This window comes from Anolis carolinensis, chromosome 6 (genome assembly GCF_035594765.1).
Source record: "Anolis carolinensis isolate JA03-04 chromosome 6, rAnoCar3.1.pri, whole genome shotgun sequence".
NCBI lineage: Eukaryota > Metazoa > Chordata > Lepidosauria > Squamata > Dactyloidae > Anolis > Anolis carolinensis.
The window spans coordinates 7,362,217-7,482,814 of record NC_085846.1 but is presented as its reverse complement, the minus strand read 5'-3'; the positions used below and the strand labels follow the sequence as shown (position 1 = coordinate 7,482,814).

At 42.3% G+C, this 120,598-nt stretch overlaps 7 protein-coding genes across 13 annotated transcripts; 2 read left to right on the top strand and 5 right to left on the bottom strand.

Moving 5' to 3' along the window:
• Window positions 1–1,047: 1,047 nt before the first annotated feature.
• On the bottom strand, window positions 1,048–30,425 carry ipo4 (importin 4). Its single transcript, XM_062957277.1, has 30 exons — window positions 30,131–30,425; window positions 26,617–26,703; window positions 25,609–25,688; window positions 25,262–25,303; window positions 24,555–24,684; window positions 23,924–24,103; window positions 22,056–22,121; window positions 20,847–20,948; window positions 20,652–20,735; window positions 19,370–19,531; window positions 18,341–18,394; window positions 18,144–18,253; window positions 17,400–17,508; window positions 16,299–16,428; window positions 15,215–15,328; window positions 13,062–13,175; window positions 11,791–11,914; window positions 10,515–10,626; window positions 9,350–9,468; window positions 9,032–9,109; window positions 7,942–7,999; window positions 6,901–7,006; window positions 6,512–6,705; window positions 5,499–5,555; window positions 4,859–4,984; window positions 3,274–3,482; window positions 2,374–2,506; window positions 2,119–2,223; window positions 1,966–2,035; window positions 1,048–1,460 (listed from the first exon to the last, which is right to left on the bottom strand). Exons 1-30 carry the CDS (start codon window positions 30,197–30,199, stop codon window positions 1,327–1,329), a joined length of 3,258 nt encoding a protein of 1,085 aa, XP_062813347.1. The 5' UTR covers window positions 30,200–30,425; the 3' UTR covers window positions 1,048–1,326.
• A 4,354-nt stretch (window positions 30,426–34,779) lies between these two features.
• Window positions 34,780–71,706, bottom strand: tm9sf1 (transmembrane 9 superfamily member 1). Its single transcript, XM_062957060.1, has 14 exons — window positions 71,554–71,706; window positions 70,612–70,761; window positions 65,525–65,702; window positions 64,329–64,443; window positions 62,347–62,470; window positions 61,389–61,459; window positions 58,730–58,978; window positions 55,554–55,793; window positions 51,955–52,116; window positions 44,082–44,324; window positions 41,541–41,885; window positions 38,508–39,315; window positions 37,590–37,863; window positions 34,780–36,673 (listed from the first exon to the last, which is right to left on the bottom strand). The coding sequence occupies exons 1-14, from the start codon at window positions 71,582–71,584 to the stop codon at window positions 36,280–36,282; spliced, it is 3,384 nt and encodes a 1,127-aa protein (XP_062813130.1). The 5' UTR covers window positions 71,585–71,706; the 3' UTR covers window positions 34,780–36,279.
• On the top strand, window positions 47,569–59,021 carry tssk4 (testis specific serine kinase 4). The gene is made up of 4 exons (XM_062957276.1): window positions 47,569–48,135; window positions 51,928–52,142; window positions 55,415–55,778; window positions 58,701–59,021. Exons 1-4 carry the CDS (start codon window positions 47,929–47,931, stop codon window positions 58,980–58,982), a joined length of 1,068 nt encoding a protein of 355 aa, XP_062813346.1. The 5' UTR covers window positions 47,569–47,928; the 3' UTR covers window positions 58,983–59,021.
• A 1,828-nt stretch (window positions 71,707–73,534) lies between the features above and the next one.
• mdp1 (magnesium dependent phosphatase 1) lies at window positions 73,535–82,114 on the bottom strand. Of its 2 annotated transcripts, XM_062957275.1 has the most exons (7): window positions 81,830–82,099; window positions 79,809–79,875; window positions 79,513–79,573; window positions 79,155–79,265; window positions 76,280–76,387; window positions 75,874–75,959; window positions 73,535–73,719 (listed from the first exon to the last, which is right to left on the bottom strand). In XM_062957275.1, exons 2-7 carry the CDS (start codon window positions 79,843–79,845, stop codon window positions 73,640–73,642), a joined length of 483 nt encoding a protein of 160 aa, XP_062813345.1. In that variant the 5' UTR covers window positions 79,846–79,875; window positions 81,830–82,099; the 3' UTR covers window positions 73,535–73,639. The 2 variants fall into 2 exon arrangements, with proteins under 2 accessions (XP_062813345.1, XP_062813344.1); XM_062957274.1 differs by having other exon boundaries at window positions 79,513–79,875; window positions 81,830–82,114.
• Window positions 82,115–84,865: 2,751 nt separating this feature from the next.
• nedd8 (NEDD8 ubiquitin like modifier) lies at window positions 84,866–90,931 on the bottom strand. The gene is made up of 4 exons (XM_008119554.3): window positions 90,772–90,931; window positions 89,303–89,350; window positions 86,116–86,198; window positions 84,866–85,367 (listed from the first exon to the last, which is right to left on the bottom strand). The coding sequence occupies exons 1-4, from the start codon at window positions 90,787–90,789 to the stop codon at window positions 85,277–85,279; spliced, it is 240 nt and encodes a 79-aa protein (XP_008117761.1). The 5' UTR covers window positions 90,790–90,931; the 3' UTR covers window positions 84,866–85,276.
• A 516-nt stretch (window positions 90,932–91,447) lies between these two features.
• Window positions 91,448–101,085, top strand: gmpr2 (guanosine monophosphate reductase 2). 2 transcript variants are annotated; one of them, XM_003226666.4, is made up of 10 exons: window positions 91,448–91,643; window positions 94,063–94,158; window positions 94,599–94,718; window positions 96,439–96,522; window positions 96,658–96,831; window positions 96,978–97,059; window positions 98,114–98,220; window positions 98,770–98,812; window positions 98,935–99,094; window positions 100,266–101,085. In XM_003226666.4, exons 2-10 carry the CDS (start codon window positions 94,072–94,074, stop codon window positions 100,447–100,449), a joined length of 1,041 nt encoding a protein of 346 aa, XP_003226714.1. In that variant the 5' UTR covers window positions 91,448–91,643; window positions 94,063–94,071; the 3' UTR covers window positions 100,450–101,085. The 2 variants fall into 2 exon arrangements, with proteins under 2 accessions (XP_003226714.1, XP_062813343.1); XM_062957273.1 differs by lacking the exon at window positions 94,063–94,158.
• On the bottom strand, window positions 101,037–120,308 carry tinf2 (TERF1 interacting nuclear factor 2). 5 transcript variants are annotated; one of them, XM_008119559.3, is made up of 13 exons: window positions 120,173–120,308; window positions 115,001–115,240; window positions 112,264–112,368; window positions 111,990–112,091; window positions 110,316–110,426; window positions 109,355–109,454; window positions 107,912–108,077; window positions 107,682–107,719; window positions 106,399–106,564; window positions 106,183–106,220; window positions 102,277–102,338; window positions 101,999–102,072; window positions 101,037–101,176 (listed from the first exon to the last, which is right to left on the bottom strand). In XM_008119559.3, the coding sequence occupies exons 2-13, from the start codon at window positions 115,220–115,222 to the stop codon at window positions 101,134–101,136; spliced, it is 1,227 nt and encodes a 408-aa protein (XP_008117766.1). In that variant the 5' UTR covers window positions 115,223–115,240; window positions 120,173–120,308; the 3' UTR covers window positions 101,037–101,133. The 5 variants fall into 5 exon arrangements, with proteins under 5 accessions (XP_008117766.1, XP_008117763.1, XP_008117764.1 ...); XM_008119556.3 differs by having other exon boundaries at window positions 107,682–107,827; window positions 120,173–120,307; XM_008119557.3 differs by having other exon boundaries at window positions 107,682–107,827; window positions 115,001–115,225; window positions 120,173–120,305.
• Window positions 120,309–120,598: the final 290 nt, after the last annotated feature.

The window sequence follows — 120,598 nt, the reverse complement described above, 5'->3', positions numbered from 1 at the left end:
AAAACCCACGGCAGCAGGAAGACCGCTTGCAAAAATAAACCCTCTCATGGACTCTCCAAACAAACGAGGAACTTTGGCAAACAAAACTCTCTTTATCTCCTGATCCCGCATGCGAATGCGGAGGAGAGAAGGGTAGCTCTGAGAAAACAGTTTCCCAACAAAAAGGCCAAAACCACCGCCTCTTTTGGCAACCCAGAAAAAAAGGGAAAGGGAAGAGGCTTATCGGGAAGGAAGACCACGAAGCAGGACGGAGAGACCTCATATCGCAGACCAGCGAGCCTTTTGGTGGAACATGCGGTTAGATCAATTGCTTTATAGCATCCATTAATGGATATATCTGCATCCAGGTTAAAGGGAAACTAATGCTGGCAGAGTCAAGGAGCATAACAAGATTTTCAGCTCTTTGGCCTCGAGATCAAACAGAACCTGAATACGACTCATCTCCCTGTCTTATTGTAAAGGGAGAAATCTAAACTAGAGGATATATTTCCTGCTAGTAGGAAGAGGACATGGACCACACATTAACCCCAATGTCAGCTTATCTTGTGATTCTGACTATTTTTTTTTTGAGGGGAGGCAAGTGAGCAAGGTCATTTTAAGGAAATGGATCGGCTGAGATCCCCAAGGCACCACATCATGACTATAAGCTCAAATGTGGCCAAATAGAGGAATAAACAGCCAACCGTCTGCTTGTTTTTAAATGCATAGCCCATTGTGATCAATCTAGTTGCAGGTCAGGCATAAAACTGGCACAGTAAGCATGGCATCCCTTGATAAAATGAACGTTACACCATAGTTGCCTTCTCACGGACTACTGCGGCATGGAGGGTCAATTCATTCAGAGCTCCACAGATCAGCTTGGAAACACTGATGGCACCTTCACAGCGGAGGCCTACTAGTCAGGAAGGTTATTATCAAAATAGAAAAAAAGGCAGAGACCTGACAAAGTGGTTGAGAGAAACACTGACAAACCGAGCCGCTGTTGACACCATGCTGGGCCTAAGGTCATGTGAAAAGTCTAGGAAGACAACAGGCAAGAAACAGAACTCGTGCTCATAACCGTTCTTGGTGGAACAAAAGGAAACCTTTCATGGAACCGTCTTAACCACTTCCACCTCCCATAAATACGAACCACCACTGGCACTGAAGGGAGAGATGTGAACGGCCATGGAAAGCTGTGCAAAGGACACAACTGGCAACAGGAAACTTATCAACACACGATGGAAGGAGCGTTGCTGTGTGTCAAGATGGTTCCCAAATGGAAGGAGGAAACTCTCGTTCACAGAACAAACTGGACAACGGAGGGTGCTGGTGTGTCTCTGAGCTTCAGGCGGAAGAAGTGACCGCTGTGCTGACCAAAGCGCCAGCTTCGGAGGGCAACGAGCGCACGGCCATTTGGAATTCAGAAGGACAAGAGACAGAGAGGTTGCGTAGGAGCATCAGCAGGCTGTTCTGTCCCTCTGCAGAAAGGAGGAAAAGACAGTGATTTGGTTTTGCTCATGTTTGCTTTTTATAACAGCCATTCAGACATTGGGTTGCTGTGAGTTTTCCAGGCTGTATGGCCATGTTCCAGAAGCATGTTCTCTCCTGATGTTTCGCCCACATCTATGGCAGGCATCCTCAGAGGTTGTGAGATCTGTTGGAAACTAGGCAAGTGGGGTTTATATATCTGTGGAATAATGTCCAGGATATGAAAAGAACTCTAGTCTATATGTGGCAAGTGTGGATGTTGCAATTCAAGCACACGAAATGTCAGAAGAGCCCGGAAAACTCACAGCAACCCAATGATTCCGGCCATGAAAGCCTTCAACAACACATTCAGACATTAACTGGAAAGGCAAGACTTCCCCCAACTAAACAGAAATCTCCCTGTTTTGGGGGGAGTGTGCCTTTAAAATTCATGAAAAACAGGGAAAGGGGGGAAAGCAGACAGGTATCCAATGAGGTATCCAGTAAGCGCCATACCTGCTGGTACATTTTTGCTGCCCAAGACAGCGCTGCTGGCGTGAACGATTTCCCCCATCTGCTGCAACACCTAGAATACAAAAAGCAAAAGGTGTATTGAGGAGAGAACCAGCTTATTTCCTGTGACACCAAAGACAAAGAACTGAGGCTCACCTGCTGCGGATCATGTTTGTGGATGAAGTTGATGCAGCGGAATATCGTCTGATACTCTTCAAAGTCCTCCTTGAGAGGCAGGCCGCGCAATAACACGGGGAAGACCTGGAGAAAGAGACGGGGAACGTGTGGTTGCAGATCATCTTAGTAGCATGACAAAGCATGGCTCCACTCTGAGTTCACCAGAAAGCAAAGGCCTCATGGCTCCCATTCCCAAACACTCCACCTGAAGCAAAACTCAGACTCGGCTCTCACCTGCCCGATGGGGACCCCCCCAGGGTTGGCCATCACCATCCGTGCCACGGCTCCACAGACATTATCGGCCACCCGGCTGTTTTGCTCCTGGGAGATGAGGTTGGACAAAAGCCCCAGCAGCTTGGGGTAATGTCTGTGCCGAACAAAGAGCGGGGGTTAAGGAGAAAAACGGGACAGTTGGGGAGCCTATGCCTGAATTAGATAACCCGGAGTTTTGTTGAAGACTTTCATGGCTGGAATCACTGGGTTGCTGTGAGTTTTCCAGGATGTATGGCCATGTTCCAGAAGCATTCTTTCCTGATGTTTTGCCTGGAAAACTCACAGCAACCCGTTGATTCCGGCTATGAAAGCCTTCGAAAACATACTGAACATCTCTACAGGCAGAAACTGTTCCAAGACACACGGAGATTGAAAAAACTAAGGACCAGGAAAGCACATCTACTGTGCTCCCTGACTTTCCTTGTACGCTGCAGAGACACTGATACTATCCCACAATTTTTTGCAGTCAAAAGGACTTTCAGAACCCCACAGGCTCACCGCATTTACGACCGCCTGGAATGCAATTTCTTACGAGAGAGAATTCACACCATCCAGAATTCACACCATCCGCAAAGAACTCACAACACAGACAAGGAACGGTTGCACTTCCATATCAACAGCAGCCAAAAGATCAATACCCAGGACTGGGATAAAATCGGCAACCTCACCTACAGAAGGAGGGAATGCTTCTGGAACATGGCCATAAAGCAACTCAACCCAGAGTTTGTTCCACCTCACCAATGCCTTCTTGTATTGAGACAGAGGAACAGATAAGTCCAAAGATGCACCTCTCTCTAATTTGCAGGTTAGACAATGTCTTGCGACATGCCAACCCTGCAATCCAACTGCAGGAAAGGATACTCATGCATGGGCTCCCTGCCGTGCTCCGCCAACACTCCCAGCCCGAAGACGGCGTTGCTGCGGACCTCCTTGTCTGTGTCCCGGGCTGCCCCCATCAGCAGCGGCAGCAAACGTGGTACAAAGGCGCTTGAGGCCTGGCCCAGCCCCTGGATCGTCTCGGCCACGGTGCCCACGGCAAAGGACTTGTCTGAGGAAGAAGAGCTGGGTTTCTGAAGGAGAAGGGGAAAGAGGATGAGATGCAGACAAGATAAGGGGGACCCTGCTGCTCAGAACCAGAGACCAACCCTTGAACGTTGGAGCTATGGTTACGCTCACAAGCCCCCCGGAGATCCCCCATTGGAGGTTTTGGGAGAAATTCCTAAAGCACGATGGTGGGAGTCAGAGATGGGTCACGTTGTCCCTCTGAGTTAGTCGTGTCCAGCTATGGGCACCACAATTCAGGAAGGATATGGACAAGCTGGAATGTGTCCAGAGAAGGGCTGCCGAAATGGTCAAAAGTTCTGGGATGATTAGCTTGGAGAAGAGAAAGTGATATGATAGTCATGTTTAAATATTGGAAAGGACATTCCATTGAGGAGGAGGGGTTGTCTTCTGCTGTTCCAGAGACTAGGACACAATGGAGCAGTGGCTTTAAATTGCAGAAAAAGAGATTCCACATAAACATTAGGAAAAAATTCCTGAGAGTTAAGAGCTGCTTGCCAGTAAAATATGCTGCCTGGGAGTCTCCTTCTCTGGAGGTTTTTAAGCAAAGGTTGGATGGCCATCTGTCGGGAGGGCTTGGATGGTGTCTTCCTCCTAGCAGTATGGGGTTGGCCTTTGAGGTCTCTTCCAATCCTATGATTCTATGTGCTTTCTGTGATCTTAAGACCTCAAGGGTTTGGAAATAAATTTAAAGGCTTTCCACCCCACATCTTGAAATCTTTCGGAGTAGCAGGTATTGCACTTGGTAAACCATACAGACCTCCTGGTTCATAATCCCTTCCAGGCTAAAGATCACTTCCGCTTCTGACTTGATTTTTAAAGCACTTCTTGGTCTGAGTCCAACCACAGTGTCTTCCAGGTCCTACCAAAGTTTCTCCTCTCTGACTAAGCTCATGTCCCTCTTCCCACCTCTCCAGAGGGGTCTTTTCCAGGGGCCTGTCTCAATATGCCCCATGTTTGGGACAGTATTATAGTTATTATGTCCCAGCGCTCTGCTCTACAGCATCTTAGGAGCTGTTTGGCTAATAGAATTCTGGAGGTTAGCATCTGAAGTAGCTATACAGCAAGTGCAGCTCAGTTGTCTTTGTCTCTTGAGGGAGAATCTCAGACAGCAGGAACAGTATCCAAATGAATAAAAGTTTAATCAGTTGCCAAGGTTTGAAGGGTAGTTATGAAGGCTCTGATGAAGGGGTGGGGGAACAAGAAGAAAAATGGAAAGGCTCTTTGGGTAGAAGGTGAGAAAGGCGAATGAAAGCATGTGGTGTTGAAATAAAAGGACAGTCAACAGGCAGGACATTTGAAGTCAAGCGAAAGAGACAACAAGCTAAATGAAGTTATGGAGAAAGAAGAACAAGAAATGTGGAAGGAACGGCTCTGAACTCACCATCTTATTGAGGAGCAAAGGCAAGAAGCCGGCAAAATACGGAGCAAATGTTTCTCCTCCAGCAGCAGCAGCCAGTGCAGGGATCACCTCGCCAGCATACTCTATCAGCATGGCATCATATTCCGCCTGGTTATACAATGGGGAGGGGAGGAAAAAGCAATTTGTCCCTCTTTGCTTGCTTGATACCTCCTCTCCTTCAGAAGTCATTATGCAGCCCTCCCCAGCATGGATTTGCTTACAGTTCAGTGGCATTTGGCAATGGGGCTTACTCTTGAGTTGGGAAAAGTGAATTTTGATAGCATACAACACTCAGAATCCCATGTCGGGTGTGGTTTTCTATGCACTGCAATCCAACAAAAATAATGCTTTCCCAGCATTGAACAAGAAGGACTGCATCACCAAGCAGCCAGTCCATCTACTCATAATATTATGCAATCTTGTTGAATGTAGTTTCAGTTATACACTCATCACTCTGGAGAATATAGCAATGCCTAAAGAAGTGTTGTATTCTGCCACAAGGAGAAGTTGATTATTATTACTGTTGTTAGACCTCTAGTGAAATTCTATGGCCCCCATCTTTCCCTATTATGAGGAGCTGCTGTCTAAAATTTAGCCCAAATCTTTCAGTAGCTTTACTCACTTCTTCTTCGTCATCTTCGTCTCCATCTTCATCCACATCAGCACCCTGGCAGGTTGTCTGGAAAGAGGTGAAGAAATGCTATTTTTTAAAAAAAAATTCAAACAAATCCCCTCACCTGAAGATACCTTGCACCTTTGTGTTTCTAAAGCACATACATAAGAAACATTACTGTTTCTATTTCTAACATGTAAGGTGCAGTGTTTGTCTATGCCAGTGGTTCCCAACTTTTGGGCATCCAGGTGTTTTGAACTTCAACTCCCAGAAATCCCAGTCAGCTTACCAGCTGTTAGGAACTGTGGGAGCTGAAGTCTAAAACATCTGGAGGTCCAAAGGTTAGGAACCATTGCTCTATGCAGTCAAAATGATGCCCCCTCCCCCAACATATGAGATGAAGATGGAAAACTTGAGGATTTCCAGAAGTTAAAAAGCCCCAAGTGAGGACACATCTTTAACTCGACAAATAAATAAATAGAATATAAACTGTAATCAGACAACTATTTTGTTGCAGGTCTCACGCTTGAGTGGGTGCGAGATTGCATTTCAGCACATATAAAGACAGGCTTCTAGTCCACATTGTTGCCTATTATGAAATCTAAAAACCAAAGAGGCTGGAAAGCAAATGGCTGAGAAAGAAGTTGATTGTGGGGTAATACTGCTTCAGAACAGAAACTTCTGAATTAGAATAACTTATCTGTGAGGTGCTCTTTTTAGGCATTTATCCCCCACCATCTGAAATGGTGGCTGGTAGTCTGTTGAGACACCCCCTTGGCTTTATCCTTGACAAACCTCTCTGAAATTCAGCCAATAAAATTCAAGCCATACACTGAAGGAATAAAATAAAAGGAAATACATTCTCCCCGTACAGCCTGCAGGGCTGTATTTGATATCCCGAGGGAGCTCAACTTAACCTTATTCCCCAAGTTATCACTTCAGCAACTTGGGGATTAAAGGTAGAGACACTCAGATCTCAAGATGCCCAATATCTCCCCATTGCGGCCACTCCATGCGCTCACCTTCTTCTCCAGCACTTCTCGGACCACACGGCACAGCTCTCCCAGGCGGCTCGGGTCGCGGAGACCCTCCTGCTGGCAGGCCTTCACCACCTTCGCCAGAGACTCCAAAATGGCCATTACCACCTGGCGCTCCTTGTCCCCTCGGATGCCCTTGATATAGACCGGCATCACCATGGAGAGGAGCTTCTGGAAGGCTGAGGAAAGAGAAAAGCTCAGAAAGGAATCCTTTTGTTGTGCTCATTGTCCTTTGCAAAGCTGTGTGAGCAGCCTTCCCATGCCTGGTGATTTCCAGGTACACCTGACTACAACTCCCAGGCACACTGGTTTGGACAAAGGAGCTAAAGATCATGCTGCCTAGGGGTCTATGCCCTATCCTTTCTTCCACATACCTGCAGTGTGGGGTTCAGATGGATCCCGCTCACACAGATGCCGGAAGGAGATGCAGAATTGGCCCAGAGCCTCATAGGCAGATTTCCGTACCCGGATGTGGGGACACTGGAAAGGAAGCGAGGGATTGGGCACTGTGTACTTCTCCAGATGGCAATCAACAGTCTCTCCCAGGGTCCCTCCCCACTGACTAGGCTAGTAATGGTTGCTGGGAGTTGCAGTCCAAAAACATCTGGAGAATTTTGCCATTTTGCCTCAGTATAAAGGTCAAGAGATAACAAAATAAGTGAGCCCTTGCTATCCTCCAGGATTTGGTTCTAGGATCCCCTGTGGATATCCAAATCTGTGGATCTCAAGGCCCATTATATATCATAGTGCAGTAAAATGATGTTCTGTATATAAAATGGCAAAATCAAGATTTCGGGGTTTTTTTGGATTAAAAAAATCTAGCTGTAGATGATGAAATCCATTGATGTAGAATCTGACTTCAGTATGAATAATAATAATAATGCAGAGGCTGACTTCAGTATGAATAATAATAAAAGAGCTCTAGAAGGCTGTTTTTCAAACACCAAGCCACTTAATTTCTCCCCAATTTTTAGAGGGGGAGACGGCAGTACAAGAGGGTACAGCCAACCAAGATCCTCAAAGAGAAAAGAATATGCTCCTCTTGTCCAGAGCACCTATTTTACATTAGGTATGACAAACCTTTTTAAAAAATATTCACAACGGATGTATCGGCTGCATTTTAAGGGGGGGCACCTATGCTTTCGCTTTCCCCTTCTCCTGTCCTCAATTTATACTGCGATTCCTCCTGATTCAGCCTCTAAATCCGAAGATGGACACCTCACTCACTTCTCCCCTGGAAGGTTTACAATGGATTAACATTCCCAGTATAGCCTTATTGTTAATAAGTATACTATCACATCTATTTTTCAGCAACAGTGGCTTTCCTTTCCCTTTTTCAAGAGATGTTCCCAGCAATGGTCCTTTTCCCGCTGCCACCCCACACATCCTACAGCAGGGTCCCGCATTGACATTACCTCCAACAACTTGGTAATTTCCTGAAAGGTGCTTTCCATGTACGGCAGAAAGGCCATGCTGAGGCGGTCAGGGAAAGAAAAGGGCAAGGACATCATTCAAGTTATGATCTTACAATTTCCACTCTCAAATTATAGGGGATTCTTTTCTGCCTCTACTCAGCACCCATTCTGAATTGACATCTCATTTCAGCTCCTTCCCCTTCACATGAGAATGGCCTGAAAACCCAAACTATTTTTTCCGGTCCTTAAAACAAGCAAGGGCACCAAATACCATAATCTTAAATTTTATGTTTTAGGTATATCGGATATTATATATTTCTTAAGAAAGAAATGGGCTAGGTCAATTCAAAGTTGGTGAGATGTAATGATTCCTTGTAACATATGATGTGGGTGCATTCAGAGATTATCCCTTTCTGGTTGGACGAATTATAACATATTCATTTTGTATTAGAAAAAGCTTTAGTGTTTGTAAATACACAGAGTTTTGAAAAAAATATGCCCACCCAACATGGAATGTCATGGATGGCCAATGAGATTGGATTCTGTGCGCTTTTATTGTTGCTGAAAGGCTTACTCTCCAAGGATGGAAATGTAAACACACCTATTGTTCAAGTATCCCAAAAATTGCATTCATGGTTTGTATTGACATCAGATTAAAGAAAATATATATTTCAAAATCAGCTGAATTTAAATCAATATATATGGTTAGCTCAAGTACATATCCTAGGTGCTCACTCAACTTTATCTTCATCTTTGTTTAATTATGCTTTAAAAACTTTAAAAGAAGACATAACTCAATTGTAATGAAGCCTCTGACAGAACATACACCTTTTTACAAAATCTTTTTTACATCTACCCTGCCTCTTCCCTTTTCCTCCTTGTCCTTTTTCTAGCTGGAAGATTTTTTTAGTGGCATTAGCATTCAGAGGGTGGAGAAGGAGGGCTAGAGAAACACAGACTGACAATATTGGCTGCAGCAGCATGTTTGCAGTCAATGCAGCAAAGCTTGAGCTGAGAAGAAATGGGGCTCTATTCCAATCAATCCTATCATATCCACTTGTATCTGTTTTCAAAAGGCACACATAAATACCTGGCACAAGTAGCAATCTCTCCCAGAGCTACACAGGCGTCCTCCTTCTCATCCATGTAAACATTTCCTACACTCAGCCTGTGAAGAAGGAGAGAAGAGATCAAGTTGGAGCTTGGCTCCTCATGCAAGTGGAACCAAGGCCTGAATCAAAACGTAAAAGACAATATCACTGAGAACCTGAAGGCATGAAAAGCCAGACAAGATCAGATCACAAGTGCCACTGGTCCAGTGTTTCTTGCCTCGGGCCTTCCTTCCCAGCACGGTATATGCTCCCCAATATCCCCAGTGAACCCACTCCTCACAAGTGGGGGTACTTGCCCTGTGAGTTCGGAGTCGTCATCCTCCTCATCGTCAGTCAGGCTCTCGTCTCCTTCCACCTCGGCCTCCTCTTCCTCATCGTCAAAAAGAAGGAAAGAGTTCCCAGTCCCAAGCGGAGTCTGGGCAAAGCAAGCAAAGCATTGGTAGAAGTGAGTGGACAGAAAAATTAAGTCAGCTTTGTTGATGTTATTCAATTTTCAACAGTATTGATCCATTTCAAAATATTGATAGAATGAAGAGGTAATGTGATAAGACCAAAGTTCCTCTTCTTGGTTAGGTGGGAAGGGCTTAGAGCAGGCATGGGCAAACTTTGGCCCTCCAGGTGTTTTGGACTTCAACTCCCACAATTCCTAACAGCCTACCGGCTGTTAGGAATTGTGGGAGTTGAAGTCCAAAACACCTGGAGGGCCAAAGTTGGCCCATGCCTGGCTTAGAGGGTCATTGCAAGATAATATAATCTGCCCGTTTCTGCAACTGAGTGAGGCTGTGATGGAGTTGGGACAGGCCAAGAACCCTTGTTTCTCACTAGAAGCACCATCCTGCAGCCTCCTGCTTGACAGAAGCACAAAATCCCATACTCTGAATGGATGACTAGCTTTTAGGATGAATTTCGGGGGCATCTGTAGTTGTGCCAATTGTGACACAATTGCAAAAGGAGAGTCCTAAGCAAAAGCAAGGTCCAAAGTAACTTACGGAATCAGAACGGGCAGACACCATGCCAGCCGTAGTACAAAAAGATCCCCCTCTTCTGATTAAAGAAAATGGTTTTTTGGTCACAACTAAAAAAAGCCTGGAAACATTTCTGTTGCTGTTTAAGTACTGATCCAATCACTGCCATAATAATAAAAATAATAGTAACAGTAATAATAATAATAATAATAATAATAATAAGAATAATAAGAATATTAATAATAATCTTTATTTTTATATCCCGCCCCATCTCCCCAAAGGGACTCAGGGCGGCTCACAACACGGACAAGCCCGAAACAACGACACAACATATTTGACAAAAACTTAAAACATTTCAACGATACACAAAATAAAATAATGGACAATACATTAAAATCCAAGCAGATAAAATCAGAGTCTGCCATATACAGACATATAACCCAAGATGTTTCTTACAGAGATGACAAGCTTTGGAAAATAATCATGTGGTTCTCACCTCGAAGCCTTCTGTGGATTTGAGGGAATAGAGCATAAAGGTGGTGATGCGAGGCAAGTATGGGGCGATGCCGTCTTCTAAGACAGTAGCCAGCGAGCCAAAGAGACTGTACCTGGTGCAACAAAGGATTGCCCATGAATATCAGTATTTTCTATTAGTTCCCATTTTGAAATTGGTAACACAAAATTAGATGCCTCATCAGGAAATGGCTAGTAGCTCCCATATCAGTTGTGTAGTGACTGTTCTCTGGACTTTTAAACAAGAAACTACATACATTAAATCAATCTAAAGGATAAAATCCACATTATGATATTCATTAAATTTACTAAAATATTTATATCTCACCCTCTACCCAAAAATCTCAAGGTGGCAGACAGGAAAATCTATTTCAACACATTAAAACATTTAAGAATAATGTGATGTCCAAGGATTTCATGGCCAGAATCACTGGGCTGCTGTGAGTTTTCCAGGCTGTATGGCCATGTTAGAAGTATTCTCTCCTGCCCACGTTTTGCCCACATCTATGGCAGGCATCCTCAGAGGTGGTGAGGTATATAGCAAACTAGGCTAGTAAGGAAACCAGGCTAGTGGCCTTTCATAAATACATAAACCTCACTAGCCTAGTTTCCAATATACCTCACAACCTCTGAGGATACCTGCCATAGATGTGGGTGAAACGTCAGGAGAGAATGCTTCTAGAATATGGCCCTACAGCCCAGAAAACTCACAGCAACCCAATTGAGAATAATTTCAAAAAGCTTAAAAGCCATGCAGAACAAATTAACTCAAGTTTACACAGAACTATTGAAAACAAGTTAAAACAATGTAAGGGACTGCCCTTCAAAGTTCAAATACAAATCTGGAATTTGCCAACAATGTGGGAGGTTGTAATACTATTCTTCTTTAATTCTAAGATATACCTTCCCCATCAAATAAATATCTCTAAAAATGGGCTGTGTCTTAGAATTGCAGGTGCATCTTCTGTATTTTTGTTGGTGGTGGTGGTGGTACTGAAATTAGGATGCATCTTATGATCTATGGCATTTTACAATTGAAGAAATACGGTAGTCCACCATGGGCAGACTTCAGCCCTCCAGATGTTTTGAACTCCAACTCCTACAGATCGTTAGCAATTGTGGGAGCTGAACTTTGCGGTAGTCACATTTCCAGTTTCATCCCAGCTAAGAGACAATTTGAAGCTTAGCTGGGCCTTTAGACACCCGTCCAAAATGACAGGAGGAAGAGGAGGAAGGCTTGCCGTTTCCAGTAGACTTACGTGCATCTCCTTAAGTCTGGGTCGTCCACTCGGTCGCAGAGGTCCAGCCCAAGCTGACAGCACTGCTCTGCTAGCGGGAGGAAGATGTCCTTTTTCAAGACAGTGGCAAGGACTGAAAGGGTCTCTAGGGAGGGAGGAGGCCACAGGGGAAAGTGAAAAGCAAGCAGAGGCGAAGGAAGTAGCCACGTCAATGGCTCAACCATCCCATTCCCCGCGTTTCCTTGAGGTCCCTTGCTAGCATTATCACTGCAATTAAGACTACCCCTTCCTCCAACATTTTCAATAAAAGGAATCAACAAAACAGACCCTGGGCCAGCTTCAGGTCAGCGGCAACTAATGGATTCCATGTCAAGCAGGGTGGTAAATTCATTCCAGGTTTTATCCTGAACTTTAAAGCATTTTAGGAGTAGGGTTCAGGATCTGGGATCCCTCTTTATCAATTGGATCACATATGTGAGAAATTCAAGGAATACAGGCTGAATCTGGCCCTTGGTGTCATTTTATGTGGCTCCAGTTGCTGGAGTCAAACGTCTATAATCATTAGACGTCATGATTAGAACTGATGGGAATTGTAATACAGAAACATCCGGAAGGCTGCTGCTGTTTGCTTTGTTTAGTCAGGAGATGGGTTTGAATTTCAATACAAAGCTTGTGGATATGATGTCTGACGTTAAAATTCCCATTGCCTTTCTCCAACCTCAAAGCCACAAGTGCTTTTGGACTGCTGTTCCCATTATCCCTAGCCTGCATGGCAGGTAAAAAAAATTGATGGGAGTTGACACTCAATAAAATATGAGGACCCAAAACTAAAGAGCACCAACCACTATGTAAAGGAAATTTAGTTGGTGTTCTGTATCCATGGATTCAATGGCCCTTTGAACGCAACCATAAAGCTGATCTTTCCCTCCATGGAAATGAGTTTGACATTCCTGATTTAAGACTATAATCTAGTAGAGATTCACCTCCCCAAGTGACAAAGAAGAATGGACAGACTTACCCTTGATGGGCAATTTTTAGGTCTTCCAGAATGATATGGCATGTTTCCATCAGAAGTGACTACAGAGTCATGCCAGAGAAACTAGGAAATGGCCAGAGAGGAGGCTGCTCTTTCAAGGCAATGTCTAAGTCCTCCAGGGCAATAACTTGCAGCATAAAGCAGTCCTTTCAAAAGGACTCACTATTATATGCTGTTTCCTGTTTCCATGGTAAATCCAGGACTGTACCTCCAATAGATATGGTAGTTGTATTTTTTTCAGAGACAACTTCCTTACCTACAGACTGAATCTGGACAGGTCTGAGATCTTCCTGGGTGGTGAGCAGATAACCCATCAGATGGTCCATGATCGCTTGGAAGTATGGCATGATGGATTCTTGGGCGGCCTGGGCTGGAGAGCAGGAAGACGGGGTGAGGCCATGTTTGCAGAGGTAAGAGACCTAAAACATTCTCCATTCCAGGCTACGACCTGCCTCTAACCAGATTTATAGGGAGCTGGAGGAGCGGGAAGATAAACGGATCAATTGTCCATTGTCCATTCCCTACTTCCTTTAGAAAGAAAAATTTGGATGACAACATCCAAAAATCAGCTAACTAGCACGGCCAGTAGCTATATCCAGTAAGGGATTTGAAATGGTGGCGGTGTTATTCTAAAAAATAACTTCTCAACCCTGTTAAGAAAAATCTATAAAACCTGGCTCACACCTCTCATCAGCCACTCTTTTGGATTTTTAAACTTAATATCAAGGGGTAGAGGAAAGAATTATGGTCATTTCTAGCAAATGGAGCAGCGAAAACCCATATGAACTTAGTACTAGATGGCCACCATAAAAGCGTAGGCTTCTATAGGTAAAAATTCACAGCCGCACTTCAGTTCCCAGCCCAAACAATGCCCCTTTCCTTTTCCTTTTCCTTTCCTTTCCCTTTCCTTTCCTGTTTGCAGTTGTTGTCTGAAAGTGGCTTGGTTCATTATCCTCTTTCTGTTCCAAAACTATAGGTTTCACTCAGCCTCAAGACTTCCTATTTCATACTCCACAATAACCACATTTGATTTTTCCTGAATTCAGAAGCTAAGCAGGGTTGAATTTGATTAGCACTAGCAGGGAGACAACTAGGGGATATCCAAAGAACTCAAAGTCTTAAAAACCCAGTGATCCAGCAGCCAGACTTGACAATACTGCACTAGATCAACTAATAATAATAATAATAATAATAATAATAATAATAATAATAATAATAATAAACTTTATTTATACCCCGCCACCATCTCCCCAACGGGGACTCGGGGCGGCATACATGGGGCCATGCCCAGAACAATACAATATAACAAAATATAATAGAACAACAAATCATAGCACATTAAACAACACAATAAAAGAAAATATACACTACATTAAACAAGATCAAAAGAACAATAAAACCAAGGGCGGGCCACACTAGGTTAAAACTCGGGGTGAGAAAGGAAGTAGGAGTAAAAACCACAGAGGACAGGGTCATAAAGTGGCGGTGCAATCTGGAGGACAAATATTGAAGGAGAGCAGCAAAAGGGATTTATGTAGTGATTACTCTCCAAAAGCACAACGGAAGAGCCATGTTTTCAGGTCTTTCTTAAAGGCTGCTAACTCAACAGGCACCTGACTCAAGACAGCTTCCAATGTTAGAAGGTAGAAGTGAGGAAAGCGCAGCCTTTCACCTGCATGCAGCCCCTCGAGGCCCCATGCCAGTCCCCAAAGACTATTAGCACAATTTTTGCTCCCAAATCACATCAAAGCCAAAATGCACTGAAGTACGATCCAAAATCACACTGATACGACTGTTGGGTGTAAAACCCCAGGACCAACAATCTCTGAATACCAAAGTGAACAGAAAAAGATAATGGGTCTAACAAATCTGCTAACGTATATGAAAGATATAGCAAAACAGTAAGACATAAAAAAATGCCTGAATACCATATATTAGTGTATTAGAAATAGTAAAACCAAATATCAACCATCTAAGAAAATATAAATAATACAACCCCTTATCATAAGAAACAAGAAAAAATTCTTAGATGGTTGATATGTGCTTTTATTGTTTGTAACATTTTTGGTCTATATTTTTCTAGATCTTTCATATTTTTTATATCTTTCATATGTGTGAGTAGCCCTGTCAGTTGCCACATTTTTTTCCACTCACTTCAGATGTGCAGTGGCCAAAATGGTGACAGGCAAGTAATTTTAAACATCACAAATGGTTTTTATTATTGTTGTTATTATTATTGTTGTTATTGTTATTATTATTTAAGCCAACCTATGATCAGAAAAAGAGGCAATTTCAGAGTGAAGATGGGCCAAGTGTGAGAAGAGATAGTTGCCTTTCTTCCACACAATTTTCCTAGTACTTTCTGTAGTATTAAGGGGAGATTTGGGTGCCCAGGCCAAGGCTCCGTACCAATGGCTCCAATGGCGCTGACGGACAGCTCCTTGGTCCGAGGGCTTCCGGGAAGACTTAAGGTGGTGAGCATCCGTTCCATCAGGGAAGGAAGGTAGGGAGCAATCTTGTCTCCTGTTCAAGAGAAGGAAGAGGGAAATGGGGGAAGCAGAAGGACAGAAAACAAGACTGTCAATAACTATGTTTCAACACAACAGAAAGGCAGCTGCTGCCCACAACATCTTTATACCCCTTTGAGTCTGCCAAATTTGTGTTCCCAGATATTGCCAGACTTCACCTCCCAAAGATCCAAGTCAGCACTGCTGATGGACAAGAATCCTGGGATTTGTAGTCCAAGAGCATCTGAGGACTTAAGAGGTTGGGAACGACTTGAATTTTAAGCCTCCATAAAATAGGAAAGAACAGGAACAAAACCTGGGACTTTTAAATCAGAACAGGGGATTGAAAACAGCAAATGGAAACTAGGGGTAGAAAGAACATTTGGAAACCTTTGAAAAAAATGATAAAAAGTGTGCTCCTTGACTGTCAATAATCTTCGCAATTCAGGTCTTAATCTAGATGTGGTTGTTTTGCACAGAAAAGATCTAAACGGCTTGTTGTGTGTAAAAACTCTTGTTTTCTGCAACAAAAAATGTCAATATTGGAGATTTATTTTGTTCAAAAATCATGTTGTTTTGCACACAAAATAGCATTTTTCTGCACATATTATTTACTATGCAGAAAGTGCTGTTATGAACACACATGCACAAATCAGTTGTGAATTGTGCAAAGCACAAGACCTGAACTGCAACTATATCTTTCAAAACTGCATGATTTTGCAGTGAAAAAGTTATTAAAACTACTCATGACTCATAACCAAGAATTACATATTGACAGTGGAACCCTAACCTTCATTTCTAGTCACTTTCACATTATTATTTGTTTCTGGAATACAGTTCGGAGGGACGACAACTCTCTAGCCATTCTAGCTGGGTACCTTTATAGCTGTCACCAAAAAAATGACTATATTAAATGTTGATAAATGTTAATGTGAAGAAAAGAAGGGGAAAGAAAGAGTAGGGTTCAAGGGAAGGCAGGGTCTCACCCAGGTTCTCCACAAAGTTTTCCAGGGCATAGTAGGCTTTGGCCATGTGGCTTGTATGAGCCAGTTGGACGCCCTCCAAGTAGCGCAAAAGCAGAGGCATGATGTCATCTGAGTAATTGGCAATGTCGGGCTGTGAAGAGCGGAGAGAAAGAAAGACACTTCAGACCCATTTTGTGCTGCACTACGGAAGATATTCTAGTTACATAAACAGAGAAATAATTGTACAGTCTCTGGCAAAAGACATCCATCCAGACAATGCTTCCATTCAAATAAAGCAGCAGCTGTTTCAAAAAGCAACCCTACAATACACCAGAGCTTTCGAAACATTTCATGTTGGTGACACACTGTTACGACACAGTCGTTTGGTTTTACTATCAAAGTAGAGATTAAATCAATCCCTTATAAGAGATATGGATGCACACCGGAACTGTAATTACAAAATGCATGGGAGTGGAACATCTCTCATGAAAACTTCTTGTTTATTTTTCAAAATATAGGATTTCTTGCTTATTTCACATAGACTAAGAGGTTTTGCACAATGTAACTATATATTGCAGCTGACACACTAATGTGTCGTGACTCACGGTCTGGAAAGCTCTGCAATACACTATTAATAAAACAGACTATACCCCCAAAGTGGTGTGTTGTGCAAAGGACATGAATGTTAAATGAAAAAGACATAACCAACACAGACATTAAGTGAATTAAATACAAAAAATTTATTCTACAAAATGTAATTCATTGAATGCTATATACTCAGTCACTTATGCCAATGCAGCAAAGTAGGGTCTACCCAACACAAGACAACAAAAAGACATTTCGTGTTGTCTGAATAATGTTTTCATCGCCAAGAATGAAACCACATGGGTCAAATATAACCTAAATACAATAGCTTGTATTATGTTGCGGAGTGCCTTCAAGTTATTTCCAACTTAAAGTGGCCCTTGGCAAGAGTTATCCCAAGACAAATTGCCATTGCCTTCCTCTGAGGCTGAAAGAGTGTAACACACCCAAGGTCACTTGGTAGGTACCCAAAAACCAAGTGGGAATTGGAACCCAGGCCTATGCCTGCAATTTGCCCACCTTTGCACCTTGGCTCACCTGTAGGTTCTCAGAGAACTGTCCCAAGGCAAAGAGGGCTGCATTTCGGACCACTTGACTTTCATCTAAAAGTGCCCGGCACACTACCTGAAGCATGGGCTGGAGATGCCTGCAAAAGGACAAAGGACGATTCTGAGGTTAAGTGCAATACATATTCAATAAATTCAAGAACTATATATATCTGACTGGATATGCATGTGAACTATGTTGGGTTGACACTACTTAAGCTAAAGAAATTTGTCTAGCTTTAGAGCAAGTATGTTTTTTCTGCAACATGTTGATACACTCTTTGGGTCAGATGGAAAGACATCCCATAGTAGATCATCAACATAACCTCCTGTCTCCCATCCCAAAACATATACTACACAGTAAATAAACTTGGGGGACAATTCAGAGCTTGAATTACACCCCAGGAATAAAACTCATGGGGTGAGGTGGACTCAGGCCTACTCAATGTCTCACCCTATCTTGCAAGGTTGTTGTGATGATAAAAGGGGAAAATGTGTATGCTGCCCCGCCTCTTCATGGGGGAAGGAAATCAATTAAATAACAAATCTCCACAAGATAAGGAAAAAAAAGGGAAATTTCTTCAGGAAGATGCTAGGAATGTAAGGGGGGCTCATTGTAGTCAGCAAAGGTAAACTTTTTGGACTGCAACTTCAAGTATTCTCTCTGTTGGATGGGGAATTCTGGAAGTTGAAATCCCAACTTGTAAGTTAAAATTTCAAGGTGTTTGGTACCTACTTCTTCCTGATGTGATCCCCACAGCCTTCCGCCAGAACTGCTAAACACATGAGGCCAGCTTTCCGATGGTATGGATTGGAACTCAGAAGCGCTGGTTCCATCAACAGGGTCTGCCAGGGATGATAGTTTTTTAAAAATGATTTCTAAGATAGGTTTCCAGCTTGCTGCTCCTCCCATTTAATATTCCCCATACTTACCAGTTGGGGGAAGAGCTTCTCGGGGGGAAGGTGCAGGGCCAACATATCTACCACCTGACAGAAGAGACAGAAAAGCATACTCAGGAAGGCCTGCTGGGAAAAAGCATGTCGGAAAAGACGTTTTTTGAATGAGGTGGTTCAATGAGCAACTCAAGGGAATGATGGGAATGGAAAAAAGCAGAGGCACTGATGAAGCAGCCCTAAGGGTACTGTGGAGCAAACACAATTTGTCACTACATTAATTGCTGTGGGAGTTGTAGTTTACAAGATCTTTATCTTCTTTGCCAGAGGGCTGGGGCTTTGCCAAACCACAACTCCCAGGATTTCATCGCACCAAGCCATGTCAATTAAAGTGGCATCAAACTGCATTACCTCTATAGAGTAGATCACATATTCAATAACGCCCATGCCATGCCTGCCATGTCATTTTATGTGGCACTCCTATATTTCTTATTATTAGGCATCATGGTTAGAGCAGACAACTGTAGTGATACAGTCACACCTGGAAGACTGTAGTTTGCTCTGTTTAGTCAGGATAATGGGGTTTGAATTTAGATACAAGGCTTGTGGATATAATGCCAGGCTTTATAATCTTCTCTAACATTCCTCCAACCTCAGAGCCACAAATGCTGTTGGGTTGCAATTCCCATTATCCCCAGTCTGCATCATCAAAAGTGATGGAAGTTGTCATTCAGTAACCTCTGGGGAACCAAAACTAAAGAGCCCCGGCCACTATGTAAAACAATTATAGTTAGCCCTCTGTATCCATGTATTCTCTGCACATGGATCCAACGACCCTTTGAAGACAAGCATAAGGCTGATGTGACTCTTGATGAAAATGGGTTTGATGCCCCTGGTGCCAAAGCTGATCCAAGGAATGTCAGAACTCAAGGAAACAGAGGGCATGCTGGAGATGAGGCTGACTAGAAAAGGACTAATATTCAAGGGCAAGCTGGAACCAAGCAAGACAAGGAGCCCCGAGAGGCCAAGCTGGAGAGGGCAAGGCACACGTCGTGACCCACAGAGGACCTGGGCTGCATAGTGCTTGGGGGTCTGGACTTCGGCCCTCTCCTCGATGTCCTCCTCTGTCTGCTCGTCCTCTGCGTCCATCTGTCCAGGAGGCGGTTCCGCACTCATGATGGGGAACAAGGTGGTCAGGATGGGAGAGAGGAGCTTCTGCTTCAGGATGGTCTGGAGGGCAAGAAGGAGGGAGAGATCGCCACTGAGCTGGTCTGCCCCAGGAGTCCATCTGGGATCCCTCCCAAAGAAATCAACACACAAAAGCACAAACATACCTTCAGCTATATCAGGCAAGGGCAAACTTTGGCTCTCCTTCCGGTAGACTGTTAGGAACTGTGGGAGTTGAAGTCCAAAACACCTGGAGGGAGGGCCGAAGTTTGCCCATGCTTGAGCTATATATATGCTAGATGGGAAATAAAAGACTAACTTCGTAGCAACTTGGAAACCCCTGTTGATGTATCCCATGACTCTCTTATCTACTGGATCAGTATCCACAATTTCATTCACCCGCATTAAAAATAATATTCTTTCTATGGTTTAGATTCTCCAACACAATTCTATGGTATGCATCTACCATACTGACCACAGAATGTGCTGGAAGACCTAGAATTGCTAGTCATATGTTCCCTCTGGGCATTTTCTAAGTTCTGCAGCATGATTCAATTATATGCTTCTACCACGTTGACCATGGAATGCACCAAAAAACCTAGAACTGCTGAAGAGGTGTTCCCTCGAGACATTTTCCAGCTCTGACTTGAAAATATGCTTCTGTTGGAAGTTGATCACAGACTTGTACTGCGTTAGAGTTCTCTCTAGACTTTGTGTAGGTCCACCAATGTGATTTGATGGTGTACTTTGACTAGAAACAATTCATTTTAATAAGGTTCGCTACTAACTGTGGTTTTGTGTTTCAGTGATAGGTCCAGGACCATATCGCGCATAGCGTTATACCACATTCTCAAAAACTAAATGTCAAAGATACACATAGAAAACAATGATTACTATAACTAAGAAATTAGAGCAGATGAGGTCTATCGAATGCAATTTTCTGAATAAGCATTCCAAATAACCCCAGGAAAAGACTTAAAAACCAAGACACCAATAATTCTTTTTTGGATTGGGCTATGTAATGTATGTATAAGACTTACTGGATATAGACTTTATAATTACGGTAGATTGTTAATTTTGGGGATCAGGTAGTAGGATTGATGTGCTTTGTCACTTTGACTTTAAAAATAAAAAATACAAATAAAAATTATATTAAAACACCTGCCTACAGGACGTGGCTTACCTTACTCTTGAGTTTGATGAAGAAGCTGATACAGGACAACGCTTTTACTCGGAGACTGTCGCCCAAGGCTCGATTGGAGGCTATCTACCAAATGCAGAAGTGAGAACCCAAGTTTAGTTCCTCTTCTAAAGAGAGGGGGGCACTAGGAATCAGGTGATGGTGGTGTGCAGGAAAGGTGAGCATAGTCATATTCACCTCCAGGCAGAAGCCAACGATCTCCGTGGCATGCTGGGCAATGATTGATACTTCCGTCTCCATGAGCTCATCAAGAACCTCCATCACTTCGCTTGCCTGGGTCTGGTGGCAAGAAGAGATGGTGGCCACATTGGTCACGATATGCCATGTATGGGACAGAGGTGCAGAAGGTCATGTGAGGATATGTGATAAACAGCTTAACATATGGCCATAATCACAGGCCATAACTACATGAAAGAGAAAGAGTGCATCTACACTGTACAATTAATGCAGTTTGACATTACTTTAACTGAGGCTAAAGGCTATGGAATCCTGGGATTTGTAGTTTGATGAGGCATCAGGATAAAGATCTTGTAAAAGTACAGCTCCTACGATTCCATAGCATTGAGTCAAGACGGTTAAAATGGTGTCAAACTGCATTCATTTTGCAGTGAAGATACCCCCTTGCTTGATCACCCACTATTTGACCCCTGATTTAAACAACAAGCTATAGTTAACATAAACCAAGGCTTAGCACAAGGTGCTAATGCGACTAATGTTTTCACAACTTTGCATTTTGATACTTTTTTGTGCCATTTTCCCACAGGACTGATTCAATTACTACGGCTTTGTGGAAGAATTTTTGATTTGGCAGGCAGCAAAAGAGGAGGGCAGCTCAATGGAAAGGAATGTTTTTGAAAAGTAAGGTCGGCCTGACCTCTCCTCTGGGACTAGATACAGAAACAGAAGCTATTCAGTCAGATTATTTTTTAAAAAGAGTGAAAGATAAGGAAGTGTGCCTTGTTACAGGGAAAGAGTGCAAGCACAGTGTTGTCAAGGATATGGCCTTGTTAGGTCTCACGGCTATAATTAATGCAAAAGTGGAACAGAACTGGAGCTAAGGGATTTCTTTTGCCTGAGTACACTTGGATTTAAAGGCGGGAGACAGGGAGAATTCATTTAAACCATTGAGACACTGGGAGAAAAAAAGAGAATTGAAATATTTCAGAATCTGTTTACAATAGCCACACCTATAATTGCACAGCCAGCCCTCACATTTGCAGGGTTTGGGGATGCAAGACCCCAATGAAAGTGGAAAAACCATGAATAAAAAAATAACTTTGCAGTTGACACAGGGCATTCGTGTGCATTTCTCCCAAATGCCATCTGACAGAGAACAAACAAGTGGATTAAACACATTAGACATTAAACATACAAAAGAGTTCCCACCTCGTCCACAGAGATCAGTTCTCGGATGGCTGAGAGCAGCTTAGGCACCATGGAAGACATCAGACTCTGGGAGATATAAGAGGATAAGAGAATGTGTTGTCGTTGTGAGTTTTCTAGGCTGTACAGCCATGTTCCAGAAGTATTCTCTCCTGACGTTTCGCCCACCTCTGTGGCAGGCATTCTCAGAGGTTGTGAGGTATATTGGAGACTAAGCAAGGGAGGTTTATATATCAGAAGTTTATATAACCTCTGAGGATGCCTGCCACAGATGTGGGCGAAATGTCAGGAGAGAATGCTGACGTTTTTCCCAGAAAACTCACAACCCCGGATAAGAGAATATTTGGTACGTTTGTTAACCACCTTCCCCTTCAAAGAAGGCTCTCCCGTGCCTGTAAAATTAACCAGTAACACTTCTTTAACTGGGTCATAGTCTTAAGGGACTGCAGAAACAGATCCAATTTGGAACAGACTCTTTTGCTATGATTAAGCACAGTAAACATGTCCCCAAATACCAAAATTTGACCATGGCATATTCCTCTCTAGGGATACATTGAAGAACTTGAACAAGCTGTATTTTTTTAGACTGGTTGTGTCAAAATCATTTTCATTGGGGGCCACATTAGCCTTATGGTTGCCTTCAAAGAGCTATTGAATTCATGGACAGAAAATCCATGGATACAGAGAGCCAACTCTATCTATATTGATAATATTATAATGTAATAATAATAATACAATATCATAATTGTATATTTATATTACATGTAATATGTAATATATTACATATATTACAGACTGTAATTGTATATTTATATTACATATATTGCAATATAGTGTTATAGTACAATATAGTAATATATAATGCTTATATTGTGCCATGTTAATAATATAATATATTATATGTACATATAACTTGCAAGCTGCCCTGAGTCCCCTTCGGGGTGAGAAGGGCAGGATACAAATCTCTCTCTCTCTCTCTCTCTCTCTCTCTCACACACACACACACACACACACATATACAAGGGCTATCCAGAAAGTACATTACGTTTTGGAATTAATAATGAACGAAGTATAGGAGAAAACATTTACCATATGCAGTTGAAAGCCAGACCCAAATACCACATCTCACGTAGTCCCCATTAGCGATGAAGGAGTTTTGCAACTCCTTCCCCACTAAATTCTGCCGCATGTCCTCAACCAGCCGGTCACCCCTTTCCGCAGCTGCGCAGCATCACCAAAACGCTGCGTTGCCAGCCAGGCCCCCGTTGTTGGAAACAAGTGGTTGAGGAAGCAAGTGGCAGAATTTAGTGGAGAAGGAGTTGCAAAGCTCCTTCATCGCTATGGTAAGTGCCTAGATTTGAATGGCGACTACGTGAGATGTGGTATTTGGGTGTGGCTTTCAACTGCATATGATAAAGGTTTTCTCCTATACTTTGTTCATTTTTAATTCCAAAACGTAATGTACTTTCTGGATAACCCTCGTATAAACATAGTGGTTGGTGCTCTTTAGTTTTTAATCAATTTGAGGCCCCCAATGTTACTGAATGACAACTCCCATTACTTTTAATTATCCATCATGTGGACTGGGTATAACAGGAATTGCAAACCAACAGCACTTGGAGAAAGGTAAAAGGTTAAATAGGATTTTAAAGTCAGACATCCTATCTACAAGCCTTGCATCCAAATCCAAAATGCACTCTTCTGCTTCTGACTAAACAGAATAAACTGCAGCTTTCCAGCTGTTACTGCATCACAACTTCCATCCACTCCAGTTATGTTGTCTAATGAAGAGGAACACAGAAACACGCGGCTAAAGAAGTGTGTTCTTCTTCAGGAAAATAGGATATTTATGCTTTTTTTCATTTACCCACCATCTCATCCGAGCCCAATCCAGGCACCATTGTAGTGAGGCTCCGCAAGGAATAGTAGAGGGCTGCCGGCTGTCCCCGAATATTCAGGGTCTGGTGGAAGAGGCGCAAAAGGTCCTTGTAGTGGGGAGCAAAGAGCTCGGGGTCCAGTTCCAGGGCAGAATGTAAGAGGAGCAACCCCACCTGTCGCCAGAAGAGGGTGAAAGAGGGATTTCTGGTTTAAATATCATCTATAGAAGGAAAGGACAAACTTGGGCCCTCCAGGTGTTTTGGACTTCAACTCCCACCATTCCTAACAGCCTCAGGCCCCTTCTTTTCCCCCCTCAGCCGCTTAAGCGGTTGAGGGGGGAAAGGAAAGGGCCTGAGGCTGTTAGGAATGGTGGGAGTTGAAGCCCAAAACACCTGGAGGGCCCATGTTTGCCATTGCCTGGTATATACAGTAAAATCTTTAATCTTTACTTTTACTTAATATTTAAGGAGAATGCAAACTTGTTGATGGCTCACTTCTTGAAGTTTAAGCGAAAAGTCATGAATTTCTATGCTCCCTTACACATGTAGGGGTTTAGAATATTTTAATCTGTTCTGGTGTTATTTCCAATTTTTTTTGGTAGAATGCATTGAATCTCAGCATTACCTGGCACTGGATGGGATCCCGGGAACGAGCACCCTGTTGGATGACATGAAGCAGTTGAGGCCATTTCTCTAGTGTCTCGTTCTTTAGAATGACAGCGGCTAGCTGAGCCAAACTTAAAGAGACCTTATGGCTGGAAGAGAGGTTTCGGGTGGAGGACAAAAAGAGATGAAACAGCATGAGCCCTCACTCCACTTATCCCACAATGTCCCCAACTTATTTTTTTTTTTGTGTCAGGAGCGATTTGAGAAATTCTAAGTTGCTTCCGGTGTGAGAGAATTGGCCGTCTGCAAGGACATTGTCCAGGGGACGCCCGGATGGTTGATATTTTTAACATCCTTGTGGAAGGCTTCTTTCATGTCTCTGCATGCCCGCTATCCCCGGATTCGAATCCCCGATCTGTCAGTCAGCAGTCCTGCTGGCACAAGGGTTTAACCCACTGCGCCACCAGAATTTTCTTGGCACCAATTAACAGGAAGAACTTGGAATTTTCCTTTTAGGATTACACCTCCCAGAATCCACGGTTAACATGGTCATGGTCAATAAAACAAAAACATTAACTTTTTCAAGCTCCAAGAAGGAGCCTTGCATCCTTCTCTCCTTCCATACAATGTAAGAGCACAAACATGTGTCATTTGGGAAAAAGTTTTCAAAAGCGCACTAAATTTTTTCTTAGGATATTGGGTGCATAGCCTGTAGCACGCACTTACTCTGTTTCCTTCTGCAAGACGGTCAGCACAAGCGTCTTCATCCTGCAAGACACAAGAAGACAGATGTTCATGACAACTGAACCACAGTGGGTGGAAAATGAAAGAAAGGGGCAAAAAAAGAATCACAATCAATCTCTTCTAGCCCCCTTTTTCTGTATTTGCAAGGGGTATCGTAGCTGTGACCTTCTGACTGTTTGTGGACTACAGCTCCCATTATTCTCTACCAGCTGCAATAATGGAGAGTATGATGGGGGCTAGAGTCCTACAAGACTGAAAAGTACACCGGTTCCCTTACTCCAAAACCAGAAAAAGACTTCCTTCCCCCACAGTCTCCTTCTTCAGCTTACATGTCCTGCTCAGCTCCACTGAGTTTCTTCCAGTGTTTGGTTAGGCGCCTTCTCACCAGCACAGCAGCAAGTTGACGGATCTGAGGAGAAAGCAGAGGTTGAAAAACAAATATATGAGGGAGTAAGAGAGAGAGTGAAAACCACAAGGGTCCCACTGTATGTGTATGGCATGCCTAAGAAATAATTGATATTGGAAGTTGACCACAGAATGGCAATGAACACCCAGAGAAAGAATCATCATGTCTTCCAGAACAACTCTGTGGTCAACATCTGGTGTAAGCTGACCATTTAGAGAAGGCATGGGCAAACTTCGGCCTTCCAGGTGTTTTGGACTTCAACTCTCACAGTTCCTAAGTTTGTCCTTGCCTGATATAGTCATGGTAGGAATGTAGAAATTCTCAGAAGGAACATAGTAATGAAATCTGCAAATAACCAAATCCACAAACCTTAAACCTCCAGATCTGGAGGACCAACTACACAAATTCAGGACCCCTTCAGCTGAACCCAACAAATTTTGTATTATAGTCTTGAGTTGTGTATTGGCTACACAGGAAGGTTACAGTGGAGGCTATGGGTGCATCTACACCCATACAGTTTGACCCCAATTTAACTCCCATTAATACAGTTTGACCCCAGTTTAACTCCCATGGCTCCATGTTATGGAATCTTAGGAGTTGTATTTTCACGAGGCACCAGCACTCTTTGGCAGGGAAGATGAAAGGGCTTGTAAAACTACAACACCCACGGTTTCACAGCATTAAGCCATGACAGTTAAAGTGGTGCCAAACTCTATTAATTCTACTGTGCAAATACAGCTTATGGGAGCTCAGATTTCTTCACTGACATCCATCATTGCTTGCCTGGACATGCCCAAGGCAACTATTTCTTGGGCGTGCCATAAACACACAGTAGGGATCTTGTGACTGGCACCAACAATATCTTTTTTAAAAATCCAAATCAGCTTCGTAATTTGAAGACTACACAGGAGTAGGTTTTACCATGACTTACCTGTGGATCTTGAGAATTTGACATGACATGGCTGAGATGGGATAATGCCTGAGGCTGCTTTAGGGCCTCCTTCAGCTGGGCTGTGGCCTGGGGGGCAAGACAGAAACAAAGATGAACGATCTGGCAGTCAAATCTATACAAATTCAGTTGGTAGATACAGTCGCTGAGAAAAAGGCTTAATGGGTTTTATTCAGCATTATTTGTTGTTATGTGCCTTCATGTCAAATCCAAGTTACAGTGATTCTATCCTAGTGTTTTCTTGGCAAGGTTTATTCAGAGAAGCACTGCTTTCCTCTAAAGCTGACACAAGAGTATGACTTGTCTAAGACTGTCCTGTTGGTTTCTATGGCTGAGTTGGGATTTGATTACCAGTCTTAGACCAAAAGTACCCAAATCAGACAATATACTATTGTTAGGAAAAGTTTTTTTTTTGTACTACAAGTCCATAAATCCCTGAGCCAGCATATGCCTAGAGGCAGAAAAGTCCCAAAATTCCTCAGAAAATACCATATTTCATCTAATCTAACGTGTACTTTTTCCCATTTAATGGATTTCAAAAATGGAATGTGATGTTACCTTAGATTTTTGTATTTCACTCACTACAAATCTAAGATGAATTAGGAAGTTATTACTGCAGTGTAAGTCTATGAATCCTTTACCCACCATATGTCTAGAGTTAGAAAATAATAATAATAATTTTCTTATCCACCTCTCCTCATGGCTTGAGGCGGGTTACAGCATAATTAAAACACATAAACATTGTAAACATTCTATAAATATACATATTCCTATAAAATATACATATTACAATGTATTTCTATAAAATACATATTAAAATACACAAAAGAGATTAAATGCAAGACATGAGTTTAAAATTCATGTTTAAATTCAAATTATTTTTTTGGCCCGAAAGTGCCCCAAATCCCTCAGAAAATATACACCTAGTGTTAGAAAAAATGGTATTTTTTTGGACTACAAGTCTCCAAATCTTTTACCCATCATATATTAGGAAAATTTTGACTACAATTTGTTAGTGCTGTATGTATTTTAATGTTTGCATTTTTGTATATTTTGAATTGTATACTAATGCTTTTATGACAAGCCACTTTGTGTCCCCTTTGGGGAAATAAAGTGGAGTTTAACACAATATACTAATAATATTGTATTATTATTAGTGTTATATTGTATTACGTTATAATATTGTGCTATGATAGTATATTATTAGCATAGCACAATATTAGCATTATATATTACTGTATTGTACTATACCACTATCTGCAATATGATTAGTAATATTACATATAATATACTATTATTATATATTAATATATCATACTATATTATTATACCACAATACCACCACCAGTATATTATACTATTAGTATTATACAATATATTGTACCATATCATAAGTTGTAGTATATATAATAACCTATACGGTTCAGGGTCCGGGCTGATTCCTTGGCTTTTGGCAGAAATGTCATCTACGTACAGGTGGCACCGAACTCCAAAACTCCAGGTGATCTCTCCCAGCAGTTTCATATACAGTAGAGTCTCACTTATCCAACATCCGCTTATCCAACATTCTAGATTATCCAATGCAGTCTGCCTTTTAGTGGTCAATGTTTTTGTAGTCAATGTTGTGATATTTTGGTGCTAAATTCGTAAATACGGTAATTACTACATAGCATTACTGTGTATTGAACTAGTTTTTCTGCCAAATTTGACACATAACATGATGTTTTGGTGCTTAATTTGTAAAATCATAACCTAATTTGATGTTTAATAGGCATTTCCTTAATCCCTCCTGACCCTGTTTGCCCTAAAATAAGACATCCCCAGAAAATAAGACCTAGTAGAAGTTTTGCTGAATTGCTAAATATAAGGCCTCCCCCGAAAGTAAGACCTAGCAAAGGTTTTGTTTGGAAGCATGCCCAACGAACAGAACACTAGATCATGCAGGATCGGTAAATGTACATACAATAGATTGTTGTACATGGAATTAATGGCAGTAACAAGAAATTCTTGATAGGATTCAGTTTGTCTGGTCATGCTGGTTTGTGATGGCAACTACTGTACAGTATATAATAAATGTTCTTTTTTTTTGTTCAACAATAAATGTGAATTCTTCTTCAAGGAAAAATAAGAACATCCCCTGAAAATAAGTCCTAGAGCATATTTGGGAGCAAAAATTAATATAAGACCGGGCTGTGGCGCAGGCTGGGGAGCAGCTGCTGCAATAAATCACTCTGACAATGAGGTCATGAGTTCGGCCAGCCTGTGGCAGGGTGAGCACCCGTCAATTAAAAATAAAATATAGCCCCTGTTCGTTGCTGACCTAGCAACCCGAAAGATAGTTGCATCTATCAAGTAGGAAATAAGGTACCACTTATAAAAGTGGGAAGTCAAGTTTAACTAATTTACAACGTTGGAATGAGGAAGTGAGGAAGTGCCATCAGAGTGGATGATGAAGCAGCTGCTCCCCCCTGTGGCCAGAATCGAACATCCCCCCAGGAGAAGGTTAAATTGCCTCTGCCTGTCTGTCTCTGTCTCGGTTCAATGTGTTTATGGGCATTGAATGTTTGCCCTGTATGTGTATAATGTGATCCGCCCTGAGTCCCCTTTGGGGTGAGAAGGGCGGAATATAAATACAGTAGAGTCTCACTAATCCAAGCCTCGCTTATCCAAGTTTCTGGATTATCCAAGCCATTTTTGTAGTTAATGTTTTCAATATATCGTGATATTTTGGTGCTAAATTCGTAAATACAGTAATTACAACATAACATTACTGCATATTGAACTGCTTTTTTCTGTCAAATTTGTTGTAAAACATGATGTTTTTGGTGCTTAATTTGTAAAATCATAACCTAATTTGATGTTTAATAGGCTTTTCCTTGATCTCTCCTTATTATCCAAGATATTGGCTTATCCAAGCTTCTGCCAGCCCGTTTAGCTTGGATAAGTGAGACTCTACTGTACTTTAAATAAATAAATAAATAAATAAGACACGGTCTTATGTTCGGGGAAACACGGTATTATCCGACATATTCGCTTATCCAACGTTTATGTTGGATAAGTGACACTCTACTGTAGATGTTAAATCCCTCAGCCAGCATATCAGAGATAGAAAAAGCTGCATTTTTGGACCCAAGCTCTTCAGGCAATATACTCAGAGCAGGCCTGAGCAAACTTGGGCCTTCCAGGTATTTTGGATTTCAACTCCCACCATTCCTAACAGCCTCAGGCCCTTTCCTTTTGCCCCTCAGCCGCTTAAGCGGCTGAGGGGCAAAAGGAAGGGGCCTGAGGCTGTTAGGAATGGTGGGAGTTGAAGTCCGAAACACCTAGAGAGAGGGCCCAAGTTAACTTCTGTGGGCACCAAAAGTAACTTTCCCAAGCTCTGACTCAAGCCAAGACTTTCCCAGCCTAACCTCTCCTTCACTCTCCCAAACTGATGGATTTTGTCCTGCCCAAAATCCTGTCCCTACAGTCCCCATGCTCTTCTGCTGCTCTCTACCTGTTGGATGATGGCATTGTTAGGCTGCAGCAAGGCTGACAGGATCCTCTCCAGGTCCACCGTGGCCATGGTGCGGAGGGAGGGAGGAGAAAGGGGAAAGCCCCCCCTCCACCAAGGCAGGAGGAGGGGGGAGGAGGGGGAGACACCCCCAAAGCGAAAGGTGGGCGATTGAGGCGACCAACGGAAGAAGTCGACTGAGGAGAGCTGCTGGCAGCAACAGTGCCTTGCCAGCACATGTGGAGAAGGCGAGTCACCACTTCCGGCCGGAGAGAGCGGCCCCAGTGCACCCACTTCCGGGCTTTCTCACGCCTCCCCCAAGCAAGCCTCTGTAGCTGTTTCTGTCTTCCTTGACTCTGGTTTCCATGGCGACGGGGCTGGCTGGATTTTTGCGTGGAGTAGGCCGCGGCCTACGCGCAGAAGCGCTTGGCCTACAACTCTCAGCGGCCCCGTGGAGGGCGAGATGATGAGAGTTGTACTGCGAGACTGAATAGTGGGTTGTTGTATGTCTTTCGGGCTGTGTGGCCATGTTCCAGAAGTATTCTCTCCTGACGTTTCGCCAACATCTATGGCAGGCATCCTCAGAGGTTGTGAGGCATGGATGAACTAGGCAAGGAAGGTAAAAATATATATCTGTGGAGAGTCCAGGGTGTGACAAGAGTCCTTTGACAGTTGGAAGCCAGCGTTAATGTTTCAGTTAATCACCCTAATTAGCATTGGAAAGGTTTGTCTCTTGCCTGGAGGGCATCCTTTGTTCAAAGTCATTAGCCATCCTTGGGGCTCCTCTCCCTCAGAGTGTTGTTTCCCATCTACTGTTCTGATTTTTGAGTTTTTTAATACTGGTAGCCAGATTTTGTTCATTTTCATGGTTTCCTCCTTTCTGTTGAAGTTGTCCACATGCTTGTGGATTTCAATGGCTTCTCTGTGTAGTCTGACATGATAGTTGTTGGAGTGGTCAAGCATTTCTGTGTTCTCAAATAATATACTGTGTCCAGGTTGGTTCATCAAGTGTTCTGCTATGGCTGATTTCTCTGGCTGAGTGAGTCTGCAGTGCCTTTCATGTTCTTTGACTCATGTTTGAGTGCTACGTTTGGTGGTCCCTATGTAGACTTGTCCACAGTTGCATAGTATCCGGTAGATTTCTGCAGAGGAGTCTGAATAGTCTTTTACACAACACCTCTGAGGATGCCTGCCATAGATGTGGTCGAAACGTCAGGAGAGAATACTTCTGGAACATGGCCATACAGCCCGGAAAACATACAACAACCCAGTCTTTTACACACATTCCCTCAACTGCGAAAAAGAAAGGCCTCTACACTGCCATAGGTTCCAGATTATCAAAGCAGATGATCCACATTACAGTAGAGTAGACTTGGATGTTTCGGCAGGCCTTTGGAGATACAGTCATTAATTAATCCGCCCCAGAGGGTTTTTAATAATCTATCCCGTTTTTATTACGATTTTACCATTTATGCGTTTTAAATGCAATTTTTTATCCTGTATTTTTGTTTTAATTGATATATTGTACTAGCTATGCCTGGCCACGCGTTGCTGTGGCTAGGACTTAATTTTTCTTTTTCTTATTGTTGTATGAACGTAGAGGCGTGAATGAGAGGTTGTGCTGTCAATTTTCGAGGTTCTGGGGCGTTTAGTTTAGTTGTTTTGTCCGGTACCATGATTCCATTACCCTTTTATATATATAGATAGCTATGCCTGACCATGCGTTGCTGTGGCTAGGACTTAATTTTTCTTTTCTTTTTGTTGTATGAACGTAGAGGCATGGATGAGAGGTTGTGCTGTCAATTTTCGAGGTTGAGGGGCGTTTAGTTTAGTTGTTTTGTCTGGTGCCGTGATTCCATTACCCTTTTATATATATAGATTACTGTTTTATCTTTTTATAGTGTGATTTGTATTACGTTGCCTATGTTTTGTTCTATGTTGTTTGGGCCTCTGCCCCATGTAAGCCACCCCGAGTCCCTGCGGGGAGATGGTGGCAGGGTATAAATAAAGTTTTATTATTATTATTATTATTATTATTATTATTATTATTATTATTATTATTATTAGAGTCTCACTTATCCAACGCAAACGGGCCGGCAGAACATTGGATAAGCTAATATGTTGGATAATAAGGAGAGATTAAGGAAAAGCCTATTAAACATCAAATTAAGTTATGATTTTTCAAATTAAGCACCAAATTTGTTATACAACAAATTTGACAGAAAAACTAGTTCAATACGCAGTAATGCTATGTAGTAATTACTGTATTTATGAATTTAGCACCAAAATATCACAATGTATTGAAAACATTGACTACAAAAATGCGTTGGATAATCCAGAACATTGGATAAGTGAGTGTTGAATAAGTGAGACTACTGTATTTGCTTTGAACTGGATTATATGAGTCCAGGCTGCAGTCTATGTTGCTATTTTTCAGCAAAAGTACGAGCAATGAATATAGCAATTGATGCCTTGGTTTTAATAATTGTCATGTTATGTTGTATTATAACTATGTTATTATACTGTGTTTTAAATTTATAGACTGTTTTTCTTATGTAAGCCACCCCGAGTCCCTTCAGGGAGATGGAGGCGGGGCGGGGTACAAGAATAAAGTTATTATTATTGACAAGATAGATATGCTGGATTTCGTATCACAAAATCACAAGTCGAACACTTCCCAAGTGTTTAGGACTGTGTGATGTATTTTCGGATGATGCGTGAAGATCCCAGTAGGGTGGCCTTTTGCAGATGGCAGATTGTAATTTTGTCAATGTCTCTTGTTTCCAAATGCCAGCTGAGATCTTTTGGCATGGCACCCAATGTGCTTATCACCACCGGGACCATCTGCACTGGTTTCTGCCAAAGTCTTTGAAGTTCAATCTTGAGGTCCTGTGTTTTTCCTATTATTATTATTATTATTATTATTATTATTATTATTATTATTATTATTAAAAGCAGGTAATCTGGGTTTTATATGGCAGTGTATAGGCCCTTCCACACAGCCCTATATCCCAGAATATCAAGGTAGAAAATCCCTGAGTGTGGACTCAGGTAACCCAGTTCAAAACAGATACTGTGGGATTTTCTGCTGTGATATTCTGGAATATGTGTGGAAGGGCCCTAGATGGTGCCTGGAGTTAAACCACTGAAAGGTCGGCGGTTCGAGTCCTGGGAGTAGGGTGAGCTCCCACTGTTAGTCCCAACTTCTGCCAACCTAGCAGTTTGAAAACATGCAAATGTGAGTAGATCAATAGGTACCCGCTCTAGCGGGAAGGTAGTGGCGCTCCATGCAGTCATGCCAGCCCCCAGACCTTGGAGGTGTCTGCGGACAATGCCAGCTCCGGCTTAGAAATGGAGATGAGCACCAACCCCCAGAGTCGGACACAACTAGATTTAAAATGTCAGGGGAAAACCTTTACCTGTTTAAATAGTATGTTTAATAATAACAAACCTCTAAGCCTCCAGTTTCGCTCATAGGAGCTCATTATGGAGTTGAAGTCCAAAACACCTGGAGGGTCCAAGTTTGCCCAGGCCTGATCTGGAAGATGGCTTGATGCCCATTTAGGTCCAAGTACTTGGGAAATGACCCAAGGAAACTAACATGCTAGTGGCTTCGGAGATTTGAGCCTTGCATGACTGGAGACCAGGGTTCAAATCCCCGTTTGACCTTGAAAACCCCACTCTGTGACTTTCCTGGAACGAAAGTGACGCTCTCTCAGCCTCAGAAAACTCCCACCTTAAACTTCCACATTTCCATGGCTTGTTATGGGGAGGAAATGAGCTAAAGCTTACCGCAGGCTAAACAACAAGCAGGGAGCAAAGTCCATGGCTTATTGAACTGCTCCTGGAATGAAAGCAATAAAGTACGCCATCTTTTGCACTTTTTACAGATGGTATAATACAAACCATCCCATGGATCTGTACAAAGATTGGGAAGAGCCCCAAAGGCCAGAGGTTGTAGATGAAATCTATGGCGAAAAATGCCCAAAATTTACCCAGAAGAATTGCAGTATCTTACTATATGTTTTTTGTTTCACTTGCATTTGGGGATTTCTACAATGAGCTTTTAACACAACCTTTACTATTGTATTGTGTGTGTGTTTTTCTAATTGCTTGGGTGAACTTGTTTAAAAATCACCTTGACTTTGAATTTGTTTTGATGAGTTTTAACTGTGATTTTTTTAGTGTTGTTTGTGTTTAGTTCTGTTTTAATATTTGCATATTTATATATTTCAAATTGTATACTAATGCTTTTATGTTAATCTGCTTTGAGTCTCCTTTGGAAGAAATAAAGCGGGGCATCATCATCAACAACAATAATGATGATGATGATGATGCTAAATCACCTTGACTCAAGATCCCGTTATCAAAAGGTGGGATATAAGTGGCCCATAAATTTGGAATTTTCTATCAAAACCTTCATGACTACAAACACATTTCTTGAATGAGAAAACAGAGGTTATTATCAAGACGTTGAATATCATTATCTGTTGCCAAACCTTATATTTGTGTGAATAGGTACAGCACAGGTTTTGTCCGTGACATTTTGGAGAAAAAAAATCAGTTTGGGAATGAGGACCTGTATGTACAAAAGAGCTGGGATGACAAATGTAGCTGTTAAGATTCTGTATTGATAAAAAAAGTCTTTGAGGTTTTCTGCCACTTTAGATTTTCTTTTTATTAATAAAGTTTATTTTCAAGATCTGTAAAAAGAAACGGTCGGACCAGAAACGAAACAAAACAAAACAAAAGCATCAAATTAAAAAATAACCCAACGTCAATCCTTCCTAATATACATAACTTCTTATATATATATTTTCCATATATAACTATAGGCATTTTCTTCACCTGGGTGGGAGGGGAAGGAAAGGGCATTTCCCCCAAACCCATCCTTTAACAGCGCCAGGCACCATGGGATACAAAGGACATGGAAGGAGGGAGAAAATATATTTATAATTCAGGGATGATGGGGCCATAGTGACCGGATCCCACTGAAAAGTGAGCCTACAAGGCCCCTTTCTCCCTCCAGCATGCAAAGAAGAGGGTCCTTACAAACGGCAGAGAAAGATCCACCCAGAAAATATATTTATATATGTATCTCCCATCCCAAACAAATCTCCTCCAACAGCGGAGGGATCTAGCTTTTAATTTCTGGATGGAAAATCATGTCACTCCAGGTAATTTTGGGCAACAGCTCCCAGCAGCCCCCACCCTTCATGAGGAATGATGGGAGCTGTATTATAAAATGGAGGTCCACATTCCTTAACCTGGCACATGCTAGGTATGTTAGACTACAACCATCATTCTACTATAGGCAGCCACAAGGGCCATTAGTGATGTGAGTTGTAGTCCAAAATATCGGGAAGGGTGAAGGCCACCTTAGTCAGGAAATTCTCTTCCAGATCCAGATAGGATAGTGCCAGCTGGTGCGCAAATTATTTTCTATGAAGCCGGCCCTGCCGGCTCGTCTATACTTTAGGTGGCATGAATTAAAACAAACAAACAAACAAACTTGATTGGTTGGGACCTGTCACCCAATTGCATAAGAGCTCTGAAGGAAGCAAACCATAACTGACCAAAAAAATCTTTTTACAGTTTCCAATTGTTCAAGAATAAGGGCCAAACTTGCCTTTTAGGAAGCAGACAGGTCTGATTAAGTTACCTTGGCTTTTACTGATTGACTAGATTGCATCACTGATAGAAAGAGAAATCCACAACTAATTGGTTATATTTCCACCATTGAATAATGAAATTTGTGACCACTCCCACCCCAGTGCAAAAACTGATGTTTTTGATCAATGAAAAATAAAATGAATGCACAGCAATATTTAGTATTTGGCCAGATTTACAGGGTTCACGGATAAGCTACTTGTCCCGATCGACAGGAGAGAATTTGGGAATGCCGTTTCCCTTTTGTCTTGACAATCCGTTGCCAGGGTGGCAATCTAGGAAATCTGCAAACAATTCTAACCAATAGAAGGAAAGACCATAGAAAGCCAAAATATTCATATCTCACTTGAGATTCCAGCCAATGGAAAGAGAGGGCTACTGGCCTTCTTTTTAGGCTAGTTAATCTGCAAAGAACGCTGCAATGGAAGATATCACTTTGAGTCCCACCCATCCTAGTCAATGGGAAATGACCCAGTGTTGGGTCAGTCCATTTTGAGGTTGACATAGATGTAGCGGATGAACTTCAGGGAGGCAAAGAAGGAGATGGTCCCCAGCATCAGAAAGAAGACGTAGCCTGTGAGCAAGGAGTAGCCAAAGAACTCCACCGTCTGGACCGCACCAGACATGTTGGAACGCCGCGAGTAGTAGAAGACGGAGTAGAGGAAGATAAAGAGGCCCGTGGAGCCAGTACTCATCACAGAGCGCCACCACCAGCGGTAGTCCTCCCCGGAGAGCTGGAAGTAGGTGAGGGCAATGGAAATGCAGGCTCCAACACTGAGCAGAATGGCAAAAACAAAGAAGAGAATCCCGTAGAGCGTGTACTGCTCTCGGCCCCAGACAGTAGCAAATATATAGTAGAGCTCCACGGAAATGGCACTGTCAAGAAAAAAAGGAGACAATGTCAGAACTACGACAATCATCCAGAACAATCTACTTTTCAACCTTCTAAGAAACCCTCCTCACACCCCAACACATCATTTTTCCAGAATTATTCTTGCCCTTCTGTTTGGCTCTCTGGATTCACAGGAGAATGGTTCCACAACTCTGCATGCATACAAATCCTATTAATTGTGGATTTGGTCCCATTAGATAAAATGGAATTATATGTATAGTCAGCTTTCCACATTCATTGGTGTTAGGGGCTCAGGAGCCCCGTAAAAATGAGGAAAATGTGAAGCAACATCTCTAGAAATTCTGGATCCACCAGCATGACTATGGACAACTTTTACGAGATGAAGATCATGGAATTATGCTGCAGAACCTAGAAATGCTTAGGAAAGTGCTTTCTCTAGGAATGTCTAAGTCCTCTAGCGCAACTGGTAGAACGTGATCAGAGAGTCACATTGTAGAACCTAGAGATTCCCATAGAGAGCATATTAATCAAATCTATGAATCAAATAAAGTATAATCCACAAATGTGGAGGGCCAGCTGTACTGTATTTGGAAAGCTGCAGAGACAGGAGGCAGGCCTGAGGGTCTCTGAAACTCCATAATCTCCATCTCTGCAAATCCTGTAGATACTATGCAATTTTTGAATCCATGGCTGATTGAACCCATGGGTCCAAAGCATATGGATCCAAAGGGCTGACTATATTGCTATGTAGCAGGTCATTATCTTTCCCATTATAAAGATGGAGAAACTGAGACAAAGACATGTGCCTAGGTTTGACATTTCTGAGACTCCATACTGGGGGGTGTGACTGTCAAGAAAAGGATCTCTCATTAAAGTCAGATATGAGTCAAGGAGCAAGAAAGGTAGCCAGTTACACAGCTTGCCCCTCTCCTCTCTTACCTGAAGGGCAGGAATCCTCCGATGGTCATGTGTACCAAGGTGGACTTGTACCAGGGTTGCGAGGGGATTTCCCTGGCAATGTTCTTGGTGCGGCACGGTGCGTCGAAGGGGCCAGCTCGGTTCTTGCCGAAGATGCCCCCAATGACAGTCAGGGGGAAGCCCACCAGCAGCCAAACCGTGAGCAAGAGAAGGATAGTGGTGGCCGGAAGCGCCTGGGTCGACCCATTGGCCCAATGCACCGAGTTGACCACGCTCCACGTCAGGAAGAAAGGAGCTGAGAGGGGAAAGGAAAGAGACACTGGCATCAGTAGTGACCAATGGAGATGGCATATTGAGGAGCAAGCCGTCCATGTGAATCTGCAGAATCTGCTGTACTATTACTTGTCACTGTTATTTTTATAAAAACAATTGCTTGACCTTTAACTTCTTTTAATTCTATTAGTTTTTATTTTTGTATTATATGAATATGTATCAGGCAGGGGCAAACTTGGGCCGTCCGGGTGTTTTGGACTTCAACTCCCACCATTCCTAACAGCCTCAAACCCTTTCCTTTTCCCCCTCAGCCACTTAAGCAGTTGAGGGGGGAAAGAAAGGGGCTTGAGGCTGTTAGGAAGTCCAAAACACCTGGACAGCCCAAGTTTGCTCCTGCCTGATATATACAAAGTTGAGTCCCTTTTAACCTCTCAAAGGCCTGCTGAAATAAAATGATAGACAGGAAGAGAAGTCAGGCCTCTGGGAAGGGTGTTTCAGAGCCTAGGATCTGCATCCCTGCTTATTGTGCTTGTGAAGGTGGTGCGAGTGAAAGAAGGATGCCTTCTGAGGAGCTCAGGGCCTGGGCAGGCCCATATGGAGAGATACGGTCTGTCAGATACCCTTCCCTTCAGCTGTATACAAGAACTCAACCAAATGGGACCTTACCAGAGAAAAGGCTTGTTGTGAGCAGAATATTCCAGACCCAACGTTCTCCTCCAATTTGGCGATAGAAGTTGCTGGAAACATAGCCAGAAATGCAACAAGTGAGGGCGTAGAGGAGGATGGCAGCTGAGTTGATGGCTCCATGCCGGTGGACGTTGAACATGCCCAACAAAGCCATCACGATGATTCCTGTGCCCAAGGCCAGGAACTGACTGCCCACGCCCAGCACGGCGCAGAGGAGGCTACGGCAAGGGGGGAACCGGAAGACGTCTGTGTGAATGATCTTCCACCCATTATCCCCCTGGTCAAAGTCATCCCCCGACGATGAGGAGGAGGCCTCCTCGTCCAGGTTGTAGCGAGCCAGGTCATTCTTCAGAACCCGCATAAGGATGACCACCACAAAGCCCACCAGAAGAAACACCAGCACCATGGAGTTGATGATGGACAACCAATGGATCTCCAAGGTGCGGGGGAAAAACCCATCGTCCCCACCACGGCTGCCGCGGCGTTCCCCTCGCCGCTCTGAGGCAGTCTCGGACCAGCGGACGCTGTAGGTGTGTGTGATGGAGAGGCTGCTTTGGACGTCGTCAAGGCTGGTGGGCTTGACGTTACGGACGCTGACATTGGCGTAGATGATCCGGTCTCCGTTCCACTCCAGGTGGAAGTCCAGGTGGGTCCAAAGCCCAATCTTGTGGCTGTGGGGCAAGAAGCCACTCTCCTCCATGTAACCCACAAAGCCACGGAGCGGCAAGTCATCCACCACAAACTCGAAGTAGTAGAGTTCTTCAATAGCTTGACGGAGGCGATCCACCTGACAGGAGAAAGTTAAGAAACTATTACCAAGTTTGATTGGGTCAATTTTATTGTTATTAATGTATACTTTTCTGTATTTTGTTGTATTTGTATACTGTTGCACTACTGAGTGCTTTTTGTGAGCCGCCCCGAGTCCCTTCGGGGGATGGTGGCGGGATACAAATAAAGCTGTTTTATTATTATTATTATCATCATCATCATCATCATCATCCTTTTTAAAATTATTAGTAGTATTATTTATTTGTTTAATCTCATTTTTTTTTCAAGCCCTGGGACTTAAAGGGGCTTGTGAAGATTTTTAAAAATGCAAACAAAAAAAGCAAACAAAAAGCACACAAAGATATAATAGAATCATTCATTGAGTTGGAAGAGACCACACAGTCCAACCCACTGCTATGTAAGAAAATACAATCAAAGCACTCCTGACAGATGACCAACTAGCCTCTGCTTAAAAACTTCCAGAGAAGGAAACTTCACTGTATTCAGCAGAAGAAGTTCTTAATGTTTAGATGGAAACCAGAAATATTTGTACTTAGATCTAAGAACAAATATTTGTACTTAGATTCACTTTGTCTCAGCAGTTTCCTCCTAAGGTATTTATGAGGAGGTTTGCCAAGAATTTCCTCTGAGGCTTGGAAAGCCTGACTTGCTCAAGACCATGCAGTAAGTTTCCATGGCTGACCAGAGATTCGAACCCCAATGTCACAGAGTCTGAATCAGTTACACCATACTGCCTCTTTTAAAAACATGAAGGCTTGCTATTATAGGTTAAGCATTCCTTATTTGGAATTCCGAAATACAAAACACTCCAGTATCCAAAACTATCAGATGGGCAGCTGAGATGGTGGCTCATTTGTTTTCTGATGGCTCAATGTACATAAACTTTGTTTCATCCATAAAATTATTAAATATATTGTATGTAAAATTACCTCCAGGCTATGTATATACAATGTATGTGAAAAACAAATGAATTTTGTGTTTAAACTTGGGTCCTATCTCCCAAGGCATCTCATTATGCAAATACGGGCATTCCAAAAGCCTTTTGGGTAATGTTCAACACATATTACAATGCAAACAAGCCGGCCACATTTAAAAATAAACCCATTCAAAAGATGGAAGGGGGAAGTTCATAAAGCAGCACACAAAAACCCTCACATGTCCTGACATATTTTCCATGCCAGTTCAATCACTTAGTGGTACTAGGAAAACATAGTAAGGCATCAGAATTGGAAAAAATGGTGAGTTTAAGCTCTAAAACAGGGGTCCTCAAACTTTTTAAGTGGAGGGCCGATTCATGGTCCCTCAGATTGTTGAGGGGCCAAATTATCAATGAAAAAAAATGAACAAATTCCTATGATCACTGCACATGACTTGTTTGTAGTGCAAAAAAACAAAAAACAAACCCCAGCAACAATTACTTATTTATTTATGTATTACATTTATACCCCACCCTCTCTCACCCCGAAGGGGACTCAGAGCGGCTTACAAATTGTATGTACATACAATATATTATATTATTAGCATAGCACAATATTAGCATTATATATTACTATATTGTACTATACCATTATACCGTAATATTATTAGTAATATTACATTTAATATATAATATATAATTAATATCATTATATTATACAATATTATTATATTGTATTATTATTATTAGCCACCCTGAGTCCCCTATTGGGTGAGAAAGGTGGGGTAGAAATACTGTAATAAATAAATAAATAAATAAATAAGTATTATATTGTATTACATTAAAATATTTATTATCAATATTATATGTATACACAATATTTATTTTTTATTACAATATATGATATTATTACCATATCATTCATTTACTATATTTCATTTACAATATTGGTAAATGAATAAACAATACAATATTTAAAAATAAAAATAATTTTAACCAACATACTGTAAACTTATCAGGATTTCAGTGGGAAGTGTGGGCCTGCTTCTGGCCAATGAGATATTCAAGTAGGATTGTTGTTGTGCCTTCAAGTCATTTCAGACTTTGGGTGAGCCTAAGTCTAAAACTAGGGTGGGGGCCAGGTAAATGGCCTTGGAGGGCCGCATCTGGCCCCCGGGCCTTAGTTTGGGGAACCCTGCTCTAAAACATGTAAATCAATATAAGTATGTTCAACAGAACCAGAAACATGAGAGACTCACATAAGCATAGAATTGAAACTAAAATGCAGACTTTCTAATTGGGTTTACCTCTTCAAGCGAAAGCCTCTTTTCACAGAGGACCTTCTTCTCGACGTTCTCGCGGAAACGGATCTCGTACATGGACTCGGCCATGCGGTCCCCATCCAGCACTTCCCCCAAAGTAAGGCTTTTGTGGCGAATGTTGTCCGGCGAACACACGGGGAGCTGGTAGTAATGGTAGGTCTCCTGCGGGTTGTGGTAAGGCCCAACCTTGTTGACATAAAGCATGACTGCCTCTCCTTGCTTGTAGTGCCCCTCCGAAGAGGCCGTGGAGAAAAGGAAAAGGAGGGAGAAGAGGAAAGCGAGGGATGGGTGATGGGCCATTATGGGGAGAAAGGAGGGATGGGAGCTGGGCTGCAATTTGGGGGGAAGGAGAGAAAGCCAAACATTAGCCATGAAATATTCCCAGGTACAATAAAAATCCCACATTGCAGAACTCATAACCAGTTTTCCTTACAAGGGAAAAATAGTTTCTCCAACCTGGAGAATCTTGCAAATTCCTAGAGATGATAATGCTGCAGGGTGACTCTATCACAGGCATGGGCAAACTTCGGCGCTCCAGGTGTTTTGGACTTCAACTCAAAAAAATCCCACCTAGAGCTCACACAGAGCATCCGCTTCATCGGGGCCATCCTGCACTCAATAAACCAGAAGGCCTATCTACCGAAGATCACTTTCAGGCATTGTGCACTTCTGTCCTGAGAGCCTTACAAAAGAAACAGATTACGGCAAGGAACCTCCAATCCATGTTAGGGCACATGGTGTCCACAACATTAATAACACCAATGGAAAGACTAAGAATGCAGCTGCTGCAAGCCTGGTTTCTCAGGGCGTTCCGCCTTTCCCTAGACAATCCATGAGCCAAGTTTTTTTATCCCGCCCACAGTACCTCAGTCACTTCACTGGTGGACAGCACGGGAGAACAATTGTGTAGGAGTGCCTTTCCAGCCTCCAGGCCCATCAAAGACCCTGACTACAGATGCATCTCTGCAGGGCTGGGGAGGCCACCTCGATGACTTTTCATCACAAGGAATCTGGTCACCTCAAGAGAGGTCTCACCATATCAATTTTCTAAAAATATTGGCAATCTGGAAAGCCCTCAAAGCTTTCAAGCAGCTGCTTTGTACAAGTTCTTACGGACAACACAACCACAATGTTCTATATCAACAAGCAGGGCGGTACACAGTCCCAAGGCCTTTTGTCTCTTGACCATCCAGATGTGGGACTGGTGTCTTTTTGTTGGCAGTATATCTGCCAGGGGAAGACAATTGTATGGCAGACCACCTCAGCAGGACCCCTCACAACATACACAAGAGGTTCAATGCATATTCAAGCAATGGGGCACACCGAGCAGAGACCTTTTTGTGACACCAAGCAATGCCAAGTGTCCTCTCTTTTGCATGCGATAAACACAAAACAAGAGCAAAGGCTGCCTTGAGGATGCTTTCCTCTTTACATAGCACCGCCACTTCCTCTATATCTAACTCTACTACTCCTTTTCACCATATGCTAAGGAGGGTTAGGACCACCCGCAATAAGTGAAAATCCGTGAAGTAGGGACACTATATTTATTTTAATATGTATACATTATTTTAGTAGTTATACACTATTTTAAGTCTTTATCAACCAATTGCGTGTTGATAAATGGCCTCCTTCTCCTCCCATTGCCGCTTGGGCTCCTTTTCTCTCCCTTTGGCTTCTCCTTCCTCCCTTCCTTAGGCTGTAAATTGTAATTTTTTATGATTTATAATAGTTTTTTAGAGTTTATTGAAAAACCGCAAAATAGCGAATCTGCGAAAAGTGAAGCGCGAAGTAGTGGGGGAACACTGTATTTATGTAGTGGCATTGAATGTTTGCCGTATATATGTTGTGCTCCGCCCTGAGTCCCCTTCGGGGTGAGGGCAGAATATAAATGTTTTAAATAAATAAATAAATAAATAGATACACGTTTCCACCAATTCCTCTTATGACAAGGGTGATATTTATTTATTTATTTGCGACATTTATATACCGCCCTTCTCACCCCGAAGGGGACTCAGGGCGGTTTACAAGTATATATACATACAATATATTATATTATACAACTATATCGCAATATTATTAGTAATATTGCATGTAATATAAATATACAATTATAATAGTGAATTATAATAATTATTACATTGTATTACATCATAATATTATTAATATTACATGTATATTGAAGATCTGGAGAGAGCTGAAGTCCAAAACACCTGGAAGGAGGGCTGATGCGTGGTATGGTGGACTCCAGGCCATGCCAATGAGGGATCCTGGCTGGAGCCATCAGACCTAGGACTATGTGGGGGGAAGCTGAGGAATCATCATGCGTGGAATGCCAACCTGGGGGAGCCTCTTCTTTCAGGCACTGCCTTTGGGGATACACCTCTGCAGGTGATGCCACCTGCCTCCAGGATCCTCCCCAGCCTGGCTTAGTCCTGAGCTCCAGCAAAGCAAGCCCCCATGCTGCTGTTCCCCACCTTCTTCCCAAACCCTCCAAAAACCACCCCAGACCCTGTGACTGCAACTCACCTGCCTCTTTAGAGCTGTCCCTGGCACTGCCTGGGGGTCCTCGGATTTGTTTCCTGGAGCCAAAAATAAAAAGGGAGGGGGCTCCAAACAGGCCCCCTTAGTGCAGCAAACCGGGGTGCCAAAAAGGTGAAGGGGAGGAGCAGGGGTGGCTTCTCTCAACCCCAGAGACTCCCCATGGCTGTGCCTGAGCCCTCTCCTCCCTTCAAGCCCGCTCCCACACCTTTCCTTCCCATGCCCTCCGCTTTAGGACGCTCGAAGGCGACCGTGGCGCGTTTCCTGGAGGCAGGGATGAATCACGCCAAGCGCCACAGGCTCAGAACGCCTCGGGGTCCTTCAGGCGATCTGCGCGGGCAGCCCCGGCCACGTCCGTCGCTTGCTTCCGCCCTCACCCGAGCGCGGCGGCTTCGGTGCCCGTACTAAGACGTACTTCCGTGTTTGGGTCTTTTTTTTCGGCTCCATAGAGACAAGAGGGAAAAATAAAACGGGCAGGAGGTGGTTCTGTTATGGCCCCGCCCACCTCTTAAAGGGGCAGAGCCTTTTATACAGCCACAGAAGGAAAGCAGTCTAGGAGAGAAGTGGTTATGGCTTTTTAAAGGGGCAAGACTCTATTTTTAAGAAACTGAAGAAAGAGAGGGATATTTTATTTATTTATTTATATCCCGCTTTATCTCTCCAAACGGGGGCTCACAATACAAAAACATTGCAGGGAGCAGCCAGGCTTTGAAGCTGCAAGGACATTCAGTGATTAATTACAACATTCACACTTGCCTCCAACAGACAAGAGTTATTTCTCCCACCCTGGACATTGCACAGTTATATAAAAGCAACATCCCAAATATAAGATTAAAATACATTAAAAACCTGCCCCAAGTTCTATCTTCATCTAGGGCTGTTTTATCGTTTGCTTTTTTAAAAGTATCTATAAATGTCTGTGTGTGTTAGGAAAGTGTGAAGTTCTAGTATAAACAGAATATATAATATATAATATATTGTATATACTTATAATAATGATAATAATACATGTAATACAATATTATACTAATAATAAAATAATAAAATAATATTAATTATATATTATATATTAAATGTAATATTACTAATAATGTTACCATATAATGATATAGTATAATATAGTAATTTAATGCTTATATTGTGCTATGCTAATAATATATTTTAAGTACATTTGATTTGTAAGCCACTCTGAGTCACCTTCGGGGTGAGAAGAGCGGGATAGAAATGTAGCAAATAAATACATAAATAAATGCCACACAGACTTCACAACCTCTGAGGATGCCTGCCATAGATGTGGGAGAAATGTCAGGAGAGAATGCTTCTGGAACATGGCCATACAGCCTGGAAAACTCACAGCAACCCAGATATAAAATTATAAACCTGCTCCAAATTCCATCTTCATCTAGGGCTGTTTTATCGTTTGCTTTTTTTAAAAGTCTCTATAAATGTCTGTGTGTGTTAGCAAAGTGTGAGGTTCCAGTATAAACAGATTTTATATTTGCACATATGAAGCCGCCCTTTCTAGTAATTACAAACATTTACCTCCACCTACAGATGCTCAAGGACTATTTTAGTGCTTTTTTTTTTTTGCCTGTGGCTTATATTAGTAAAATACACACAAGCTGAATCTGGGTCCCTTGCCAGTCAATTTCATCATGAAAGAGACAAAAGTGCCATTTTCCTCCCAATTTTAGACAGCTCAGCTCCAGGCAAAAAAGAAAAGGGCTGGGTGCGCGTCTCCAGCTCGGCAAGAAAAGCAGCCGCTTGCTATAATTTGCACGGCTTGACTGGTTTGTTGCTGCAAATTGCCAACTCTCTAGAACAGGCATGGGCAAACTTGGGCCTTTCTTCCAGGTGTTTTGGACTCCAACTCCCACCATTCCTAACAGCCTCAGGCCTTTCCTTTTGCCCCTCAGCCCCTTAAGCTTAAGTTTATCAAGTATAATTCAATATATTATACTATTAGTACAGCACAATAAAAGCACTATATAAGCATTATATATTATTATATTGTACTATATGACTATATTGCAATATTATTAGTAATATTACATGTAATATAAATATACAATTATAATAGTGTATTATTATTACATTGTATTACATCATAATATTATTATCAATATTATATGTATATACAATATATTATAATATTAGTATAGTGTAATATGAGTATTAATTATTAAGTACAGTAGAGTCTCACTTATCCAACGTAAACGGGCCGGCTGAACGTTGGATAAGTGAATATGTTGGATAATAAGGAGAGATTAAGGAGAAGCCTATTAAACATCAAATTAGGTTATGATTTTACAAATTAAGCACCAAAACATCATGTTATATAACAAATTTGACAGAAACAGTAGTTCAATATGCAGTAATGCTACATAGTAATTACTGTATTTACGAATTTAGCACCAAAATATCACGATGTATTGAAAACATTGACTACAAAAATGCGTTGGATAATCCAGAACGTTGGATAAGTGAGACTTTACTGTACATACAATATATTATACTATTAGTACAGCACAATATAAACAGTATATAAGCATTATATTTTATTATATTGTACTATACGACTATTATTGTAGTAATATTACATGTAATATAAATATACAATTATAATAGTGTAGTATTATTATTACATTGTATTACATCATAATATTATTATCAATATTATATGTATATACAATATATTATAATACTAGTATAGTATAGGGGCCCTTGGTGGCACAGTGTGTTAAAGCGCTGAGCTGCTGATCTTGCGGACCAAAAAGGTCCCAGGTTCAAATCCCGGGAGCGGAGTGAGCGCCCGCTGTTAGCCCCAGCTCCTGCCAACCTCACGGTTCGAAAACATGCCATTGTGAGTAGATCAATAGGTACCGCTCTGGCGGGAAGGTAACAGCGCTCCATGCAGTCATGCGGCCACATGACCTTGGAGGTGTCTATGGACAACGCCGGCTCTTCGGCTTAGAAATGGAGATGAGCACCAACCCCTAGAGTCGGACAGGACTGGACTTAACGTCAGGGGAAACCTTTACCCTTACCTTTACTAGTATAGCATAATATGAGTATTAATTATTAAGTATGGTATAGTATCATTCTTTAGGGGCTGTTAAGCAGAGACTGAATGGCCATCTGTCGGGAGTGCTTTGCTTGTGTATTCCTGCCTGGTAGAAGGGGCTTGGACCGGATGGCCCTTGGGGTCTCTTCCAACCCTTTCACCACAAGCCTCTCCTCCCCCCAAGGGCATCACAAGAATAGAAGACCCTTGGGTGGTATGCTCTATGTTTGTTCAAGATGAGAATACAGTATTACATAAATCCAAGGAGTGGGATTTGGAACAAAAATGATGGAACCCAGGTTACATCAGTCAACATCCTTTGTTGGAAGACAATCCCGCAGTGCCATCCATGGAAGCCTCCCTCCGGCAACTGGAACCCCATTGGCCTATGGACACGGCTGGAATGCCACGGGCATCTTCGGAATCCGGGCAGAAAAGAAGGTCGGACCCCATCCGAGTGGTTGGGGTCCGGACGAGCGGATCCCATTTCTTCCTCTGAAGCCGTTGCGTCGCAGGATGATGGTGTAGATTCCACCAAGTTGGGTGGGATAGGTGGATCTCCAACTAGGTCCCTGCCATCACCCGAAAGACGTCTCCTTGGACTCGGATACGCGGTTGGAAAAACCCGACCACCTTTTCCTCCCCTGGTTATCCTTCCCGATAGACATAAAGAGGGTCTTCCGTCCTTCTCTGCACATCCTACCAAGGGGTCCTTTCCTTATCCCAAAAGTATTCTTGCGGACTTGGGGCTGAGCACCAAAACTCTGAACCATGGTGGAGCATTCGGCCTCCACGCCGTACGTCTCGGTGATGGATCAATACGGCTACCAGATTGGCAAAGTGATTGGGCACGGCTCTTACGGCACTGTTTACGAGGCTTATTTTGCCAAGCAGAAGACCATGGTGGCCATCAAGATCATCTCCAAGAAGAAGGCCTCCGATGATTACCTCTCCAAATTCCTCCCAAGGGAAATACAGGTGGTTTACTTTTACCTGTTGGGTGAGGTTGGATCAGGCGTGGGCAAACTTGGGCCCTCCGGGTGTTTTGGACTTCAACTCCCACAATTCCTAACAGCCGCTAGCGGCTGTTAGGAATTGTGGGAGTTGAAGTCCAAAACACCCGGAGGGCCCAAGTTTGCCCACGCCTGGTGTAGACTGATATACAACAACCCTGTAACATAGATCGGACAGAAAGAGAAAGTTTTATAAACTCTCCAAATGGAGTTGGTGCTTAGCTCTACAAGTCTGAAAGTAATAATATTTAATCATATGGGGACATTGCTTTTGATTATATTTTCATATTAAGTCCTGCTTTGCGGCCAGGCATTGTTAATATTCTGGTTTAGTTTGTGATGAAATAATTAACTCCTCTGTATTGACTTGTTGATTTAAATCTATATATCCCGCCCTTTGTTCTATGCATTTTGCATTCATACCCTACTTTTCTATTTATGAAGATTGCAATGGATAGTTAATGGGAAAGGCCCGCATTGTGCTCATGGATTCTGTGATTATTTATGATTGTTGGCTTTAAATGTTTCTAATTTGTCTTCATTGTCTTATACTATCCTATTTTAAATGTACAGTAGAGTCTCACTTATCCAAGCTAAACGGGCCGGCATAAGCTTGGATAAGCGAATATCTTGAATAATAAGGAGGGATTAAGCAAAAGCCTATTAAACATCAAATTAGGTTATGATTTTACAAATTAAGCACCAAAACATCATGTTTTACAACAAATTTGACAGAAAAAGCAGTTCAATACACAGTAATGTTATCTTGTAATTACTGTATTTGCGAATTTAGCACCAAAATATCACGATATATTGGAAACATTGACTACAAAAATGGCTTGGATAATCCAGAAACTTGGATAAGCAAGGCTTGGATAAGTGAGATCCTACTGTATTTTTAATTATGGATTGTTCTTACGGCATTGAATAGCTGCCGACATGTAAAGCCATCTTGAGTCCCCTTCAGGGTGGAGAAAGGCGGGATAGAAATAGCGTAAATAAATGAAAGAATAAATCAGGGGTCCCCAAACTAAGGCCCGGGGGCCGGATGCGGCCCTCCAAGGTAATTTACCTGGCCCCTGCCCTCATTTATAAAATAATATTTTATATCAGTTTTAATAATATAATATATTGTATATACATATAATATTGATAAGAATATTATCATTTTATACAATATAATGCTAACAATAATACCATATAATAATATTAATTATATGTTATATATTACATATAATATTACAGTATAGTGGTATAGTTCAATATAGTATAATGCTAATATTGTGTTATGCTAATAATATAATATGTTGTATGTACATACAGCTGCTCTGAGTTCCCTTCGGGGTGAGAAGGGTGGGATATAAATGTAGTAAATAAATGTAGTAAATGAATAAATAAATAATTTTGGACTTAGGCTCGCCCAAAGCCTGAAATGACTTGAAGACACACAATAACAACAACAACAACAACAACCCTAATTAACCTGACTATCTCATTGGCCAGAAGCAGGTCCACACTTCTATTGAAATCCTGATAGGTTTATGTTGGTTAAAATTATTTTCATTTTTAAATATTGTATTGTTCTTTCATTGTTATTGTTGTTTTGCACTACAAATAAGATATGTGCAGTGTGCATAGGGATTTGTTCGGTTTTCCCCCCCAAATGATAATTTGGCCCCTCAACAGTCTGAAGGATTGTGGACTGGCCCTCTGCTTTAAAAGTTTGAGGACCCCTGGAATAAATAATACAATTGATTTAACATTTCTATATTGCCAGTGCTCCATGCAGTCATGCCGGCCACATGACCTTGGAGGTGTCTATGGACAACGCCAGCTCTTTGGCTTAGAAATGGAGATGAGCACCAACCCCCAGAGTCAGACTTCATATTGGGGGAAACCTTTACTTTTACTTATATTGCTGGTACAGTAGAGTCTCATTTATCCAACATAAACGGGCCGGCAGAACGTTGGATAAGCGAATATGTTGGATAATAAGGAGAGATTAAGGAGAAGCCTGTTAAACATCAAATTAGGTTATGATTTTACAAATTAGGCACCAAAACATCATGTTATACAACAAATTTGGCAGAAAAAGTAGTTCAGTGTGCAGTAATGCAACGTAGTAATTACTATATTTACGAATTTAGCACCAAAATATCACGATGTATTGAAAACATTGACTACAAAAATGTGTTGGATAATCCAGAATGTTGGATAAGTGAATGTTGGATAAGTGAGACTCTACTGTACTTAAATCTGCTCTGGAATTTAGTCTGAAGTTTACATAATAAGGTCCTGGATAATAAATCCCCAAATAGATTCAGTACCTTGGATAGCTCATTTAGAGATACAGATTCACACACCCACCACTGACATATCCTTATCTTGGGCTGCAAAACCCAGAAAACAATATGCAATTGTTTTGGACTACAATACCCAGAATCTCCACCCAGGATTGGATGGGGACTCTGGAGATTATAGTCCAAAAAAAGCAACAATTATTTGGAAATCGGTACTGCGAATGGCAGAAAGTGACAGAGTGTAGGTTTAACCCTTGTTGAGGCTCAGATGCAAAACCCCTTTTTAAAGAAGGCAAACCTTGCAGAACCCCCTTGTGCCGGTTTTCCAATAAAGGAACTAGGAAGCAGAGGAGATAGAAATACACAGATTTATTTGCAAACAGAGCTGCGGGTGACCATCATGAAAAGGAGTGGCACACCGACCGAGATTTCACATGGGGTATTTATAATATTCTTGCTGGTACAATTCACTTCACAAACATCCTTGCTCTCATGCCCCTTCCTTCTTTCATCTTGTTTCATCTTGCACATGGCACCATTTGGTCAGACGTTTATCAAAACAACAAACAACAAATGTCAATCTATCAAACTACATCAAAATGCCATCTCTGACTCTTACATCTATGTTGTTTCTAAGGTTTTATTGCCCTGCCTGCATGTGTGAGTTCCTGGTCAATTGATTTCCTTTGCATCCCCAGGAAGGCGATGGGCTTGTTTATTGCTGGCCATTTGGTGGTGTTTGTACCCTGTTTCCCCGAAAATAAGACATCCCCAGAAAATAAGACCTAGTAGAGGTTTTGTTGAATTGCTAAATATAAAGCCTCCCCCAAAAGTAAGACCTAGCAAAGTTTTTGTTTGGAAGCATGCAGGATTGGTAAATGTACATACCATAGATTGTTGTACATGCAAATAAAGGTAGTAACAAGAAATAATAATAATATTATAATAACTTTATTCTTGGATCCCACCTCCAACTCCCAGAAGGGATTCAGGGCAGCTTACACAGGGACAAGTCCAACAACAACATACATTTACATACAAAAAGAAATTTAAAACAGTAATTTAAAAACAGTATAGCAATAAAGTATAATATAGAAATTCTTGAAAGGATTCACAGTTTGGTTATGCTGGTTTGTGATGACAACTACTGTACAGTAGATAATACATTTTCATTTTTTAAAAATTCAACCATAAATGTGAATTCTTTGTAGAAAAATAAGACACCCCCTGAAAATAAGACCTAGCGCATCTTTGGGAGCAAAAATTAATATAAGACACTGTCTTATTTTCGGGGAAACAGGGTAGCAAACATTTCTTACTAACGTCTACTAACTATGAAGAAGACAATTTATATAATCAAACTATTCTGAATACCATTGCTATTTATTAATCTGATTGAATCAAATTAAATCAGGCCCCTTGTGTCCCTTCACCCTGAATCCGTTTCTCCTTCCCAGGTGATGAAGAGTCTGCGCCACAAATACGTGATCAGTTTCTACCAAGCCATCGAGACCACGTCCCGCCATTATATCATCATGGAGCTGGCTCCCTGCGGGGATGTCCTGGAGTGGATCCAGAAGTCGGGCGCTTGCTCCGAGGCCTTGGCCGGGAAGTGGTTCTCCCAGCTGGCCCTGGGCATCGCCTACCTGCATGGCAAGGGCATCGTGCACCGGTCAGCAAAGGGGCAGTTGGGGCTCTAGTTGGGTGGCAAACCCATGAGTCCTGGCTGGAACACTAGCGTTGGAAAAAACCACAACAGCTGTCCATTCCAATCCCTTGACCAGGGGTCTTCAAACTTTTTAAGTGGAGGGCCGATTCACAGTCCCTCAGACTGTTGGGGGGCCGGACTATGATGAAATAGTCCAAAATTAGGATTGTTGTTGTTGTGTGCCTTCAAGTCATTTCAGACTTAGGTCAACCCTAACGTTTAGGACAAAGGCCAGGTACATGACCTTGGAGGGCCTTAGTTTGGGGACCCCTGATCTAGACAATCTCATAAGACCATAGGTAAGCAAAGAAGCCTCCAAAGACCATCGAGATGGTCTCATAAGACCATAGGTAAGGAAAGAGACCCTCAAAGACCATCTAGATGGTTTCATAAGACCATAGATAAGGAAAGGGGCTTCCAAAGGCCATCTAGACAATCTCATAAAACCATAGGTAAGGAAAGAGACCCTCAAAGGCCATCTAGACCATCTTATAGGACCATAGGTAAGGAAAAGGACCTCCAAAAGCCATCTAGATGGCTTCATAATGTTGTAGCTAAGCAAAGAGACCTTCAAAGACCATCAAGGCGATCTCATAAGGCTATAAGTAAGCAAAGAGACCTCCAAAGACCAGGTAGACTTAGGTCAACCCCAAGTCTAAAGTTTAAGACAGGGGCCAGGTAAATGACCTTGGAGGGCCGTATCCGGCCCCCGGGCCTTAGTTTGGGGACCCCTGCCCTTGACATTCAGGAAGATGCAATCCAAGCCCTCCTGACAGATGGCCATCCAACCTCTCCAGGGAAGGAGAATCCACCAGGCAGCAGATTCCATGGTCAAACAGCTCTGACCTTCAGGAAGTTCTTCCTAATGTTTTGGTAGAATCTCTATCCCTGCAATTTGAATCCGTGGATTCATTGTCTCTCTGTGTCAGCAGAAAATATGTTTTCCCCTTCCTCAATGTGACCTCCTTTCAAACATTCAAACATGGCCATTATGGCCTCTTCAATGGGTATATTAGGAGCCTCTGGTGGTACAGTGGATTTATTTCCATCATTTATTTCCATCATTTCTATCCCGCCCTTCTCACCCGAAGGGACTTACTTACAGGGTGGCTTACAAAACTGGCAGAATTCAATGCCGATACACAACAATACAAAAGAATAAAACAGAAGCAATTAAATACAGATTTAAAATACAGTAGAGTCTCACTTATCCAACACTCGCTTATCCAACGTTCTGGATTATCCAACACATTTTTGTAGCAAATGTCTTCAATACATTGTGATATTTTGGTGCCAAATTCGTAAATACAGTATTTCCTACATAGGATTACTGTGCATTGAACTACTTTTTCTGTCAAATTTGTTGTATAACATGATGTTTTGGTGCTTAATTTGGAAATCATAACCTAATGTGATGTTTAATAGGCTTTTCCTTAATCGCTCCTTATTATCCAACATATTCACTTATCCAACGTTCTGCCAGCCCGTTTACGTTGGATAAGCGAGACTCTGCTGTAATACAAAATACTTGAGCCATTCATCCACAAAACCTTGTACATAAACCTTAGTCCAGACCGAGTTGAAGAATACAAAACTTATTCTTTGAATGCTTGTTCGCATAGCCAGGTCTTCACTTTCTTTCTAAAACTTAAAAGGGATGGAGCCTGCCGGATGTCACTAAGATGAAGCCCTTGTGCCGGCAGGACTGATGACTTGAAGGTTGGGTTGCGGACCTGAAGGTTGCTGGATCAAATCCAACCTGGGGAGAGTGTGGATGAGAGAAGCCTCCCACAAGGATGGTAAAAACATCTGGGTGTCCCCTGGGCCATGTCCTTGCAGACAGCCAATTCTCTCACACCAGAAGTGACCTGCAGTTTCTCAAGTTGCTCCTGACATGGGAAAATATGTGTATTTTCCAGTTAGGTTTAACAACAGAATTCAGGCCAGTGTTTTCAAATTGCCAGTTTGTTCACCCTATACCAGGCATGGATAAACTTTGGCCCTCTAGTTGTTTTGGACTTCCACAATTCCCAACAGCCGGTAAGCTGTTAGGAATTGTGGGAGTTGCAGTCCAAAACACCTGGAGGGCCGAAGTTTGCCCATGCTTGCCTTATACTATAGCTTCATTGCTGTTTGATTATTCTTATGTATTCAATGTTGAACAAAATGAAAACAAACAAATACAAAAGATATGATAATCTGCACAACTTTTGTATTTGCTATAAACTTGACATAGTCTAAGTGCAGCATACTCTGGTTTCTCTTCAGATTGTATAAATCAGGGGTCCCCAAACTAAGGCCCGGAGGCCAGATGCGGCCCTCCAAGGCGATTTACCTGGCCGCCACCCTCAGTTTTATAATATAATATATTGTATTTACATATAATATTGATAATAATATTATAATGCAATACAATATAACACTAATAAAATACCATATAATAATATTAATTATATATTATTTATTACATATTACTAATAATATTAGTATAGTGGTATAGTTTAATATAGTAATATATAATGCTTATATTGTGATATGCTAGTAATATAATATATTATATGTGCATATAATTTGTAAGCTGCTCTGAGTCCCCTTTGGAGTGAGAAGGGTGTGATACAAATGTAATAAATAAATGTAGTAAATAAATAAATAAATAAATAATTTTAGACTTAGGCATGCCCAAAGTCTGTAATGACTTGAAGGCATACAACAACAACAACAACAACAACCATCCTAATTAACTGGACTATCTCATTGGCCAAAAGCAGGTCCACACTTCCCGTTGAAATCCTGATAAATGTATGTTGGCTAAAATTGTTTTTATTTTTAAATATTGTATTGTTCTTTCATTGTTGTTGTTGTTGTTGTTGTTGTTTTTGCACTACAAATAAGACATGTGCAGTGTGCATCAGAATTTTTTTGTATTTTTTTTTCAAATGATAATTCGGTCCCTCAACAGTCTGAAGGATTGTGGACCGGCCCTCAGCTTAAGAAGTTCGGGGACCCGGGTAAAAATCTTTTGCCTTCTCTGGAGGTTTCTAAACAGAGAATGGATACCCATCTGTCAGGAGGGTTTGGATGGTGTCTTTCTGCCTGGAAGAAAAGGGTTGGACTGGATGACCCCTGGGATCTCTTCCGGCCCTATATGATGCTATGATTCTTTTTGTTCTCCAGCCAGATCGGTGCTTTTTCCAAGTTGTGTCATTGCAGCGAATCTTGCTCCTTGTTTCTCGCAGGGACCTCAAGCTGGAGAACCTCCTCCTGGACAAGCGGGAGAACATCAAGATCTCCGACTTTGGCTTCTCGAAGATCGTGGCCCCGCAGACGCAGCCGCCCCCGACCCCTTCCTACCGCATGATGAGCTGCTTCTCCCACCTGAGCCAGACCTACTGCGGCAGCTTCGCCTACGCCTGCCCAGAGATCCTCCTGGGCCTGCCCTACAACCCCTTCCTCTCCGACATCTGGAGCATGGGCGTCATCCTCTACACCTTGGTGGTGGCCCACCTGCCCTTCGACGACACCAACCTCAAGAAGTTGCTCCGAGAGACCCAGAAGGAGGTCCAGTTCCCCAGCCACCACCAGATCAACGAGGAGATCAAGGTGAGGAGGACCCACCTGTAGACCTTACAGCAGGCATGGTCCAACTTGGGCCTTTCTCCAGGTGTTTTGGACTCCAACTCCCACCATTCCTAACAGCCTCAGGCCCTTTCCTGAGCAAAAGGAAAGGACCTGAGGCTGTTAGGAATGGTGGGAGTTGGAGTCCAAAACACCTGGAGAAAGGCCCAAGTTGGACCATGCCTGCTCTAGGCACTCAGTTCTTTCTGATGTGTATATATCAGGTATTGCAAAATATTTTTGGCCTCAATGCTTTTCAGATAACACATACTCAGCCTGGATTAAGACTGCTCGTAACAGCATCTAAAACAAGTCTGATCATGAAATGTTAAGAATGGGAGTGTCAAGAAGTCCAGTCATGGAGTGTTAAGAAGTTTAGTACTGTTTAAAGCCTCATAAGTTCTTTCTTAGGATGCATCTACACTGAAGAATGAATACAGTTTTAAACCACTTTCTCTGCCATGTATGGCTCAATGCGAAGGAAGGCTGGGAGTTGTAGTGTGGCAAAGGACTAGCACTCTTCAACAGAGACCTTGCAAAAGTATATTGCATTATGAATGCAGTTTTAAACCATTTCCCCTGCAATGCATGGCTCAATGCGAAGGAAGGCAGGGAGTTGTAGTGTGGCAAAGGACCAGCACTCTTTGACAGAGAAGGCCTTGCAAAAGTACACTGCAGAATGAATGCAGTTTTAAACCACTTTCCCTGCCAGGCATAGCTCAACACAATTGAAGGCTGGGAGTTGTAGTGTTGCAAAGGTCCAGCACTCATCGACAGAGAAGGCCTTGCAAAAGTACACTGCAGAATGAATGCAGTTTTAAATCACTTTCCCTGCCATGCATGGCTCAGTGAGATAGAAGGATGGGAGTTGTAGTGTGTAAAGGACCAGCACTCTTCCAACAGAGACCTTGCAAAAGTGCATTTCAGAATGAATGCTGTTTTAAACCACTTTCCCTGCCATGAATGGCTCAATGTGATGGAATGCTGGGAGTTGTAGTGTGCAAAGGACTGGCACTCATTGACAGAGGCCTTGCAAAAGTACACTGCAGAATGAAGGCAGTTTGAAACCACTTTCCTTGCAATGCATGGCTCAATGCGAAGGAAGGCTGGGAGTTGTAGTGTGGTAAAGGACCAGCACTCTTTGACAGAGAAGGCCTTGCAAAAGTACACTGCAGAATGAAGGCAGTTTTGAACCACTTTCCCTGTCATGCATGGCTCAGTGCGATGGAAGGATGGGCGTTGTAGTGTGGCAAAGGACCAGCACTCTTTGTCAGAGAAGACCTTGCAAAGGTACAGCTCCCAAGGATTCCATCGCGTTGAGTCATGGTGAACCTTCTCTGGACACCTTCCAGCTCGTCCATCTCTTTTTTGAATTGCATAATAATATTAATATTATTATTCCAGGTGAGGTTTGCCAAAGCAGAACAGAGTAGGGCTATGACCCTTCCATTGATCAATACTCCTAATGCTGCAGCCTGGAATCGTGTTGGCTTTTCTGAGGTGCTGCATCCTTTTGATCAGTGTTTCTCAACCTGGGGGTCGGGACCCCTGTGGTGGGGGCGTCACAAGGGGGCATTTGAGGAGTCGCCAAAGACCATCAGAAAACACATATTTTTGATGGTCTCAGGAACCCTTTTGGCAGAGAAGGCTGAATATCCCTTCACCTGTCCTTCACTTCCTTTTTGGAAACAGATGGCGAATCCTCCTACCAGAAGCCCAATTTGCCCAATTCTATTGTTGGTGGGGTTCCAGGGGCTCTTTGATTGTAGGTAAAGGTAAAGGTTTTCCCTTGACATTAAGTCCAGTTGTGTCCGACTCTGAGGGTTGGTGCTCATCTCCATTTCTAACCCGAAGAGCCGGTGTTGTCCGTAGACACCTCCAAGGTCATGTGGCCGGCATTGACTTCATGGAGCACCATTACCTTCCCACCGGAGCAGTACCTATGGATCTACTCACATTTGCATGTTTTCGAACTGCTATGTTGGCAGAAGCTGGGGCTAACATTGGGCACTTGCTCTGCTCCCTGGATTCGAACTGCTAACATTTTGGTCTGCGAGTTCAGCAGCTCAGCGCTTAAACACGCTGCACCACCGGTTTTAGGGGGGGGGCTCTCGGTGAACTATAAATCCCAGCAACTACAACTCCCAAATAACAAGGTCTATTTTCCTCAAACCCCACCAGTGCTCACATTTGGGCATATTGAGTATTTGTGCCAAGTTTGGTCCAGATCCATCATTGTTTGAGTCCACTGTGCTTCCTGGATGTAGGTGAACTACAATTCCCAAACTCAAGGTCAATGCCCTCCAAACCCTTCCAGTATTTTCTGTTCGTCATGGGAGTATTGTGTTCCAATTTTGGTTCAATTCCATTGTTGGTGGAGTTAAGAATGCTCTTTGATTGTAGGTGAGCTATAAATGTGAGTAGATCAATCGATACCGCTCCAGCGGGAAGGCAATGGCGCTCTATGCAGTCATGCCGGCCACATGACCTTGGAGGTGTCTATGGACGACGCCGGCTCTTCGGTTTAGAAATGGAGATGAGCACCAACCCCCAGAGTCGGTCACGACTGGACTTAATGTCAGGGGCAACCTTTACCTTTTTACTGATAAATCCCAGCAACTAAAACTCCCAAATGACAAAATCAACCCACCTCCCCAAATCCCACCAGTATTCAAATTTGGGCCTATCAGGTGTTTGTGCCAACTTTGGTCCAGTGAATGGAAATACATCCTGCATCTCAGATATTTACGATTCATGACGTAGTAAAATTAGTTATGAAGTAGTAACAAAAATAATGTTATGGTTGGGGGTCACCACAGCATGGGGAACTGTATTAAGGGGTTGCGGCATTGGGAAGGTTGAGAACCACTGCTTTTGATGGTCTGTCTCTCTCCGGCAATCTTCTAGGACCTGGTCCACCGCATCCTCCGCCCGGCTTCGAAGCGGCTCAACATCTTGGAAGTCCTCAAGGTGCCGTGGGTCATCAAATTCCTCGCCGAGAAGCCCACCACGGAGCTCAAGGCCCTGGAAGCGATCTGCGGGCCGCGGGCCAACGACTCTTTGAAGAACGCCAACCTGGGCGCCAAGTCCCGCTCCCTGACTTTCGCGTCGGACAAGAAGAAGGCTGCCAGCCGTACGCGCAGCACCGGACAGATCAAGGGCTCCAAAAACACAGAGAAAGGCAGCTGAGGAGGGGGGCATTAAAAAGGAAAGACTCTTCTAAGCAAAGGGCTGGCGGTCCACGTTTTTCTGGGCTCATTGCTCACCTTCAATGGCTGGGTAGCTTGCAATGAGGATAAAGCAGGCATGGGCCAACTTGGGCCGTCCAGGTGTTTTGGACTCCAACTCCCACCATTCCTAACAGCCTCAGGCCCTTTCCTTTTGCCCCTCGGCCGCTTAAGCGGCCGAGGGGCAAAAGGAAGGGGCCTGAGGCTGTTAGGAATGGTGGGAGTTGAAATCCAAAACATCTGGAGGGCCCAAGTTGGCCCATGCCTGATCTACACTGATCTTGCAGTATATTCTCAATTCGCTTCTGACACGATAAAAAAAAACAAAACGATTGCCCTTCTGTACTAAAAACAAGACACAATTACCCCTGGCTTCCCCAGGTTGGAGTTATTCTGCCTACAGTAGAGTCTCACTTATCCAACATAAACGGGCCGGCAGAACATTGGATAAGTGGATATGTTGGATAATAAGGAGAGATTAAGAACAAGCCTATTAGGTTATGATTTTACAAATTAAGCATCAAAACATCATGTTGCGTTGGATAATCCACAAGCAAATGTTGGATAAGCAAATGTTGAATAAGTGAGACTCTACTGTACTTCTTCACAAACAAAAAAAGTCAAGACTGCTCATGTCAACTCCCAAATCCATAGGGCAGTGAATTCATTCCAGAGTTTGGTCTGACATGGAAAGTTACCATTCGATGTGTAGAATCTATTTTGAAGTAACAGGTCTCAGTCCTTTGGATACAGCTTTAAAAGTTCAGACTAAAACCCAGAACGGGTTCACCACTCTGATATAGAAAATGTGACTCTGTGCTCATCTAGAGTTTATTTACACTAAAATGAATGATTTCACTTTAACTGCCATGGCGCAATGCTATGAATCCTTGGGAGTTGTAGTTTGGCGAGGCATTACAGTATTTAGCAAAAGCTAAAGATCTTGTAAAATGACAATTCCCATTGATCTCTGATAATTCAAGTGGTGTCAAACCTCATTCACTCTACCCTAATGTGACTCCAGATAAGAATGACAACTCCCATTGATCTCTGACAATTCAAGTGGTGTCAAACCTCATTCATTCTACCCTAGTGTGACTTTAGATAACAAGTGGATCTCTACTTTCTGCCCACTCCATAAATGAAACCGAATCTGGCACTAGGCAAGCCCAAAAGAAAGCAGTATTTGGATGACATTGTTCCCCTTTTGGTGACAAAAAGAGCAGATTCCTTTGCTTTCCTGGCCAAACTTTATTTTATCAGGGCACCGAGAGGGACAGAGCAAAAAGGCCATTGGAGTAGATCTGTGCGTACGGAGAAGTCCATCTCTCTGGGCTCTGCCTTCCCCGGCCCTCGACCAGAAGTATAGACGAAACGGAAAAGCGTAAAACTCAAGACGGACGCACCCGAAGATGGAGAGGAAGGAAGCTTTTTAAAAAATCATTAGCAGGTTAGCACACCAAAGTGTAAAAAGAGCCAAAAAACGGACGTGTAAACATCAACTCCAAGCCACACGAACCGACACGCCGCCGACAGAACAGACGAAGAAGAAGAAGATAGTACCGGTTACCCAACGCCCCTAGCAGCTCTGGAATGCTTGACAAGTCCCCCAACCCAACCAACTCCCCAAATACAGTCTTGCTTGGCACAATGGAAACACCCCCCCCCAAAAGAAACGCTCCCCAATTCCTTCACCCCAGTTGGCAGCAGCATTCGGTTGGCATGCCCACTTACGGTACGAAAAAGGATATTGGCATGAAATGCCTGCATACCAAGTACAACTTCTGGGGTGCTTGTGTTTGAAAAGGGGAGAATGAAGGCATGAGAGACAAACCCCACCCCATATAGAAGTGATTCCCCATCATTTGACACCCCAATTCCATGCCGCACAGATAAGGTGCAACTCTGAATCCCTCCCAGGATTGTTTTGGGGTTTTCCAGAGCATGTCCCTTCCCACATTTACAGGGAAAGGATTATCCTCAGTTTTGTTAGAAAAGGCCAAGAACCAAGACCCTTCAAGGTTTTGGTGTCTTAATTCTGGATTCCTTTCTTTCCTTTTTTTTAAGTTCCCACTGCAACCCACCCCAACAATACAATCTTTTCATATACAGTATATAGATGTTTGTGTGTGTGTGTATTTATATTTATATATATATAAATCTGTCTATAAAACTCTTTACATTCGGCACGTAAGGTCATCTCAGGCAGGGTGTCTTATTGCCAGCAACCCTCCTGGTGTCTGGAATTGGAGGAGGAGGAGGAGGAGGAAGGGGAAAAGAGGTCCTCTCCACCTCCGCCCCCCTCCCCTAAGGAAACAAAACAATCGCAAAGAGAGAGGGAAGGTGGGCCGTTTCCCACAACGCATCACGACACCCAGGCGGCAAGCTGCTTCATGTCTTCGTCGTCATCGTCCACAGCAGCGGCTGGCACTTTGGAGGCTGGCGGAGGGAAAAAGACCAGAAAGTTAGGAAAAATAATAAAAGTTGCCAATTCCATCCTTCCTGTGGATCCCAGCCTCAATTAATTCCCCACAACCTATAGTTTGCTTTGCGTCATCAAGTCTGGCTTAAGTTACGGATAATGCCCCAAAACGAAACAATGACACGATTTAAGATTCGGTTGGCATGCCTACTAATGGTACAAAAAAGGTAAGGTATGCGGTGAATTTCAAAATAAATTTTATCAGGCAACCTATATGATCCCTCATCATTAATGTAGAAGGATGGGTGTTTTGTTTTGTAATTCTACATCTATGATGTGATTGGGGATGGCTTTTAATTTTGTTGTACGATGTACAATGATACTAAACTGGGTTGCTGTGAGTTTTCCAGGATGTATGGCCATGTTCCAGAAGCATTCTCTCCCGACTTTTTGTCCACATATATGGCAGGCATCCTCAGAGGTTGTGAGGTCTGTTGGAAATTCGGGAAGTGGAGTTTATGTATCTGTGGAATAATGTCCTGGGAGGGAGAAAGATCTCTTGTCTGCTTGAGGCAAGTGTGAATGTTGCAATTAATCACATTGATTAGTATTGAAAAGCCTTACAGCTTCAAAGCCTGGCTGAGTCAATGCTAATCAAGATGATTAATTGCAACATTCACACCTGTCTCCAAAAGACAAGAGTTTTTTCTCCCACCTTGGACATTCCACAGATATATAAGCCTCGCTTGCCTAGTTTCCAATATACCTCACAACCTCCACATTTGCTGGAGTTAGGACACTCAAGAAGGTGGGAAAATTGAATAAACAAACATTTTTTAAACCTGGGAGAACACCTCTCTAGGTTCTCCACTATAGCCCTATGGCCTCTTTCTCAGCTTCGTACCTGGCACAGCGGGAAGGCGAGAGGCAGGCACACTGGGAAGTTCTGGGGTGGGCTCCCCGACATTCAACAGCTCCTTGTCCAGGTCTTCCTGTTCCATCTCCTCCAGCTCCGCCAGCAGTTCGTCCTGATGGTTGCCAAGACAAGAAGAAAATGGTCAATATGGTCATTAACATTACAAAATTAACATCACCATTTTGCAAGAAAACCCAGCCTTTCCTCCACATTGTCCAGCCCACATGTCGAGTATGATTTACATCCCATTTTTCATCTCAATGCTGGGATAAAAAAGCAAGTTGTAAAAATGAAACCAAACATGGATTAAACCACATAAGAAAAGATCATTAAAAACATAAGCCTCATCAACCTAGAGTGATAACTATGGTATGTATACATATGTTTGTCTGTCTGTATACTAATAATATATTGTATATACATATAATATTGATAATAATATCATAATGTAATACAATATAACAATACACTATATATAGTGGTATAGTAATATATAATGCTTATATTGTGCTATGCTAATAATATAATATATTGTATGTACATATAACTTGTAAGCTGCCTTGAGTCCCCTTAAATGTCACTAATAAATAATAATAAATAAATGTATGTATGGTGCTTTTTTGACACCTTTCTTTCCCAGTGATTATTACACAGGGTCACTTCACCTAGCAACAGCCAATCCAGTGACATTATAGAGGGCCACTTCACCCAGGAACAGCCTTTGTGGTACAAGCAGACAGACAAACATGCACACATACATACTTTGACTTTTACATATGTAGATTACAAAATTCAATTTAAATCTGATTAGATTATATACTATTGTTATTACTATAGCTGCTGCTATATAAATTATCTAATTACATTTCAATCTCATTTAATAATTATTGCTACAGGTTCAAAATTGTCCACCAGGGTGGCTAAGACAGTGCCACCTTGACTTTCTGGTTTTTCCGTCTACCCAAACTTAAGCCTCACACACACACTTATTAAAAATATTGTCTATGAAAGTACTTTGGAGTTGTGTATAAGATGAGATATATGAAGTAGAAATTAAAGTTGTGTTTAGATTTGGGTCCTATCTCCAAGATAAGATTATGTACAGTAGAGTCTCACTTATCCAAGCTAAACGGGCCGGCAGAACCTTGGATAAGCGAATATCTTGGATAATAAGGAGGGATTAAGGAAAAGCCTATTAAACATCAAATTAGGTTATGATTTTACAAATTAAGCACCAAAACATCATGTTATACAACAAATTTGACAGAAAAAGTAGTTCAATACACAGGTTTTTTTTGGTTTTTTTTCGTGTCAGGAGCAATCGGAGTTGCTTCTGGAGAGAATTGGCCGTCTGCAAGGACGTTGCCCAGGGGACGCCCGGATGTTTTTGATGTTTTTACCATCCTTGTGGGAGGCTTCTCTCATGTCGCCGCATGGAGCTGGAGCTGATAGAGGGAGCTCATCCACACTCTCCCCAGGTGGGATTCGAACCTGGCAGCTTTCAGGTCAGCAATCCAACCTTCAAGTCACTTAGTCCACTACGCCATCTGGGGGCTCCTAATACGCAGTAATGTTATGTTGTAATTACTGTATTTACGAATTTAGCACCAAAATATCACCAATATGATATATTGAAAACATTGACTACAAAAATGGCTTGGATAATCCAGAACCTTGGATAAGCGGGGCTTGGATAAGTGAGACTCTACTGTATATGCAAATATTCCAAAATCCGGGGGACAAAAAAAATCTGAAACTATGAACACTTCCGCATTTTTGATAAAGGATGCACAACTTGTATTATTTCCATGATTGGCTGGTATTCAGTAATGCAGTTATGGATCTGTAACTCAGATGAATTGAGTTGGATTATGCAGTCTTACTATAAAGCCTATGTAAATGCTAGCACAGAGCCTTTCTAAAATAGACAATGATCCCCATTTCCTCACAAAGCCACCCTCCGTCATTACCTCATCAACATCATCTCCGAAGCCAACTGGTTTTGAGATGGCGTCAGAAATCTGCTGGGCAATGTCTTGTTGTTCTGTGATTTCGGCCATCAGATCGTCCACCTTGTCAATGTCCCTAAAGAAGGAGGGAGACAAAAGAGGGAAGTATGGGATCTTTTTACAGCAGGATGCAAATAATAATAATAATAATAAATTAATAATAATAATAATTTGTTATCTGAGGCAGGGTACAACACAGTTATTAAAACACATAAAAAAACATGACCATTACAATTCACATATTAAAGACTTCAAGTACATTGAATGGGTGAGGCAGAATAGCCACTTCCTAAGCTGTCGTAGCTGGGGAGGATGGGAATTGGAGTCCCAACATGTGCACATTTGGAGAATCTTAGAATGGGAAAAGGTGAAACTAAATCAAATTTTCAGCCATTGGATTCTTACTCGAAGTTGGGAGTGGTTATGGATGGGAGTTGGGAGTCATGGCCACTGGGGCTCCTTTTGAACCAATATTTCTATTAAAAATAGTATTACTTTGAGGGATTTTGTAACCAAAACCTCTCTTCCCAGAAGGAAAGGGCCTGTCTTAGGAAAGCCATGATAGCCATGTTTAAATATTTAAAAGAAATGTCACATTGAGGAGCGGGGAATTTTCTGTTGCCGTGGAGACAAGGATACAGAGCAATGGATTCAATTTGCCAAAAAAGAGATTCCAACTAAACATTGGGAAGAACTTCACAATGGTAAGACAATGGAATATGTTGCCTGGGATTCCGACTGAGTCTCTTTCTGTGGAGGTTTTTAAGCAGAGGCTGGATGGCTATCTGTCGGGAGGACTTTGATGGTGTCTTCCTGCATCCTAGGAGGATGGACCTTACCCAGTCTACTTTTACAATCTCTCAGTTTTAATCCATGTTTTTATTAGTTCTTGTTTTTTATTGGCTAAAGTTTAATTTTTTTTTAATTGTGCATGATTTTATCTAATGCTGTGTTTTATACTGCTATTGTTTTTATTCGGGCTTGGCCCCATGTAAGCCGCCCTGAGTCCCCTTTGGGGAGATAGAGGCGGGGTATAAAAATAAAATTATTATTATTATTATTATTATTATTATTATTATTATGGACTAGATGGCCCTTGGGGTACTTTCTGACCCCATGATTCCATGCAGAACACCTTTTTCCAAGGAGAGACCTACATGTGTTGGTGAGCCTCCTTCATAGCCCGGGCCGCATCTGACATGGTCTTCAGCACTTCGGTGTTGGTGGTGGCATTCTCCAGTGCCTCCCGCTGGAACTCGATGGTGGAGAGTGTGCCATCGATCTGCCCCAGTTGCTGCTCGTAGCGCTTCTTCCGCTTGAGGGCCTGCAGGGCAGCTAGAATTGGGAAAGAAGAGAAGACACACAAGCGGGTCAAGCAAAGAGCTACCAAGCCATCAAAACCCAGCTCAGTGCAGTTCTCATTTGACAGAACCAATTTTCAGAACTCTGATCTTCCTCAGAATCCATCATTCCTGAATTTCAAGTCCATATGGCATCTTTGAGATGACCCATGCATAGCAAGGTGTTGGACTGGATGGCCTCTGTAGTCTTTTCCAATTCTATGACTATATGATTATGAACGTCTTGGCTTTCCCTATGTCAGGTTTCAAGTTCTAGCATTAAAATGGTCAGGGGGACAATAGGAAACATAGTCTAACAATAGTGGGAAGGCCAAGATGGCCCTTGAGGTCTCTATTATTCTATGACAAAACTCATCCTGCCACCACAGCACTTTCCATATTCCCAAATTCCATCTATTGAGAGCAAAGAGATACTTCATGTCTGGCATTTAGCTCCTGAGGAACTTCAGATTCCCATATAAAATAGGAAAATGTACCATCACAAAATGTTTCATGTTTCACTCTTAAATGCCAGTCAAATGGACATGGATTGGACAATTATCTTATCAGGGAAAAGACACTGTTTCCTCAGCCCAGTATAGAATGACATGTTGTTCTTTCTATGACAAATACCTCTGATAAGATCTTAATTAAGAGCTGACATCATCAAACCCAACTTCCTCCATTCGTCAAAGAAAATGTATGTGCCGAGTGTTCAAATAAAAACTTATTTGCTTCCTCAATGAATCAGAATTTATTAACACCACCAGTTTTAGATATGGGGAAAATATTCAATCCACCATCTCTTTTAGTGTTCCAGGAAGGAGATTTAACAGCTGAAGCAGGATTTTCCATTTTAAAAAGAAGATACTCTTAGTATCTAGGCATAGTTTGTTCATGATCAGGAGTGCACCTACACTGTAGAATTAACACAGTTTGCTACCTTTTTGAACCTCCATGGCTGCATGCTAGAAGACTGCTGGCGACTCATCAAACTCCAAATCCCAGCATTGAGCCATGGCAGTTAAAGTGGAGTCAAACTGAATTAATTCTACAATGTAGATCAGTCACGGGCCAACTTTGGCCCTCCAGGTGTTTTGGACTTCAACTCCCACCATTCCTGGTCTCAGGCCCATTCCTGAGGGGGGAAAGGAAGGGGTCTGAGGCCAGGAATGGTGGGAGTTGATGTCCAAAGCACCTGGAGGGCCGAAGTTTGCCCCTGCCTGATCTACATGCATCCTAATGATCAGAGGAAGCCTATCATTGAATATACTTTACTAGGTAGCAACAATGGGAAAACACCCATTGATATATCTGTTCCAGATTTCAACAAAGGAACACATCAACAAATGATTAGTGCATTTGACTTGTGTTGTTGGGCTTGTCCCCATGTGAGTTGCCCTGAGTCCCTTTGGGCAGATGGAGGTGGGATACAAAAATAAAATTATTATTATTATTATTGACACAACAACATAGTATGACACAGCAAACAAGATAGATATGCTGGATTTCATATTGTATTATTATTATTATTAATCTCTCATCTAAAATATTTTTAAATCATATATATATGCACATATATAAACACAAACACATTTATAAAGAAGTAGGGTATGCTCTTTGGTTATGCAACTAATGCAGAGAGAAAGAAGGATCAGATGGTAGCTAGCTACTGACAAAGGAGCCAATTGCATCATAGCTAGTTTCACTTTCCTAAGCAAAATATTAACCCACAATTGTCTTCTCCATTTGGGCTGGGCCTCCTGTGGAAGCCTTTAGTTATTTCCTTGGCAGAGCTTGGGAAAGTTCCTCTTTTTGGGGGAAAAGAGCTTCCATAATCTTCCACCCAGTATGATCACGAGCATTCTGGGACTTGTAGTCCAAAAAAACAAAACAAAAGACCAAACTAGATTGGCCTTTGCTCTGATTTTGTTTTTAAGGAAACGTCCAGCACTGTATAAAAATAAAACAAATGAACTAAAGAAGCACACTAGCCTCCAGCATGTTTTTTCTTGTAAAACTACAACTCCTAAGATTTCATAGCACTGGGCCATGGCAGTTAGAGTAGTGTTTAAATGCATTCATTGATAATTGATAGAATTTTTGATGAAAGGAGAGCTTGGATGGAAATCTGTTATGTCTAAGTGAATGCAAACAACTTACATTGTAAATATGTGAACTCCACCTGCCATTGTTAAATTGTTTGTAAATTGGAACTAGTTCTGAAAGGGATTGACATTACACTCCTCAGAACTCAAGACCAAATGAAGTAGTTATAGGCAGAAAAATAGAATTAATCTTATTATAATTAACATTTAAACAACTAAAACATAGAAAGGGAAAATCAATGTGATCTTTGATGTTTGCAAGGAAGTAGAAAGTGTTTTACAACGTGCCATAAAAATATTTAAAAACATTGAGAATGGACACCGATGACTTGGAAATTCCAGTAGCACCACTATCTGAGATCTCCAATCAGATGTTGGGTCTGAGGTAACATGTGAGAGACAGGCAAATTCTAAATAGAACCAAATTCCAAATAGAACCAAAATGTGATATGTTAAAATTGGATACTTTTGTTGAAATATATGCAAGGTCTAAAGGTTTTATGTGGGGTTTGTGATTATTGTTATAGTTTTAATGGTTTTAATCTATTTTTATTGTCGATTCGATATGTGATGCTTTATACATGTGAAGCATTGAATTTTGCCACTGATTATGTTGTGAACCGCTTTGAGTCTCCGCAGGGGTGAGAAAAGCAGTATATAAATGCAATAAATAAAAAAATAAAAATAATTCTGCAGTGTAGATCATAGAATCATAGAATAGTAGAGTTGGAAGAGACCTCATGGGCCATCCAGTCCAACCCCCTGCCAAGAAGCAGGAAATCGCATTCAAAGCACCCCCGAAAAGATGTACCTCATAAGACATATCCACACAGACTCTACAACTAAATTAAAAGATAAATTGCTGCTCCTACAAGTTTCCAGGAGAGGTGATTCATAAGGATTGTTTTAGTGATTAAAAAGTTAGGAACTTTGATAGAATTCACAGCCACAACCCCAGCCATGCATGGCGTTAGCTATTTTTTCTATCTCTATTCTATACTCAAGGTAAGAAAGGTGACCTTTGGTTTCAAACATCTGCCCTCCCTTCCCCCATGTTCCTTTAATCTCTCTCTGTCACACAGAGCTGGCCCAGGAGACATGTGCTAATAATAAAATGCTGTCTCAGAGTCTGGTGGAGCCACCTCCTTCAGAGGTTTCTAAATGAAGGCTGGATGGCCATCTGTTGAAAGGGTTGGGATTGTGTCTTTCTGGCTGGAAGAATGGGGTTGGACCAGATGGCCCCTGGAGGTCCCTTCCAATTCTATAATTCTGATCCACAAACTAGTCTACTTCATCTTCATCCGTCTTCCCACCCCTCTTTAAGATAATAATAATAAAAAATCTTTATTTATATCCTGCCTTTCTCCCTAAACAGGACCCAAAGGGGCTTGCATTATATAAACAACAACACAAAACAATACATATGTAAAACAATAACCTATAAAACAAATTTACAATGAGAAATAAATAAGCATATTTAAAAACATTTGTCTACTACAGTTATTGCAGGCAACTCAACAAGACTGATGTAAACATTAGCATGACCCAATAAGGTAGTGGTTCTCAATCTGTGGGTCCCCAGATGTTTTGCCCTCCAACTCCCAGAAATCCTAACAAACACACCTGGGGACCCACAGGTTAAGAACCATTGCAATAAGGGTTAGCCTTCCTGTTATTACAGCTAAGCATCTTCATCAAACGCTTAACACACAATAATGTACTTCTAGGGCCCTTCCAGGCAGTCCCCATATCCCAGGATCTGATCCCAGGTTTTCTGTTTATCCCAGATTATATGGAAGGGTATAATCAGATATAAAACAGAAAACCTGGGATCAGATCCTGGGATATGGGACCTGTTCAGCAACCTCTCCACAATCTACATCCATGTCTTCCTTTTGATCCTCTACCCTGTCTATATATCTCACTCTGGATTCATTTATTTACCCACTGTGTTTATATATCTCTTTTCTCATCCCAGGGGGGACTCAACGTCGTTGACAACATACTAATGGCAAAATTCAATGCCTAACATGCATATAAAGCAAAGCATGAAATCTAAGCAAAACATATAACTGTGCATTAAAATAAGACCATTAAGCATATAATATAAACAATATTTAGATATAAATACATAGAATTAAAACACCTAACATTGGAGCCCCCAGTGGCGCAATGGGTTACACCACTGAGCTGCTGAATATGATGACTGAAAGGTTGGCGGTTCAAATCCGGAGAGTGGGGTGAGCTCCCAATGTTAGCCCCAGCTTCTGCCAACCTAGCAGTTCAAAAACATGCAAATGCGTTTTTTGGTTTTTTTTCTTTTGTCTGATTTTTTTCTTCTCTTTTTTATTTACTATGCTCGTATATTTATGTATGTTTTGTGAAATACTCAATAAAGATCATTATATATATAAAAAAGAAAACATGCAAATGTGAATAGATCAATAGGTACCACTCCGGCAGGAAGGTAACGGCGCTCCATGCAGTCATGCAAGCCACTTGACCTTGGAGGTGTCTACGGACAATGCCGGCTCTTCAGCTTAGAAACTGAGATGAGCATCGACCCCCAGGGTCGGACACAGCTAGACTTAATGTCAGGAGAAAACCTTTACATTAAAACCACATGATTCAAATTCATGCTGTTATTAGTAGCTGGACTATCAGGGTTTTCCAAGCTTTGGTCCTTCAGGTGTTTTGGACTCCAACTCCCGGGATCCTTTTGGCAAACAGCCCGGAAATTTTGGGAGCGGAAGTCCCAAACAACAGGAAGACACAGGGATCCCTTTCCGACTCTACCTCTTTTGTTTTTGGTGCCATGCTTCTTAGCTGTCTGCAGCTCCTGCTGGATCTTCTGCTCTAGGAATTCCTGTTTCTTGACCAGCACCTCTTCAGTCTCCCGCAGTTTCTGGATGGCCTCTTGCGGGGTCGGCGCTTTGGCCTTCTTACCTGAAATAAATAATTGGGGAAAAAGATTAAAAGTTTATTTATTCCATGAATCAGACATCTATAACCCGGTCACGATGGACTACAACTCCCATCATCTGGAAGGGAAGACTTTGGGTGCATCTACACCAGGTACGGGCAAATTCAGGGCCATCAGGTGTTTTGGACTTCAACTCCCACCATTCCCAACAGCCCCAGGCCCCTTCCTTTGCCAGGAAAAAGGAAAAGGAAAGGGCCTGAGGCTGTTGGGAATGGTGGGAGTTGAAGTCCAAAACACCCAGAGGGCCCAAGTTTGCCCATGCTGATCTACACAGTGGTCCTTGGGCCTCCATGTTTGTTTGGGACTCCAGCTCCCAGGAGCCTCAGCCACTTTGGCCAATGGTCAGGAATGCTGGGAGTTGAAGTCCAAAAACTCCCAGAGGTCCAAAGCCTACCTTGAAATAAAATGAGGGTTGAAAAAGGAGGCCATAGGGCACAATCATAAGCATGATGGGCTTTCCAACACAGCTTCAAAATGGAGGAAAATAAATAACAGCCTTCCATCCTGATACTGATGAATCCAAGGTTAAGATCCTTCTTCGGCTTCCCCCATATTATTAGCAACATGGTACAGTCCGTCCCCCTATAGGACATATGGAACAACCCCCTTCTTTGGGTTCTGAATAGAGGCTTCTTTCTCCCCCCCTCCCTTTTTTTTGTTTGGTTCGTCCCAAACATTCCATGGTTTTCTAAGGCGATTGGGAGATACCATTTTCCTACCCGGGGGGAGGATAGAAAAAATAATATTGGTCTTACCCTTCCCAAAAAGCTTCCCCAACCCACTCATCTCGCCTGGTCGGGAATTCACTGGGTTTCCTCTTCCGGCTTCACCCACCTTCCTCCCTATTTCCCCCCTCCCTCTCCGCCCTCATCACATGATGATTGGGAAGGGCCACGCTAAAGAGGCATAGTCTTATTGTCTCTCTTGAGTAATTTCCGGTATCCAATCGCAGCCATAGGAAGGCTTTCATTCAACAAGGAAAGCCTGCATCGAAAACCGCGTACTCCATTCATGTATTTATCTACTGGAAAGTAATTTTCTCTGAATGTGACAAGACGTGCTCATTTTATTTTTTAAAAAAATAACATTATTAAGTGTTCCACCCCTTGTGTCGCTTAAAGCCGGAAATATATACTGTATAGGTCTCTTGTACTATTTTTCCTCTTTGCCCCAGGCCTGGGCACGTGACCATAGCGTGGGCAGGGAGGGGCCTTAGGAAGGAGGGAGAGAAATAAATCATATGACGTAACGTCACTCTTTTTCTCACCCCCTCCTTCTCTTAAAGGGACCCTGCCCCTAAATAATAAAAATATATTTTGGACTGAATTTTTAAAAAATGGTTTCAAAATTCCTAATAAACCAAGGGAAAGAAAACCAAACATTGGGTTAAGTCATACTGTTCTGTGTATGTGTTTGTGTGTATAAATAGATAGATATACATACATATACACACACACCTTTGTTTACTATATGTCAATCAGATGCCTGGTATAATTAAATTCAGAATTGAGTTTATGCAGGCCCATGCTGGGCTCTAGAGATGTTTAATTAATTCCTAATAAAGTGCACTTGCCAGGTCTGTTTACCAGCTGTATGGCATTTTTATATTCCATTCCAATAAATAAATACATTCTTAATTTCGCTTTTTGTCTTGCACATAGATCAGGATGATGGGATCTGTTGTCAGCAGAAAAAGGGAATAGTGTGCATGTCTGTTATGTTTTTCAATGGGATTCACTGGAGGTGCCCCTCCCAAATCAATATAATTCAATACAATACTAATACTATGTAATATAATACAAAATAATAATAAAATAATTATACATATTGTATGCAATATTTCTAATAATATTGCAGTGTAGTGGTGTAGTGCAATATAGTAATATATGACACTAATATTCTACTAGGCAAATTTTACACACACACACACACACACACACACAATATATTATATTATTTGCCTAGCACAATATTAGTATCATATATTACTATATTGCACTACATCACAACAGCTGCTCTGAGTCCCTTTCGGGGTGAGATGGGCGGGATATAAATGTCGTTATTAAATATATAAATAAATCAGGACATTCTGTCCTAGAATTTTCAGGCACATCTACACTGTAGAATTAACCCAGTTTGACACTACATTACCTGCCATGGCTCAATGCTATAAGATCATGGGATTTGTAGTTTGGTAGGGAACCAGCCCTCTTGGGCAGAGAAAGCTGAAGACCTTAAGAAACTACAATTCCCAGAATTCCAGGTTAATCACCAAACTGCAAGAAATCTTGACAACCGTAAGGTTGAGAGTTCGAAGCCCGGGTCAGGGTGAGATCCTAACCTTTAGTCCAGCTTCCACCTACCTAGCAGTTCAAAAATAAATGTGAGTAGATAAATAGGAACCGCAATAAAGCCGGGATCAGAAAAAGGAGGAAGTTTACGAACAAAGAAAGCTCTTCAGCAGCAAGATGGAGCGACAGCACCCCCTGGTGTCCGGAACCAAGCACAGCCTCCGAAAGATGCCGAAAGATGGGAAAGTCTATATATACCTCTATCTGTTTTCTGTCTTGTCATTGTTATAATCTGCATTGAATGTTTACCGTATATGTCTTCTGTGATCCACCCTGAATCCCCTTTGGGGTAAATAAATGTGGTTCCAAACTGCATTCGATTGCACGTACAATAGAAATGTATCCATCACCAGCTCAGACTGATGCATGTATGTATGTAAACGGATTGCGGAGAAAAACACACGTAGAGTTTATTGACGGCATGTCAACACTTTTGCACATTCCGCGCAAGAAGGGAAGAAGCCCGGTTCTAGCAAAAGTGCATCAAGGTTCAGGAATGAGCAAAGGCTTCCAAGCCGCGGTTGAGGAGCGAAAGATTCATGCCGTTTGAGACCAGAATGCATGTCACCCCTGTATGGAAGGAAAAAAGGGACAAAAATTAATTTAGTATTTACCTCCCTGCTTTTTTAGGAATATATACAATCTGCTTGGACCATTTCATTGTCCAATTGGGCATTGGTTATGCCAACTATGGGTGCATCTACCCCAGGCATGGGCAAACTTGGGCCCTCCAGGTGTTTTGGACTCCAACTCCCACAATTCCTAACAGCTTCAGGCCCTTTCCTTTTCCCCCTCAGCTGCTTAAGCCAGGAACAAAACTTTGTCATTATCAACTATTTTGAGAGCCTGGCTGCCTGGCCATCTGTCCAGACAGATTTGGTTGTGTACTTCTGGCATCAAACAACAGGGTGCTGTCCCTGGGTTATATATGGCTTTTCCTATTAGCCACCTGCATGACCTTGGATCTCAGTATTTACATTCCTCTCCAGCACATTCATGTCAACAGCCAGTAGTAAGTTTTTGTCATTAACTAAACTGTTCTGATTTTGTCAGTGTACACCCAAGGAGGAACCAGCATGTATAACCTGACAACATCATTCTGTTGTTCCCTGGCACAAGTACATCACGAAACCTGTCTCTACAGATGGCCATACAACAAAGTCTGAGTAATTATAGTAATGATGACAATCTGTTCCTGGTTTCAAAGTGTCTGTTCCTGTTTCATTGTGTACTACTTGCACCTCAGGAACTTCATTTTTCTGCCACAAACTTCATTAAACAGGTGAAGGATGAAGTTAAATAAATAATAATACAGTAGTCTCTCACTTATCCAACATAAACAGGCCAGCAGAACGTTGGATAAGCGAAAATGTTGGATAATAAGGAGAGATTAAGGAAAAGCTTATTAAACATCAAATTATGATATGATTTTTCAAATTATGCACCATGTTTTAGAACAAATCGACAGAAAAACCAGTTTAATACATGGTAACGTTATGTAGCAATTACTGTGTTTATGAATTTAGCACCAAAATATCGCAATGTATTCAAAACATTGACTACAAAAACATTGACTACTAACAAATTGACTACAATTCTAAAGATAGAATTGAATAAAATGGACTTACAGTAACAACATTGTCAGATATTAAATCCGTAAAACATTCAGTCCTTGCTGTCTAGAGACACAGCTATGGATTTGGGCAGGAGCCAGACTGCGTTGGATAATCCAGAATGTTGGATAAGTGAATGTTGGATAAGTGAGACTCTACTGTAATAATGATGATGATGATGACGACTTTATACCCCGTCTCCATCTCCCATAGAGACACGGGGCGGCTTAGAAAATGGCACACGATAGCGTCATGACATGTACAATACAATACAACAATATATCGACAAAATTAATAAAAGCAACATCAATTAAATAGAGACAGTAAAAGATGGTCATAGCCATAATGAAAAGATCCATACAACGGTTCAGCTTCTCAACTGTATTGTCTAAAAACTATACAAGGTGTTATTATAGTGTCTAAACAGTTTGAAAAACCTGTTGAAATTTTTAATTCTTTCCTAAAGTGTTGTAGCGTGGAGGCTTGCCTGCAAGTTTTTGCCTTCTACTCAAGTGTCACCTTCTTTTCAGGAACTGACCAATCAGGAATAATAATAATAATAATATTAATAATAATAATAGTAATAATAATAATAATAATAATAATAATAATAATAATAATAATAAGTTTAAGGGGACTTGGGGCGGCTCACAGAAATAAACATCTAAAACACGGGAACAAACCCAAATAAAACTCACGTGCTTTCCAAATGCAGGGACATACAAACATGAAAGATCTGCATATTCGGCTCAAAATCGGGATATTCCCGCACCTGGAAATCTCGTGTTTTTTGCCTCTTGCAGTGATTGCTTCCATGTTTACAGGTGTTTACTGGTGTCTCCTGATTGCTCTGGGATAAAGGTACTGTCTGGACGGGCCTCCAGTTCAAAGCAGATAATTGTGGGATTTTTTGCCTTGATATTTTGGGTTATATGACTGTGTGGAACAATGCTAAAACTGCCACGCTCATGATTGCATAGCATTGAGCCATGGCAGTTAAAGGGGCACCAAACTGCATTAATTCTACAGTGTGGATGCATCCACTGTTGTATTACAGAAACAGGACGCACTGGAGACGAACAAAGACATATACACACGTGTTTCTGGGTACCTAATTTGCTGACATCATAAATATTACGGCTTTCATCGTCAAAGAAGAGCATCTGGCAAAGAGGGACCCCGCTCTGTTGAGACAACCTGCGGAAGATGATGATAATAATAATAATAATAATAATAATAATAATAATAATAATAATAATGAGAGCATTTATTCTGCACATTGAAGCTCTAAATTCTCCCATTTTCATGATTCTCTGTACACATATAGTCAGTTAGAGTGGTGTAAAACTGCATTAATTTGACAGTATAGAGCAGGCCTAGGCAAACTTGGGCCCTCCAGGTGTTTTGGACTTCAACTCCCACAACTCCTAACAGCCTACCGGCTGTTAGGAGTTGTGGGAGTTGAAGTCCAAAACACCTGGAGGGCCCAAGTTTGCCCAGGCCTGGTATAGATTTACCTTTGGAAATGGGTGACTTTGCTGCCGGGGTAGATCTCTGTGCAGCGGAAGTAGCTACTGAGGCTCAGAAGATCTAAGAGCTGAGTCGCCCCTCGGATCTCACCTGTCCTGGGAGAAAAGAGAGAAACCAAGGAACAGTTAAGGAATAAAGAATGGGCTCTTATGGACTTCTGCTAATGCTGTGTGCTTTCAAGTCGGTTCCGAGTTAGGGAGACTTTGGATGCATCTACATTGTAGAATGAATGCAGTTTAGCCCGACTTTATCTGCCCTGGCTCGATACAATGGGATCTTGGGAGTTATAGTTTTGCATGCTTTTTGTCTTCTCTGCCAAGAGTGCTGGTGCTTTAGCATGCTACAATTCCCAGGATTCCATAGCAATGAGCTATAACAGTTAAAGTGTTTTGTTTTGGAATGTTGGATTTTGATAACTGTGCTGCATTTTGATGTTTCTCTATGTTTTATTGTTTTATCCGGGCTTGGCCCCATGTAAGCCGCCTTGAGTCCCTTCGGGGAAATGGAGGCGGGGTATAAAAATAAAGTATTATTATTACTTTTAGTCTACAGTGTAGATCAGGCATGGGCAAACTTCGGCCTTCCAGGTGTTTTGGACTTCAACTCTCACAATTCCTAACAGCCTACCAGCTCAAAATCTCCGAGGATGCCTGTCATAGATGTAGGTGAAACTTCAGGAGAGAATGCTTCTGTAACATGGTCACACAGCCCAGAAAACTCACAGCAACCCAGTGATTCTGGCCATGAAAGCCTTCGACAACACATTGTTATTATCATTATTATGATTATATTTATCATTATACTAGCTATGCCCTGCTACGCGTTGCTGTGGCCAATTGGAATTGCAGTGAATAGCCTCGCTGCTTGAAAGCCTGGCCGTTTTCTACATAGGGTATCCTTGCTAGGCCAGGTTGAATGAGATGGAGTAGCCTCGTGGTTTCCAAAGTCTGGCTTTGAAGCTGCAAGGCTGTTCAGTGTTAATCAAGGTGGGCCACAAAGGGGTTGATATATGTGTGGAATAACGTGCAGTGTGGTAGAAAGAACTGTTGTCTGGTTGAGGCAGGTGTTGCCATGGATCTCCTTGATTAGCACTGAATAGGCCTGCAGCTTCAAGGTCTGCCTGGTTAGTACGTGGAAGAATCCTTTACTGGGACATGTTAGCTGGGTGTGATTATTTAAGTTGTTTAGCATTGAATGGTCTTGTAGCTTCCAAGCCTGGCTGCTTCCTGCGTGAGGGAATCCTTTGTTGGGAGGTGTTTGCTGGGCCTGGTTGTTTCCTGTGTGGAATTCCCCTCTGTTCTGAGTGTTGTTGTTTATTTAGTGTCCTGATTTTAGAGATTATATTGTTGTGTATTGTTATTAGAGCACAGTCATTATTATACATTATATTGATAATGTTATATGATTTGCCTGGAACAGGATTATATGAGGCCCCTTCTACACAATGGTTTAAAATTCACACTGAAGTGGTGTTTTTTTGTTTGTTTGTTTGTTTGTTTTTGCTGTGGCCTAGGAGGCAGCCTGGCTTTGAAGCTGCAAGGTTGTTTAGTGTCAATCAAGGTGGGTCACAAAGGGGTGCATTCCGGTTTTGGGGTTTTTTTTGGCCCCATGGAGGTTAGGGATGTGTAGTTTGTTTGTAACGTAGAGACGTGGATGAGGGGTTGTGTTGTCAATTTTCTAGGTTGGGGGGCCTTTAGTTTTGTTGTTTTGCCTGATGGAGCGATGCCATTCTCCTTTTATATATATAGATTTATTGTTGTTATTATTATATTTTTATTACATTTATTGTCATGGTTATTATTATATTTATTATTATTATATTTATGGTTGTTGTTATTATTATATTTATCATTATGTTTATTGTTATTATAATATTATTATTATACTTATTATTACATGTATTATAGTATTATTATATTTATATTTTTTATTATATTCTATTCATCCCAATTTGCACTTCCAAGAATCTGCAGCACTTTATCAGTTACCTTGTGTTTACAATATTTATATGGTGCTCTTTATCCAGTCTATTTCACAACCTCTCCGTTTTAATCTATTAAGTTTTTGTCATTTACTTTATTGGTTATGTTTAAATTTTTAATTGTGCACGTTTCTTGTCTATTGTTGTGTTTTATATTGTTATCGTTTTTATTTGGGCTTGGCCCCATGTAAGCTGCCCTGAGTCCCCTTTGGGGAGATAGAGGCGGGGTATAAAAATAAAGTTATTATTATATTTATACTTATTATTAGGGTGATTGAGACAACACTGATTCTTCATTTCCCATGATTACTTTATAGGTTTGTATTACAACTGGGAATTGTAACCCACATTGATATTTCTGGGCATGTAAATTAGCAGTAATTGTCTTATTTGCATTGCAGAAGACAAAAAAGATACCCAGGTGCAACTGAAAAACAATATATTTCTTAAACCACTAGAAGAATTATCAACTTTCCTTGTGTTATCAATGACTTAAGTTTCCCCTTGCATAGGCCTTTTTTTACCTTTCTGCTTCCAAGCATGTTTTTTCTCTATAGGTTCAACTATGTTGTACACATAATGCAGTTTTGACACCACTTTCACTGCCATGGCTCAATGCTGTGGAATCCTGGGAGATGTAGTTTTCCATGGTCTCACCAAACTACAAATCCCAACATCCCATAGCTTTGAGTTCAACTGAGGTCAAACTACATTAATTTAACAGCATAAGAGCCAGTCTGAGGCAAGAAGGGGAATGGTGTGTGCTTTGGAGATGTTGCAGGACTTCAAGTCCCAGCAGCCCTTGCTAGCATAACTCCTGGCAAGGGACGCTGGGAATTGTAGTCCAAACACACCTGAGATGGGACTGGATTCCAACTCACCGCGAAGCAACAGCCATAGGGATCCCCTCGCTGTGCAATCTTTCCAATACAGCCCGCACTTCGGGGTAGAGATTCACAAGTTGTCCGTTCCGATCTCGTATTGAGCCATCACTGGGAGAAAAAGAGACAACGTTCAGAAGTTTGTTACATCAAGGCATGGGCAAACTTGGGCCGTCCAGGTGTTTTGGACTCCAACTCCCACCATTCCTAACAGCCTCAGGCCCTTTCCTTTTGCTTAAGCGGCCGAGGGGCAAAAGGAAAGGGCCTGAGGCTGTTAGGAATGGTGGGAGTTGGAGTCCAAAACACCTGGACAGCCCAAGTTTGCCCATACTTGACCTAGAACTATTCTTATTTGTACCTGTTTTTCTTGAATGGAGGATCCACATGGGTGTCAACCCAAAACGGCCACAGGGTATAATCTGTACGGGATACAGAGATTAATTCACTTTGGATTCCTTCCCCGATCAGAATCCGAACCCCGCTTTGACCATTCATATTTTTCTCCAATGGCTGAATTTTGCTCTGGGAAGATTGCACAGCATCAACACCTTTTATGCCAATAATCAATGGAATATTCAATAGACACAATGTCAGTGTAGATTGGGCTTAATGTCTGATGAAACTCAATGGGGGAAACAGACTTCTCGCTCTTACCTAGGTCAAACACCACCAGCGAAGGCTTTTTGGTCATCTTCAAAATAGAAGCAGGTCACGTCAATGCCTAGGGAGAGACCAGATCTATTTTACAAGCCTGCCATGAATTGGCCCCAAACTACAACTCCCAGGAGTCAATAAGGGCGTCTACATTTTAGAATGGATGCAGCTTAAGAGCACTTTAATGCTAGGAGTCACTGGAGTTGTAGTTTTACAAGGTCTTTAGCCTTCTCTGCTGAAGAGTGCTGGTGCCTCACCAAAATAATAATAATAATAATAATAATAATAATAATAATAATAATAATAATAATACTTTATTTTTATATCCCGCCTCGATCTCCCCAAAGGGACTCAGGGCAGCTTACATGGGGCCAAGCCCAGATAAAACAGCAAACAACATACAATAACATCAGAAAATACAAGCAAAAAGTAAATTAACATTCTAAACATAATAATAATAATAAACATATATGTATAAAAGACAATAAATAGAACAATAAACAGAACTCCCAGGGCTGTCGAACTGGATTAATTTGATGGTGTAGATGCATTCTAGGACTCTGAGAGACCAGGGTTCAAATCCCTGCTAAATCATGGAAACCCACTGGAAAAACTTGGGCGAGTCACACTCTCTCGGCCTCAGAGGAAGGGCCAAGAAAACATTTGCAGAAAGGGGATCATTAGTTATTTTACCAAGTTGATTCAGATTGTCTATCAGCAGCCCAATCCAATACAATCCAATGGGAAATATGCAGCAGAGCTAATATTTTAGGTCTGAATCAACAATGGCACATGAGAACAAAATTTAGGCTAATGCAGTTTGACAACACTTTTAACTGTCACGACTCAATGTTATGGAATCCTGGGAGTTGTAGAATCACAGAGTTGGAAGAGACCACATGGGTCATCTAGTCCAACCTCTTGTCATGTAGGAAAGGCACAATGAAAGCACCCCTGGCAGATGGCCATCCAGCTTGTTTAAAAGCCTCCAAAGAAGGAGCTTCCACCAGATTCCAAGGCAGAAAAGTTCCACTGTTGAACCGCGAAGCAGTTTTGCCTTGTATTGTAATACAGTATATGTATTTCGCAGAAATATACATTGATATGTGAATTTTATATAATGTTTAGAATGATTGTTTTTAGCCACAAGGAGAGGTGGGTAGAAAATAAAATTATATTATTATTGTTGTTATTATTATGGTATTTTATTATATTATTAAAATAAAATTATATTATTATAATATTATATTATATTATTATTTTATTATGACACAGCAAACAAGGTAGATATGTTGGATTTCGTATCACAAAATCACAAATCGAACATTTCCCAAGTGTCTAGGACTGTGTGATATATTTTCGGATGATGCGCGCAGATCCCAGTAGGGTGGCCCTTTGCAGTTGGCAGATATTGATTTTGTCAATGTCTATTGTTTCCAAATGCCGGCTGAGATCTTTTGGCACGGCACCCAATGTCCCGATCACCACGGGGACCACCTGTACTGGTTTCTGCCAGAGTCTTTGAAGTTCAATCTTGAGGTCCTGATAGCGACTGAGTTTTTCCTGTTGTTTTTCGTCAATGTGACTGTCACCTGGGATGGCGACATCAATGATCCAGACCTTTTCCTTTTCCACAACTGTGATGTCTGGTGTGTTGTTTTCCAGAACTTTGTCAGTCTGGATTCGAAAGTCCCACAGTATCTTTCCGTGCTCATTTTCCAGTACTTTTGCAGGTTTGTGATCCCACCATTATTATTATAATCATCATTATTATTAATACTAGGTGAGCATTGGGCCATGGCAGCTAAAGTGGGTTACCTGGGATTTGTAGCTTGGTGAAGTCCCAGCCCTCTTTGACAGTAGTCTTAAGTGGTGCCTGGTAGTGGTTGCATTAATTAATGCTACAGTATGGAGCCCAAGGAACATGGGAATGACAGCTGTCTTTAGATGCAAGTAAACTTATGCAACCTGCTCTTGAAAGAGAACCTCTCCTCCCTCCCTTAATCCTGAGCCCAAAGTACCTTTTCTTCTCCCCTGGAGATCAAGCCCTGCCTTCTTCCTTGGGGCCAAGGGAGCTGTTCTGTTCAATCCGGTCCTGCAGGAGCACCAGGGCGGGATGAGGGGTCTTCTCGTCCTTTTCCAGCCTCTCTGTTCCTCTTTCTTTCTCTTTCTCTCGGTTGGTCTCGGCTTCCTGGAGCACGTGGTCCCAAAGCTACAGAGGCAGAATTGTTGCCAGACAGTTCCAGGGCTTACCGGTTAACTCCTGAGCTCCCAAATGAAAAAGAAGGGGAAATGAATATTCCTGTCAAGCTGAGATTGACAACAGCTTTGGAACAAGGCGATATAATAATAATAATAATAATAATAATAATAATAATAATAATAATAATAATAATAATAATAATAATAACAACAACAACAAGGGGAGAAAGAGCATGCCATTTGAATGCAAGCCAATCCAGTTTGCAGTTTTGCAGTTTGCAAAGAGTTTTGCAAAGACTGGAACTGTATGGTTAGTGTCCAAGCATGGGCAAATTTGAGGCCTCCAGGGTTTTGGACTCCAACTCCCACCATTCCTAACAGCCTACCAGCTGTTAGGAATGGTGGGAGCTGAAGTCCAAAACACCTGGAGGGCCCAAGTTTGCCCAGGCCTGGTGTAGACCCATATTCTTGCAGTTTGTTAATGTATTAATTTCATGTAATATAACATATCACATTCTTAGAGCCATAGAATCATAGTACTGGAAGGGATCCCATGGGGCATCTAGTCCAACTGCTGACCTGAAGGTTGCCGGTTCGAATCTGCAAGACAGGGTGAGCTCCCGTCTGTCAGCTCTAGCTTGGGAAGCCTCCCATCCAGATGGTAACACACCCTGGCTTCCCCAGGGCAATGTCTTTGTAGATTGCCAATTCTCTCACACCAGACCCGACTTGCAGTATGTTCTCAAGTCACTTCTGACACTATTTTAAAAAATCTAGTCCAAGCCCCTGCTCAATACAGGATCTCCAGCTAAAGCGACAGGTATATAGTGTGACACTTGATTCCTGCAATTTGGAAATTGTGCTTCTGTTAATGCAGGTTGTTGCCTTTGCTTTTTTGCTGCTTCTGGTGCATGTTTGATTTATGATCAGTAATAAAGTTCTGTATATTTGGATTTCGGTGAATATCAATGTAAGGAATTCTACATTTGTGTCTACTGAATTTAATTTTAATTTCTGACCAATTTTTTTTCCGTTTTTTCTAGATATTTTTCAATTCTGTTCCTATCCATCCACAGTTGTGTCATCTGCACATTTGATAAGGATTCATTCTAGCCCATCATTGAAATTATTAATCTCCATCTCATTTAATCAGGTGAACCTTATCAACTGCTTTGCTGAATTAGACAAATTACACCCACAGCAATCCCACCTTCAATTAAACCTCATTTAATCCATTCAATTAGTTTTAGTAGTAGGTGGATTGCTATGGACATAATTTGCCTAATTCAGCAAAGCAATTGATAAGGTTCACCTGATTATTCCACATTTAATCAGGTGAACCTAATTGATTGCGTTGCTCAGTTAGACCAATTACATCCACAGCAATATATATATATATACAGTAGAGTCTCACTAATCCAAGCCTCGCTTATCCAAGCCTCTGGATAATCCAAGCCATTTTTGTAGTCAATGTTTCCAATATATCGTGATATTTTGGTGCTAACTTCGTAAATACAGTAATTACAAAATAACATTACTGCGTATTGAACTACTTTTTCTGTCAAATTTGTTGTATAACATGAAGTTTTGGTGCTTAATTTGTAAAATCATAACCTAATTTGATGTTTAATAGGCTTTTCCTTGATCAGTCCTTATAATCCAAGATATTCGCTTATCCAAGCTTCTGCCGGCCCGTTTAGCTTGGATTAGTGAGACTCTACTGTACATAATCTTATCTTGGAGATAGGACCCAAATCTAAACACAACTTTAATTTCTACTTATATATATAGAGCAGGATTTGTTTCTGACAAATGGATACTGACTCCTATCACTGTACAGGGTGTTTGAAAAAGAACACCCTATTCACCATTTAATTTAAATGGCAAATAGGGAGTTCTTTTTCAAATACCCCGTATTTTCAGCCATAGGTTAAACCCTTGTGCCAGCTGGACTGCTGACCTAAAGGTTGGATTGCTGTCCTGAAGGCTTCTGGTTGAAACCAGTGAGATCAGGTGAGCTCCCGTCTGCCAGCTCTAGCTTGCGAGGACATGAGAGAAGCCTCCCAGCAGGATGGTAACACATCTGGGCATCCCATGAGCAATGTCTTTGTAGACAGCCAATTCTCTCACACCAGAAACGACTTGCAGTATGTTCTCAAGTCACTTCTGCCACAATAAAAAAAAAGATACTTAGATGCCTGTGTAATCCATCCTAATGCTTTTCCTGGTATGCAATTTCCTGACTTTTCTACACTTTCCAATTTTATGAGGAATATTTGCAATTTTCCAGTCCTCTGGCCCTTCACCTGTTCTCCCAAGATTTTGAAGGCATGGTAGCAAAGGATTCAGGCCCCTTCTACACTGCCAGATAATCCAGGTTATCAAAGCAAAAAAATCCACATTACCTGATGTGAACTGGCTTATTTTAGGGCCCTTTCACAGGACCCATATCCCATGTTTTCTGCTTTAAACTAGATTACCTATATGCGTCTGCACTGTCAGATAATCTGGGATAAATAAAAAACCGGGGATCAGATCCTGGGATATAGGGTCTGTCTGGAAGGGCCCTTCGTCTCCAATGCCATATAATCCAGTTTAAGTATCCAGTATAAGAAAATAATGTGGATTTTATATAGCTGTGTAGAAGGGGCCTCAGAGAGCCCAATAGCAAGGTTCTTTAGTACTTTAGGATGCGGTTAGCCTGGCCCTGTAGAGTTGATCTTATTTAGATTAGTGGGAGTTGAAGTCCAAAACACCCGGAGGGCCAAAGTTTGCCCATGCCTGCTCTACATCCTATTTTGGGCTCAACATCATCAGATTCAGCACACACAAACTGAAGATGCAATGCATTCAAGGACGGTTGTGTAACACCTTTATTAAACACTCAGCCATTCCAACAGAGGGGAGGAGACACTAGAACAAGGGTGCAGAGGAGGGGAGAAAAGAAACCTTAACCGCCATGAAGCAAGCAGCGTTGAAGAAGTCGCTGAGGTGGAAATGCAGCTGGAGAAATTAAGCCCCACAGGGAGGCCTGACCCCATTGCGTTAACTGAAGGCAGCCTCCCCTCCGTACGTATCGCCTCCCTTAAACAACGGCTTGCGGGAGGCCCAGGAGGCAGCGGCCATTCTTCCTGGAAGTCGGAGGGGGAAAGGACAGTAGGAGTGCAGGCCAATTCGTTCTTACGGCTTCCCACATCTCGATCTGTCCTTTGTGGGGAGGGGAGAGGGGTGCTCCAGAGGAGAAGGTGGGGATTGGAAAGGCTCCATCATCGCAGGCCTCCTCCGCGCAGCGCCAGCACCAAATGGAGAACGGATCCACCTTGGATCTTGTAGTCTGCCGCAGTTTTTTCATCGTTCCTACACAGGAAGAAAAGCGGGGCTAGGATTACAGAATGATAAGAGTTGGAAGTGACCCCAAGAGCCACCTCGTCCAACTCCCTTCTGCCATGTAGGAAGACACATACAAAGCCCTCCAGACAGATGGCCATCCGGCCTGTTTAAAACTCTCCAGAGAAGAATCCACCAGACTTCCAGGCATAAACAAAACCAAAACCCACCATGGGATTTTAAAAATCACAAACCAACAAAGAGGCCTGAGCTGTGGATGATTGAATCTGTGGATACAGAGGTCCAAGTATACCTCTTTTTTCTCTTCAGTCCTCAAAATGCTGAAAGTGAGCGCTAATATGTTACAGCTGGTGATAATTTTGAAAGAATCTGGAGCTAATATGGGTTTTAGAAGTGACTGTGTGGATGAATGGGGCTATTTTTCCATGTTTTCACATGTTTGAAAAGTATTTGGTGTGACCTTAGGGCAAAAATTCCCTGAAAACTACACTGAAATAAAAAGAAACATTGGGACAGGGCATTGGGAGGAATGGAGGGAGGCCTCAGTAATCAGAAAACTTAGTCCCAGGAGTTGCATGTAGCCTGTGACTCAGACTTTCCCCATCCTTAATCTAGACTGTCACATACTAGAAACCTTGTGTAAGGAGTGATAATAAATGAAACATTCAATAAAATAAATGAGCTATTCTAAATGCTCTACTTTAAAAAGTGCATTTCCCAGAATACATGATCAAGAGCCCTTCTCGATCAAACTAACATTTGCTTGCCACTATAGATAAGTCGCTGTTGTTGAGGTGGGATCCCTTCTTTCTCTTCCACTCGCTCCTTTATTCGTTCCACCTGCAGGAAGGGAGGAGGAAGGGGAAAGAGAGAAAACCAAAGTTTTATTTCGTCTAGCCACAGCCTATGTTTTCACACTGCTTGGTGTGGCCTAGGTATACCACATAACACTGGCCAATACACATTTTTGATGTCTCAAATGTGGCCGGGCTGTGGCGCAGGCTGGTTAGCAGCCAGGTGCAACAAATCACTCTGAGTTCGAGGCCAGCCCGTGCCTGCGTCTTGTCTCTGCCTCTGTTATGGCATTGAATGTTTGCCTTTATGTGTGCAATGTCATCCGCCCTGAGTCCCCTTCGGGGTGAGAAGGGCAGAATATAAATGCTGTAAATAAATAAATAAATCTGTTTCTGAGTATATTTTAACGGCTGATTCCAAAAATGGCACCAGTTTCCCCCTCTCAATCCTAGTTTTTGAGATACAGAACATATGGTATCTACCAGAGGCCTTCTGCACACCAATTGAAAACCATGATATATAAGAAACTAGAGCTGGTGCAGTCTAGCTAATGTAATTTTTTGAATCAGTGCCCCAAATAACTCCAGGAACAAGTCCTAAAATCAAGAAAAATATGGGGGGAACACACCTGTGAATTTAACAATTTATGAGCTCCTGGTATCTAGGTCTTTTGAATTTTTTGGCCAAAAAAGCAGCTCTCTCCTTGCAAGACTTCCTACCTGCTTCTCAGACTCTTCTGAGGTGTCCAAATGGACAACCTTCAAGTACCTTCCTCTCCATCTGTACTGAGTGAGCCTCTACCATTAAGCAAAAGGGTTGTGTAGTCATTGCTAACATCATGGCTACCCAGTGATACTAGTTAATTTGTACTTGTGTTCTATTTGATATTTTCCCCACTAGTTGGGCAATTTGATGCTGGAAAACATATGGAGACTTAGGGCCCTTCTAGACAGGCCCTATATCCCAGGATCTGATCCCAGGTTTTGTGCTTTAAACTGGATAATATGAGACCCGACTGCCAGATAATATGGGATAAACAGAAAACTTGGGATCAGATCCTGGGATACAGGCACTGTCTGGAAGGGCCCTGAGAACAGTGACTGGAGGAATTAAATTTCTGGCTACTAACCTACTAACTTTCTTGTGCATTTTTCATAGCTATGGGGGAAAGATGCTTACACCCGTGCATGCTTTCTTAACTCGCAGCTGAACTATATAATCCTTAGAAATCCATCATCCTTGTCTGGTGATGGTGGAGTTTGCATCCAGGGCCCAAGATTCGGTAATACTAGCCATTGAGAATTTGAACACCCGACAGAGACAATCCAGGTGGAATTAAGTAACCTTTTTTTACCATGGGCTCTTAAGCAGATGCTGTATCCAAATAAACTAAAAGGCTGGGGTGCTTGTCTGCAATATACCACCCGCTGCATCATTTGCCACTAATAAAGCTTATTTTATAAGCAGTGTTTGGCACACAGTGATTTTAGGGGAAGTCTTGAAGTGTGCTCAGTTCTGTCACAGAATGACATCAGACCAAATGCTTCAGAATCTTATGATACTGTCTGCAGTCAGCAAGATGCCTTGGACCCATGCTGGTTGTGCGATACAATAGTCTTCAGACCCCATAATTACAAGCTCCAGCCTCTTTGTGAAATTAGCACCAGCTGTTAGGAATTATGGGAACTTAAGTCCAAAATACCTGGAAGGCACAAGTTTGCCCATGCCTGCTCCATGGTCACTCCTTCCCTCTGGAACTCCCTCCCTAAAGAAATCAGAACAGCCCCCTCATTCCTTTCCTTCAAGAAAAAAATTAAAAATCTATTTCTGTTCACTAGCTTATGAAGAGGGGTAAGAATAATATCGCCAAACTCATCTTGGTGGACGAAGCTGACAATATTATTTAATGTACCAAAGAGCTATATTTTTATATTTTATACAGATTTTAACTATTTAATTGTACTATCTATGATGCCTGACTGACTGATTATATATTTTTAGCTGAAGTTGTTTAATCTGTTCTAATAGTATGTGTTTTAATTGTTTATTATTGTACACGACATTGAATGTTTGCCATTTTTGTTTTTTTGGAAGCTGTCCTGAGTCCCTTTGGGGAGAGAGGGCGGGTTGAAAAATTATTATTATTATTATTATTATTATTTAAAGGTACTCTGAGTTTAAGATTGTCTGGGGAAGCCCCGCTCTTGATCCCACCTTCCTCGCAAGCGCGATTGGTGGGGACTAGAGACAGGGCCTTCTCATTGGTGGCCCCTCGGCTGTGGAACTCTCACTCTAGTGACATCAGATGAGCCACCTCCCACCTGGCTTTGGGAGCAGGCCTTTGAAAAATAGTGTTGTGCAATAAGTTTACTGGAATTCGTGCAACTCATTATGGAACGGCCTTATACCTTGTTTTGGACGTTGTGTCTTAACATTGGAAGGAATGTATTATACTTTATGTATATATTAATTTTAATTAATTAATTTATTTATTTACAGTGCTTTTACCCCGCCTTTCTCACCCGAGGGGACTCAAGGCAGCTTACTATAAATAGGCAAAAATTCAATGCCTGCAAACAATACACTAAACAACAATTTATATAAAAACAACGTAACATTATAGAATAAAAACACATTATACAAAATTTAAAACATCCAAGTTAAAATCCATTTGTCCAAAATCCTCATACGTAAATCTTAGTCCAGACCATGTGAAATCAATGTTCTCATTCATTAAATGCTTGTGTGCACAACCATGTCTTTAAGGCTTTTCTGAAGCCCAGGAGAGTTGAAATCTGCCGAATGTTGCTGGGGAGGGCATTTCACAGCCGAGGAGACACCACTGAGAAGGCCCTGTCCCTCGTTCCCACCAGCCGTGCCTGCGAGACTGGTGGGACCGAGAGCAGGGCCTCCCCAGATGATCTAAGGGTTCTAGAAGGCTCATATGAGGAGATACGTTCGGACAGGTAAGATGGGCCAGAACCGTTTAATCCTACTTCATGGTTTTTATGTCCAAGGCACTATAGTAGTGCCATTTGTAAGCTGCCTTGAGTTCCCCCTGGGGTAGAGAAAGGTGGGATATAAATATGGCGAATAAAGAAATAAGCATGATCTGCAACATCGGCCACGTTTATCTGAAGCGGATATACCTTGTCTGTGGGTTCGATGTCAATCTCAATCTCCTTCCCAGTTAGCGTCTGCAACAAAAGAGAAAAGAGGTGTCAAACTGGCAATCGGTGGTTTCCTTGCCTTGCCTCAGAACTAGCCAAATGTCCCCCATACAATGTTTAGAGCAGAGGTCCCCAAACTATGGCCCGGGGGCCACATGCGGCCCATCAAAGCCATTTATCCGGCCCCCGCAGCAGCGGCTCCCTCCTCCTCTGCCAAGGAAGGCGCGTGCAGTGAGAAGGAGGAAGGAAAGGCGCACTTTTCCCGCTGCCATGGAGGAAGGTGCAAACAGGGCGAGGGAGGAGGGAAAGGTGTGAGTCTTTCCCACCTCCTCTCTCTCCCGGTGCGTGCCTTCCAAAGCTTTGCTTGCTTATAATGGTATTTTAATTATTATTTAATTAATAATTAATTAATTATTAAGAGGTGCTTTGCTAGTGCTTTTGGTTTACAAAGGCAGAAGGGGGTTGGACTAAATGGTCCAAGGGGTCTTTTCCAGCCCTCTTAATTATTATTTTTATTATTGTATGACACAGCAAACAAGACAGACATGCTGGATCTCGAATCACAAAATCACAAGTCGAACACTTCCCAAGGACTGTGTGATGTATTTTCGGATGATGCATGCAGATCCCAGTAGGGTGGCCTTTTGCAGTTGGCAAATCGTAATTTTGTCAATGTCTATTGTTTCCAAATGCCGGCTAAGATCTTTTGACACGGCACCAAATAATATCATTATTTTTATTATTACTATTATGAACATTGAGGCTGGGTGGCCATCTGTCAGGGGTGCTTTGCTTGTGCTATTGGTGAACAAAGGCAAAAGAGGGTTGGACTAAATAGCCCAAGGGGTCTCTTCCAACCCTCTTTATTATTATTATTATTATTATTATTATTATTATTATTATTATTATTATTAACATTAGGCTGTATTTGTTCCCATATTGTTTTTTTTTACTTCAAAATAAGATATGTGCAGTGTGCATAGGAATTTGTTCATAGTTTTTTTTAAAAAAACTATAGCCTGACCCTCCAACGGTCTGAGGGACCGTAAACTGCTCCCCTGTTTTAAAAGTTTGGGGACTCCTGGTTTAGAGGGTCTAGTGCAGACATGGGCCAACTTGGGCCCTCTCTCCAGGTGTTTTGGACTACAACTCCCAGCATTCCTAACAGCCTCAGGTCCTTTCCTTTTGCCCCTCAGCCGCTTAAGCGGCTGAGGGGCAAAAGGAAGGGGCCTGAGGCTGTTAGGAATGCTGGGAGTTGTAGTCCAAAACACCTGGAAAGAGGGCCCAAGTTGGCCCAGGCCTGCCCCAGCACACATTACTTGAGGCCTCGATTGCCTTGCATTCTGACATTCTGCCTTCACCTGCAGCTCTCCCACATTACACCAAGACACCAAGCTTCCCTTTCCCATAGGAAACCAACAGTAATTATACATATATATATTTTTTACCTTCACTTTGATCAGCATCCTGATCGGTGTGTCTTTTCTTCAAGCCCTCGCTCAGCCTCTGACCTCGGAAGTAGAACCAGGAAGCCCGTGAGAGAGGGTGAGCCGCCTTCCTTTGGCGAGCTGGTTACACCCTTGCTCCTGACCCGATTTCCGGGAGTGACGTCACTTCCGGGTGCTGGCTGAATGAGGAGCTCAGCAAGAGCTTTCCAGTCACTTAGACACCGGACTATACACATAATATATAATATATATATATATATATAACAATATTTTACATTACAAACACACACACACATATATATGGTCTTACCTATAACCAAGCCAAAACTTCCCACCGCAATGCACTATGGGAGATGTAGTCCTTTCTCCCCATAGAAGCCCTGTTTTCCTGAAGGCCTTAAAACTACCATTCCCATGCTACCTCCCTCGCTCATTCTTTCACTCAGTGAGAAAAGCCTACCTAAACTAAAATTCTTTAAAGTTGCGCAGTTTAATCCGATTCTAGTCTATTTTGAGTTAATCGGACTACATCCCCCATCACGCATTGCGGAAAAACCCAAATCGGCTGTCTAGCGTAGGATCGCGCGCTGCACCCTGGGAAGCGTAGTCCTTCTCGTTGAGTCTTCAGATTGCTTAGTTTATCTGGTTTCGCAAGCGACTTACGGCGCATGCGCAGTACATTATTACTGCCTGTAGTCCCTGGAACCCTGCTCTATCATTAGAGTGAGTCGAGACCAAGACTACATCTCCCACAAGTCAGTGCGCTGGCTAAGAAAAAGGGTTCAGAATAGCAGAAAGCCTACTAGAATTATTTACTCCAGGAAGGAGGCTTGTTGACTTTCACTTTCTTTTCCTCAGAAGATTTATTGGAGGTATGTGAGTTTATTGGGGTCAACTGGAAATGGGGTTCATTTGGAGGCCTTATAGTAATAAATCCCAGAATAATAGAAAAAATATGTCAGTGCAATGGGTTACTGTGAGTTTTCCGAGCTGTATGGCCATGTTCCAGAAGCATTCTCTCCTGACGTTTCTCCCACATCTATTGCAGGCATCCTCAGAGGTTGTGAGGTCTGTTGGAAAGTAGGCAAGTGGGGTTTATATATCTGTGGAATGATGTCCAAGGTGGGAGTTGGAGGCCAGTGTGAATGTTGCAATTGGCCAGCTTGATTAGCACTGAATAGCCTTGCAGCTTCAAAGCCTGGCTGCTTCCTTCAGTGCAATGTTGCAAATTTATTGGATCTATGAAATAGCTAATGTCAATGCTTGGAAAGGCTGTTACTATTTCTATTATTATTATTTGGGGAGTTCTGGGATTTTTACTATCCAGATTCTGGGAGTGTGCAGTCCAAAAAGAGAGTTTTCCAATTATAATTTCCCAATGATATGCAATGCCATTAATCCCAATTCATTTGGAGTAGTTTGGAAAGATATTTGATGAATATATAAGTTGTAGGTACGCCTTTAAGAAATATTCTCAAACTCGAATTAATTCTGAATTATGGCATTAGTGGGTTTGTAGCTAGAAGATAGCAATTGAAATGCAAAGTCAGGGCTTTAATATCATTTCCTTATTGTGGGAAGTTGAAGTAGCACATTATCTCCTCTAGAGGGCGCCCAAGGATGTCAGATTTGGGATATTGACCAACAAAGGCCGGAATAGAACTTTTTATATGTTCAGAGGAATTGATATGGCTAAAGTAGTCAGTATTGTGTCTTAAGGAAAAATATTATTCCTGGAATAATAATAATAATAATAATAATAATAATAATAATAATAATAATAATAATAATAATAATAATAGAGCTAAAGTATTCAGCATTGTGTCTTAAGAAAAAGTATTATTTCTGGTATTATTATCTTTATTATTATTATTATAGGGCTAAAGCTTTCAGTGTTGTGTCTTAAAGAAAAATATTATTTCTGGTATTATTATTATAGGGCTAAAGTCTTCATGTTCTTGTTTTATATTCTTGTTCAACATTTGCTTAGGGATTTAAGCTACCTTTGTATTTTGGGACTATCCTTGGACTACATTGCTTTAGGATTTCTAAGAGACAATTGATTGTGGACTATTTGGATTCTACATCTTAATTCCTTATCTCTGCTTTTTTATTATATATCGTTTGCTTTTTTACAATGAACTGTTTGCCATTCTGCTGGACTCTCGTTTTATTATATATCGTTTGCTTTTTTACAGCCATTCTGCTGGACTCTTGTGTGATAGGTGGCTTCAGGCCTGGGGTGCAATAATAATATTATAAAATAACTAGCTGTGGCATAGTCTGGTGGTATGGAAAATAAAGTAACGAGAAGCAGCCAGGATTTGAAGCTGCAAGGCTGTTCAGTGCTATTCTAGGTGGGCAATGGAGGATCCCCCTAGGTAGGATGCAGCCTGGGTTTGAAGCTGCAAGGCTGTTCAGTGCTATTCAAAGTGGCTAATGGAGGAATCAGCCAGGATTTGAAGCTGCAAGGCTGTTCAGTGCTATTCTAGGTGGGCAACGGAGGATCCCCCTAGGTAGGAAGCAGCCTGGGTTTGAAGCTGCAAGGCTGTTCAGTGCTATTCAAAGTGGCTAATGGAGGAATCAGCCTGAGTTTGAAGCTGCAAGGTTGTTCAGTGCTATTCAAAGTAGCTAATGGAGGAATCAGCCAGGATTTGAAGCTGCAAGGCTGTTCAGTGCTATTCTAGGTGGGCAACGGAGGATCCCCCTAGGTAGGAAGCAGCCTGGGTTTGAAACTGCAAGGCTGTTCAGTGCTATTCAAAGTGGTTAATGGAGGAATCAGCCTGGGTTTGAAGCTGCAAGGCTGTTCAGTGCTATTCAAAGTGGCTAATGGAGGAATCAGCCTGGGTTTGAAGCGGCAAGGCTGTTCAATGCTATTCAAAGTGGCTAATGGAGGAATCAGTCAGGATTTGAAGCTGCAAGGCTGTTCAGTGCTATTCTAGGTGGGCAACAAAGGATCCCCCTAGGGATATTATTAGGGATACCTCCTCCCCCTTCTTCTTATTATTATACAACAGGATTAAAACAAAGCAATTAAAAACAAGACTATTAAAATGCATATAACAAAATACATGCAAGACCACACCAATAAAATCTAGGTAAAATTGACTGGATAGGCCTGCTCGAAGAGATAGGTCTGATTCTTTCCCTAAATCCACTTTGATTCTTTTCCTAATTCCTTTGCTGGCTCATAAATACTTGCAGCCCTGGACAAAAAACCCCAAAACAAAACCCCTGCATTTTCTCTCTATTATCTCTAGAGTTTACACACTCGATCCTTTTGTCTTCCAGGGCTCCGAGATGCCGCACATTGATAACGACATTAAGCTAGACTTCAAGGATGTCCTCCTCCGGCCCAAACGGAGCACCCTCAAATCCCGCAGCGAGGTGAGCTTCAGAGGAAGCCTCCTTCGCTCTTCGCGTGGGCTGGAAGGTTGCATTTAAGAAAGCATGTAGATCAGGATTTGTCCTTGGAAGATGTGGGTTTCCAGGCGGTCTTTGAAGCCCTTGTTTCATAGGATGAACTTGGAGAAGATGGTGTTGTTGGAGGCCTAAGATAATGGATGGAGAAGTTGACCAACATGTTAGTGGAGGCATGGGCCAACTTTGGCCCTCCAGGTGTTTTGGAAGCCTGTTAGGAATTGTGAGAGTTGAAGTCCAAAACACCTGGAGGGCTGAAGTTTGGAGCGATTCTGGATGTAGGTCATATCTCATCCAACCTTGATACGAGAGTGGCATCTCGACATGGTTCCCCACCTTGTCCGTTACATAATGGCTGGGGAATCACGTCGTCCTTGGGCCTGTCTCGATCTCATGCCTTTCTCCAGGTGGATCTCATGAGGTCCTTCACGTTCCGCAACTCCAAGCAGACGTACACAGGGATCCCCATCATCGCCGCCAACATGGACACTGTGGGCACCTTTGAGATGGCCAAAGTTCTGTGCAAGGTATGGGTCTCACCAGGCTTTTCTTCTCTCTCCTGGACAGATGTTCTGCCTTTTAATGTAGAGTCATAGAGTTGGAATGGACCCCACAGGTCATCTTTTCCAATCACAATTGAATCCTTCCCAAGAGATGGCCATCTAGCTTTTGTTTACAAACTTTCAGAGGGGGAAATTCCACTGTCAAACAACTCTGATCACCAGGAAGTTCTTCCTAATGTTTGGTGGAGTCCCTTTTCCTGTAGTTTGAATCCAATGCTCAGTGTCATACTCTAAAGCAGCAAAAAGCAAACTGGGTCCATCTTCAATATGACATCCTTTCCATTACACTATGCAAAAAAAAAATTACTTTTCTTAGTTTGAAAGTGTTATTTCCTGTTCAATGGTACAGTACTTACTTTGAAAGTATTTGTTCTACTCTATTTATTTATTTATTATTTATTTATAGTATTTATATTCCGCCCTTCTCACCCCAAAGGGGTCTCAGGGCTGATCACATTACACATATAAGGCAAACATTCAATGCCTTAACATAGAACAAAGACAAAGACAAACACGGGCTCTGAGCTGGCCTCAAACTCATGACCTCTTGGTCAGAATGATTTGTTGCTGCTGGCTGCAGCTGGCTGCTCAACAGCCTGCGCCACAGCCCGGGCTTTGTTTTTGTGGCTGCCACAAACTATTGGTTGAGACTCAATGAGATATTGAAAAACTAGCAAAATGTGCGGCACGATGTCCCACAAAACCTTTTTTTTGGTAGTTTAATAAACTTTTTCCATGTTATTACAGTAGAATCAATTAGGAAATTATATTTATTGTCGCACTTATTGGTTCACCTTGCTCCAACACACAAACTCCACCACAGTAGGCTTGAGTCTTTTCAGTTTATTGAAGAAAGATAGCAAAACTTATCAAAAAGCAGAAAAAAGTAAAAACCAATTGCAAGTGCAATTCTTAAACACAGTTCAATGATTTCATAGCTATTAGTCCAAAATCCCAAAAATAGCACAGTAAATCCAAGGAAACATGAATACATGAGCTTCAAAAGTAATCCAAACACAGATTCTAGGCATGAGACAAGACAAGAGTTGATTCTCCAAAAGCGAGGTTGCTCTTGACTGGAATCTTTCCCAAATTACATCTCTTTTAACCCTCCTTGCAAGACATAAACACATTCCTGTGCACTCTTGTTTCTCCGCATCTGCCTGCAATTCTCACACTGTGACGGAGGCCTGATCTCAGCTTTAATCTGAAATCTGTGTTACATGGTGTTATTGAACCATGGCTGTGATATCCTCGTCTCAACCTTCTCCAGGCTATACATACTTAAAGCCACTCCTCATAGGGATTCATGGTATTTCCAGACTTTTGAGCATTTTTGCTACTCTGGACACATTCCAGCTTGTCAATATAGTTCTGTAAAATATCAGATCAGAATTTATTTATTTACTTTATTATTATCTTGCCTTTCTCCTCATAGGGCCTCAGGGCAGCTAACAATAACATGGTACGACACCATAAAAATTTAAAAACAAGGTGAATACATATACATATTAATACAACATTTAAAAAAATGAATTACGGTAAATCTTTGTGTCAAGTTAAAACACAGTTGAAATCACATTTGAAAACTAAATATCCCACATCCCCAAGAATCCCACCCACAATATTATTTGATAATTCCATGTCTCATCCTTTGTTCTTTCCTCCACTCCTTTTTCTCCAGTTCTCTCTCTTCACTGCCATTCACAAACACTATAGTCTGGAGGAGTGGAAGAAATTTGCAGCTGACAACCCAGATTGCCTGCAAGTGAGTGGCTTGATCTCTCTCCCCTTTGCTTCCCTGGAGTTTCTGAGTCTTTTCATAGGGGTTTTTGGGGGGATCACCCAGTGCTGCAGGCCATTGCTCTGTTGTTCCCTGTCTCCTTCTGATGTCTCTTCTTAGAACGTGGCGGCCAGTTCGGGCACCGGCTCCACGGACTTTGAGCTGCTGGAGCAGATCCTGGAGAGCGTGCCTCAGGTGCGCTACATCTGCCTGGATGTGGCCAACGGCTACTCAGAACACTTTGTCCAGTTCTTGAGGGATGTGCGCAGGCGGTTTCCAGATCACACCATCATGGTAAGCCCACCTTCCTTGACCATGTCCCACTCTCTCATGCCTTTCCACTATCCTTAAAGCAGGCATGGGCAAACTTAGGCCCTCCAGGTGTTTTGGACTTCAGCTCCCACAAATCCACATTTTCTGTTTCTTTTTGCTGTCCTCAGGCCGGGAATGTAGTGACTGGGGAGATGGTGGAGGAGCTTGTCTTGTCAGGAGCCGACATCATCAAAGTGGGGATTGGACCAGGTTATTTATTTATTTATTCCTTTGAAGTATTTCTATTCTGCCCTTCTCACCCCAAAGGGGACTCAGGGTGGATCACAGAACACATATACGGCAAACATTCAATGCTGATTATAACAATAAGACAGACAACAAAAAGAGGTATATATAGGCTTTTCCATCTTTCGGCATCTTTAGAGGCTGTGCTGGGTTCTGGCCACTGGGGGTGCTGTCGCTCTGTCTACCTGCCGAAGAGCTTTCTTTTTTCGTAAACGTCCTCCTTTTTCTGATCGAAATGGCAAGCCTAAATAAATACCTCTCTGCTTTTTAAATACCGTTCCTATTTATCTACTCACATTTGTTTTCAAACTGCTAATTTGGTAGGAGCTGGGCTAAAGGTCAGGAGCTCACATTGACCCAGGCTTCGAACTCTCAATCTTCCAGTTGGCAAGATTTATTACAGTGTGTTGATTAGCCTGCTGTGTTAAAGCCCACCCCAATGATAAAAAGAACCTGTGAAATGGTCTGAGTGTTAGACTATGGTTCTGGAAACCAAGATTGAATCTCTGCTTGGCCATAGAAACCCACAGGGTGACCCTGGGTTAGTCACACACTCTCAGCCCCAGTAAGCCTTAATATTGCCTTACATTGTAAAAGACTTGAAGACAGGCAACAGCAACAAGCAGCTCTTATCACAGAGTTGGAAGAGTAGTCCAAGAGCCATCCAGTACAACCCCCTTCTGCCATGCAGGAAAAGCATAATCAGAGTTTTTCCGACAAATGGTCATCCAGCCTCTGTTTAAAGCTTCCAAAGGAGCTTCCACCTTGTCCTCAGGAAGTTCTTGCTAATGTTTAGGCGGAATCTCTTTTCCTGCAACTTAAAAGTATTAGGAGAAGGTATAAGGTATTATGAGACGTGGAAGACAGTTGTGCCTCAAGTAATCCTGAAGACAGTGCTTTTTCCGTGAAATGGGACATGTCAAGATTTGATATAATGTTTTCAGATAATTTTTTGGGACCTTTAAAGCTCACATCCCTCCCACTCATTTGAACTCGATCCCATCTTGGCTCGTTCCAGGCTCGGTTTGTACCACGCGAAAGAAGACTGGGGTGGGCTACCCGCAGCTGAGTGCAGTCATGGAGTGTGCTGATGCCGCGCATGGCCTCAACGGGCACATCATTTCAGTAAGTCCACCCCAGTTGCTGACACTAGCACTGATTATATGGCAGGCATGGGTCAACTTCGACTCTTCCTCCAGGTGTTTTGGACTTCAGTTCCCACAACTCCCAACAGCTGGTAAGATGGCTGGGATTTTTTGGAGTTGAAGCCCAAAACACATGGAGGGCCGAAGTTTGCCCATGTCTGAGCTAAGGGATATAAACGTGACTTGTTAGATAAAATAATGCTTGTGTTCTATTGTTCTTCTGATTTTGCGTATGTAGTGTATATTATCATTTATTGTATTGTTCAATGTGTTTTGATTTGTTGTTCTATTTATATTCTGTTATATTGTATTGTTCTGGGCATGGCCCCATGTAAGCCGCCCCGAGTCCCCGTTGGGGAGATGGTGGCGGGGTATAAATAAATATTATTATTATTATTATTATTATTATTATTATTATTATTATTATTATTGTTGTTGTTTTTTTAAATGGAACAGTCAGCTTCTTAGGACGGCAGCTTCAAGAAAATGAAGCATTTCCATTTGGATCTTTCCATCCTCTTTCCTGCAGGATGGAGGCTGCAGCTGCCCGGGAGACATTGCAAAGGCGTTTGGTAAAATCTCATCTTCCTTATTGCTCTCTTTTAAAATGTCTTGCAAGGATATAGGCAGAACCTTCTGTGGTTCCTCAGCTTCCTGACAGTTCTGTTAATGCCATTCCCAATTTTGTCCTCAGGTGCCGGTGCAGACTTTGTCATGCTGGGCGGGATGCTGGCCGGACACACAGAGTCTGGTGGAGACCTCATCGAGAAAGGAGGCAAGCAGTACAAGCTCTTCTACGGCATGAGCTCGGAAGTGTCCATGAAGAAGTACGCCGGAGGTGTTGCCGAATATCGGTATGGTGGTCTGATGGGAAAAACTGTTGTCCTTGAAGCAGAGCCCAGGGAAAGGCAGGGTTTGAAGACGGCAAATAAATAGTGAATTTCCCTTCTTTTCTAGGGATATTTGGTAGAAACGTGGTGAGGAAATCAATGGGAGAGTGTGGCGTGCTAATGTCATGCTCCCACAGAGACTTTACTATTTTATCTAATTAAGCATCTCTTAGATAGAAGGGGTTCAGTTCTTTATTGTCTAATTTATGGAAGGGAACCATAGGTAGGTTTTTTCTTTAAGACACCCCTCTCCCTCATAGCCAGATACAGTAGCTTCTTTGAAGTCAGCCATTTGGAAGAAAGTACTGAGAGGAGCTAGGAAGCTGAACACATTGCACGTTAAAAGTTAGTTAGAAGTTGGTGTTATAAGTTGAAGAAACCATGCCACAGGTGCACAGAAGACAAGGCAAGAAAGGACACAGAAGGAAGGCCGAGAGTAAGCAAGAACGACAGTTGAGTCAAGCCTCCAACTGTTCCTACAAGTTTTAGTTGTTAGTCCTGGAAGGAGTTAGAATTTTGACCTTTCATTACTCTATTAAATTCCTTATTAACTGTTCACCTGTGTAAATCCAACTCTGTTCCTAGCAAGATTAGAGCACCTTGAAGAATCAGCTCGGCGGACAAAACAGTACCCATCAAACCCTCAACAGTTGCATGCCTCTGGTTTAGCCAGTATGGAATTACTCAGTTCAGCGTTTTCTTTGCTCTGAGGCATAAATATAGAATCTATGAACCCTCAGAAAAAGATCAGACCAGCCCAGGATAAGGGTCAGAAGGAGTTGGGACCAGTCTCATTGGGAATACATGTTTCCCATCGGTGCTTTAAATGGAAGAAAATGCCAGGGAGGGCATTTCTCCATGTTCTCTATGGAATAGTTGTGGTGGTGGTGGTGGTGGGATATACCCATATGTAGCAAGAAATGGGACAGCTGAGGGACTGCTTGGTCCTTGAATGTGGATTTAAAGCAGTGGTTCTCAACCTGTGTTTTGGCCTACAACTCTCAGAAATCCCAGCCAGTTTACCCGTTGTTAGGATTTCTGGAAGTTGAAGGCCAAAACATCTGGGGACCCACAGGTTGAGAACCACCAATCTAAGGCATACAGGCCTTTTCAGCCTTCTTTCTCTGACCCACAGGGCCTCAGAAGGGAAGGTGGTGGAGGTGCCCTTCAAGGGCGACGTGGAGCACACCTTGAGGGACGTCCTGGGGGGCATCCGCTCCACCTGCACCTACGTGGGGGCTGCCAAGCTGAAGGAGCTCAGCCGCAGGACCACCTTCATCCGGGTCACCCAGCAAGCCAACCCCATCTTCAGGGACTGAGACCAGCCCTGAGCCTCCCTCTCCTTTCCTCCATGAGAAAAGACTGGACTTGGAGGGGTGGAAAGTGCCGTATTAGGTGGTACAATCACACAGGGATGGACCTGTTTGCCCTGACCATACATGGCTAAAACTATTCCTCTGCAGTTAATTTTTTAGGATACAAACTCCCAAGAATTCTGAGAGCTGTCATTTCTCCCCATTTACAGCAACTCTTTAATTTCTGGCCCTTGGTCTCTCCAAATCAGTAGTTATCTATAACTGATCATCCTGATGTTTTAGAATATCAGTTTCCAGAAGCCCCCAGGCAGCATGGCCAATAGGGATTCTGGGAACGGAACCATTTCACTCCATCGTATTTCTGATTCCAATGAATGCTTGTGTTTCTTCCCCACTCCTTGATCAATGGGGAGAAATTTATTTTTCCATGTTCTTTCCTAATTTATGTATACTTTTTTTAAATCAGTTTTTTGTAGGATAGTTGTTGCCTTACAGCATTCCATCTTTTGTCTCCTCCGCTAGTGAGAAGGGGATAAATTTTCTATTCACTTGCCTCTTGACAAATTGGAAAAGATGATAAGAGATACCGATTAAAAGGTTTAACCACGTTTATTGAATAAAGCTTTAAATAAACTTGAAGGAATTGGGAGGATATGTGCGTTTCAGGAACAAAGAAGAGAAGGTGGGTCAGGTTTCAGGTTGGGTGAGTGAGTCTGAGCACCTAACACACCTACGGAGAAAGGAGAAATGGGTCATGGTTGGGGCAGGGAACTTGCAACTTGTAAGGCACCCCAATGGGGCATCTATGGGTGGCCTTTGAAGGAAATGGAAGAGTAGCAACAAGAATTTTCAGTTTGCTTTGAACTAAAACCTCTCAGCATTATCACTACTGTTAAGTTTCACCAGCATCCCAAAGAAATCACATCAAAAGCGCCCAAATATCAGAATATAGTTTAATCTGGGGCTACTCAAAAATGATTGTCCATGGATCAATATTGTTTACTGTTCCACAAGTTATCATATGCCAGTTTCTGGAGACTCTCTCTAAAAGAAAGATTATTTTTTTCAGTAGGTATTATTCTTTGTTCCATAGAAACTCTTTCTAGTATCTGGCAGATGCCTCGCACTTTGGGAAAAGAAATGCCAGCTCTTTACAGATAGTTTAAGTAAGACATACTGGTTTACGACATGGAGCAAGTTGTGCTCCAGCAGTGGCAAAGGGTTTGCAGTGCGATACAATCAAGAGGACCACAAAATCACTGTTCCCTGTTAAGGATGCCATGCATTGGGAGCTTCCCTCCCTTATTTAGGAGTGCATAGACTTCCTCAAACTATTCCTAGAAATGGAGTTGGACCACAGTCACAAAAGCCGGGGGCTACACAAGCTGCCCAAATGCTCTGAAGAGAGAGCTGCATGTGGTGGCTCAGTGGGATGTGCAGACATGACGGTGAGAGTGTACATGCAGGTGGGGACAGCTGTGAGGAAATGGCCCTTGGGCCGGAGAAGCCTGCCCACACCTCCAGGGAGGGGAGTGGTTAAGTGGTCACTCACCGACTCCCAGGGCCCCTGAGGTGCTCCTGGAAGGTGGGGATGAGGGTGTTGTGCCGGGTGCACTGGTATTCACCCTGTGGAGGGAAAGGGAGAATGGTCAGGGCCACTGGGAGCGCCAAACAGGGCCCTGACCCAAACGGCAGAGTGGGAACGGGAGCAGTTTAAGATTTGTTGAAGCAGGGCTGGAGCCAAACTGCAGTCTTTGCAGAAGCCTCGTGGCCATTTCCTTCCAACAATGTCAAAGCTTCCACCCCTCTCCTCCTTGGCCCCTTCCTCACCTTCCAGAAAGGAGAGCTCAATCCCTCACTGCTCGAATCCAGCACCAGATCGAAACTTTCATCTACAGAAAAGATAGAAAAGTGGGGACAATCGTGTCTCAAAAGAGTTTTCCCCCTTTACCCTGGATAGTGAAAAGTGATCTTTTTGGACTAGGAGTTTTGTTGTATTTTCTCTCCTTAAAAACAGAGAAACACAGGAGGGCTGGGAGTTCAATGCTCTGCCTAATGAATGCAAGATGGTATTTTCTCAAAACCAGGGATTCGTAATCTGGGGTCCACAGAACCTCCTGCCCAACTGTCTGTGAATGTATTTCAGGGAGTCTATGAACTTGAATAGGAAAGAACAGTAACTAAAGTTTAGGAACAACAACAACAACAACAACAGGTTTCCTTTCTAATCTTATGCATTTTATGTAACGTATTTGAAAACAGTGTCCTGAAGAAGAGTTCCAGTCAGTCCTTCACATTCCCGGGGGTTAGAGGCACAGGACACCAATGAAAGTGGAAAAACCATGAAGAAAAAAGGCCCCATTTTAGGAGGCAACCCCTGGCAGTGAGACCAGGGAGAAGCCTGTTGGGAGAAACCCAGGCAAGTGATCAGCCTGAGCTGCCTATTTTGAGTGAGTCCCTGCTGTGGCGAGCATACAGATCAGGTCCAATTGAAATTAGCAAGTAAGGAAAGAAGGTGATTTTCAGCCAAGGAAGATTTTATTATCTGCAGGTAAGATGCTAGCTAGTGATTCATTCACAAAGTAGATAGCATACAGAATAGTTTCATAGCCCTTTTTATACACAAGCTGGCATAGGCTGCAGCCAAGCCTCTAATTCTGACCAATCACGGCCGGCATGGCTGTTTACAATGGGTGATTGGAGTGGCGACAGGTGAAATTCCTCTTTATTGACAGGAAAAATAGTAAAATGATGGAGGGCATTTCTGGCCCTACTCAGGAAGGCTATTGTTCTATGAGATGAACATGGCATGGCCCAGTAAGTGGGCTGGTCTGGCAATTCCAGACCCCAGAGAAACAAAACATGTATTAATACAATCATGCAAAAATGACAGCGGATGGGTTTTGGCTGCAGAAATGCTGATTCCTTCTGACGTGAGTGGTCCCAGTCGTCAAAAGCGTGGGTGGTGAATTGCTCTCTCCCCAAGGGGCAAGGGAGATTATTTTCCTCACCTGAATAGAACTATTGTGTTGCAATGTCCAGGTAAAGTCCAAAAATATAGGTGAAACTGGGAACTTGATGAGGAAGTTCCCAGCTTAGTTTCTTTTCCCCAGGCTATACAATTATGTGGGACACAAGACATCTTTGGGTTCAGGAACACGGTTTCCCTCAAAGGGAAGGAATGGGGGTCTCAGGAGCATAAAACATTAGGTTAACACAACATATAGGCAAAATAGGAACACAGGAAAAAACATGAAGTGCTTGGGGCAAATTATATACATGAGAGACATAGTTTTCAAAATATCTTTAACAAGCCAGGCTCCCCAGTAAGTCATGGCCAGGGGTAATCTACCCCTGGTTGTCATGACACATAATATAAACCTTCAGAGGAAGACGATGGCAAGGCATCTAAGGAGTGCTCTTTGCCTTTCATTGGGTTAGTGCTCCGGCAGGTGCCAGAGAGAGAAAAAAAAGAGAAAAAAAGGAGACTTAAGTGAGTGGTGACCTGGCCCAGATAAACTAGATGCGCCAAGGGACCTGGGCTGGTTTTCTCAGAAATTAACTGGTTAACTGGTTGGGATTTCTGGGAGTTGTAGGCCAAAACATCTGGGGACCCACAGGTTGAGAACTACTGCTCTAGTTCTCTAATGTGATTCTATGGTCAACCACTGGCAGAAGTTGGCCACAGAGTCACACTGATGGATCTACCCCAGAGCTTCCCAAACTCTTATCATGTGAAAAATGCTCCTGTCCCTACAATCAAAGGCTGGTGCTGTTCAAGCATAGGTACTGTTATGATTGTTTAATTCATATAATTTGTTGACTGAGTTGTAGTAAATGCCACCAAAATGGAAACGTTTATAATTAAGAAAAGAAAATCTGTTAATAATGATGTTTGTGATGAACCTCATGGAGCAGCAATAGGAGAAACTACACAAGAATTAACTGTATCACTGTACCGAAGTATAAAGGAAAAATTCTACACCTTGTTTATATAGTACAGATTGCATTAAACTTACATATATTATATGTTATTTAATATTTATATTGTATGAAACTCCAGATTGCCAGTAAAACTGAATTGTGAAATAATGCATATCTACAAAGCATGTCACCAACAGTTTGGAAAGCTGTGATCTAGGGACTCCTATAGAGAACATTTTAATCAAATCCTCAAATATGGAGGGCTGACAAGAAAGGTGAAGAACTCCTATCCATAGGTAAAGGTTTTCCCCTGATGATAAGTCCAGTCATGACTGACTCTGGGGGTTGGTGATCATCTCCATTTCTAAGCCGAAGAGCCGGCGTTGTCCGTAGACACCTCCAAGGTCATGTGGCCGGCATGACTGCATGGAGCGCCATTACCTTCCCGCTGGAGCAGTACCTATTGATCTACTCACATTTGCATGTTTTCGAACTGCTAGGTTGGCAGGAGTTGGGGATAACAGCGGGCGCTCATTCCGCTCCTGGGATTTGAACCTGGGACCTTTTGGTCCTCAAGTTCAGCAGCTCAGCGCTTTAATGCACTGTGCCACCAGGTTTATGTGTGTATGTGGCGGAGGTATCCATTTACCCAGCCTCCCGCCTCCAGCAACTGCTTGGACCTACAATGCTGAGGAGCCACCAAAGCCCTCCCTCCAAGGACATTGCAGGTCACAGCGAGCCACATCCCAGGGTTCCTGTCTCTCTCCATTGGCGTGGAATTTGCATGGCTCCATTCACTGCCTCTCCCTTAACCCTTTCCTACTCTTTTCTAAGACACACAGCAATTGAAGCTACTAGATAAGAGAGGTTTGGGGAGAATTCAGTTGTAAGGAATGGGATGTATAGTTCACCTACAATTTAAGAACACTCTGAACCCCACCAATGATGGATCTGGAACTAACTTGGCACACAGACCCAACATAGTCAACTTTGCATACAGGCGGGGTTTGGGGGGTGATTGTCCTTGGCATATGGGAGTTGTAGTTCACCGTTATCCAGACAGCCTTGAACCCAGTTGACAACAGATCTGGACCAAACTTGGCACACAGAACCAAAAGGGCCAGCTGTGCATAGAGGCCTGGTTTGGGGAGGACTGATCCACGATTCTGGGAATTGTAGTTCAACCATATCGTTATATATTTTCTCATGGGAGCATTCATAAACAGTGAATTCAAAGACTGGCTTTTTCTAATTGTGTTACTTGAAGGTTTTCATGGCTCGAATCACTGGGTTGCTGTGAGTGTTCCAGGCTGTCTTCATGTTCCAGAAACATTCTTTCCTGACGTTTCGCCCACATCTATGTCAGGCATCCTGAGAGGTTGTGAGGACTGTTGGAAACTAGGCAAGTGGGGTTTATATATCTGTGGAATGCTCAGGGTTGGAGAAAAACCTATGTTCTAAATAAAGTGCAGGAGTCACATCTTCCTTGTGATCTCACACTTTCCAGCCTATGATCCTTTTAGAAGAGGAAACTGGGACAGGGAGGAATATAAGGGCAGAGACAGAAGTAGAGGAAGGGATAGGGAGAAGCAGATGTCAGGGAAGGAATGGCACGGAGTCCACTCAAAATTGCCACTGACGGAAAGCCTAGCTTCCAGTCTAGCTTTCTTTGCCATTTTGATGCAAAGCCTTCTTTGCAAATATGTCTCTGATCAATGGCACAAAGAGAGGAATTGTGTGACTGATTTGCATCTCGTATTAGCTTCTGGGAAATTCATATGCTGTTGCAGTTGGAAAAAGAACAGGAGGTACCTGTTTCTTGGCTGCTTGAGTAGAGCTCCTGGGAATCCCTGGACATGAGGAAAGAAAGTGTCATTAGCCATCTTGAATTACTGCCATGTTGTGAAGCTGCCTTGAGTCCCCACCCCCTTTGGGGTTGAGAAAGGCGGGGTAAAAGTACAGTAAATAAAATAAATACATTTTGGAGTAATGGGGTGGAAAAAGAGATTGGCGCAAGCAGGAACTTACCTTTCCTGGGGCCACTGGAGGCAACGTGGCTCTACTACGGACCTGCCCAGGTGTGAGGGGGCCTCACAAGGTTCAGGGGGGGTTGAGGGCTCTTCCATCTCAACCTCCTCTACGCTGTGGCATGGAGGGCTTGACGGGCTTGACGTGGATAGGCGTTCAGTGATTCCTGAAACAAACGAACAAATGAAGTGTAAACTGGAGGTCAGGGGAAGATACCCCGTTTGCCTGAAAATAAGACCTAACTGGAAAACAGGCCCTAGCATGATTTTTCTTCAGGATGCTTATAATATAAGCCCTAACCACTCCCGCCCCCCCCAAAGCGCCATTTACGCATTTACATGTAGTACATCTGTTACAACACACAATGGACGTTGAGGCAGTTATAAGAGTTATAAATGTCTAAATTACAAACAACTCATAGTTACAAATGGGGGTGAGAACAGGAAGTGAGAGAAATCCTCTTCTCAGTGGAGGAGTGTCTAAAACTATGTGATGTATTGGCAAATAATGTGTTCAGATACAGGTAGGGTGGCCCTTTGTAGCTGACACGATGGTAATTTTGTCAGCGCTGATTATTTTTAAGTGCTGGCCAAGGTCTTTAGGCACTGCACTCAGTGTGCCCATCACCACTGGGACTACCTGTACTGGCTTGTGCCAGAGTCTATGTAGTTTGATATTTAAATCCTCGAATTCAAAGACTGGCTTTTTTAAAATTGTGGTACTTGAAGGCTTTCATGGCTCAAATCACTGGGTTGCTGTGAGTGTTCTGGGCTGTCTTCATATTCCAGAAGCATTCTCTTCTGACATTTCACCCACATGTATGGCAGGCATTCTGAGAGGTTGTGAGGTCTGTTGGAAACTAGGCAAGTGGGGTTTATATATCTGTGGATGCTCAGGTTTAGAGAAAAAACCTATGTTCTAAACAAAGTGCAGGAGTCACATCTTTCTTGTGATCTCACACTTTCCAGCCCATGATCCTTTTAGAAGAGGCAGGCATTTCAGGAAACTGGGACATGGGAGAATATAAGGGCAGAGACAGAACTAGAGGAAGGGCTAGGGAGAAGCAGATGCCAGGGAAGGAAATGGCGTGGGATCCACTCAAAATTGCCACTGACGGAAAGCCTAGCTTCCTTTGCCATTTTGATATGCCCCAGCCTTCTTTGCAAATATGACTGTTATCAGTGGCACAAAGAGAGGAATTGTGTGACTGATTTGCATCTCATATTAGCTTCTGGGAAATTCATATGTTGACAGGTTGTAGTTGGAAAAAGAACAGGAGGTACCTGTTTCTTGGCTGCTTGACTGGGGCTCCTGGGAATCCCTGGACAGGAGGAAAGAAGGTGCCATTGGCCATCTTGAATTACTGCCCTGTTGTGAAGCCGCCTTGAGTCCCCACCCCCTCGGGGTTGAGAAAGACGGGGTAAAAGTACTGTAAATAAAATAAAATAAAATAAAATAAATAAATTTTGGAGTAACGGCATGGAAAAAGAGATGGGCGTAAGCAGGAACTTACCTTTCCTGGGGAGATTGGAAGCAACTTGGCTCTACTACGGACCTGCCCAGGTTTGAGCGGGCCTGACATGGTTCGGGAGGGGTTGAGGGCTCTTCCATTTCAACCTCCCCTTCGCTGTGGCGTGCAGGGCTTGGCGGGTTGGACGTGGATAGGCGTGCAGTGATCCCTGAAACAAACAAACAAATGGTGTGTAAACTGGAGGTCAGGGGAAGATACTCCGTTTGCCTGAAAATAAGACCTAACTGGAAAACAAGGCCTAGCATGATTTTTCTTCAGGATGCTTATAATATAAGTCCCCCCCTCCCCCCCAAAAAAGCCCCATTACGCATTTATATGTAGTACACCTGTTACAACACACAATGGATCGGACATTCAGGCAGTTTCAGAGTTATAAATGTCCAAATTACAAACAACTTATAGTTAAGAATGGAGGTGAGAACAGGAAGTGACAGAAATCCTACTCTCGGAAGGAATTCATTCCTGGAAGAGTTTTTATCATGGGGGAAAGGGGTCTCCACTAAAGCTTTCCCAGCAATCCTTGCTTCAAAGAGCCAAAATCCAATGATCCCAGGGACAGAAAGTGAGGTGAAATCTTCTAAACAGAGGCACAGACAGCAAAACAAGCACTACGGGGCGTGAATCTTTCCCTATGTGAAAGCTTGCATATATATATTTGGCTGGAGTGCCACTTAAAAATATACCTCTCTCAACTTACATACAAATTCAACTTTAAGAACCTACAGAACCGATCTTGTTCATAACTTGGGGGCTTCCTGCATTGAATTATAAGATAATAATATGAATATATAATTAAGAAGTTGTCATTTAAGGTGAGCTCTATTGCTGGACATGGGGCCAACGATTCAATAGAAAACCTGTCGGTGCTTTTAGATCTCTCAGCGGATTTCGATACCCTCAACCATGGTATCTTTCTGGAGGGTTTGGGAATTGGTGGCACTGTGCGGCAGTGGTTCTGGTTATACCTTTCAGGCAGATTCCCCAAGACTGAGGAATGGCCTGCTGGAAGAGGTTTGACAGATAGATCAGCTGTTAGAATGTAAAACACAGGCCTATCTGGTCGATTTTAAATTGCAAATTTTAATCTGCATTTTATTAGCGGACTTTAACTTTTATTTTAACTCTGTCTTTTAATGGTGTTTTATCTCTTGTTTATTATGTTGTTGTATCCCGCTTCAACCTGCAGGGAGAGGAGGGTAATAAATTCATTGTTGTTGTTGTTAATGGAGTCACAAGAAATTTGGGGTTTGGAGACAATGTTCCAGAAGATGGCATGACTGTATTTGAATAAATGTAGATTGTTGAACATGCTCTGAAAATAAGCCCTAATGGGTCTTTTAGAACAAAAATTAATAAAAGAGCTAGTCTTATTTGTAGTAAATTGAGCAGCTCAAGTGACAGAATCTGTGGTTCCTTTTTGCCTACCTACGAGTTGGTATCCCATGACGGTGAAATAGCGGGAGAGGATTGCAGAATTCATCTGGGCGTTATTCCTGGGGCCCCATGAACGCACAGCCTCCAACAACTGTGGAAGATAAAATAAGAAATAATGAGAACTTGGGATTTCAGCTACTCTTGAGGTTACAAGGCTAAAAGTGGAAATTTTACGAACTATGGGTCCTTTTCAATTACATAGTTTTTGTGCCATGGCTCCACTTTAATTGCTATGGCTGCAGAATGCTGGGATTTGTAGTTTGGCTGAGTCTTGGATCTCCCTCACTGAGAACTCCAAAAGCTCCTTCCTAACCCACAAGCCCCAGCGTTCCAATTGATAGCTATATAGCAGTGAAAAGCGGATTCAGAATGTAGCCATGTTTAAATATGTGAAAGGATGTCATAACAAAGGGGGAGCAGGCTTGTTTTCTGCTGCTCTGGAGACCAGGACTCAGAACAATGGGTTCAAATTACGGGAAAGGAGATTCCACCTGAACATTAGTAAGAACTTCCTGACCATTACAGCTATTCAACAGTGGAACTCTCTGCCCCAGAGTGTGGTGGAGGCTCCTTCTTTGGAGGCTTTTAAACAGAGGCTGGATGGCCATCTGTCGGGGGTGCTTTGATTGTGTGTTCTTATATGGCAGAAGGGGGTTGGACTGGATGGCCTTTGCGGAGTGCCCACCTGGCCCAGTTAGTGCCATCTACAGAACACTGAACTACTTCCCGATACATTTTTAACCTTTACAGAACTCTCTCATCACCTCTTGTTTCATCCAACCCAACTCTGACAAACTTTTTAACAGTTTGGGTTGGAAGAGGAAGGACAGCACAAAGCACATGCACCACTATTAAGCTGTGGGGCAGATACCAGGACTGTGGGGGTGGCAGAAATGCTGACCCATAACTAGGCTCCAGATTTGCGCATCCCTTTCCTCCTCCCACACGGTACCTTCTGATAGTCAGGCTTCGGAAGGGTCCTTTCCAGCTGCCACAGATAATCGCAAAAAAGCTCTTCCACCACATTCGAAAAGGCTTCTCCATAATCGTTTTCCAAGTGCTCCTGAGAGATGGAAGAAGATAAGAACTGGGTTTTTTTTATTATTATTTCAAGATCATTACATCTTCCTAAATCTGGAGGAACTAAAAATTGTGGTACACATGTCAGTAACAAAAAGCTGTACCTACCATGGAAACTTAAGTCAACTCAAAGCATGTCTGCCAGGCTGGTTGCTGGTACATCTAGCAATGATCTCATTACAGACATAATAAAATTCCTCAACTGTAAATGATTTTCCAGGCAAAATATGAGGTAAAAAATTGTTGTTGAAGGCTTTCATGGCCAGAATCACTGGGCTGCTGTGACTTTTCCGGGCTGTATGGCTATGTTCTAGAAGCATTCTCTCCTGAAGTTTCACCCACAACTATAGTGGGCATTCTCAGAGGTTGTGGTTTGTTGGAAACTAGACAAGTGGGGTTTATATATCTGTGGAATGTCCAGGGTGGGAGAAAGAACTCTTGTCTGTTTGAGGCAAGTGTGAATGTTGCAATTGATCACCTTGATTAGCATTTAATAGCCTTGCATTTCCACAGCCTGGCTGCTTCCTGCCTGGGGGAATCCTTTGTTGGGAGGTGATTAGCTGGCTCTGAGTGTTTCTTGTGTGGAATTCCCGTTTTTGAGAAGCCATTGAAATCCACAAACATGTGGACAATTTCAACCAAAAGGAGGAAGCCATGAAAATGAACAAAACCTGGCTACCAGTATTAAAAACTCTAAAATCAGGACAGCAAATAAAGAACAACATTAAAAAGACAGGGGAATGCACCCTCAGGGTAGAATTAATGCAGTTTGACACCACTTTAAATGCCATGTTCAGTGCTATGGAATCTTGAAAGCTGCAGTTTGGCGAGGCACTAGCACTCTTTAAGAAGCCTAAGCCCTTGTAAAGCTACAACTCCCATGATTCCACAGCAGTGAGCCATGGCAATTAGTGGCATCAAACTGTATCACTTTAGCAGTGTGAGTGCACCCTACACTTAAAACAGGCCTCTTCGACCTGTGGCCCTCCAGGTGTTTGGGCCTCCAACTCCCAGAAGGCCTAGGAGCTTGTTCAATGGTCAAGAATCCTGGGAGCTGAAGTCCAAATCACCTGGAGGGCTGTACGTTGAAGAGGCCTGGTTTAAAACATCAGTAGGGCCAATCTCTTCCAGGAGGCCTAACCAGATAATTATACATTTTAAATTATGTACAAATTGTTTTTATATGTTATTTTACATGCTCTTTCGACTAATATTGCTTGTCTGTGGTTTCCCACCTTGATCTCCAAGAAGAGGCAGGTGATAAATGAGAGCTAGCGTAGTGGTTTGAAATTGGACTAGGATACTGGCTAGTTATTTTGAAAAATCACTTGGTCATAGAAATTTACTAGGTAACTTTGGGCAGGTCGCACTTTCTCATCCTCAGAGGAAGGCAATGGCAAACCCCTTCTGAACTCCGTAACAGGTTCACTTTAGACTTGCAATAAGTCAGGAACACAACCAAAAGGTAATAAATCAATACAAATAATGCATCCTCTTTTTATTTCACTAACAAGATAGCAGCCAACTTCTTCCTTCCCTTCCTCACCTGCACGTACTTGTCTCGCTCCACATGGTCACTTAGCAAGTTCAGCACTAGATCCCGGAAATTATTTTGAGCTGCTTGCACCAGCTGCAAATCTTCAGCAGTCTGTGGCAAAAGAGGGCAAGGCATGTGAGGAAGGAAACGTTTCAGTGAAGCAATGGCGCAGAAGGACACGAGGAAAGAATGCATGGCAATCTAGTGGCTGCTATAATAATAATAATCATCATCATCATCATCATCATCATCTAGTGGCTATGTTCCCAAAGGCGTCACTCACAGCTTTGGGGTGGGTCACAGTAGAGTTGTGCTCCGGAAAGAAGGCATCGACAGCTCCGTAGATGTGCCCAAAGTATTCCTCATTCTGCAGCATTGTCATGATTATCTGAGGGAAGATAAAAGGAGGGATGACCAAAGAGTTGGGGAGAAGAGAAAGAAAAGCACAGTTGCTTTATCAGCCAGGAAAAAGCTAGGCATGGGAAAAGGTGGGGGTATAACTTAGATCATAACACCAATAGTAGAATACTGGGATTAGGGATGCCATTCAGGATTGCTTAAGACTCTAAGGCAGGCATGGGGAAACTTGGGCCCTCCAGGTATTTTGGACTTCAATTCCCACAATTCCTAACAGCTGGACAACAACACAATTGCTTATGTTTTGCTCAAAGATTTTTAGGCAAAGCATAAGACCTTGGGACAACTCTTGGAGATGGCATTAAGAGTTAACTGATTGCTCACAGCTTGTAATTCAAATAAGTGTGCTCACACAAAACCTATCTTTGCATGAAGAAAAATGTTAGCTGAAAGAGTGGCTACTTAACTAAGATTGTGAAATGAGGGGATTATGCCTTCTTGCTTGCTTACATGAGAGCCATGTATAAAGAATGTTACTTGGAGGACGGGAGAAGCTTGTTTCCTGTTGCTCTGGAGACTAGGACACAATGGAACCATGGATTCAAACTGCAGGAAAAGAGATTCCACCTTAACTCTTGAAAGAACTTCCCGACTATAACAGCTGTCTACTTCTGCCTGGAATTCTGGTGGAGTCTCCATTTAATGTCACCTACATGCTTTTAGCCATAAGATGCAGGCAGAAAAGAGTAGAAGATCCTGGGTGCCACAACTATTGAGAAGAAAGAAGTTAATAAATATCTCCATAGAACCCTTGAAGAGTCTTTGAAAACTGCAGCAGCAAATCAAATAAGCCTTACAAATTGTAGCAAGCTACTATTTTCCTAGCTGAGCTGGAGATTTCCACAGTCCTTTCCAGTTGCCCAGAGCTATGGTACCAAAACTGGGTAATTTGCATACAGCAATTGAGGTCAGAAGAAGCCTGTGGGGCAGTCCAACCCCAGTCTGCCATGAAGGAACACACAATCCCTTCCAACAGAAGCCATCCAGCTTCCACTTAAAAGCCTCCTTAGAAGGAGACTCCATATTCTAGTGCTGTACAACTCTTACCATCAGGAAGTCCTTCCTAATATTTGTGTGGAATATCCCCCTGCTGCAATTTTAATCCATTTGTCCATTGTGTCCTAGTCTCCAGAACAGCAGTAAGCAACCTTGCTCCCTTCTTATAATGGACTACAGAAAGAACAGACCAGAAGTCCAATCCTTGATCATGAATGGAGCTTAAGTGGAGCGGGTGACCAGTTTTAAGTCCCTGGGTGTCACTGTTAAGGAGAATCTTGCTGGAGGCACCCATTCGGCAATGTTGGTTAAGAGGGCACTGCAGACTAACTCAACCAGAGAAAAGTCAGCCATACCAGAACACTTGAGGAACCAACCTGGACACAGCAAATTTTTTGAGAACACAGAAATGCTGGACCACTCTAACAACCACCATGTCAGACTACACAGAGAAGCCATTGAAATTCACAAGCATGTGGGCAATTTCAACAGAAAGAATGGAACCATGAGAATGAACAAAATCTGGCGACCAGTATTAAAAAAAACTCTAATATTAAGACACTAAATAAAGAACAACACTCAAGTATCAGAGGAATTCCAGAAAGGAAACAATCAGGGCCAGCTAAGACCTCCCAACAAAGGATTCCACCAGACAGGAAGAAAGCAGGCTTTGAAGCTGAAAAGCTATTCAATGCAAATCAAGCTGGCCAATTGCAACACTCATACTTGCCTCAAACAGGCAAGAGTTCTTTCTCCCATCTTGGACATTATTCCACAGATATATAAACCCCACTTGCCTAGTTTCCAACAGTTTCATAACCTCTGAGGATGCCTGCCATGAAACGTCAGGAGAGAATGCTTCCGGAACATAACTATACAGCCCAGAAATCTCACAGCAACCCAGAGACTGTACTATCTGAGATTTTAAAGAACCAACAACTGAATAAAAAAACTGCTGGTGACTTTCTACCACTGTGCTATTGAGAGTGTCCTAACCTACTGTATCTGCACGTGGTTTGGTAACTACATAATGGCACATAGGAAGGCGCTCCAAAGGGTCACTTCTGCACAGAGAATCATTGGTTGCCCTCTCTCCTCTTTGGAAGAACTTTTAGGCACCACGGCCTCAAGAAAGCTCAGAGCACTCTTGGGGATCCATCTCACCCAGCATATTTTTTAAATTATTACCATTTGGCAAGTGGGACAGGGTGACAAAGGGAAGGACAAAAAAACTGAGAGACAGCTTTTATGCTAGAGCTATGGTTATGTTGAACTTCATGGTTTTGCATTGATGAGGCATATGGGGCTGTGAGGTGGTAGTAGAGGTGTGGAGGGTTGCGTGTGTTGTTTTGTGGTATGTGCTGGGGAAACCATTGAATTTCATTGCGCAATAAAGTTATTCTACTCTATTCTATTCAATTTGACATCCTTTTAAAATATTTGAACATACCTCTCATGTCCCCTTCTCTCAGCTTTCTCTTCTCCAAGTTAAACATCCTGAGTTCCCTAAGCTGCTCAGAGGCACTCAGTTTCCAAATTATTGATCATTTCGATTGTCCTTCTCAATTGTTTAAATGGCACGCCGACACAGAATATCCCCAGCTGACCTTTGCCTGCAGGCCCAGGCGCACTTTAGCCAGGTGCCGGAAGTGCACCAAATCCGGGGCGGCTTCTCCAACGGCCTCCAGCATGGCCAGTACCCGGGGGAAGTCGCAGACCTGGCGCTCCTTGACCACGTGCCAGGAAGCAGCTGCCACCAGCCGCAGAGCCACAAAGGGATTGTGGCCCTCAGGCCCTTCCTCTTCTTCCTCCTCCTCCTCCACCAACATCACCTGAGGAGAAAAGGACTGCAGAATCAAAGAAGAAGAAACAGAGTCAAGAATGTGCGTCAGCAACTACCGCGGGCATGGGCAAACTTCGGTCCTCCAGGCTTTGAAGCTGCAAGGCCATTAAATGCTAATCAAGGTGGCTAGTTGCAGCATTCATACCTGCCACACCGAGACTATTGATTGCTATTCAAACTGGCCAACCAAGTATTCCGCAAGGTAAAAAGCGGCCAGGCTTGCAAGCAGCAAGGCTACTCAGTGCTGTTCAACCTGGCCAACCAAGATTTCCCCTAGATAGAAAACCCCCAGGCTTTGAAGCCACAAGGCTACTCCATCCCGTTCAACCTGGCCTAGCAAGCAAGCCCTATGTAGAAAGCGGCCAGGCTTTTAAGCTGCAAGACTATTCAGTGCAATTCAAGCTGGACAAACAATGATTTCCCTACAAAGGAAGTAGCTAGGCTTCAAAGCGGCTCTTTGATTGAGGGTGCTACTCCAGCTACTGCAGAAAATGGCCAGGCTTTGAGGCTGCAAGGCTATTCAGTTCTATTCCACCTGGCTAACAAATGATTCCTATAAGCCACAGCAACGCATGGCCGGGCAAAGCTAGTAGAATAATAAAATATATTAAAACAATTAGAAACATTTAAAACAATATAATCACAATCAATCACATAATCCACAAGAGTAATCCGGGCCGTTTCTATAGTCACTGCACAGTATTCCATATTTATCTATTGCATAAGTTCTCTAAAAGCTTGGTCACAAAGCCATATTGTTACTCTCTTACTGAAGGTCAAGAGGGAGAGGGCTGATCTAATATCTTCGGGAAGGGAATTCCATAGCCAAGGGACCACCGCTGAGAAGGCCCTGTCTCTTGTCCTCGCCAATTGCACCTGCGAAGGAGGCAGGACTGAGAGCAGGGCCCCTCCAGACAATCTTAAACTCCAAGATAGTTCACAGAGGGAGATATGTTTGGACAGGTAAGCTGGGCCAGAACTGTTTAGGGCTTAATAGCCTAAAGCCAGCACTTTGAATTGTGCTCGGTAGCAGACTGAGAGCCAGTGGAGCTGACGTAACAGGGGGGTTGTGTGCTCCTGGTACGCGGCCACACTCCAATCCTTCTGATCCAATTTAAAAACATGGATGTTTAAACAATCTTCTGAGTTGGACACTTTGGCACTTTAGTTATGAATTGATGGCAACTAGATATCTTTAACATATTCTGTGTTGTGCCATTTTGATTTTATGTTACAAGTGTTGATTGTGGTTGTTATTATTTTGTTGTTTATTTGTTCAGTTGTTTCTGGTTATTATTACTCTGTTTCCCCTAAAATAAGACATCCTCAGAAAATAAGACCTAGTAGAGGTTTTGCTGAATTGCTAAATATAAGGCCTCCCCCGAAAGTAAGACCTAGCAAAGTTTTTGTTTGGAAGCATGCCTGCCGAACAGAACACCAGAGCATGCAGAATTGGTAAATGTACGTACCATAGAGTGTTGTACATGGAAATATTGGTAGCAACAAGAAATTCTTGATAGGAGTCACATTTTGTCTGGTTATGTTGGCTTGTGATGACAACTACTGTACAGTATATAATAAATGTTCATTTTTTTTTGTTCAACAATAAATGTGAATTCTTCTTCATAGAAAAATAAGACATCCCCTGAAAATAAGACCTAGTGCATCTTTGGGAGCAAACATTAATATAAGACACTGTCTTATTTTCAGGGAAACACTGTATTATTATTATTATTATTATTATTATTATTATTATTATTATTATTATTATTCTATTCTGAATTGTACTAGGTCCCTCTTATCTGGGTATTTTAATCTAATAATTCTATCTTTATATTGCTGCTGCAGTCCCCCACCTATGAAGTTTGACTAATTGTATTGGTGGTTGTTTGTTATTATTACTGTTGTATTACTTTTTGTTTTAACTTTTGTTTTATTACCTTACTGTGTTTTAACCTTTGTATATTGTGCTAATGTATTTGTGTTGTTACTTTTGTAACAATGTGAGCTGCCCCGAGTGTCCGCGGGGAGATTTATTTATTATTTATTTCCCTCATTTCTATCCTGCCCTTCTCACCTGAAGGGATGCAGGGCGGCTCACAATTCAATGCCAATGCAAAAATTCAATGCCAATATACAATACAAGAAGATAAAACATAAGCAATTAAAACAATTGAATAATTTAACAAAAATACAATAAATACATTTAAAACCATACAGTATAAAATCCTTGAACCATTCGTCTGCAAAACCTTGTACATAAACCTTAATCCGGACTGAGTTGAAGCCAACAGAATTCACTCATCAAACGCTTGCCCACAAATGGTGGCGAGGTATAAATAAAGTATTATTATTATTATTATTATTATTATTATTATTATTATTATTATTATATTTTTATAATTTTATATGGTACAGTATTGTTTTATATTCATGTACTACTACTAATAATAATAATTAAAAAATGTATTTATCCACTCTATCTCACTGAAGGGACTCAGGGCGGTTTCCAACGTAGGTAAAACATTCCCTTACCAACATAGAACATACAACGTAGCCAATTAAAAACATCAACATATTACTATTAAAAATAAATCACACAAGTTTAAAATTCAGTTTCAGTACTACTCCACTGGGTGAAATTCAACTATCAAAGGTGAGAATTTCAGGGTGGGCCAAGGCAACTATTTGAAGTAGCATAGGGCCGGGAAGTGGGTAAAGTGCAAACTGGTGGCCAGGATAGGGCCAGGGCTGCTCAATTCCAAGGGCTACTGAGCAGTTATAGGAGAACTAGGGCAGTACGTGGTCTCATAGGGAAGAAGAAGTGAGTAAAGTGCAAAGCAGGGTTCTAGCTGGTGGTCAGAGCAAGGTCTCACATTAATAATTTTCTAAGGCCTGTTTTCAGGTCTCTACGTTTTGTATGATATGCTGCACCTTGTGGTGCTTTTGTGAGCCGCCCCGAGTCTCTTGGGGGATAGTGGCGGGACACAAAGTTTATTATTATTATTATTATTACTTCATTGGAGCCCCTGGTGGCACAATGGGTGAAATCGGGGAGAGCGGGTGAGCTCCCTCTGTCAGCTCCAGCTTCCCATGCGGGGACATGAGGAAAGCCTCCCACAAAGATGGTAAAACATTAAACATTTTTTATTAGTAGTATTATTTTTCCTCTTTTGTTTTTAATCCTTTTTTAATCATTTTTTTCTTTTTCTTTAGATTTACATATATATATAGGTTTGGATGGGTATGGGTATGTATGTGTATACATATATGCATGGGTATATACCGTGTTTCCCTGAAAATAAGACAGTGTCTTATATTAATCTTTGCTCCCAAAGATGCACTAGGTCTTATTTTCAGGGGATGTCTTATTTTTCTATGAAGAAGAATTCACATTTATTGTTGAACAAAAAAAAATGAACATTTATTATATACTGTACAGTGTTGTCATCACAAACCAGCATAACCAGACAAACTAAGAATCCTATCAAGAATTTCTTGTTACTACCAATATTTCCATGTACAACTATCTATGGTACGTACATTTACCTATCCTGCATGTTCTGGTGTTCTGTTCATTGGGCATGCTTCCAAACAAAAACTTTGCTAGGTCTTACTTTCGGGGGAGGCCTTATATTTAGCAATTCAGCAAAACCTCTACTAGGTCTTATTTTCTGGGGATGTCTTATTTTAGGGGAAACAGGGTATATATATACAGTAGAGTCTCACTTGGGGGATAGTGGCGGGACACAAAGTTTATTATTATTATTATTATTACTTCATTGGAGCCCCTGGTGGCACAATGGGTGAAATCGGGGAGAGCGGGTGAGCTCCCTCTGTCAGCTCCAGCTTCCCATGCGGGGACATGAGGAAAGCCTCCCACAAGGATGGTAAAACATTAAACATTTTTTATTATTAGTATTATTTTTCCTCTTTTGTTTTTAATCCTTTTTTATCATTTTTTTTCCTTTTTCTTTAGATTTTTATATATATATATATATATATATATATATATATATATATATATATATAGGTTTGGATGGGTATGGATATGTATGTGTATACATATATGCATGGGTGTATATATATATATATATATATATACAGTAGAGTCTCACTTATCCAAGCTAAACGGGCCCGGCAGAAGCTGGGATAAACAAATATCTTGGATAATAAGGAGGGATTAAGGAAAAGCCCATTAAACATCAAATTAGGTTATGATTTTACAAATTAAGAACCAAAACATCATGTTTAACAACAAATTTGACAGAAAAAGTAGTTCAATACACAGTAACGTTATGTTGTAATTACTGTATTTATGAATTTAGCACCAAAATATCACAATATATTGCAAACATTGACTATAAAAATGGTTTGGATAATCCAGAAGCTTGGATAAGCGAGGCTTGGATAAGTGAGACTCTACTGTATATATATTTGTTTTCTCTTTCTTCTTATTTCCTACTTTCTACCTATAAAGAAATGTTCCCCCACTTTCGCTGCGAAATATTGTGATTTGCATTTTTTTCTTCCCCCCACTTCTTTTTTATAATGTAAAATCCCCTATATATATAAACAAAACAAAACAAAACAAAACAAAACAAAACATAAAAACATCCGGGCAATGTCCCCTGGGCAACGTCCTTGCAGACGCCAATTCTCTCACACCAGAAGCGACTTGCAGTTTCTCAATTCGCCCCTTACACAGAAAAAAAAATCATAATTATTTCTATTATTAATAATAATATTATACTTAATTTAGTTCTCGCTCCCTTCCCTTAAAAGAGACCCCCAATTAACTCCAAGCAAACTTTTCTACCAGTTGGACTACAACTCCCAGCAGTCCCCGCCAGCAGTGCCAATGGTGACGGATGCAGGGAAATGTAGTCCAAGAGGACTTCCTCCCAGTTCTATAGTTTCCCTTCGGATTACCTACTTTTCACCTGTCATTAATGCGGAAGGAATGCGAATCCGCTCTCATCCGGCCGCTTTCCTTCGAGGCATTTATCCGCTGCCCGGGCATGTATTTCATTTGAAGGCGTACTTCCGGAACGTTTCTATGGTGATATGACGTCACTGCCGTCATTACAAGCGCCGAAACTTGCGGTCGCTTGTCTCCCGCTCCGATTCCTTTCTGCAGAGCCTCAGCGGCCCCTGATGGACGTTATTGGAACTGCAGCGCCAAAACAGGCTTAACCCCTTCGTCTCCGGTAGCAGTGTTGTGCAGGGCTAATCTGACAGGTTGCTCTGGAGAATTGAGGGTTCATAGCTACTTTGCAATGTAGTCGTTTTATTTATTTATTATTCATCATTTGATTGATTGATTTCCTAGCTTTCTGCCAATATTGGAGCCCAAGCCTCC

Coding starts and splice junctions, on each gene's coding strand:
- ipo4 (XM_062957277.1), bottom strand. CDS start 30,199: ATGGCCACGGTGGACCTGGAGAGGATCCTGTCAGCCTTGCTGCAGCCT. Junction 26,704..30,130: donor ACAATGCCATCATCCAACAG/GTAGAGAGCAGC, acceptor CTTGCCCCCCAG/GCCACAGCCCAGCTGAAGGA. Junction 2,507..3,273: donor GGCAGGGAGCCCATGCATGA/GTATCCTTTCCT, acceptor TGTTCGGCACAG/ACATTACCCCAAGCTGCTGG.
- tssk4 (XM_062957276.1), top strand. CDS start 47,929: ATGGTGGAGCATTCGGCCTCCACGCCGTACGTCTCGGTGATGGATCAA. Junction 52,143..55,414: donor GGCAAGGGCATCGTGCACCG/GTCAGCAAAGGG, acceptor TGTTTCTCGCAG/GGACCTCAAGCTGGAGAACC. Junction 55,779..58,700: donor AGATCAACGAGGAGATCAAG/GTGAGGAGGACC, acceptor GCAATCTTCTAG/GACCTGGTCCACCGCATCCT.
- tm9sf1 (XM_062957060.1), bottom strand. CDS start 71,584: ATGAGTGGGTTGGGGAAGCTTTTTGGGAAGG. Junction 64,444..65,524: donor AAGGAGGCTCACCAACACAT/GTAGGTCTCTCC, acceptor CTCCTTCTTTAG/GGACATTGACAAGGTGGACG. Junction 39,316..41,540: donor AGAGGCTTTCGCTTGAAGAG/GTAAACCCAATT, acceptor TTCTCCTGTCAG/GTGGATCGCCTCCGTCAAGC.
- mdp1 (XM_062957274.1), bottom strand. CDS start 79,649: ATGAATGGTCAAAGCGGGGTTCGGATTCTGATCGGGGAAGGAATCCAA. Junction 79,266..79,512: donor CCTCCATTCAAGAAAAACAG/GTACAAATAAGA, acceptor TTTTTCTCCCAG/TGATGGCTCAATACGAGATC. Junction 76,388..79,154: donor CCTATGGCTGTTGCTTCGCG/GTGAGTTGGAAT, acceptor CTTTTCTCCCAG/GACAGGTGAGATCCGAGGGG.
- nedd8 (XM_008119554.3), bottom strand. Junction 86,199..89,302: donor ACATCGAACCCACAGACAAG/GTATATCCGCTT, acceptor CCCTTCCTGCAG/GTGGAACGAATAAAGGAGCG. Junction 85,368..86,115: donor ATCTATAGTGGCAAGCAAAT/GTTAGTTTGATC, acceptor CTTCCTGTGTAG/GAACGATGAAAAAACTGCGG.
- gmpr2 (XM_003226666.4), top strand. CDS start 94,072: ATGCCGCACATTGATAACGACATTAAGCTAGACTTCAAGGATGTCCTC. Junction 96,832..96,977: donor TTCCAGATCACACCATCATG/GTAAGCCCACCT, acceptor TGCTGTCCTCAG/GCCGGGAATGTAGTGACTGG. Junction 99,095..100,265: donor GGAGGTGTTGCCGAATATCG/GTATGGTGGTCT, acceptor TCTGACCCACAG/GGCCTCAGAAGGGAAGGTGG.
- tinf2 (XM_008119556.3), bottom strand. CDS start 115,222: ATGTTGGTGGAGGAGGAGGAGGAAGAAGAGGAAGGGCCTGAGGGCCAC. Junction 107,828..107,911: donor TTCCAATCTCCCCAGGAAAG/GTAAGTTCCTGC, acceptor TTTTATTTACAG/TACTTTTACCCCGTCTTTCT. Junction 106,221..106,398: donor CTCCAGTGGCCCCAGGAAAG/GTAAGTTCCTGC, acceptor CCTCATGTCCAG/GGATTCCCAGGAGCTCTACT.